The sequence below is a fragment of the Hylobates moloch genome, unplaced genomic scaffold (assembly GCF_009828535.3).
Source record: "Hylobates moloch isolate HMO894 unplaced genomic scaffold, HMol_V3 SCAFFOLD_1, whole genome shotgun sequence".
In the NCBI taxonomy this organism is placed as follows: domain Eukaryota; kingdom Metazoa; phylum Chordata; class Mammalia; order Primates; family Hylobatidae; genus Hylobates; species Hylobates moloch.
Window position 1 is genome coordinate 66183929 of NW_026652276.1, and position 138503 is coordinate 66322431.

At 48.0% G+C, this 138503-nt stretch overlaps 10 protein-coding genes and 2 long non-coding RNA genes across 15 annotated transcripts; 1 reads left to right on the top strand and 11 right to left on the bottom strand.

Annotated features, from left to right (window-relative positions):
• Positions 1–34580: 34580 nt before the first annotated feature.
• Positions 34581–36821, bottom strand: HOXD1 (homeobox D1). The gene is made up of 2 exons (XM_032755310.2): positions 36036–36821; positions 34581–35680 (listed from the first exon to the last, which is right to left on the bottom strand). The coding sequence occupies exons 1-2, from the start codon at positions 36685–36687 to the stop codon at positions 35346–35348; spliced, it is 987 nt and encodes a 328-aa protein (XP_032611201.1). The 5' UTR covers positions 36688–36821; the 3' UTR covers positions 34581–35345.
• A 9726-nt stretch (positions 36822–46547) lies between these two features.
• LOC116810628 (uncharacterized) lies at positions 46548–47403 on the bottom strand. The gene is made up of 2 exons (XR_004370337.1): positions 47316–47403; positions 46548–47144 (listed from the first exon to the last, which is right to left on the bottom strand). It is a non-coding gene; the product is annotated as an uncharacterized LOC116810628 (long non-coding RNA).
• Positions 47404–47469: 66 nt separating this feature from the next.
• LOC116810627 (uncharacterized) lies at positions 47470–49488 on the top strand. The gene is made up of 2 exons (XR_009214176.1): positions 47470–47628; positions 48880–49488. It is a non-coding gene; the product is annotated as an uncharacterized LOC116810627 (long non-coding RNA).
• A 2983-nt stretch (positions 49489–52471) lies between these two features.
• HOXD3 (homeobox D3) lies at positions 52472–68369 on the bottom strand. Its single transcript, XM_032755311.1, has 4 exons — positions 68224–68369; positions 61522–61614; positions 56103–56727; positions 52472–54065 (listed from the first exon to the last, which is right to left on the bottom strand). The coding sequence occupies exons 3-4, from the start codon at positions 56641–56643 to the stop codon at positions 53308–53310; spliced, it is 1299 nt and encodes a 432-aa protein (XP_032611202.1). The 5' UTR covers positions 56644–56727; positions 61522–61614; positions 68224–68369; the 3' UTR covers positions 52472–53307.
• Positions 68370–72438: 4069 nt separating this feature from the next.
• On the bottom strand, positions 72439–74115 carry HOXD4 (homeobox D4). Its single transcript, XM_032753372.2, has 2 exons — positions 73599–74115; positions 72439–73056 (listed from the first exon to the last, which is right to left on the bottom strand). Exons 1-2 carry the CDS (start codon positions 74029–74031, stop codon positions 72722–72724), a joined length of 768 nt encoding a protein of 255 aa, XP_032609263.1. The 5' UTR covers positions 74032–74115; the 3' UTR covers positions 72439–72721.
• An 11152-nt stretch (positions 74116–85267) lies between these two features.
• Positions 85268–89161, bottom strand: LOC116810633 (uncharacterized). Its single transcript, XM_032755317.2, has 2 exons — positions 88645–89161; positions 85268–86648 (listed from the first exon to the last, which is right to left on the bottom strand). Exons 1-2 carry the CDS (start codon positions 89159–89161, stop codon positions 86614–86616), a joined length of 552 nt encoding a protein of 183 aa, XP_032611208.1. The 3' UTR covers positions 85268–86613.
• A 3777-nt stretch (positions 89162–92938) lies between these two features.
• HOXD8 (homeobox D8) lies at positions 92939–95918 on the bottom strand. 3 transcript variants are annotated; one of them, XM_032755316.1, is made up of 3 exons: positions 95849–95918; positions 94709–94856; positions 92939–94332 (listed from the first exon to the last, which is right to left on the bottom strand). In XM_032755316.1, exons 2-3 carry the CDS (start codon positions 94731–94733, stop codon positions 94037–94039), a joined length of 321 nt encoding a protein of 106 aa, XP_032611207.1. In that variant the 5' UTR covers positions 94734–94856; positions 95849–95918; the 3' UTR covers positions 92939–94036. The 3 variants fall into 3 exon arrangements, with proteins under 3 accessions (XP_032611207.1, XP_032611205.1, XP_032611204.1); XM_032755314.1 differs by having other exon boundaries at positions 92939–94329; positions 94709–95918; XM_032755313.1 differs by having other exon boundaries at positions 94709–95918.
• A 4763-nt stretch (positions 95919–100681) lies between these two features.
• Positions 100682–103320, bottom strand: HOXD9 (homeobox D9). 2 transcript variants are annotated; one of them, XM_058428717.1, is made up of 3 exons: positions 103069–103320; positions 102032–102972; positions 100682–101683 (listed from the first exon to the last, which is right to left on the bottom strand). In XM_058428717.1, the coding sequence occupies exons 2-3, from the start codon at positions 102795–102797 to the stop codon at positions 101442–101444; spliced, it is 1008 nt and encodes a 335-aa protein (XP_058284700.1). In that variant the 5' UTR covers positions 102798–102972; positions 103069–103320; the 3' UTR covers positions 100682–101441. The 2 variants fall into 2 exon arrangements, with proteins under 2 accessions (XP_058284700.1, XP_058284729.1); XM_058428746.1 differs by having other exon boundaries at positions 100702–101683; positions 102032–102969.
• Positions 103321–105667: 2347 nt separating this feature from the next.
• On the bottom strand, positions 105668–108767 carry HOXD10 (homeobox D10). Its single transcript, XM_032753373.2, has 2 exons — positions 107967–108767; positions 105668–106623 (listed from the first exon to the last, which is right to left on the bottom strand). The coding sequence occupies exons 1-2, from the start codon at positions 108709–108711 to the stop codon at positions 106346–106348; spliced, it is 1023 nt and encodes a 340-aa protein (XP_032609264.1). The 5' UTR covers positions 108712–108767; the 3' UTR covers positions 105668–106345.
• Positions 108768–115777: 7010 nt separating this feature from the next.
• On the bottom strand, positions 115778–118245 carry HOXD11 (homeobox D11). Its single transcript, XM_032753375.2, has 2 exons — positions 117389–118245; positions 115778–116622 (listed from the first exon to the last, which is right to left on the bottom strand). Exons 1-2 carry the CDS (start codon positions 118167–118169, stop codon positions 116387–116389), a joined length of 1017 nt encoding a protein of 338 aa, XP_032609266.1. The 5' UTR covers positions 118170–118245; the 3' UTR covers positions 115778–116386.
• Positions 118246–123031: 4786 nt separating this feature from the next.
• On the bottom strand, positions 123032–125741 carry HOXD12 (homeobox D12). Its single transcript, XM_032753376.2, has 2 exons — positions 125161–125741; positions 123032–125014 (listed from the first exon to the last, which is right to left on the bottom strand). The coding sequence occupies exons 1-2, from the start codon at positions 125732–125734 to the stop codon at positions 124776–124778; spliced, it is 813 nt and encodes a 270-aa protein (XP_032609267.1). The 5' UTR covers positions 125735–125741; the 3' UTR covers positions 123032–124775.
• Positions 125742–129560: 3819 nt separating this feature from the next.
• HOXD13 (homeobox D13) lies at positions 129561–132757 on the bottom strand. Its single transcript, XM_032753377.2, has 2 exons — positions 131816–132757; positions 129561–131009 (listed from the first exon to the last, which is right to left on the bottom strand). The coding sequence occupies exons 1-2, from the start codon at positions 132591–132593 to the stop codon at positions 130759–130761; spliced, it is 1029 nt and encodes a 342-aa protein (XP_032609268.1). The 5' UTR covers positions 132594–132757; the 3' UTR covers positions 129561–130758.
• Between the last annotated feature and the right edge of the window lie 5746 nt (positions 132758–138503).

The window sequence follows — 138503 nt, forward strand, 5'->3', positions numbered from 1 at the left end:
AATATAGGAAGTAGCTGAAATGCCCAAAGAGAATGAGGAAATTAGCTATTTTATAGTACTTTCACTTGAGAGAATATTATGCAGCCATAAAAAATTGTAATTATGAAGATTTTTGTAGCAACATGGAAATACTTATGGCTTAATGTTAAATAAAAAATAGGATGCAAAATTTTATTCACATTATGCTTACAGTATAAATATATGTGTGAATATGTGTGCAGACTGAAATAAAACATGCAAAAACTAAAGCAGTGTTTGTGATTCAGTGGTAAAATTATAGGTGATTTTTTCCCCTCTATCTTCCAAACTTTCTTTAATGTTAAACTTCATTGTTGTGTTAGTTATCTATTGTTATGGAACAAATTACCCCCAAACTTAGAAGCTTAAGACAGCAAGCATGAATTTTCTCACAGATTTTTTGGGTGGAATCCAGGCATAAGCTTTGCCAGCTCTCGTAGCCTCAAGACTGCAGTCAGCTGAAGTCTTGACTAAGGGAAGATTCACTTCTAATGGTTGTTGACAGGATTCAGTTCCCCTGCAGCTGTCATACTGAGGGCTGGGGTTCCTCCCTGGCTGTCACTTGGAAGCCTACCTCCGTTCTTTGTCATATGGCCTCTCCATAGGGCAGCTCAAAACATGGCAGCCCTTTTTTCATCAAAGTAAACACATGAAAGAGCAAACAAGGGCAAGTATGATGGAAACCAAAGTCTTTTTGTAGCCCAATCTCGGAACCAAAATCTCATTACTTCTGCCTTATTCTGTTGGTTAGAAGCAAATTACTAGGTCCAGCCCATACTCAAGAAATCAGGGGATCATTGGGACTGTCTTAAAGGCTGCCCACCACAATAGTCATTAGAAATAAAGAAAAAAAAATGAAATAAGAGCTCTTGGGCTGGGCATGGTGGCTCATGTGTGTAATCCCAACACTTTGGAAGGCTGAAATAGGACGATGGCTTGAGGCCAGGAGTTTGAAATAAGCCTGGGCAACAAAGTAACACTCCATCTCTACAAAAAATTTAAAGATTAGCTGGGCACGGTGGTCCCAGCTACATGGGAGGCTGAAGTGGGAGGATCACTTGAGCCCAGGAAGTTGAGGCTGCAGTGAGAAGTGATCTGGCCACTGCATTCCAGCTTGGGCAACAGACCGAGACCCTGTCTCCAATACACACACACACACACACACACACACACACACGCACACGCACACGGACACACACACACACACACACACACACAGCTGTTCTTCTGATCATCCAGCAGGATCTAAAATCAACTCATGACCCATTATTCTTTGGGAATAGGATTTAGCAACTCCTTTACGTGTGAGTAACAGCAGGAGCAATTATCATCAGAAGCGTTCTGATATTGCAAAGTTTATGCTTCTAGGCATGTAAAGAGGCCCATTGGGGCCTTTTCTGAAAGGGCTGGAATGGAGATGGAGGCTGAGGAGTGGCGGAGTGCAGAAACAGACTGCTACTGTTACCTAGGAATAGAATCATTTCCTCCCCTAACTCTACAAATCCTAAAATATTTCATTATGTTTTGTGCTTGACCAGCATGTCTTTGAATCTTTTGACTTAGGAAAGACCTATTATATTTTTTAAAGGATCAGAGGGAGATTTAAAAGGCAATAAAGAAAAACAATTCTAGCCAAGCCCAATCTGGCAGTTCATCACAGCTACGTAGAACCCTACTATAAAAGCTGCACACATTTTACAGAATGGTAACTTATACCTTTTCACTGGGAGGTACTGGGTATCCCCAACAGACAAAAAACATGTGCACTGAGGTGGGAGGAAGAATGGGAGATAAAGTTGGTCCCCTCCTCCAAAATAGTCAGAAAGAGAAAGAAAAAGATGCATCAATGATGGGGTGTTAGTATCTAATTATGCCCCAGCTACCAGTAAAAACCACTGTCTGTGAAATTACCCACCCAGGGTCTGTCAGTACTGTAGTTAATGTCTTCATGTCTCCAACAGGGGATTACAATGTACGCTTTGAGGAAATGGGAAGCTTGTCCAGCTCTCTTCAACCCAGGTCAGATTACAATGGTACATCTTTCAACTATTCCCTTCAGACAACTGCAAGAAAGTTATTGTTTGCCTCAGTTTACTTTTTGTTTTTTGAGATGGAGCCTCGCCCTGTCAACCAGGCTGGAGTGCCTTGGCTCAATCTTGGTTCATTGAAACCTCCACCTCCCAGGTTGAAGCGATTCTCCTGCCTCAGTCTCCCAAGTAGCTGGGATTACAGGCATGTGCCACCACGCCCAGCTATTTTATTTTTTAATTTTTATTTTTAGTAGAGACAATGTTTCACCGTGTTGGCCAGGATGTCCTCGAACTCCTGACCTCAGGTGATCTGCCCACCTCAGCCTCCCAAAGTTCTGAGATTACAGGCATGAGCCACTGAGCCTGGCCTCAGTTTACTATTTGAAACATGAAGTGAGCCCCCAAAGGACTCAAACCTCAATTCTGTTTCTGTGACTGTCACAAATCTGGGAACTCTCCCCAAGCTAGACAAGGCTCACTTGGAGTTTGTGATTCAAAAACATTTGCTCCCGATCCTTAAACCAAATGACAAACCTGTCCAGCTGAGAAGGGTTTTCATTTCACTCTCCTGAAAAATAGAAATGGATTGCCTTTTTTGTTGTTGTTTGATTTTGTTTGGGGAGGTGGTTGTTGTTGTTTAATGCAAGCATGGGAAGATTTTTTTTCTGCCTTGTGGTAGGCAATGTCCATGTCCTAATCCTCAGAATTTGTGAATATGTTATGTTGCTGGGCAAAGAGGAATTCAGATTGCAGATGGAATTATGGTTGCTAATCAGCGAAACTTAAAATAGAGAGGTTATTCTAGATTATCCAAGAATCACAAGGGCCCTTAAAAGTAGAAGCAGGCCAGGTGCAGTGGCTCATGCCTGTAATCTCAGCACTATGGGAGGCCAAGGCGAGTGGATCACCTGAGGTCAGGAGTTTGAGGCCAGCCTGACCAATATGGTGAAACTCCATCTCTATTAAAAATACAAAAATTGACAGGAATCCAGTATCTGGCCTCACTGCCGCCTAAGACATGGCTTCTGTTCAAACTTTTCTTCTTACCCAAGGAAGACAGTTTATTTCATGAGTTCATTTGGTCAGGGGTTAAGCATCAGATATATTAAAAGTAAATGCAGAGGAGATCTGTTCCAAGACAGATGAATAGGAATAGCTCTGGTCTGCAGCTCCCAACGTGATTGATGCAGAAGACAGGTGATACCCAGGCAAACAGGGTCTGGGGTGGACCTCCAGCAAACTCCAACAGACCTGCAGCTGAGGGACCTGACTGTTAGAAGGAAAACTAACAAACAGAAAGGAATCGCATCAACATCAACAGAAAGGACATCTACACCAAAACCCCATCTGTAGGTCACCAACATCAAAGACCAAAGGTAGATAAACCCACAAAGATGGGGAGAAACCAGAGCAGAAAAGCTGAAAATTCTAAATATCAGAGCACCTCTTCTCTTCCAAAGGATCACAGCTCCTCGCCAGCAACGGAACAAAGCTGGACTTTGACAAGTTGACAGAAGTTGGCTTCAGAAGGTTGGTAATAAGAAACTTCTTTGAGCTAAAGGAGCATGTTCGAACCCATTGCAAGGAAGCTAAAAACCTTGAAAAAAGATTAGACAAATGGCTAACTAGAATAAACAGTGTAGAGAAGAACTTAAATGACCTGATGGAGCTGAAAAACATGGCATGAGAACTTTGTGATGCATGCACAAGCTTCAATAGCTGATTCAATCAAGTGGAAGAAAGGGTATCAGTGATTGAAGATCAAATTAATGAAATAAAGTGAGAAGACAAGGTAAGAGAAAAAAGAGTAAAAAGAAACGAACAAAGCCTCCAAGAAATATGGGACTATGTGAAAAGACCAAATATGTGTTTGACTGGTGTGCCTGAAAGTGATAAGGAGAACGGAAACAAGTTGGAAAACACTCTTCAGGATATTATCCACTAGAACTTCCCCAACCTAGCAAGGTAGGCCAACATTCAAATTCAGGAAATACAGAGAACGCCACAAAGATACTCCTCAACAAGAGCAACCCCAACACACATAATTGTCAGATTTACCAAGGCCGAAATGAAGGAAAAAAATGCTAAGGGCAGCCAGAGAGAAAGGTAAAGTAACCCACAAAGGGAAGCCCATCAGATGAACAGCGGATCTCTCGGTAGAAACTCTAAAAGCCAGAGGAGAATGGGGGCCAATATTCAACATTGTTAAAGAAAAGAATTTTCAAAACAGAATTTCATATCCAGCCTAACTAAGCTTCATAAGTGAAGGAGAAATAAAATCCTTTACAGACAAGCAAATGTTGAGATATTTTTGTCACCACCAGGCCTGCCTTACAAAAGCTCCTGAAGGAAGCACTAAACATGGAAAAAAAACAACTGATACCAGCCACTGCAAAAACAGGCCAAATTGTAAAGACCATCGATGTTATGAAGAAACTGCATCAATTAACGGGCAAAATAACCAGCTAATATCATAATGACAGGATCAAATTCACACATAACAATATTAACCTTTAAGGTAAATAGTCTAAATGCCCCAATTAAAAGACACAGACTGGCAAATTGGATAAAGAGTCAAGACCCATCAGTAGGCTATATTCAGTAGACCCATCTCACGTGCAAAGACGCACATAGGCTCAAAATAAAGGGATGGGGGAAGATCTACCAAGCAAATGGAAAGCAAAAAAAAAGCAGGGGTTGCAATCCTAGTCTCTGATAAAACAGACTTTAAACCAACAAAGATCAAAAGAGACAATGAAGGCCATTACATAATGGTAAAGGGATCAATTCAACAAGAAGAGCTAACAATCCTAAATATATATGCACCCAATACAGGAGCACCCAGAATCTTAAAGCAAGTCCTGAGTGACCTACAAAGAGATTTAGACTCCCACACAATAATAATGGGAGACTCTAACACCCCACAGTCAATATTAGACAGATCAACGAGACAGAAGATTTACAAGGGTATTGAACTCAGCTCTGCACCAAGCAGACTTAATAGACATCTACAGAACTCTCCACCCCAAATCAACAGAATATACATTCTTCTCAGCACCACCTCGCACTGTCTATTAAGCTCTGCACCAAGCAGACTTAATAGACATCTATGAACTGTCCACCCCAAATCAACAGAATATATATTCTTCTCAGCACCACCTCGTACTTATTCTAAAATTGACCACATAATTGGAAGTAAAGCGCTCCTCATAAAATGTAAAAGAACTGAAATCACAACAGTCTATCAGACCACAGTGCAATCAAATTAGAACTCAGGATTAAACTCACTCAAAACTGCACAACTACATGGAAACTGAACAACTTGCTCCTGAATGACTACTGGGTAAATGATGAAATGAATGCAAAAATAAAGGTGTTCTTTGAAACCAATGAGAACAATAACACAACGTACCAGAATCTCTGGGACACATGTAGAGCAGTGTGTAGAGGGAAATTTATAGCACTAAATGCCCACAAGAGAAAGCAGGAAAGATCTAAAATGGACACCCTAACATCACAATTAAAAGAACTAGAGAAGCAAGAGCAAACACATTCAAAAGCTAGCAGAAGGCAAGAAATAACTAATATCAGAGCAGAACTGAAGGAGATAGAGACACAAAAAACCCTTCAAAAATCAATGAATCCAGGAGCTGGTTTTTTAAAAAGATCAACAAAATTGATAGACAGCTAGCAAGACTAATAAAGAAGAAAAGAGAGAAGAACCAAATAGATGCAATAAAAAATGATAAAGGGGATATCACCACCCATCCCACAGAAATACAAATTACCATCAGAGAATACTATAAACACTGCTACGCAAATAAACTAGAAAATCTAGAAGAAATGGATAAATTCCTGGACACATATACCCTCCCAAGGCTAAACCAGGAAGAAGTTGAATCTCTGAATAGACTAATGACAGGCTCTGAAATTGAGACAATAATTAATAGCCTACCAACCAAAAAAAGTCCAGGACCAGACGGATTCACAGCCGGATTCTACCAGAGGCACAAAGAGGAGCTGGTACCATTGCTTCTGAAATTATTCTAATCAATAGAAAAAGAGGAAATCCTCCGTAACTCATTTTATGGGGCCAGCATCATCCTGATACCAAAGCCTGGCAGAGACACAACAAAAAAAGAGAATTTTAGACCAATATGCCTGATAAACATCAATGCGAAAATCCTCAATAAAATACTGGCAAACTGAATCCAGCAGCACATCAAAAAGCTTATCCACCACAATCAAGATGGCTTCATCCTTGGGATGCAAGGCTGGTTCAACGTATGCAAATCAATAAATGTAATCCATCACATAAACAGAACCAATGACAAAAACCACATGATTATCTCAATAGATGCAGAAAAGGCCTTCAACGAAATTCAACAGTCCTTCATGCTAAAAAAAAAAAACAACTCGTAATAAACTAAGTATTGATGGAACGTATCTCAAAATAATAAGAGCTATTTATGACAAACCCACAGCCAATATCATACTGAATGGGCAAAAACTGAAAGCATTCCCTTTGAAAACCAGCACAAGACAAAGATACCCTCTCTCACCACTCCTATTCAACATAGTGTTGGAAGTTCTGGCCAGGGCAATCAGGCAGGAGAAAGAAATAAAGGGTATTCAATTAGGAAAAGAGGAAGTCAAACAGTCCTGTTCGCAGATGACATGATTGTATATTTAGAAAACCCCATCGTCTCAGCCCAAAATCTCCTGAAGCTGATAAGCAACTTCCGCAAAGTCTCAGGATACGAAATCAATGTGCAAAAATCACAAGCATTCCTATACACCAATAAGACAAACAGAGAGCCAAATCATGAGTGAACTCCCATTCACAATTGCTACAAAAAGAATAAAATACCTAGGAATTCAACTTACAAGAGATGTGAAGGACCTCTTCAAGGAGAACTACAAACCACTGCTCAATGAAATAAAAGAGGACACAAACAAATGGAAGAACAGTCCATGCTCATAGATAAGAAGAATCAATATCATGAAAATGGCCATACTGCCCAAGGTAATTTACAGATTCAATGCCATCCCCATCAAGCTACCTGTATTCTGTAACGAAAGTTTCTTCTTCACAGAATTGGAAAAAACTACCTTAAACTTCATATGGAACTGAAAAAGAGCCCACATTGCCAAGACAATCCTAAGCAAAAAGAACAAAGCTGGAGGCATCACACTACCTGACTTCAAACTATACTACAAGGCTACAGTAACCAAAATAGCATGGTACTGGTACCAAAACAGATATATAGACCAATGGAATAGAACAGAGACCTCAGAAATAACACCACACATCTACAACCATCTGATCTTTGACAAACCTGACAAAAACAAGAAATGGGGAAAGGATTCCCTATTTAATAAATGGTGCTGGGAAAACTGGCTAGCCATATGTAGAAAGCTGAAACTGGATCCCTTCCTTACACCTTATACAAAAATTAATTCAAGATGGATTAAAGACTTACATGTTAGACCTAAAACCATAAAAAACCTAGAAGAAAACCTAGGCAATACCATTCAGGACATAGGCATGGGCAAGGACTTCATGACTAAAACACCAAAAGCATTGGCAACAAAAGCCAAAATAGACAAATGGGATCTAATTAGACTAAAGAGCTTCTGCATGCAAAAGAAACTATCATCAGAGTGAACAGGCAACCTACAGAATGGGAGAAAATTTTTGCAATCTACCCATCTGACAAAGGGCTAATATCCAGAATTTACAAAGAACTCAGACAAATTCACGAGAAAAAAACAACCCCATCAAAAAGTGAGCAAAGGATATGAACAGACACTTCTCAAAAGAAGACATTTATGCAGCCAACAGACACATGAAAAAATGCTCATCATCACTGGTCATCAGAGAATTGCAAATCAAAACCGCAATGAGATATCTCATGCCAGTTAGAATGGCAATCATTAAAAATTCAGGAAACAACAGATGCTGGAGAGGATGTGGAGAAATAGGAATGCTTTTACACTGTTGGTGGGGGTGTAAATTAGTTCAACCATTGTGGAAGACAGTGTGGCAATCCCTCAAGGATCTAGAACTAGAAATACCATTTGACCCAGCCATCTCATTACTGGGTATATACCCAAAGGATTATAAATCATGCTTCTATAAAGACACATGCACACGTATGTTTATTGAGGCACTATTCACAATAGCAAAGACTTGGAATCAACCCAAATGACCATCAATGATAGACTGGATTAAGAAAATGTGGCACATATACACCATGGAATACTATGCAGCCATAAAAAGGATGAGTTCATGTCCTTTGCAGGGACATGGAAGAAGCTGGAAACCACCATTCTCAGCAAACTATCACAAGGACAGAAAACCAAGCACCACATGTTCTCACTCACAGGTGGGAATTGAATAATGAACTCACTTGGACACGGGGCAGGGAACCATCACACACTGGGGCCTGTCAGGGCGTGGGGGGCTGGGGGAGGGATAGCATTAGGAGAAATATCTAATGTAAATGACAAGTTGATGGGTGCAGCAAACCAACATGGCAGATGTATACCTATGTATCAAACCTGCATGTTGTGCACACGTACCCTAGAACTTAAAGTATAATAATTTAAAAAAATAAATTTAAATAAATGAATAAATAAATAAAAATACAAAAATTGCCGGGCACAGTGGCTCAGGCCTGTAATCCCAGAACTTTGGGAGGCCAAGGTGGGCGAAGCACAAGGTCAGGAGTTCAAGACCAGCCTGGCCAACATAGTGAAACCCCATGTTGTTGCTACTAAAAATACAGAAATTAGCTGGGTGTGGTCGCACTTGCCTATAGTCCCAGCTACTTGGGAGGCTGAGGCAGGAGAATTGCTTGAACCCAGGAGACAGAGGTTGCAGTGAGCCAGGATCGCACCACTGCACCCCAGCCTGGGTGACAGAGCGAGACTCCATCTTAAAAAATAAATAAATGCAATGAAATTTAAAAAATACAAATACAAAAATTAGCCAGGTGTGGTGGCATGCACCTGTAGTCCCACCTACTCGGGAGGCTGAGACAGAAGAATTGCTTGAACCCGTGAGGTGGAGGTTGCAGTGAGCCAAGATCATGCCACTGCACTCCAGCCTGGGCGACAGAGCGAGACTTAATAAAAAAAAAAAAAAAAAAAAGTGGAAGCAGAAGGTGGAAGATTAGTGTCTGAGTGATTTGATGTGAGAAGGACTTGCCCAGCTGTTGCTAGCTTTGAAGATGAAAGGGGACCATAAGCTAAGGAGTATGGTGCTTCTTTAAGTTGGGAAGAAAAAAAAAAGATTCTCCCTAGCGCCTCTAGAAAGAAACATAGCCCTGCCAACACACTGATTTTAGCCCAGTGAGACCCAAATCAGACTTCTGACCTCCAAAATTATAAGGTAATAAATTTGGGTTGTTTTGAACTACTGAGTTTATGGTAACTTGCTAAGACAATCATAGAGAACTAATAGCAGCTACAAGCCAAATAAATTGCTAAAGTATAGCTTATTCAGTCTCAGATTGAATGGTTGTTTCATTGGGAAAAGTTGCACAGAAATGGATAAGGATTGGTTTCGGCCTGGTTTACAGGAATATTGTTCAAGCAGCGTAAGCCGCCATGGTGATCATTAGAAGTGGTCATAGAAACATCAGTCTTCAATTTCTCATTGACTTTTCACACTGAATTGTGATAATAACTTTCATGCACTGTAGAAATCGATTTCAGTTAGTGGAGAAATTAGAAAATATAGACTTGTTTGTTTCATTGAAAAATGAATGGAAAAACAAAGACATTTAACTTTTACTAAAATTCTGAGAGCACAAAGCTTGCTCTCAGCTTTCTTTAAGTCCTGTAATTTAGAGACATTCTGGATTAGGCCAAAAAAAAAAAAAAAAAAAAAGAAGTGCTTTAATGCCCATGTATATCAGAGAGGCCTGTCTTTTTAAAGCTTGTCCTTCATAAAATAAGTTAGATGAAATCCCATTAATATTATCTAGAAAGATAAAGAGCAAAATCCATTCTCCAGGGATGAGAACCTGTGATTCCAAACAGTTTAGCCATTTTAAAGCTAAGGCTATGGTGTGGTGAACTGGTAAGTATAAAGGACTTCTCTTGCTTAAAAAGCTTTGAAAATGCTATGAGATTTCCTTTCCTTTTCCACCGACATTTAAGAGTCTGTAAAATGGAAGACTGACAGATGACTGTGGCTGTTAAGAGGTATACTCTTCCAGTGATGCATTTGCGCAGCTTCCATTAACACTTAGGGGAATTATGTGCAACTATCAGTGGGAGAAGATATCCCTAATACTCTATTTTAATTTTTTTCAATTAACAGTTATGTTTAGTCAATCCCCAGCAGGGTTTGTTAGTGAGATCGCTGGCTTCCTAATGCAAGTTTCTTTTTAGTTAGCCAAGCTAAGGCTGATGACCTGTTATTACTTGATGATGCATTGTTAGATATATCCAATATCTACCTAAATGGATTTGTGAATTAAATCTTGTCTGGGAAGGTTTGCCCATGCAACCTAGGGATTAGAAATTATATTGACCCAAGAAGCAAGACTTGCTATATTTAGTCTGGATCAGTGCCAAAAATTCACAGCCAGACCAAGGATTTAGCAGGCCCTGACATCACTTATACTCCAGCATCTTATAAAACATAAAGATCAGCAATTATGCTACATCATTTGAAAGATAAAATTCTTAGGTTTCAATTATTTTAAATTTTGTTTGGAGCCTTATTTTCAAATCAATGCTATTCAGTGCTCAAAGGGAAAAGAAGAAACTAGACAGGGAAAGAATCAGCCTTTACCAAGGACCAACTGATATTTTTATTCCCATTCTGTGATGAGAAAACTAATACACAGACAAGCTAATTATGTAAATTAAAGAAAGGTACAATTGAGTTGGTAGCAGGATCAACATTCTGCCCATACCTATCTGAATCCAGGTCCCACATACTGGTCTTTTGATTATTAATCCTATCTTGATATGAGAGAAAAGGGCTTTGTTTCACTTCAGTTGGAAAAGTAAAGAAGTGAGACAATTATAATAATGGAATAGATTCAGAACCTCCCAAGGAAAGCCAAATAGCTTTTGACTCAAGCTTCCATCCCTTTTTTAGACATTTTCCTCCTCTTCTCTCTTGCCTTTCCTTCCTAATAAAAGCGCTGTTGAAATTAAACATTAAAACTCCAGGAAGAAAAAATCTCCAGGAGGGCACAGATTGCCATTTATCTTTGTATCTCCAGTGCCTCGTACAATACCTGGCCCAGAATAGGTGCTTGTCACTGGCTCATCATGGGAAAGAAAGAATTAATAAACCAGTGAATCCATGAAGATTGTTCTATTTATAATGCTCTTTGGAACTGCTGTTTCACTTTCAAATATAAGAAAGTATTATGTTATTATTTTAAGCCAGCTTTGAATATGTTAAATGTTTCAAATTTCTGACTTCTGTTAAGAAAGACATGAACGTGGAACTATTTTTCTCTCTCACTATGCACAGATACAACCATACATATATATTTAGTCATATATTTTTATTACACCTCCAAAAATGATTTGAAACAGTTTAAATTCAGTAACATTCTCAGAAAAAGCCTTTAAAGATTCCGTTATTTATTTATTTATTATTTTTTATTTTTTTGAGATGGAGTCTCGGTCTGTCACCCAGGCTGGAGCGCAATGGCGTGATCTCAGCTCACCGCAACCTCAGCCTCCTGGCTTCAAGCGATTCTCCTGCCTCAGCCTCCCAAGCAGCTGGGATTACAAGTGCGTGACACCCTGCCCAGCTAATTTTGTATTTTTAGTAGAGGTGGAGTTTCACCATGTCGGTCAGGCTGGTCTCGAACTCCTGACCTCAGGTGATCCGCCCACTTCAGCCTCCCAAAGGGCTGGGATTACAGGCATGAGCCACCATGCCTGTCCAAAATTCCATTAATTTAAAATAAGGAAGGCCAGACACGGTGGCTTACGCCTGTAATCCCAGCGCTTTAGAAGGCCAAAGTGGCCGGATTAGACGAGATCAGGAGTTAAAGACCATCCTGGCCAACATGGCGAAACCCCATCCCTACTAAAAATACAAAAAAATTAGCCAGGTGTGGTGGCAGGCACCTGTAAGCCTAGCTACTCAGGAGGCTGAGGGAGGAGAATTGCTTGAGACTGGGAGGCAGGGGTTGCAGTGAGCCGAGATCAACCACTGCTCTCCAGCCTGGGTAACAGAGAGAGACTCTGTCTCAAAAAATAAATAAAATAAAGAGACCTTTAAAATGGTAGTATTCATAGACCTCTCTAAAATATAGGTGCCTCTTAGACAGGATTTATAAATTACCCAACTGTAATAGAGAATAATTTCAAAACTTGGGTAAATGTGGATGACATTACCATTAACAAGAATTTTTTTCCGTAGTTCATATTTTAAATCAGGCTGCATTAGAAGTAGTGGTTTTATCTGTATCCACACAACCCCAAAGAGCACTCAAAAATTTCCAAAATAATACAGAGTGATGCTCTGAGAGTTCTTCTCAAAATGTACACCTAGTATTTCCCACATTAGGCTTTTCTCTAGAAGAAAATATAGTATCTTAAGTGTCTTTCTAGCAAAAAGAAGACAAATTTCAAATTTTTTCTTATATAGCATTCCATGAAATGCCTTGTGTCCAAGTGAAAAAAAAAAGAATTGTAAGGAATTGTAATAAATTTGTTTTGCTTCAGTAAAAAGACCATTCCTAGAACTTTATTTTTTATCAAGTATGTGACATTTTCTGTGAAAGACTTCAGTTCATATTCTTGAGAACAGAGAATTTTTAAAAATAATACCACCTTTGTAGAATGTATTGGTATAATGAAAATGTCAATACACATAGGTCATACATGAAGTGTGCTTGGATAGATTATGTGTTCCAATAGCCTGAAATCTAAATGAAGAGGTTTTTTTAATAAGAAGCTAATTGGACTATAGAGATCTTTGTATGACATAAAATACACAGGGAGGTGTGTTGTAATGTGAATAAGACTAATTGATCATCTTATTGGAGAAACACTTATCTTGAGATGAAAAATGGCCACACTGTTGTTTGACATTTGGATTGTCGATGGCTTAACCAGAAGAATTCTTGGTCAAACACTCCAGAGACAAGAATAGTTCAAGAGATCAGTTGCTTGCCAAAGGTCACAGATGGAATAATAGTTTTTTTTTTTTTCTTCAGTCTTAAGAAAGTCGTCTGACTCTACTTATATCCTAGTGAAGAGGAAATAAGATGATGGCCAAAAGTCATCCTTTTATTAAAAATAACATCATTCAATGTTACAACCCATATGACAGAACAAACCAAAATTCCCTCATAATAAAGTCCCTGAATAGCATACTTAGGCCTATAACCTATACATTGCTCATGTGATATATATCAAAAGTAAAATATTGCATTATTTTTTAGCAAACATAAGCTAAGAAAACACCCAAGTTGAATCAGTATTTATCTAGCTTGAAAATGATCCAAATGAGTAGAATTCTCAAAATATGTTTAGAATCCATATTTGTTTTTAAATTTTCATAGAAAAAGAGAGTTTAGGCAGGCTTAAAAGGATTTTTTAAAAGAAACAAAGAAAGAGACTCAATCCTCTCCCCTCTACCACGGAGTTAAGATTTTCAGATAGAAGAGTTGGTGAATGTTCATAATCATTTCATGCACCTTTACTAATTTTATAATTTCCTGTCCCCCTGAAGCGGCTCACATTAAGAACTGTAAATTAAAATAAAGAAGTGTCTAATTTAAAATGAAGGAATATATAAAATGGTGACATTAATAAGTCTCTCTAAAATATAGGTTGTCTTGAACAGGACTTATAGATTGTCCAACTGTAATGAAACATAAATTCAAAAACTTCGGAAGATATAGATGATGTTGCCATTAGGAAGAAATTCATTTTGAAAAACAGTAGTTCATATAGAATTTTAAAATAGTTGTTCATTTTTTAAGAATTGTCTGGGATTGCCGGGCGCGGTGGCTCACGCCTGTAATCCCAGCACTTTGGGAGGCCGAGGCGGGTGGACCACGAGGTCAGGAGATCGAGACCATCCTGTCTAACACGGTGAAACCCCGTCTCTACTAAAAATAGAAAAAATTAGCCGGGCGTGGTGGCGGGCGCCTGTAGTCCCAGCTACTCCAGAGGCTGAGGCAGGAGAATGGCGTGAACCCGGGAGGCGGAGCTTGCAGTGAGCCAAGATCGCGCCACTGCACTCCAGCCTGGGCGACAGAGCGAGACTCTGTCTCAAAAAAAAAAAAAAAAAAAAAAAAAAAAAAAAGAATTGTCTGGGATTTTAATGCCACATTACCAAATACCTCACAACTGAATTATTTAACAAGGTGTTAGTAACAGTGCTAGGATGTGCTGGTGGACATGAGGCACTCCCAAACCTTGGACTTCTCACTTTGTGCCAAAGAAAGGTTTTCACAAAACCACCCATTTTAACTAGTGCATTGCCTCTCCAAAGTGTGCAACAACATCTAGGATCATCTCTGGGAAAGTTAAGATTTCTCTACTACCTCCCCACCCAGTAGGGAGACTTGAGAGCAAAAAAGAAGTGAAAACATTGCAACAGGAAGCCTGCATTGGGTGCAGGGGAAGGGAGAGAGGCAGCTCCATTTCCCTTTACCTTGGTAAGAGTTGGCTGTACATGAGCTTCAGTGCCACCTTCTTAACTCAACCCTCCTCTCACACAACAGATACCCACTGCTTCTGTGGCCATCTTGGTCACTCTAGCAACAAAGGGCTCTCTAAGAACTATTTCCCCAATTCACTCTACCCCCAGGGATTGTTCTGAGGATTATCTGCTGGTGTTTGGTGAGTAACTAAATTGACCACCAAACTTTTTTCTGCCCACAGCAATGTGAAATAAATTTTGGGTCTCTTAGGCATGCACAACCTTATCTTGTTGATTAATGACTTATTTGTCAGTAAGCTCTGAAAAATACAGTATAGTTTGGATAAAGAACAGTTGACCTAATAACTGAATTACTGTGAGATCCAGATTCTCACTAGTACTTTATCCATGGTGTCTAGGCCATCTCTTACAACTTGGATTGTATGGAAGAAGCTCAACAATATTTCGCCTGTTCTTTTCAATCAGGAATCTGTATTTTTAAATCCCAGAGGAAAATGCATGGATCTCTAAAATACTCTTTTTCAAGTGGTTAGCCGTGCTATCAATTCAGTAAAATTAGCTTATTACAAACATTAATAAGATTATTTTGCAGATCAAAGTGTTATTTGCAGCCAAAGATTGCCAAAATCCCATAGATTCTTAAGATCCATACATAAAACATAGCTATTCCATTCCAGAAACACCCCCAAACTGGACAGGCAATTACCTTTGGAGATGAAAGATTACTTGAGACCAAAGTGTCAGGAAGTACCAAGCTGAACTGCTGGTCTACAGTAAGATGGTAGCATCTAATCTTCTGTCTGATTTTGTTGATGGGTTATATCTTAACCAAATCACTCAAGGGTTTGAACAGTTTTATCATTATTACCCCTGAATCATAAACTTTAAGCTAAAATGGTGAACCAGAGCTCCCAGAAGGCACCCTGTTCACCAAGTGTTTCTGACTAGTCTTAGAAAGAAGTCCATGTCAATAATTCTAAAACTCTTTCTCTCCTTCTCTATCTCATTCTCTTGTCCTCTACTTTTTAGGGTTTATAGTAGTCACACTACTTAATAATTAAGTTATCAACAATGGACATTTCACTAGGAATGAAGATGTGTTTAAATTCGTTTCATATCAGATTGTTGGGCAGCAGAATCAGCTGAACATTTTGAACCTATGATTTCCTAGTTATGTGATCCTGGGAAAATTATTTAACTTCTTTGGGCCTGTTTTTTGTTGTTGTTGTTTTTTGTTGTTTGTTTTGTTTTGTTTTGTTTCATTAATGCAACGTGACTAATAATCCCTGCCTCACCAGGTAGACTGTAAGGATTAAGTGACATATAAAGTAACTAGAATGTTATAGGCACATAAGAGATCTTGAATATTTTAAACAAAAGTTTGAGTTTATTTAAAAAACTAGTTATGGATGTGTTTTTCTTTTTACAGAAATACCTTTACTGTTAAATTACTTTTATTCACCATTTTAAAAGCAGAATAATCAAGCTTGTTGAAGATTTCCATTATTTAAAATATTTATACAAATACAGTATTACCTTGTTTCTACTTTTGAGTTAACTTACTTTTTTAAATTTATATAATCACATAGTCTTTATCATATTCATTTTGTGCATTCAAAATTTTCATAGAGTGATGTAGAATAATTATCTCTTTCCATTATTGGATATGTAATTTGTTTCCAATTCTTCAACACTATCATCAATAATATTGGATAGGAGGAGAAACTTTGTGCGCAAGAGCTTTTTTTGACTTGTCAATTGTTAATTTCCTAGGATACAGTTCCAGAACTGAAATTACTAGATCAAAGGATGTGAAGACATTTTTATGGTTCTGATCTGTTTTGTTGATTTGAAGTGCATGGAAAGAAGAAACTACTGAAAGAAAGGATAGTCAGAGGTATCAATTTGTGGACTTGGAAGGTTGGGAAAAGAATATTTCAAAAAGAAAAAAAAATCCTTAAAAAAATCAGAATCTGGCTGGGCGCGGTGGCTCACGCCTGTAATCCCAGCATTTTGGGAGGCCAAGGTGGGTGAATCACGAGGTGAGGAATTCAAGACCAGCCTGGCCAAGATGGTGAAACCCCGTCTCTATTAAAAATACAAAAATTAGCCAGGTTTGGTGGCGCATGCCTGTAATCCCAGCTACTCGGGAGGCTGAGGCAGAAGAATCACTTGAACTTGGGAGGTGGAGATTGCAGTGAGCTGAGATACTGCCGCTGCACTCCAGCCTGGGCGACAGAGCAAGACTCCACCCCCCCAAAAAAAATCAGAATCAAGTAAGAGTTCAATGTGAATAAAAGGCAATGGAAAATCCACCTGGCTAAAGCTGGGTGCAGTCGTTCGCACCTGAAATTCCAGCAACATGGGAGGCCTAGGCAGCTTGAGCCCAGGAGTTTGAGACCAGCCTAGGCAACATAGACAGACACCATCTCGACAAAGTGCTTTAAAAATTAGCCAGTGTGGTGGCATGTGACTGTAGTCCCAGCTACGAGGGAGGATCCCTGGACCCCAGGAGTTGGAGGCTGTAGTGAGCTATGACCATGACTCTGCATTACAAACTAGGTGACACAATGAGATCCCATCTTAAAAAATAACTTCACTTTGAAGTAAAAGATTTATTTTGGCAGTAGTGAGAAATCTGGCTAGACAGATTGAGAAGATTCTTACCAGAAGGGGCCCTTGAGAGTGAAATAAAATAAATTAAGCTTGCTATAGTATGCCTAGAGTCCAGGACAGCAGCAAAATTGAGAGAAGGAGATGGTTTATGATGAATCACTGGCAGTGGGATTGAGGCTGAATTGGATGAGGACATGAAGTTGTGGAAAATAGCTACAATTAAAACTTCACATGTGATGTTAAAGAAGAGGAAAATGGAGGCCGGGCGTGCTGGCTCATGCCTGTAATCCCAGCACTTTGGGAGGCCAAGGTGGGCGGATCACTTAAGGAAAGGAGTTTGAGACCAGCCTGGCCAACATAGTGAAACCCCATCTCTACTAAAAATCTAAAAATTAGCCTGGCATGGTGGTGCATGCCTGTAATCCCAGCTATTCAGGAGGCTGAGGCAGGAGAATCGCTCGAACCTGGGAGGCGGAGGTTGCAGTGAGCCAAGATTGTGCCATTGCACTCCAGCCTGTGTGACAGAGTGAGACGCCATCTCAAAAAAAAAAAAAAAAGACAAAGAGGAAAGTGAAAAGCGAATATAGACCGTTGAGAGAAAAATAGAAGAACTTAAAAAGAAGCAGTGTAAGGAAGTGAAGAAAAGTATAGTTCCCCACAGTTCGCACCTGAGTGACTAGAAGTGAGAAGAAATAGTTGTCACTCAAGTGACAGCAGTCGGGCAATTTTGGGAAGGGGACCAAGTTTACTGGAGGTGTGAAATGGGCAGGAGATACTGATTTTGAGTTGAGAGTAGGATATTCAGGTGAAAAGGCTAAGTATAGCCTGTCAGAAGGCTTTACATTCTTCAGGACTTTAATGGTTTAAGTTGGATACATGCAAAACAAGTTTATATTGCAGAACAGGGCATTTTTACTAGAAAATGGGGAAGATACAGTGGAGTTTCTGAGATGGCCTCATTAGCCAAGGCCTTGGACCAAAGTAGCAAGTGATCCTGGCTTAACAGCCATGGCCTCCCAGGATTGAGCTAGTGTCGGAATTTCATCAGAAATCATATCCCATTGCTATGGTCTCAATGTTTGTGCCCCCCTCCTCCCCACCACCAAATTCCTATGTTGAAACCTAATCTCCAATGTAAAAGTATTAAAAGGCAGGGCCACTGGGAGGCGATTAAACCATAAGGGCAAAGCCCATGTGAATGGGATTAATCCCTTTTAAAAGAGGCCTGAGGAAACTTTGCCACTTCCACCATGTGACAACATAGCTGGAAGGAAGGCACCACCTATGAGGAAGAGGACTCTTACCAGTCACCAGTCTGCCAGTTCCTTGATCTTGAACTTCCCAGGCTCCGGGACTGTGAGCACTAAGTTTCTGTTGTTTATAAGCCACCCAGTTTATGGCACTTTTGGTATAGCAGCTGGAATGGACTAAGATACCCATTCTCTAGTTCTACCATCGTATATGGTCAAATATAATTATGGTGGCCGGGAGCTGTGCTCACACCTGTAATCCCAGCACTTTGGGAGGCTGAGGCAGGCAGATCACAAGGTCAGGAAATCGAGACCATCCTGGCTAACATGGTGAAACCCTGTCTCTATGAAAAATACAAAAATTAGCTGGGCATGGTGGGGGGAGCCTGTAATACCAGCTACTCGGGAGGCTGAGGCAGGAGAATCACTTGAATCTGGGAGACAAAGGTTGCAGTCAGCCAAGATTGCACCACTGCACTCCAGCCTGGGCGACAGAGCAAGACTCTGTTAAAAAAAAAAAAAAAAAGCATGAGGACAAGAAGAAATGAAATTTAGAATTATTTAAGGTAGATGCAAAACTAGCAATACTATTATAGGCTCAACTCATTTTATTTGGGGGCCAATGACATATAATTCACAAATAATTAATTTTTTACTTTATAAGGTACCTGTGTTGAAAGACTCCTCTAGGCCAGGCACAGTAGCTCACATCAGCAATCCCAGCATTTTGGGAGGCCAAGGCAGGAGGATTGCTTGAGCCAAGGAGTTCAAGACCAGTCTAGGCAACATAGTGAAACCTCACCTCTATTAACTCGGGAGGCTGAGGCAAGAGAATTGCTTAAGCCTGGGAAGCAAAGGTTGCAGTGAGCCGAGATTGCACCACTGCACTCCATCCTGGGTGACAGAGCGAGATTCCGTCTCTGAAAAAAAAAAAAAAATTAAAAATTAGCCGTGCATGGTGGTGAAAACCTGTGGTCCCAGCTACTCAGGAGGCTGAGGTGGGAGGATCACATGAGCCCAGGAGTTTGAGACTTCAGTGAGCTATGAACACACCACTGCACTCCAACCTGGGTGACAGAGCAAGACCTTGTCTCTAAAAAATAAAAAATAAATAAAATATTTTAAAGACTCCTCTAAAATATATCTAAGAAACTCTGAAACTTGAAAAATCTTCTCCATTAAGAGGAGGATAAATAGGTTTTAAGACACCACCCAATAATGAAAATTTGCCAGTTCTCCCACCTGCAAAACCTTAAAGATAGACTCGTGTCCACACCAGACAGTCAGAAGTCTGGATTCATCTTTTAACTATAGAAAATTCCACAAGAAGAATATAATAATCTCCTGGGTCACCTCAAACCACTGAACACATACCCAGTATTCTAAATATAATCCTTTGCATTTTTCCTTAGAGGAATACTAATGACATGTGTGGACCATATGTTGCAGTCTAATATCTCTGCAATTAGCAAGGAATTTCCTTGGATTTTTTTATAGGATCCCTGAGGAACCAGAAGTAGACAGCAAGAAAATTCAGTTTGAAGTAACCCTCTTAGATTGAATTAAATATAGTTGTATCTGTAATGGTATCAGGATCTGCTAGAAAATTTGGAGTGTACAAAGTATTGCTGAGTTTGTATGATTTATCTATTTTTAATTATTACTTGTAAATTCCTGGGAAAAAATATTTTATTAAAATAAGACAATTCACGAATCATAAATAAGACCATTGGTTTGAGTAGGGCCATAGTGAGTCACCTCAAAAAAGGCTCACGCCACCTTAGAAATGAATAGAGAATGCAATAGAATAACCCATAGACAGTGCAACTGCTCATGGCCCAAGGATCCCCTGGCACAATTAAGTGGCTAAGCATTCTCAATTTGCAGAAGGCTCTAGAAATTGCTATTGGTGAGTCACTCTAAAGCCCTGTATCAGAATCAAGCTAGGAGAGTGTTAGATACATCCATCTCCCAGGAGTTTTCAACCACAGGTCTCCAGGGTCTTCTGAGTACAAAAGATGCTCTGGCCCGGGGTCTCCTGCTTTCTTAAAATCCACAAAGCTAGAGTGAGGAGAGAAGGGAGGAAGAGACAGAGAGGGAGAGCATGGAGAATCACTCTCTTGCTCATTACCAGAGGTTATTTTGATTCTTTTAAATTGATAGAAGTACAGAATTACATATTTTTCCTTTTCTGTAATTTCAGTAAATATGTTCACTGCAATTAAATAAGATTTTGCAGTCCATTACCTTGTAATGGATGTAGCCTTTGGGTATTTTTGAAAACTAAAATTAAAAGAAAAATGAGCAAGTGACCGTGTTGATTAATGCATCTATGAGGATCTTACATCAGCTTTTAAACATACTAATAAACATTTTAAAGCAAAATAGAACATGAAAATAGGTATACTGTATATTTGTTTTTATTCTATTTTCTGTTCTTTCTTTCTTTATTTAGACACAGTCTCCCTCTATTGCCCGTACTGGAGTGCCGTGATGCAATCACAGTGCACTGCAGCCTCAGCCTCCTGGGCTCAAGGGATCCTCCTGCCACTGCCTCCTGAGTAGGGATTACAGGCACACACCACCACACCTGGCTAATTTTCTAATATTTTGTAGAGACAGAGTCTCACTTTGTTGACCAGGCTGGTTTTGAACTCCTGGGCTCAAGCCATCCTCCTGCATCAGCCTCCCAGAGTGTGGGATTACATAACAGGCATGAGCCATCACACACAACCTATATCATATTTGTAATGACAAACCTGTTTTTTAAAACAACTACCAATGAATTAATATTGTTCAATACATTCTGAAGACAGAGACAGTAAGTCATGAGGAGACCACATTGCTATTGCACACTGTAACTTGGTAGAGGCAGCAGCCACTAAAACTGCTGCCCAGTCAGATAACAGTGATTATCATGAAATTTATCAAGAGTTTCAAAGCTGTACCCAATTTGCTTAAAAGAAGAATCATATCATCTATACTTTTTAGGCAAGGGTGTGTTCTGAGGTCTGTAACTTCCTTCAAGGGCTGTTTCTTCCTGATTCAAGCTGCCTTTAGGGCAAGGAAAGGCTGACAAAACTTGCTTTTGGGTCTTTCTATCACTCCCATTGGGGCCACTTTAAAGTCTTCCTCCATACCTCAATCCACCCCCATGTTTCTCCTATTCCTGAGCTAACTTGTAATTAAAATTGGAGCTAAAGGTGGGTGTGGTTGCCAGCCTCCCAGATGGCCCCTAGTGATTCTCAATCCTAGATCTTCAGGTCCTTGTCCAGATGCTTCCACACGAAATCAGAGCTGACCTGTGTGACTGCTAGAACATTCCAAAGTGATAGTATACAAGTTCAGAGGCTAGGTCATAAGGGCATTGGAACGTCTACCTTGGGTTTTTAGATTGCTTGTTTTGAAGGAAGCCAGTAGCCATGTTGCAAGGATACTCAAGCAGCCCCATAGAGAGGCTCAAATGGAGAGAACTGACCTGCCAGCCATGTAAGTGAACCACGTTGGAAGTGAATCCTTTAGGCCCAGTCAAATTGCAGCCCAGCTGACATTTGGCTGTAACCTTCTGAGAGATCCTAAGCTGGAATCATCCAGCGAAGCCACTCCAGAATTCTTGACCCACAGAACCTGTGAAGTTTAACAAATGCTTACTGTTGGTTTAAGCCACTAAGTTTGGGGATAATTTGTACATGGAAATGGAAAACTAATATAGTAGGTTAATATATAACCCCTTTTGAGGAGTATTTATACTTTAACCAGAGTCTTTACTAAAACAAAACCACAAAATGGTGAAATGACTGGTAGAGTATGGGTGAGTGGGAAAGGGCCCCACTGGCAGTCTGTCCCTCCATCACCAGGCAGCCCTTCCCTTCTTTCTACTGTGAGGACATAAACTGCAGTGCTTTTGGTGTCAGGTGACATTTTATCACCCAGACCTCAACAGAGAGATTATTATTATTATTTTTTTTTTTCTTGAGACAGAGTTTCGCTCTTGTTGCCCAGGCTGGAGTGCAATGGTGTGATCTCGGCTCATGGCAACCTCCACCTCCTGGGTTCAAGTGAGTTTTCTGCCTCAGCCTCCCAAGTAGCTGGGATTACAGGCGCCCTCTACCACGCCCACCTAATTTTGTATTTTTAGTAGAGACAGGGTTTCACCATGTTGTTCAGGCTGGTCTCAAACTCCTGACCTCAGGTGATCCACCTGCCTCAGCCTCCCAAAGTGCTGGGATTACAGGCGTGAGCCGTTGCGCCCAGCCGAGAGATTCTTAATTATAACCTGATGTTCTCCCCTCCTCCTGGCTCCAAGAAACCCAGAGAGCTACTAGGCACATAAAAGTTCTGATGATTGTAGCTTCAATCCTGGCTGTACATTCAGCCATCAGGCCACATCTCTGTGCCTAATTTTTCTTTGAGACTAAAATGAAAGATGACTTACATAGATTTAGTACTTATTATATGTCAAAAAACTACAGCAAATATTTCTGTTTTTTGTTTTTTGTTTTTGTTTTTGTTTTTGTTTTTGGGATGGAGTCTCACTCCGTTGCCCAGGCTAGAATGCAGTGGTGCGATCTTGGCTCAATGCAACCTCCACCTCCCAAGTTCAAGTGGTTCTCATGCCTCAGCCCTCACCCAAGTAGCTGGGATTACAGGCACGTGCCACCACACCTGGCTAATTTTTGTATTTTTAGTAGAGACAGTTTTCACCATGTTGGGTGAACTTAATGCTACTGAATTATATATACACTTTAAAATGGTTAAAATTGTAAATTTTATTTTATATATATTTTCCCATGATAAATTTTTTTAAAAATCCTTTGTTCCTGGGGCTCTAAAATCTGCATCTGATCTTTCTCCTCTTTTGCATCAGTTGCTAACTCCTTCCCATTCTTTCTCCGGAGTGCCTGTTTTATGTTTTTCTTTCTTCATTGCCTCAAGCCTTCATCATCTCTCATCAAGGCCACTGAAATGAATCCCTAAATGGCCTCTCTGACTTCTGCCTCTTCCAGTCTAATCCATCTTAAAATTCTGCTTTCTATGTCATCTGCTATTACACTCTCAGTGTCTCACTCTTGTCTCTAGAAGAAGTTTAAAACATATCGAGACAGCCTTATCTCTCACTCAGAGGGAAACCTGGTATGTTTAGGAGACAACATATTTTTAAATGTACATTATTTCACTTCTTTTGATTGTAAAATGTAACATACATGCAGAAGAGGACACTAAACTTTGTATACAGTTTAAAAAGCAGCTAGGTTAAGATAGAACACTGCTAATTAGAACCTAGAGCTGCCTTAATCCACTACTGACTGGACAGTATTGGTAGGCCTGTAGAGAGAGGCTGTTAGTGGCCGGAAGAGTCTCAGAAAAAGAAGAGACAGAGAGAGACTTTCTCGCTTCATCATTGTAACCCAAGCATGGGATGCAGTACCTTCCAGCAGGGCCAAAGTGGGCAAACAGACAAGTCTTTTTTAAAAATCTCTTCAGTAATTACAATATGTAGGCCGGGCGCGGTGGCTCACGCTTGTAATCCCAGCACTTTGGGAGGCCGAGGCAGGCGGATCACGAGGTCAGGAGATCGAGACCACAGTGAAACCCCGTCTCTACTAAAAATACAAAAAATTAGCCAGGCGTGGTGGTGGGTGCCTGTAGTCCCAGCTACTCGGGGAGGCTGAGGCAGGAGAATGGCGTGAACCTGGGAGGTGGAGCTTGCAGTGAGCCGAGACTGCGCCACTGCACTCCAGCCTGGGCGACAGAGCAAGACTCCATCTCAAAAAATAAAATAAAATAAAATATGTAAAATGAGCACAATACCCAACACAGCAAAAGTGAATATGGTAGAGAAGCTAGAGCTAGAAAGATAAATATGTTATAGCTCCTGCCCTGGAGGAGACAGACATGGATACAGATAATTGCAATAAACAGCAATTGTTCTATAATAAATGTATGCAAACTGCAGTGTGGAGCACAGAAGGGTTTGGAAACAGAAGGAATTAAAATTAATCCAACCATGAAACTAAGCCAGAAGCAATTAGTATTGGGATCTTTGTCATCACTTAGTCCAAAATTCCCACTTTGAGCTGGGAAGGAAAGTTCTTAAGAACCTAAAGAGATGGAGGGGGAAAAAATGACTTCACTTCTCCATTGCCAGAGTCTCTGAAGCAACTAGCAGCCAATTACCAGTGGAAGTTGTGGAGTTCCCTTCTCCAGAGATCTTATGATCGACATTGTAGCCCCACGTTTTCAATACATTGCCAAATTTGTTAAAGCAACTGGATGCTTGCCAGCCTGCCGCTTCATTTTGTGCTGTGTGGACACAGTCCTAAGCACGTGAAGTGCCAATAAAGCACTTAATATTATTTTTGGACTTATCCAATCTTCCTTTCTACTGAGTTTGTAAGTTCCTTGAGGGCAGTGCATCACACTGTGTTCTGAGTGGCAAACATTGGACCCACTAAAGTAGCTTGAAAAGCAAAAATGATTAACTTTAGTTATCTCTAGGAGAGCTAGGAAACTAGGTTCGGAGGGTACTCCACACGCAGGAGGCAACAGTAACACCTAGAATGTAATTCTGGCACAGGCCCCAGGGCAGGTATCACCATCACGGGCACGGGAATCAGCTGTTCCTTTTCCCACAGAAAAAGTGTCAGGTTGTTAGAGGGACAGAAGATGAATACTGGGCAAGCCAAAACAATGGCAGCTATGTAATAGATCCTCCACAGGATTTAAATAATTTCAGCCAAATGAAGATACCTAATACCATTAGAAAAAGAATATATCTGACGGTTAGGTGCAGTGGCTTACACCTGTAATTCTAGCATTTGGGGAGTCTGAAGCAGGTGGATCGCTTGATTCCAAGAGTTTGAGACCAGCCTGGGCAACATGGCAAAACCCCATCTCTACAAAAAATTAGCTGGGTGTGGTGGTGGGTGCCTATAGTCCCAGCTACTCAGGAAGGAGGCTGAGATGAGAGGATCACCTGTGCCCTGGGAGGTTAAGACTGCAGTGAGCCAAGATCACACCACTCCACTCCAGCCTGGGCAATAGAGTGAGACCCTATCTGGAAAAAAAAAAAAATCTGTGTTAAGTTCTCTCAGGCATACCCTGAGGGATCAAGTTGCTAGTGAATTAAGCCAACTTCTAAATAAAACTAATGGAAGGACTAGCATTTTCTTAGCATGGTTACCTAACCCTTACTAACCTTCTTGAGGCTTAATTAGACTTGTGTTTGTATGTATGTTACACAGACCACTATCAAATTTTATAAATCTTGCTACAACAAAAATGAAAGAATATTTTAGTGTTGCTCCCTAGAAAACTGTGAAGCTTATTAAAAATATGCATCCTTTAAAATGTGTGCCTATATCTTTATAAACTTGCTTTTAACATTTCTTTAATTTTGTATTGTAAGTATAGAAAAATGATAAACAGAATAGTTTTCCACATTTCTTGGATTCTCCATTTTACTTAAGCTAAAGGTATACTTTTCTTATTACTTTGCTAATAGTGAATTCCGCTTTATCAACACAATTCAGAACTTGTTTCCAACTGGTAGGATGAAAATTGAACATATGTGACACTCAAATTCTCAATTCCCTGTTGAAGAAATGAATGATAGACCTTATCTATCATTTATTTGACTCATGTGTACACCCATGTATATCACAGACATTTTTATTTAATTATTCAAGAATTGGCACATGAGAAGCATTATCTAATTCCTCTGGGACCTTCCACTGGCAAAAATAAATGCAATGACTGTGGCTACCAGATGAATTTTGCCCTTTTTCTTATATTTGAAAGTAATGACTTTATTATTTCTGCATTTAATTATTTAAATTTTAAGCAAAACAGAAAATCACTACAAAGAAAAAAATGTCAACAAAATCTTACTATGTAGAAGTAACCATCATTAATAATACGTGAACATCTTTCTTGACAGCTCTATGTAGACACTCAGATATTAGGAGTGATAGGTGCATAGATAACTTGGTACATAGAAATAATTTTACAAAACTGGACACATATCATGCATGCTATTTTTAAATAAAAATATTAAATTTACATTTACTTAGGTGTAATAAGAGAGATAAACCAGATGAAACTAACAGATAACTGTTTCTTCTTCACTAAGAGAGCCTTCTAGAAGTATGGGAGAAAAATATTTACAAGTTTGGATTTTTTAGCAACCCAAATGTGTTGTTGAACTTTATTAAAGTGTTCCTAAAATTAAAAATATAACAAATAAATCAGTTGGGCATGGTGGCACACACCTGTAGTCCCAGCTACTGGGGAGGCTGGGGCAGGAGGATGGCTTGAGCCCAGAAGTTAGAGGCTATAGTTAGTTATCTATAATTGTGCCTGTGAATAGCCACTGTACTCCAGCCTGGGCAACATAGTGAGACTCTGTCTCTAATTAAAAAAAAAAAAGTAAATAAATAAATAAACAAGCGACCCTAATACTACATAATCTTAATTGAGAAAGCTTTAAGCTAAATCTATTCATCTTGAGTTCCAAATGATAACTATGTTTTATAACTAAAATTGGAAGGAGGCAGAAATAGAACATCTGAAACCTTTAGTATTTATTTACATATGAATTACAGCTAGCTTACCTTTGTCATTGTGACACATGTTGAATTAGGGACAGGTATAAAGCAATACCTTTATTCTTCTTAGTTCATTCAGAACAAAGTTCATTCACTTCATTGGTGTACTAAAATATCTAAGCTGCAATTGTTTGTGTTTACATGGAACCAGTTGAGATAACATTGTCCTCTAAAATATATAAATTTTTTTAAATCAAGGGCCAAGCCCCAAATTACAAACCTTTAATAAAAACAGTCCTTGACAATTCTCAGATAGCCTCCCCATGTGACAATTCTGAAGCATACAACCACAGTTGTTTCTGAAGTTTCCAAATGAACCATATGTTGCTAGAAAAATAGATTATTCTGGTTGTATGTCTGCTTTTATTTGCAGTCAAAACAGAAGCATATTGGACTCTCTTGGCAGGTTAACCCAAGGAAGTTTAAATTTTAAATCTATTTAAGATTTTTAGGGACAAATAGTATGCTATTTTTGTCTGAATAAGAAATATTGTTGTTTTAATTCATCATTTGGAGCTCATTTTATATATTCACATAGAATCTACATTTTCTACAATTTTTTTTTTTGAGACGGAGTTTCACTCTTGTTGCCCAGGCTGGAGTGCAATGGCATGAACTCAGCTCACTGCAACCTCCACCTCCCGGGTTCAAACGATTCTCCTGCCTCAGCCTCCTGAATAGCTGGGATTACAGGCATGCACCACCACACCTGGCTAATTTTTTGTATTTTTAGTAGAGATGGGGTTTCTCCATTTTGGTCAGGCTGTCTTAATAATTAGCAAAAGTTACACTAGACATTGTGCTAAATGATCCACGTGTATTATCTCTGTTCTTCCTCACAAGTCAGTGAAGTAGAGACATTAATATTCCCATTTTTAAGGGAGGAATGTAAAGCTGAATGACACTGAGTCATCTGTCCCAGGATTTGTGCCCAAGCCTGTCTGCTTCCAAGGTTCACTGTGGTAACTACTACATTTAATTGTCTCCAGAAACCCTCTGCTAGACCTCATTTGGTTTTGTCAATCTTTCTCCAGGAGTTCTGTTTCCATAAGGTACTCCAACAACTATAATAAGTAACAAATACAATATATTAAAAAGCCTCAAACAACAACCAAAATGCATTATAAATTACATTCTGTAAAAATAAAAGGGATTGGCTGGGCATAGTGGCTCATGCCTGTAATCCCAGCACTTTGGGAGGCTGAGGCAGGTGGATCACCTGAGGTCAGGAGTTCGAGACCAGCCTGACCAACATGGCAAAACCCCCACTCTACTAAAAATACAAAAATCAGCCGGGCGTGGTGGTGGGCACCTGTAATCCCAGCTACTTGGGAGGCTGAGGCAGGAGATTTCTTGAACCAGGGAGGCGGAGATTGCAGTAAGCCAAGATCGCACCACTGCATTCCAGCCTGGGCAACAGAGTGAGACTCCATCTCAAAAAAAAAAAAAAAAAAAGAATAAAAGGGATTGTTTTAGATAACATTCACACTTTATTGGTATACAAAGCATTTAATCAAAAGAACGTACCAGATGCATAAGGAGGAAAGTCTATAAGCTCTCCCTCCTTCAGCTTTCTAGCCTCCTATTTGTATTTTACTGTGTAGTCAAAAATCACTTGTGTTCTATTATAAGTGATGAAATATGGAGAATACTTAGCAAATAAGTCATTAGTGTTCCTCACCTGGTAGAAAGCACTTGATGAGTAGCACTGTAAGTTTTGATCCACATTCAACATTCAGCAAATGGTATAGGACCACTATTATGTATAAAATACTCAACGATAGATGAAATATACATATGGCCATGGAAGGGGAACTAATGAGAGGGGAAGAAAGGCGGAAAGAGAAACAGACCTCTCGTATGGCAGGAGATTCTAAGTGCTTAAGCAGGTAATACAAACAATAAATACTACAGCAGCTCAGAGGAGTTAGCTTTAAATTTGGATGATGTAAAAAACAGGTTTTATAGAGGTGGTGAGGTTTGAGCTGTGCCACAAAGGATGACTTTGGATAGGCAGAGAGAAGGTAGAAGTATGAGAGAGGAATGACGTGAGAAAAGGTTCAGAGGCAGGAAAGCGTAAGTTTCTTGTAGAGAGTATGAACAGTCCATACTAACTGGGAGTAAATTTTGTGTGTCAGGCAATGGTGGGAGATTATCAGGAAAAAGATGGCTGGATACAGGTGTTGAGGTCCTTGAATCCCAAGCTAAAAACATCTGAGTTTCTTCTACTTGCTACCAGGAGCTACTGAGAGTTCAAAGTGGAACAATACAATGAAAGCAGGGCTTTCAAATGGATTGACTGGGAAGAAGACTGGAGACAAGGAGACCAGTGAGGCATCAGTTGCATTGCTGAGTGAGAAATGATAAAGACTGAGCCAATGGAGAAGGAGAAATAGGGTTTGCTGACTAATGGAAAGGAGGAGAGATTTGTTTACCATATTTCTTTCCTTCAACAGAACGGAGCATTCACTTCAGAATCCCATTTATCTGAAAGGAAAAGACTCAATATGACTTCTCTATTCTGAAAGTTGTCAGCTTTGAACTATGGAATTAAGGACAAGGATATTGAGAATACAAATAGAAAGTGCTGACACCCATTTAAAAAATCTCTTGTTAAGATCTAGTTTATATGTTCAAAGGAAAGTGGACTTTTTGGAGGCTCTCATCATCACTAGGTTTTAGTTCATCCAGTAGACAAACGAGGAACATTACCTAGTTCACATATACATATGCACATACACCCAGATTCTAAAGCCAGATAATTTTTAAAGGTCTCAGAAATTACTTCAATACCAGCCTCTCGTTGACATTAATCTTACAGAGCTACAGTACTACTAAATAAACTCTTCAGTAATAACCAGCAGAGTAAAGGATTGTGAAGAAATACTAAGGTGATAAGGGAATGTAATGATCATCCAGACCAACCCACTTTGTTTTATAGGAGAATCTAAGATCAGGCAAGTTATTTTTCCTTTTAATCAGAAAATAGAACTGGTACTGAAATCCAGGTCTCCTCCCTTAAGAATAATGTTCTTGGCCGGGGGCAGTGGCTCACGCCTGTAATCCCAGCACTTTGGGAGGCCGAGGCAGATGGATCACGAGGTCAGGAGATCGAGACCATCCTGGCTAACAAGGTAGAAACCCTGTCTCTACTAAAAATACAAAAAATTAGCCAGGTGTGGTGGCGGGCGCCTGTAGTCCCAGCTACTCAGGAGGCTGAGGCAGGAGAATGGCGTGAACCCGGGAGGCAGAGCTTGCAGTGAGCCGAGATTGCGCCACTGCACTCCAGCCTGGGCAGCAGAGCGAGACTCCGTCTCAAAAAAAAAAAAAAAAAAAAGTATAATGTTCTTACTGGGTGTGACAGTGCATGCCTATATTCCCAGCTACTTGGGAGGCTAAGGCAGGAGGGTCGCTTAAGCCCGAGAGTTCAAGACCAGCCTGGGCAACAAAACAAGATCCCATTTCTAAGAAAAGAAAAATAATAATGTTATTTTTTCAGAGTCCTTTACTTCAGCCTCAGTGGTTCCATCCTAGGAAATGTTTCGATGCTAACAATGTGGCTGCATTGTCTCCAGCTTTATCTTTCTCTTCTGTTTATATCTTTGAGAAGAAAACACAACAGAAGAGGACCTCTAGGATGAGATAGGGTTCCCATTCTAAGGCAGTGAAGTGAGCCCACTGGCTAAAGTCAGCCACCCAGTAGCCCAGAAGAGCACAGTGAGATTGAGATGCTAAGAGAGCAGAACAGAGTGCCAACCTGCCCTTGTCCCCATTATCCACTATTTGATGCATTTGAAGAGAAAGAGTGACTCTGGCTCTAAGATGTTAGAGAAAAGCAATCATTGCTATTATCTCATAGGCAATGATGGCGGTGGAGAAAAAGCAATGGTTTCAAGGAAGGGGCAGATGTGGATCTACTATGAGCCCAGTGAAATTTAAACTTCACTAACTTGAACCATTCCACATCCTGGGAATTTTGTATTAACAATTTTGTATTTTTTTCCTTAAAGATTAGGTTTCCCCAAATTGTATAAGCTTAGGCTCTTCAAAATCCCTAAGAATTCAGTGTGCTAAAGAGTCCAGTACCTTCTAGAAATGCCTCAAAACTGTCAGTTTTAATAAACTTGTAATAGTTTATTAGCTATGACAAGTCCAAATGACTACTCTTGGGCCCTTCTTTCCAAAATATATCAGTAAGATTTCTAGGAGAAGAGATTATGTTGAAATCTTTACAAGCTAGGTAATAGACTTTCCTTTCACACCAATATTTAGGATTTTCGTCCTCTTGGTTCATTATTGAATCTAGTTTAACAATTTCTATAGAAATTTTATTTCTGAATAACAAGTACTACGTAATAAGCAATTACAAATGAGATGTTGAAATAGAGTTATTTTGCAGATTTGTTGCATGTTCATGACTTGAAAACATTAGATAGAGGTAAAAACCATGAACATCTTTGTTTCTATTTAGACGGATATTTATCTTTATTTGTGAGATATGTCCACTATGGTTTTACTTTAAAACCACGAATAAAGTTTTAACAATGGGCATTTTTCTTGTTGAGAGGTCTGTGGTCAGACTAAACATCTCTCAGAACCTGATTAGATCCTGAGGTTTTCAAATTCAATATTCAGCAAATATAGATCATTTCTTTGGCCATAAGAAATAATTAAGAACTTCAGAGCTAATGCAACTCTCCTGAGCCTGCTTCTGTTTTTTTTGGATGACATGATAATCAGCCAGCCTCTTCTGGTGTTGGTCCTCACCATATTTGAGATTGAGGCAGCATAAATCACACACAATCTTTTGAAACTCTAGGTGACATTGCTTTAGGTTTTTATGTCAGCAAAGCCTTCATTTGCTAGTACTCAACTTATGGGAATTTTACATATTATTAAATGCTTTCCTTTTCCTCACTCCCAATTATTCTGATCCAAAAAAGTAGATACATGGTCATTATGTGAAGACAAAGGAACATTGAATAGTTAATTATACAACAGCCAGAACCGTCCACTGTGTATTCATCCTTGTAACAGAGCGCAGGAGGGTAAATTAGCATATTTAGTTTGAAATCTTGTAAAATAGAAATGGGATTCTTTGAGTAGTTGCAGTTTACGTAGTAACCTCATACTTCATGGAGATCTGACTCAAAATACACAAGTCTCAAAATAATGGGAAAAGTAATGCTCTGTAAATGATCCACATTGCCTAGGTACCTCCACTGACAACATGTATTTGATAGTGTCTAAAATCCTCTTTTCCTGTATCAACACAGTATCACTGTAATCCTAGACAGTACATTTCCTTTCTCTTAGAGCCTAACTCCCTTCAAATGATAGGTCTAAAATAAAATATGCAGAAGTCATTAAATTGTAGCATTTTCATTGCTGGGAGGGAACTCCAGAGGTCACCTAGTTCATCCCGATCTCCAGCCAGGACTCTTCCTAATACTGAATATAGCTGTACAGCGATCTGCATTAAGAAAGCTTTTAAAGATCCCTGGGGTTGGGCAAAAAATAGCTAATATTGGCCTGATTCATAGAACAGCATTATAAGAATGTCATAATAGCCACCTTCATAAGGAAGACATCCATCAGGGCTAAGTGCTAGTACTAGCTTCAGAAGGAAAAGCTGTATTTTCTCAGAGAAAAGGGTGGTAGATTAAGGAAATGACCCAGCCTGTTGGCATTTTGTTGTTGTTGTTGTTTAGGTGTACATTTAAATGCTTATCAAAAAGGAAACATTGTCATGTCAAAGACCACTGCAGGGGAAGCCCAGAGGTGGCTGTAAGCAAGCAGATCACAAGTCCTTTAACAAGTTCTTTCAAATAGCAGCAGAGCTCAGAGGGGGGCTGTTGTTTCAAACAAGATTCAATTAGCATCAAGTTATTAAAGGGCAGACGGGGAAACATAAGAATAATATTGACAGACCTGCTTTTTAAGCAATATCTTTTCCCTCTAATCAGCTGAGTTTGTTAGAGCTGATCATTTTATTTCTTCAACTCCATTCAACTATAGGTGCAAAGAATGAGAACTTCAGTGTAACTCCAATTTTCGAAGAGAACTAATCACATTGCTGTTTTATAAAAAAGGTAAGCTTTCACAGTTGCTTAGATTCATGAATAATTAGATTTAAAGCATTATACTGGAATCTAGAAATCTAGCTAAAAGAGCTGAGGTTCTTATCTCAATTATTTGGGCCTTTAAGCCTTTCTGTTGAACTACAGAAAGAACTTGAAGATATAGCTGTAAAATAAGGACCTACTCCCCCAAATTGTCCCAAGTATCCACTTGATTCTGTATCTTTATATTGCATCTTTTTTTCATATTTCTGCTAGGTTACATAAACTCTGGTCAACTATGAATGCCTCCAGGGATGAGAAATGGGAGGTTGGGTGGAAATAGATTTTAGGTTTTGGGGCTTTTTTAAACCACATACTCTCTTGTCAACTTTCAAATTTTGTGCTTGTACCTCTTCCAAAGTATTCATTTGAAAATATTTCATTTTTGAAATCAGAAAGGCACTGTCTGTGCTCTCTCTCAGCCAGATACTCAGTCTCGGTTACAGGAAGTAGAAATTTGTGACTACTAGCCTTTCCCAGCCTCCTTTGTAACTCGACTTTGGAAATGGGAATTCAGCCACTGAGAACTTTTTAATGTGCAGCTGCCTTTCTCAGGGAACACTAACCAAGAAACAAAGTCTTCAGGTCACCTTTCCTCTTCCTTTTGTGAGGACAGGAGACAAAAGAACAAGATATCCCTGAAGTGTCTCCTTGGCTTTACAACATTTTACAGTAGGCACCTAACACTTGAGTTAATGTGCAGACTACACACCTACCATAAAACTAGGACACTCGAGGTAAGGAAAGTATTTCCATAGTTACTTGGACATTTGGCAGAGTAGTTTTCTCTCTTAAACTACTAATTGTCCATAACTTGCTGGGTGTGTACACAACCCGTAAGAAGTATTATTTTTAAAAGTTATCGGCTGGACGTGGTGGCTTACGTTTGTAACTCTAGCACTTTGGGAGGCCGAGGTGGGCGGATCACCTGAGGTCAGGAGTTCGAGACCAGCCTGGCCAACATGGTGAACTCCCGTCTCTACTAAAAAAAATACAAATTAGCTGGGCATGGTGGCTCATGCCTGTAATCCCAGCTACTGGGGAGGCTGAGGCAGAAGAATCACTTGAACCTGGGAGACAGAGGTTGCAGTGAGCCAGGATTGTGCCACTGCACTCCAGCCTGGGCAACAGAGTAAGACTCCGTCTCAAAAAAAAAAAAGTTATCAACATAAACAAATTCTCATAGCAGAATCAAGAAAATTCAAATACAGGAAACTGAATCAACTTTAAAGAAAGAGAATCATTATTAAAGAGTGTAAGAAAAGCAGAGAGCAGCAGATTCTATAATTTTTATTACAAAAAAAAACCTTTACATGCTATGACATTAAATGTCACTTACAAGGTCATTGCAAGCAAATCTTTTTTAAAAATATACATACTGTATATATTTACATTCAAGTTTGAATATTTGTCAAGATATAGTTCAGATTCTACTCTTTACCCATTCTGTGGATTTGTTCATCTAGTAACTAAACAGCGATTGTATCATCACTCAGGCACACAGAGAGGTAGAAACCGCTTTTTTAAAGAAAAAACAAAACTGGAGTGCAAATGTGAAGATCATTGAAGCAGCTTAGCTACATCAAGGAGACCCTAACTAGCTTTGGTCATCTCAAAAAGCTGAATATATGTAGCCTTGTCCTTTAAATTAAAACCAGAAAAACTTTGGGCAGGTGCTCTTCTGAGCACATCAGAGTGCTGACAGAACTCAGCAACTAATGGTCTGCCACTCTGCAACAAGAATTGCATATGACTAAGTGAGGCAAAGATAGCAGCGGAGCTGGGCTGGCAGCTGGGCACCTTTTCCCTGATAAGACACAAATCATAACCAAACAAGTGGCTTACAAGACAGCCAATTAATATCTGGACATATAGTCTGGAACTCAGAAGCCAACTAAAGTACTTCATTTCCCAAGTGAAATCCCTATTCATTTCTGTTCTCCCACCTCCATCCCAAACTGAACTCCTAAGTCTAGACAGGGGTGGGGGGTCGCCTGGGACTTCTGCAGGCCACAGTTTTTCAGCCCCAAGTCCCGGCCTCACGAAGGCTCTTGGGACTGAGAAGGGCTGCCAGGGTTCTTGATAAACTTGGTGAGGGTTGTTCCAGAGAGGGGAAGTTGGAGGGGAGCCACAGGAACGGCCGTGGCCAGAAGCCCTTCTCGTTCCCTTTTCTTCTGTTTCATCCTGCGGTTCTGGAACCAGATTTTGACTTGCGTGTCATTCAGCTGCAAGCAGTTGGCTATCTCGATGCGCCGGGCTCGAGTTAAGTACTTATTGAAATGAAACTCTTTTTCCAGTTCGGTCAGTTGCTTGGTGCTGAAATTCGTGCGGATCGCGCTGGAGGGGCTAGCGGCCCCATACTCGGCGAGTTTGCCTGCAAACGTAAAGACAGGGCGTCAGCCAGGCCAGAGGCCGGAGACAGAACGTGGGTGAGCAGTGGAGCTAGTTAGAATCAAAGTCCCAGCGCAGCCCTCCTGGGTCCCTAGGAACAGAATTTGTGCCAGGAGAAATGCCACGGAGAGCTCCTTCCTGAAATTTTCTCAATGCCTGGCACATTTTCCGAGTCTGTACTCGAAGCAGACTCAATGGAATTCGCCCGGGAACGCCTCTCCTCCACAAAACCCAAACCGCTGTCTGGAGAGGCAGCGGCACAACGCTCCCAGCGCATTTCCGTGGGGGAGGCTCCGTCCCCAACCCCAGGTGGCTCCATCCAAGGACCGCGGACTTACCTTTCTTAGAGGCATTCCTCTTCACTTTCATCCACTCGAACGTGCTGAAGGCGGCAGGGAGGCCGGAGGCGGGAGAGACGGACTTGGGGTAGGTGCCTGGGGCCGGGGATGCGGTCTGGAAAGCACCAGGGTGGCCGTCGGCTGGCGCTTTGAGACACGCAGGAAAGGGGCCGGGGTCGCCGAAGGCCGTGTAATCCACCTGGCCGCTGAGGAGGAAAGAGCCGCCGCCCGAGAAGACCGCCGAGGTGGCGTAGTGGACGTGAGACCCGCCGTCGTCGGCCGCCCGCCCCAGCACGCCCGGGAAGTCGTACGCGGGCCCGGACCCCAGGAAGCCGTAGTCCGCTCCCCCCGCTGTCGCAGCAGGTGCGGCACCAGGCTCGTAGGCCCCCTCCAGGGTGCACTGCGCGTACTGGGGCGCGGCCGGAGGCGGTGCGGGCGGCCGCGCGGGGGCGGCAGGGGGCGAAGGCGAGGGTCGGGCGGCGGCCAGGGGCAGACAGCTGACGAAGGCGCCGTCGCCGTTGCCCAGAGGGAAGGCGGGCTGCAGAGCCACGGGCCGGGCGTCGGAGCGGCAGAACTTGGGTACCAAGCTGAGCACTTCGCTGCCGACCGCGCCGCCGCTGCTGCACGAAACGTACTCCAGGTAGGAGCTCATGGTTCCGGCCCCACCTTTCTGAGGGCGCAGGCCGGGGCTGGAGTACGGAGCCGGGCAGAGGCCGAGCAGGACTGCCGCCGTCTGCGCCGCTCCGCCAGCCCTCTCTACCCGAGCTGCCCTCTCCAAGCCATGGCGAGTGAGCCAGAGGTAAATAGTGGCCTAATATACCGGCGGGGGCGGCCACGTGGCGCTGGCCGGCCAATGGGCGGCCTCCCCCCACGGCCAGGGTCCGCACTGGCGCGCCGCTCCTCGCGCCTGCCCCGCAGCCAAGTTAGCCAAAGCAGCCCAGGGCCGCCGCCCAGTGCCCCCCAGCCCCGAGGAGAGCCGTCGCGACCGGGGGCTGCCTGGACAAGGGCGGGGCGAGAGCGCAGAACGCCTGCTCTCGGACAGGTATCGGGCGAGGTGGGGGGAGAAAGGCAGGACTGGCCGCTCGGGTGAGGGCGAGGGGATGCAGGGGCGAGGGGATGCAGGGGCGCGAGCCGCTTCTGCTCTGGATCGTCGGGGGGCTAGTCCCTTGGGGGCGGAGTGTGGGCGTCGCGGCGTGGAAAAGGTTAAATGGGAGCGTGATGCGCGGCCGGTGGAGACTGCTCCTCGCCCACCTCCAGGATAGATAAAGTTATTCCTCTTCCCCTCTTCTGAGTCCTCTGCGCTTTCGGTTTGCTTGGCGCTGATGTTATCTCTCTTTTAAACCTAGAGCAGATGTTTTTTTCCTTTCTTCCTCCTTTTCTAAGACTCACGGAACTACATTTTATGCTGTGAGTGCTGTGTGCCTAGGGCGGGACAAAATTTTCACTTTTTGACTAGGCTTCCTTTTAACGTGACTTTGCAGCTTTCTTCTATCCCTCGCAATTTGTGGCGGCGTGATGAGGGCCAATGTTGTAGTGCCAGATTTTGATAAAGTTTCTGCCTTGTGGGGTAGTTTAGCAGATTTTCCCCTCCGGCTCGGTTGTTGGAATAAAGAATCCAGAGTGATGGTGGAACACTCCTTGTGCTCCTATCTGGGAGGCTGGCACAGGCACCGGTGCGGCGCTTGCTTTCACTGAGGAGCTTGTCTGGAGGGTGCAAAGGCTTACCGGGGACTGATGAGATCTCAGAGGTTTGGATGGACTTGTACCTCGAAGCAATTAGAGCTTCTGCTCCATCAGATAAGTGCTGCATCGTCTCTTGCGAGTGAAATCTGAGGGCTCACAATGTTAATGGGCTCACGTCTTTCCCTTGATAATATGGTTTTGTTTACTGAGTGTAGACAGACGGGAAATAAAAGTGCAATTGGCACAGGAAATGAAGAGTAGAAAGGTTACAAAGACCAGCTTTACATTGACAAACTTTCCAGCTTCCTTTAGTATTTCTTTTAATATTCCCTTTTTGGGGGACTGTAGGAAAATTACAAATTAGATAAATAGAGGTTATTTACACACAGTAGTTATGAAAGAGGGTGGTTTCCTAAAACCCTGTGTGAATAAAGACTCTAAAGAGTCTACTCAGAGCTTATATCAAGTGCCCTTGAAAACTTAATCTATTACAGCCTCTAAGTTATGGTAACCGAGGTTTTATCATTGTTATACTGATTCACTTGTCATAAAAGAGCGATTGAGCTGTTGCCTAAAATTCCACTCTGAGGAAGTCTTTAGAATAGGCACCATCACAGCCCAGGGAGCCAGTTCCTTCCAGGGATGTGGACTTGTGGATAAACAAAGCCCTACCAAAATGTGGACTACTGATGGACCTGAAGTTGCTGCAAGATGGGGGAGGTGTGTCCCCAGGTTGAGGGGAGCCACTAGAGGGTGGATGCCTAGGAATGAGCACAAAGTTAAAGAGGTCTGTGGTTCCTGCATTGCTGGAGTTCTTGAGTTTGATTGCAAATGGAATACCTGTGCTGAAAATAGTCCTTCAATCTTGATTTTGCTATTTCAGTTTTGTGCTATAGCCAGTCAGATGACAAAGGTCCTAAATAATTTTTATTTATTTATTTATTTATTTATTTATTTATTTATTTATTTTTAAGTGCAGTGGCGCCATCTTGGCTCACTGCAAGCTCAGCCTCCTCGGTCCACGCCATTCTTCTGCCTCAGCCTCCCGAGTAGCTGGGACTACAGGCGCCCACCACCATGTCCGGCTAATTTTTTGTATTTTTAGTAGAGACGGGGTTTCACCGTGTTAGCCAGGATGGTTTCGATCTCCTGACCTCGTGATCCATCTGCCTCGGCCTCCCAAAGTGCTGGGATTACAGGCGTGAGCCACCGCACCCGGCCCTAAATAATTTTTAAGAAGAGAAAAATACAAGTTTTTCCCTAGCACCCCAGTTAGGAAATGATAGAGCTCTTCAGAGCTAGCTCAGCCTTAAAATGTAGACACGTTTCTTCACTGCTCTCCTGTGCCATTTATGCAAAAGTAACAGCAAATAAGATGCTGCTGAGTTCACAATGCCCCCTCCTCCACTTCTGGCTAGGTTTTAATAGCCAGTTTTTATCTGCAAGATGTCCCAGCTCTCACAGTGTTCCCTCAAATGATACTTACCCTATCACAACTCCTAAGCCTAGAGGCCCCATGGGTCAAGAAGGAAGGATGGCTTTGTAAACCTCTTTGGGGAAGACATCCAGCCGGCTGCAGCCCAGGGTTTAGGGCAGAAAAGTCAGCCTGACTGACTGGCAAGTCTGAACAAAACCCCTCAAATTAAGGGCCTTTTCTCCAAGGTTTCAGAAAAATCAGGCTGCCTAGGTGTCCTGGCAGCTTTCATGGCAACAAAGACTAAGTTTTTCCTCCTGGGCATTTGGGGCAAAGGCTGGGTCCTTCATGATATAATTAGGCCTTGACTTTAATGTACCCATGAGCTATCCACACTAGCTCCATCAAGTAAAATTTTGGAGATTTAGCCTTTCTGAGGGAAGAAAGTGTCCTAAAAAAGAATGAAGTTTTTAAAAATACTGTTTTGTTTTCACGACTGTGGGTGAGAGCGAGGGAGAGGTGTTCAATATTTGTTCAGACCCAATAGCACTTCTCTGATAATCGCATACAGAAAACTACGTTCTGTCCGGGCACGGTTGCTCATGCCTGTAATCCCAGCACATTGGGAGGCCAAGGTGGGTGGATCATGAGGTCAGGAGATCAAGACCAGCCTGGCTAACACGGTGAAACCCCATCTCTACTAAAAATAAATAAATAAATAAATAAATAAATAAATAAATAAATAAATAAATAAATAAATAAATTAGTGGCACATGCCTGTAGTCCCAGCGACTTGGGAGGCTGAGGCAGGAGAATCGCTTGAACCCAGGAGGCAGAGGTTGTAGTGAGCCGAGATCATGCCACTGCACTCCAGCCTGGGTAACAGAGCAAGACTCCATCTCAAAAAAAAAAAAAAAAAGAAAAAGGAAAACAAAGCTACATTCTGTTCACCCTTCTCTCCACTCCCTTAATCTCCAAATCCTTGGCATGTCCCACACCTTGGGGCTCAGAGTTGGCATCTCCATTCTTGGGCTGGTTCTTGACTTGCTCAGGTTGGAAGTCAAGACTCTGGTCATCTCATACTCAAATTCAACATGTTTGCCAAGGATTTACTATGTAATGACATTTTGTTAGGAGAAAGTTAGGCTAGGGAAAAGACATTCTCAAACCAAAGGAGCTAGAGATTTATTTCTGACACAGGTTTTAGCTATACAATAAATCTACTCTAGAGGAATCTTAATGTATAATTATCTAAGGAGAAATTGGAAGATATTATTGGGGAAATATAGAAAGATGTGAATATAGCATATTTTGAGTAACATTAAAGTTTGTCTCTTAGATGTTCATAAAGTATGGAAGAAATGTCTTACTAATTTTATTACTTGTCAAGCCATGAATTCCCCAGGGTCACTTGCCCTGCTGGGTCCTGGTGCTGAGTTCTCCACGGGAGGTGACAGCAGAGGGGCCCAATTGCCAGGTTGTGTTTGATGTAGGAATGCTTTGAAATCTCTCCCATCCTGCTCACCACAGCGGCCACCCCCTACCCACTCCCTATCCCTTTCATGATTACCTTTCTTTCCCTTTCTAATAACTAGCCTCTCTTCTGCAGACAGAAGTGATAAAGGGTGGCAGTCTGGTTTTCTGTGTGTTTATTTTATTTTATTTTATTTTCGAGATGGAGTCTCGGTTTGTCACCCAGGCTGGAGTGCAATAGCACGATATTGGCTCACTGCAACCTCCGCCTCCCGGGTTCAAGCGATTCTCATGCCTCGGCCTCCCAAGTAGCTGGGACTACGGGCACATGCCACCACACCCGGCTAATTTTTATATTCTTAGTAGAGACAGGGTTTTGCCATGTTGGCCAGGCTGGTCTCGAACTCCTGACCTCAAATGATCCACCCACCTCAGCCTCCCAAAGTGCAGGGGTTGCTTCTGTGTGTTTAAAGTTGTTTTCAAGAAGCTCTGGGTAAGCCCTCTAGACAAGTCCCACTATGTTACCGCTTGGAGGCACTTGAGCACATTGAAACTCTTGGCTTCCTAACCCCAAGTCACAGAAAATCTTGTTTGTTGGGGTAAAAAAGGGTGGCTGTCTTTTTTTTTCTTAATCCACATTAAGAGAAAGTGCAGATTAAGATGCAGTTCTCTGTAGCATCCCTCAGTCATCCTAGGATGGAGGTAGGGATGCAAAGAAGTCCTAAGGACAAGAATTCTAAACCTGTTGGAAATCTGACAATATGACCTTCCGTGAGGAAAACCATTTAAAGTGCTGTGCCTTTCCCTGAGAATTTTGTGAATGAAAGGCTTACTGGTCAAGCCGGTGATTGACACATGGAGGCATTCAAAAGTGTTTGTTGGACGTAAGCAGAGTAGACAGAATGGTGTGTCTTTACCGTGACTAATATTGGATGAAGGATATCTTTAGATTGTTGCCTCCCAGAACCACATCAGGTGGGTAGAAATCACCATAGAATCTTGTTTAAAAGTTCAGGTTTCTTGGGTCACCCCCAGAGATTTTTACTTAATAGTCTGACTCAGGAATTTTTTTTTTAATTTTTATTTTTTTTGTAGAGACAAGGTCTTGCCATGTTGGCCAGGCTGGTCTTGAACTCTTGGGCTCAAGTGATTCACCCACCTCAGCCTCCCAAAGTGGTAGGATTGCAGGCATGAGCCACTGTGCCTGGCCTAGGAACCTTTTTTTTTTTTTTATTTTAACATGCCTTTTGGGTGATCCTAAAGCAAGATTGTTTGGAACCACACTTTGAAAAATTCTGCTGTAGGAGTTGGGGTGGGAGGGGGCAGTGTGGGAAGAAAGGAGATGTTCCTATGGGAGGGACCATGAATGATGAGAGGTCATGGCTAGCTGGCACATGAGTATACCTAAAAAGTGTCCAGAAGTTTGTTGGGTTGCAGAGAGGTCAATGTCAAGGTAAAACTTAAGTCTACTTGGGCTGAAGTTCTAGAACATATCCTTAAGAAGTGGTCAGTTGGAAGTTTCTAAAGTTTTACTGACCAGTTGGTGCTTTGCAGAGACTGGGCTCACTTCTGCTTCTTGCTGCTTCCCTACCTTGGCTTTGATGATGCCAGTGGGGTGGGAAGAGAAAGAGATTTGTCTCTCCCAGTCTCTTCAGAGAAAATTTAGAGTGGTTCTGAGGCAATGGGAAGAAGGAAGGAGTGAGAATGGGCATCTGAAGAGAGAGGACTCAGCCTTTTTTTTCTTCCATCTCTCAAATTGGAATATGCCTTTGAGCCCCAGGGATCCAGAGGGGGCCAAATGTCCCTTAGCCTAAGCAATAACTCTTTCGCTGGCTAAAGGCTGACCTTTCCAGCCTAAGATGTCAAAGCTAGAAAACGCCTTCCAGATAAGCTACATCAAACCCCTAATTTTAGAGAGGAAGTCACTTTACTCAGAGGTTAAAAGGCAAAGCCATCCTGCAAAAAATGGAACCACCTTGGGTCTCGTGACTTTCCACAGTCTATTGCCTTTTCACAGTCTGCAAAGAGGAAGAAATATAGTAGCTACTCCTTGGCATTGTGGCAGGCCTGGATCCCAAGCAAGCACAGCAGTGTTCAAGAAGGCGCACTCATTTCCGGGAGGCCAGTCAGTGGTTCTGACTGAGAGGCCTGCTGCTCTGCCAGGGTTCTGTAGCCTCATCTTGAGTCCTCCTAGAAGAGAGGGTAGAGACAGACCTGGGACCCCAGCACCGAACAAGAGTGAAGAATCCCATTATCGTTGAGGTTGATCAGCATCAGGGCCCTGGGGGAACAAAACAAGAGGTATCCCAAGATTAATTTTGCTGGATAGAGCAAGTATAAATAAGGACACATATGAACACACACGGGCACACCCACGTCACTTGTACTAACCATTTTGTTGTTGTTGTTCCTTTATCATTTTACTCAAGGTGAGTAAAGGCATTGTTTTGTTTTGTAACTTTTAAGTTCAGGGATACATGTGCAGGTTTGTTACATAGATAAACATGTATCATGAGGGTTTGTTGTACAGATTATTTCATCACCCAGGTATTAAGCCTAGTACCCATTAGTTATTTTTCCTGATTTTCTCCCTCCCCCCACCCTCTGCTCTGTTCCTTTATTGTTATTTTTTTATTTTTTATTTTTATGAGACAGAGTCTTGCTCTGTTGCCCAGGCTGGAGGGCAGTGGTATGATCTTGGCTCACTGCAACCTCCACCCCCTGGGTTCAAGTGATTCTCCTGCCTCAGCCTCTGTGTAGCTGGGACTACAGACTTGTGCCACCACGCCCAGCTGATTTTTGTATTTTTAGTAGAGATGGGGTTTTACCATGTTGGGCAGGCTGGTCTCGAACTCCTGACCTCAGGTGATCCACCTGCCTCAGCCCCCCAAAGTGCTGGGATTATAGGTGAGAGCCACTGTGCCCGCCTTCTTTTATTTTTTCAAAAGGGTAATAAATTTAAATGTGCCTGCTTCAAGATTCAAAGGGTACAAAGGGGTATACAGTGAAAAGTCTTCCTCCCACTCTTGTTCCCAGCTACCTAGTTCCCCTTCACATAAGCAACCAACTTGTGTATCTTTCCAGAGACACTTTTTACTAGCAGAATTTTTATATGTGTGTGTGTGTGTACTCCACAGTTTTTTACACAAATGGTAGCATGCTAGGCAGACTTTTTTGCACCATGCTTTTCCCCCTATTGTATCTTTCAGACCATTCCATATATATCCACACATAACTTCCTGGATTTGTTGTTGTTGTTGTTTGAGACAGGGTCTGACTATGTCACTGAGGCTGGAGTGCAGTGGTGTAATCATGGCTCCCTGCAGCCTCAACCTTCTCGGGGCTCAGGTGATCCTCCCACCTCACCCTTCTGAGTAGCTGAGATTACAGGCGTGCACAAGCACGTCCAGCTAATTTTTGTATTTTTTGTAGAGATAAGGTTTCATCTCTACAAAACCAGGCTGGTCTCGAATTCCTGGGCTTGAGTGATCTGCTAGCCTTGGCTTCCCGAAGTGCTGGGATTACAGATGTGAGCCATGGCGTGTAGCCCTGGTTTACTTTTATAACTTCATACTGTTCTATTGTATACACCTGCCACAATTCATTTAGCCATTCCCTATCGGTGGGCATATAGCTTGTTTTCAACCTTTTGCTATTACAAACACATGGTCAAGCTTTTACCTATTAGAAAAATTTGTAGAAGTGAAATGATTTAGTCAAAAGGTATGTGCACTGTCAATTTTAATATATTTCTCCACAGCAATAAATTAATTTATACCTCTATCAGCAATATATGAGAGTTCCTGTCTCCTCACACCTTTGCCAAGTCAATGAGATGTTGAAGTTTTTATGTTTGCCAATCTGATAAGTGAAAAATAATACCTTTTATTTACTCTTATAACATCTCCCAAAATATCTCTCTTCCTTATCTTGAGCCTTTCATAATTCTGTATTACAAATGATAATACTAACACAGAAAAGATAAACAACTTCTTGTAATCACACCGGTGTAAATGGCCAAAGTCAGATGTTCAGCACTCTTCCCTATACTACACCATTCCACACAGGGCTCATGGAGGTTCAAAAGGGAGTAGGTGGCTTCAAGCATTCCCTTAAAGACACATGATATTTAAAAAAAAAAAAAAAAGCATGGAAGCTTTCTGACATCTGCTAAAAGACCTCTTCTTTAGTGGTTTGATACCAAGAACACATTTCTGCATGAATCCTCCAGCAAGTACCGCTCTTGAAGGAGAGGGCTCTGATTAGCAATTTGATCTGACCTAGTCCTAAACATTAGCTTGGATTCAATATCTAGGAAGCAGTGGGATGTTGTTGTTTTTAATTTCTGTAAGACATTTCTCACTGGACACCCAGGATCTAAGTATTCATCAGCATGGTGTGAGTGTGGGTGTGTTTTTCCTAGGTTTTAGCTTTATACAGAACACTCACTTGGACCTGGTGAAGATACCAATACCTAACACACATTCCCATACAACTCTAATGAGAAGCTGATGAGGTAGATATCTTTATTGACTCTTTCACTGATGAAGCTGAAGTCCAGAAAGATTAAGTGAGTTTCTTAGGGCCACACAGTGTATCAGTAGCAAAGCAGAAAATACAATGTAGACTGCAACCGAACTCATTAGATTCCTTGCAAAGCCTTGTCTTCTCCCTCCTCTATTCATTTTAGTGAATGACGTGACTCAGTCCCTCAAATCTAGAGATTAACATCCACAACTCCTCTTTTATTCATCCAGTTGATCATTAAGTCCTGTGAATTCTACCTCTAAATGTCTTTTCTCTTCACTCTTGTTACATTAGTTCCTCTCTCTGCTGTGTTGTTGCAGTCGCCTTCTATTTTGTTCTTCTTGCCTCCTATCTCTCCTTTCTCTAATCAGACACAGCATCCCTGAGTTAGCTTTAAAATACATAACTTCACATCCCAGCTTAAAACCTGCAGTGGCTCCCCAGTCTCTAGAGAGTAGATCCAGACTCCTTCACGTGAACCCTGTGCAACCTCTCTTTTCAGCCAGGATGACCACACTCCAAAGTACTCTCCTTGTTCCAAGCCCAGACTTTGCTTTTTCTTCCCTCTTTGCTTTTGCATGAGTTGTCCCCTCTACTTGGTATGGCCTTCCCTTCTTGGCCTGAAAAACGCTTATGTTTCAGGAACCCAAATTCACCTCCTCTGAAACTATTTTTTGACATTACAGTACTATTAGTGGCTCCTTTTTTATTAGAGGAATATTTTGACCACACCTCTGTTACAGCACCTGTCATATTAAGATTATTTCTCTTCCCCACTAGATTGAAGAGCATACATCATCAGTGACTTGTCTTTGTATCCCAGAGCCCAGCACAGTGTGTATAGGAGCTGTTCACTAGAAACTGGTGAAAGGCAAGGAGGAGGAACAGACTGAACCAAGGACAGCAGGACCAGTAGTTTCATTGCTCAGTGAGTTCAGGACACTGTGTGAGGCTTAATGCTTCAGCTTATATCTATCTGAAGCAAGATGGTAGAACATTTTTCCAAAGCAAGTTAATTTTCCACCCAAGAGGATGAAGGGAGAGAAGGCTGAAGGAAGAGGGGGCAAAGCTGAGGCTTTCTCTCCTTCAGGGACTATTTCCTGTGGGCTGCGGCAACACATTTACTAACTTCAGAAACATCTCAGCTGAAGTCCCCCAGCAAAAAACGGTAAATAGGCTGGAACTTTGTTAGGATTTACAAAGAGAACAGCATGACCACTCCAGAAGGGTTATAAAAATGCTTCACCACTAACTCCACCAAACCCTCCTGCTGTAAACAGCTCTAATGCTAGTGACTACCCTCAGACACTTGCTGTCTATCCCTTTAGGGTGTTCTTAAACCGTAAAGAACGGAGGTAAAAATACTGGAGTGTTTCCTCCACACTGGAAAGGAGAGGTGAGTCATATCGTTGTGATTGGTGTTTTAAGTATATTTTTATTGTTTTTTAAATGGCATTCAAGTTTAGTTTCAAGTTCAACAGCAGTCTTAGCCTACTTCCTCCCACACAAATACTCCTTAAAGTGTGCACTTAAAGTAAATAGGCACTCTTAAATAAAACAGTGCCTGCAAGAACCTTCTGACCCATTGAAATTAGTCTTGCCCTGTCTTCAGAGGTGTATTCGTCCCTCTTTGGGTGTAGAGCGGTATTTAAGGGTGACACTCGGGCACGCAGGAGGTGTGGCAGGGGGCGGGGAATGCAGGGTCACTGTGGCTCAGGGGCGGGTGTGGGTGCAGGCGCGTTGGGATGGCCCTGGGCGCCCTGGGAAGTCCGAGGGCAGGCGGCAGGGCTGGCGGGCGGCCGTGCTGGCTCCCGACGTGAGGTGGTGACGGCTGGCCCTGCGCCCAGGCCCTGCGCTGCCGACCGCTGTCCTGGCTGCGCAGCTCCCCAGTAAGCGCCGGGCTCAGGTCGCGCCTTCAGTTAGCGCTCAGCCTGCGCGCCTGCCTCTCCTCCGCTTGCGGTTTCTGGTCGGATCCCAGCTGGCCCAGACTTGCTCTGAAGTAGGAGGAACCGCTGTCGAGCGAAAAGTGCACACCGGGTGATTGATGAACTCTTAATAGAACTAACCTCTCCCGCCCCCTACCCTAGACACACACAGAGAAATCCTCCACCCCAGCCCCTTCTCCAGTCCTCCTCGCGGGCGAGAGGGGACGCGGCCGCCAGCCGGTAGGGTGATTAACTCACCGGCTGTCTTTGCAAAAGTGTTCCAGGTGGATCAGGAGCACCCGCCCACCCCGCCCGCAGCCTGGCCCCTCGCGGAAGCGCAGAGAGCGGGGAGCTAGCGCGCGCGTCACGTGGCGGCGCGGACGTTTGTGCCGCGCGCCCGCCAGACCGCCCAGGAGGCGGCGGCTATTGTTCCTTGCCGGGGCCGGGGGCGTCCTGAAACGGGGTCCACGCCAGCCCCCTCCCGAGCGTGTTCTCAGGTCTAAGGACGGGTGGGGCTTCCTTTGTGTGTTCTCTGGAAGAGGCTGGGATGGCGTCGTTGCTGCCCCAAGGGGTAACTGAGGGGGGGTTGAGGGAAGATGGTACCAGCTCCCTAGAGCTCAGCTCACCAGACCTGCTCTTCCGCTCGGCCCTTGCAGAGGAGGTGGGGAGGGGTATGGTATTTGTAGAGCAGCTCTGTGAACAATGGAGCCATCAAAAAGGCCTTCTCCCAGCCTCCTCACCAACCACGCACATTCCTGGCCCAATAAGCCCTCCTGGCCTGGTTTTGAGCCCTGCTTCCCAGGTAAAAACACTCCCTGTACCAGAGCTCTCCATGAATTTTGGTTTAAATTAGGATTTAAATTCTTCTGGCCCTTACTAATGTTAAAACCCAGCTTTTATGATTCTCCAGATAGTATTCTTTCCTTAAAATAATCCAGACTAGCTATAGGAACCAATCAGGACATTTTGCCCAAGATCTAGGACAGAAAGACTCATGCAGTAACTCCTGCCTTACAGATCTGGGGACCCTTCACCTGCCTCTGCTACTGCAAATGATTGGATATTTGTCTGCCTTGGCTCTTCCCTAATGTGTGGAAATAATTTTGTTCACTCTGTTTTGTGCTGGACCTGGCCTGAAAATGGGCCCTTATATTGTCTTTGCACTTTCCAACTTGCCAAGGTAGGTGTGAAACCTGAGGGAAGTGTTTAGGAATAGGCTTTAGGCCAGGTACTTGAATCCATTTGTTCCCAACCTTGGACTCCAAAGATAAGGGCATTTGTAGCTGGAGTAGAAAACAAGGGAACAATGAGAACTAAGATTTCGTCCTCTGTGATGATCCTCATCATTCACCATCCTTCCTCTCCAGCATCACCAGTGCAGAAAGTGCAGAGGACTTATATACCCAATCTTTCTTTTTTTTTTTTTTTTTTGAGATAGAGTTTCACTCTTGTTGGCCAGGCTGGTGTGCAATGGTGTGATCTCAGCTCACTGCAACCTCACCTCCCAGGTACAAACGATTCTCATGTCTCAGCCTCCCGATAGACCCAGTCTTTCTCCTTTCTATCCAGGCCTTCTGCAAGAGAGATCTAAGAACCAGCCCTCAAAGATGGTAAGGGCTTGGCTAGTGACAGCCCAGTCTCAGCTCCCTGTGCCCAAAGTGTCTAGGAGCAGGGCCACTCAACCCAAGCCCTACATATATACTCTGTCTGGGAAGTTGCAGTGCCTCTAAGTGATCAGGCCATAGGCCTGTGAAAACTGGGGTCGTCCATGTGCCTTCCTGCCTACTCACAAACTTCTGTTCTTCCTATTCTTTTCTTACAGTTTCTGAAAGAAGGACCAAAGTAGTGCCAAGAACTCCCAGATGAAGAGGACCTTCCTTAGACCTATAACAGATTCACTACTTGACTTCAGAGGGAAATTTCAGCTAATTCTCAGGAAAAGGTCAAAACAGGCCTGTGACTGTCCCTGGAATACTGAAGGTATAAACAAGCTTCTGGCTCCCCCAGGTCAAGCAGAGGAACACTTTTATTAGAATGAAGGGTTACTTCTTTGTTATTCAAACACACACCCACACACATCTTCTGTAGTCTCCCTAATGAAAAACCTCAACAGATGGAGAGCCTGAGCTCCCAAGTCCGCAGGCTGAGAAGATGCACTTCACTCAAGGGCCAGTGGGCTGGTACAGACTAGGGAAGGGAAAAGGGACAAAGGCTGCTAGTATAGGTAATCACTATCTTTTAATACTCCTAACACAGAGAAATTTGAAAAATCTTGTTCAGCAATGTTAGCAGCCTCTGAAGCCTCAGAAACTAATTTGGCTGATGTGTCTCTGATAGGGAACTTGGGGCTGCACCAAGGGGAAACATTCTCCTCCTGTATTCTCTCCTCTCTCTCATTTGAAATCCTGTACAAAGAAATGGTACAAATGGATGGTTAACTTAATGATTCCATCAGAGGCAGATTTTTCTCTGTCAGGTCCCTGGATGAGGTGGAGGTCTGAAAGCCAGAGACAGAATATGTACTTAATCGCCCTTTCTGACCTGCTTACCAGTGATCAGGACTACTCTCCAGGCCTTTCTTGTGCCGCTTCCCCATTCTTCCTGGCTAGTTCAGTTGGGTCTCAGCACTTCAACTCCTGGCTGGATCCTGAGTTTTTCTTGGTTGCAGGGAAAGCTCTCACTGTCTGCATCTCCTTCCCCACCCCCACCTCCCGTTTTGCAGCTGGCCATTCTGGCTGCCTCACAGCTATCCTGCCTTAATTCACATTTGATTGCCTGGACAGAACCACCAAGAATGTCCAGACGACTGCCACCCCTCACCCATGGACCTGAGATCCTGCCCTGACCCCTTTCTTCAGACCCCAGGAGGACCCACAATCTCCCTGATCCCCACCTTCCCCAAAGTGGTCTCTATAGGAAAAAAGCAGAGCTGGCTAAGGCCTGAGACAGAGCCATTTCTTCCCCTTGGGCAAACGAGGTAGACCCTCCCAGAGACCAATGCCTGAGAGGCCCGGCCCCGAGCTCCCTTTATATGGCCTCCCCCATCACAGAACCCGTGGGAAAACCTGGCACACAATGGCGCGGCTGCTCCGGGCACCCTCAACCCAGCGCCCTGCGGCAAGGCCTGGAGCAGCCTCGTGGTCTTGGTGCGCTCCCTTTGCCCTCCCCGCACCCCTCCGCGAGCACTCGTCCCGGGAGAGAGACCCTGGCTAGGGTGGAGGTTGCCTCCCGCAAAGGGCGCTGTTGCTGGGGCTTCCCCTCCCCCATTCTCTTGTTTTTCTGCTTCTGAGACTCGGGAGAGAGGCGGCAGGCGCCTCCGCAGCCGGTAGAGCAGCTATTGTGACCTTCCCTTGCAGAGCGGGAACCCAGCCGAGTGTGTACCGCCGGCGGTGGCGGGGGAGGCGGCCACTGTGTGTGCAAACCTCAGTCGGAGAGGGGGTGGCGCTGGGAAATAAAGGTTTGCAACCTCAGGCAGTTGGGCCCTTCAGAGGGCGTTTGGTTGTGTTTAGACTCGGGTGCTTTCTAACACTAATTGCAGGCTCAAAAGGAGCGGAATTTATTGCGAAGGCCAAGGCGGCTTGTTTATAATTTATGAAGTTTTAAATGGCTGTGCCGCGGGCCCCAACTTTCTCCTGGGCTGGCAGCCGCGCGGAAACGCGCCCTCCCACGGCTCGCCGCCCACCCCCCACCCACGCCCCTCAGATGAGTCTCACGCCAATGGCAGGAACAGATCCGAACTATTAGAAGTCTCGGGAACCTCCAGAGGTGACAGAAGGTGGCAGATTTGGTCCAAGCCCTCACCCCACTCGAGAGGAGGGCGTCGGGGAAAGCTGCGGCTGCCTGGAGAGGGAGCCCCCGATCCCACACTTCCTTGGAGCCTGAGTGTGAGAGGAAGCTAATGTCAGCCGGGCTAGACACCGTTTAAAGTCTAATCCATGAAACCCTAAGCTGCAAATGACACTTGGGGCTTTGCAGACACCCGCAGACTCAGCAGATACTCCTGCGGTAACACACTGTGCTGGAAAACGCCTGGAGCCATGACATATTATGTATTTTTTTTATTATTTATGGTAGGAAGAGGAGATGAGGGAAAATCGGGCTGAATCTAAGCAGCCTGACAATTCAGCTAGTTAATATTTAGCCAGTTAAGAAAGGTGGTTGTAATCCCTGCAAGGCAGTGAGCTCTTCTTTGATTTCTCTAATAGCTTAAAAAATAATTTCTTACAATTAGAAATTCTGCCTATGGATACAAATTTCATAGAAAACAATGTTAAGCCTTGAAAGTGGGTAAAATGTGCCTTCGTTTGAAGTCATTTATTCTGTTGATACATTTCTACAACATATATATTTTAAACCTGCTCAGATAAAGTGAAATTTAGCAAAAGGATATCCCCTCCCACCCCCAAATCTAACATGCCATTTTAAAAACAGCACAAAGGAACAAGGAAACTAAATATTATTTTGAGCCAACATTACTTAGTGAAATACAAACATCCAAATAGAAACGATTGTTGTTCCACCAGAAGATTAGAAGTTAAATTATTTCCACACAATAGGAATTTCACCTCGTGTCATCGGGGATGTAGTAGGAGTTGCATTATTTGTCAAACCAAATAGAGATGCGTGGGCTGACTTTGCTGAAATACAAAAGAATTGAACCTTATCTGAAGGCGTTTTCTAAGTGGCCCCTCCCATAGAAGTGGGGAAGTTGTCCACCCCTAGCAGAAGCCACATTAATATTTACAAAATGGTTATAAATCCTTGAAGACATTTTTGCCCATTTTGTATAAAGAAACAGGAGTAAACAAGGTGTTTATACTTGTAATGTTTCATTAATGAAACTTACTGCTTTACATCATGGGGAACGTTTGTTTTCTTTAGAAGTGAACTAATGATCACTACAAAGGAAGAATTCATGACAGCATTTCCTAGAGAAAAAGCTTAGGTGCGCATCTCCAAATGATGGTTTCTTTTTCTACACCTTAGCTTTTTCGTAGCTCAATTCTTCTTACCACTTCTCTTGTGTTTTTTCTTTGATTGTCAGTTTTCTTTCAAAGTTTATTTTTTGTTACTTAATGCAGAAAAGTGAGCTCTGACCTCCCCAGTGTAAAAGTCGATTGTGTCTAGAAAGAAGGCAGTAAAAACAGCAAAGCAGGCGCTGCTTTAAAAAAGCCCTGCCCAAATCATCCTGCCCAGAACCTTTTTAGGTTTGCATCCTCATTTCCCCCTCCCCTAATTTCAATAGCTGGAAAGTAATCAAGTATCCCCAGAACCAATTTATGCACTAGACTCCAAATAAATAAAATATTTTTTTCAAAGTGTCAGTCTGTTTCGGGGCCTTCCATGGGGATTGTGTGAGATAAAGGCATAGTGATCTGCTTGCAAGTGTTCATCATTAACACAGATACACTTCCGACTGGGAAATTTTTTTATTCTAAATATTTGTTCCAATAGTACCAGACAATTTGAAATCAATAAACTGTGGTGAGGGCCGTGGTTTTTGAGAAATGACCACATTTCTCAAATGTGTTGTGCCACGCCACCGGGCTTCCTGACTCTACCCATGAAGGACAATTTGCGGTCTTAATCCTTTACGTCAACTACAAACACCAGCCACGGTTACGACTGTTCAAAACTACTCTCTCAACTAGTTCAGACCAAGGGGACTAAGGAGGTGAAATGTGGCCCCCACAGCCTGGAAGCGAATTCCTAAGCTCGGCTGGATAAATCTACAAATATACACATAAATACATTCAGACAAGGATAAATAATCAGGGAAACGAAATGACTCGCTTCAAATAATAAATACAGATAGTTTAGTCCGATGCAATCCTTACGGGACAGGAAGGAGAATATAAATTAAGGTCTCTGAAACTAAGCTAGAGGCGGGCCAGGCCCAAGACTCCCCAAGCTCTGGTCCCTCTGCAGGGCGCGCCGCCGATGGATCTCAGACTTACCTTTGGGACACCATTACCAGATTAGAGTCCCTTGGTCCGCAGTATGTGGCACTGTCAAATTTACAGGGAAGGATCCTTGCGGCTGATTTATGGCGAGTCACCCAAAGGAAGACGCCCATGGAGGGGAGGCCCGGTCGCCTGCGCCTCTGCCGCTGGAGGCCTGAGACCCGGGAGGCGGCGGCAGGGCAAGAGCGGGGAAGGGGGTTCCCGAACTGCCCCGCGGGCCCCACCCGCCACCCCACCACTACAGCAAGAGAGGTAATTTTGCCGCGAGTTCGGGCTGGCGGCGGCCGCTACAGATGCGTCAGTTTGGGAGCCTCCGGCAGTCGTCCCTGAGACGAGTGGTGGGCCGAGAGATCTGTGTAGGTGGGATGAGGGTCGCAAGGTCCATGGTGGTGGTTGCCTGGAATCTGCGCGGCGCAACTGTAGTCCACGCTGGCCGACGACGGGTGCGAGAGGTGGCCCAGGTTGAAGACAGGCCCGGACGCGGGCGCCATGGACTCGACGAAGTTGCCCCCCACGTACACCGGGCTGCCCTGCAGGTTGGCGCTGGCGAAGCCGCCGCCGTTGCTCGCCATCGGATGGGGCTCGAACTCCGGCGCCGCGTAGCGCTTCTGTTGTGGCAGGCAGCTGCTGAGTGGCGCCGTGTAGGCAGCCAGGCCGTACATATTGGGCTGTGATTTGGCGAAAGCAGGCGGCGAGGGCGCGTCGTAGGCCAGGCCGGGCACTGGCGGCAGCTGGCCGGAGTAGGCCACGTGGCCAGCGGCGCCGCCGAGCGGTGGGCTGCGCTCAGGGGACTGGCCAGCCGGCGAGTGCAGGATGCCCTTGGCCTTCTGGTCCTTCTTGTACTTCATGCGCCGGTTCTGGAACCAGATCTTGATCTGGCGTTCCGTGAGATTCAGCAGGTTGGCCATCTCCACGCGGCGCGGCCGGCACAAGTAGCGGTTGAAGTGGAATTCCTTTTCCAGTTCCACCAGCTGCGCGCTCGTGTATGCCGTGCGTACCCGCTTGGATGCTGGGCCTGGCGGGCTCTTGTCCTCGCAGCTCTCTCCTGGGCAGGGAGGGAGAGAGGGAGGTCGCTGAGCGAGTGGGTGGGGACCCTCAGGACTGGAGAGGGGTGCTTCCTTGGTTCTCTTTTCCTCCTCCCTCCCCCCACCTCCAATCCTGGCTGGGGTGGGGAAGGGCCGTTTGAGAGGTATGATTCCAAGAGGGAATTAACCTACCTACCAACCCCCTACTAGGCCTACCTATCAGTCGCACCTGAAACCTCCATCAGCCTTCTAAGTTCCAGTTCACTCTGCCCACCCTCTCCCCTGCAGCCTAGTCCATCATCCCATACCCACCCAAAGGCCATGAAAAAGTTTAATGAGAGACCAGGAGCAGCTGGTAAGGCCTCCCTCTGTCAAAGAAGGGCCAGACTCCTTTGAACACTCCTCCCAGCCTCTGCTGCCAGGGGTGGGGTATGGAGAAGGAAAGGAGGAGGAAATAACTCCAGCCTGCCTTGCTTAGGAGCTGGCCCCTGGGCAAAGCTCCCCACCAACCCCCAGCAAAGTACGGGGATGGAGATCTTGGCGCCCCACTGCAGCCCAACTGCACTCAAAGCCAGGGAGGTGACAAACCAAAAATAAATAAATAACAAAAAAAAACAAAAATAAAACACTGCCTGGGTATTTTAGGGAGTCCAAGGCAGGCTGGAAGCATTTTGAGTATTCACAGTGCTAGGAGAAGCAGCCTCAACACTGGCTTTTACTACCCTGCCACCTCTCAGCTGCTTGTCCACTCCCTCCCAGGGAAGACAAATGGATTTCTCCTGGGAGGGAGGGCCTGAGCCTGCAGCTGAGGAAGCAGGGGCAGGAAAAGGAGGTTGCAGGCAGGATAATACCTTCCCCCTAGGAGCAGCAGCCCCAGAAAGTATCAGGCAAACCAGATTCCTGATAACAAGCCACAACCCAGGCCCCAAACTTGCCCTGGACCTGGAAGCAAGTTCATCTACCTGAAGATAAACCATATCAGATACCACAAGGTCAGAAAATTTCAGGAACCAAGCAGTCTAAGCAGAGAGAAGGAACAGCCCTCAGAGCTCCTGGCCATGCCTATCTTCTACATGCCTTGGGTGGACCTAGAGAAGGCCCCAACTGGAGGGTCTCCCCTTCCAGTTAGAGAAATCCAAGGCTGTTACTGTCTCCCAGACTATCCTATCGTACTAGGACAGGCACCTCCCCATTATGGATTTGCTGGAGTGGGAGAATTGGGCTGAGGTGAGCCAAATAGAGACTCATGGTTATGCTTAGCAGCCCCTAAAGCCAGACTGGTTGGATTCAAATCCACCACTTTGCAGTTTCATGATCTTGGGCAAGTTGCCTATCCTCTCTAACAGTTTTCTTATCTGTAAAATGGGGATGTTATCATATACCTACCTCAAAAGGTTCTTTGAAAAATTAAATTAGATAATGCTTAGAAAGTACTTAGTATGGTACTTTCTTTTTTTTTTTTTTCGCTTCTTATCTGCCTCACCTCCGATACAGGCACGGTGGCCCCCAACCCCGGTAATTTTTGTATTTTAAAACACGGGATGGTCTTGATCTCCTGACCTCATGATCCGCCCGCCTCAGCCTCCCAAAGTGCTGGGATTACAGGCTTGAGCCACCACACCTGGCAAGTATGGTACTTTCTAAGACTTTAGTTTTTATGAGTTTAAGGGAATGAGATTCATGTGATATGGGCTATATAACCACCTAGGCTTGGGGATTGTAATACCTATCTTCAAATCTTGAAGAGCTGTTGGGTGGAATAGGGAACGGAGTTATAATTAGCAGCCCAGGAAAACAGATATGCCCATATAAGGAAGCACTCTCTATTAATAGCTATAAGACCTGTAGAGCAATAGCACCAGCAGCCTGGAATGGAAGGGAGCACCCTGTCACTGCAAGGTCATGACCCCAATCAGGAACACTAAAAAAAAGAACATTTGGCATGAGTAGGAGTTTAGACATATGACCTCCAAGGTTGCATTTCCAGCCCTGACTAGGCTTCCTTGGGTCAATATGGAGGGGGCTTGGTCTGGGGGTAGGCCACCTCAGGGAGCTACCTGCAGTGGCACAGCTGTTCTTCTGCTTGGAGTTCTGTCGAGACTCTTTCATCCAGGGGAAGATCTGCTTGCTGATGGTGGCTGAGGAGCTAGAAGCATTGGGCCCACCTTTGGGCTTCTTGGTGGGCACTCCACCTCCAGGATTGGTGGGTGAAGATGGGGGCAGGGTCGGTGGTGGAGGAGGGGGTTGTGGTGGCTGCTGCTCTGAGTTCAGACCAGGAGGCTGGCTGCCACCACCCCCACCCTGGCTGTTCCCACTGCCAGGCCGCATGCAGCTGCCATTGAGTTCAGCTCCTTTGTGGGCTGGGGCTCTCAGAGAGGCAGAGCTCTGGATGGAGCAGGCAGAACCTGGATAGTCAGTGTCCAGGGAGCTGGCAGCAGCAGGGGGTGGGTAGGGCTGGTGGGGGGTGCTGTAGCCGTAAGTGTCAGTAGTTTTGCTGTAGCCATAGCCTCCAAACAGTCCTGGGTTTTCATAGTAAGCAGCCTTCTGCATTGTGCACTCAGGAAGCTCCAGGGCCTGCTGACCCTGCTCAAATAACATTGACTACCACTGTATCCTTCACTGCCACCTCCAATGTCTGCTGAATCCTGAGAAAGCTGGGCCAGCCCCCAGGCTCCAGGTGACCTGTCAGAAGAAAAGCAAGAGGCCCCAGAGGGAGTGTCATTGGCAAGACCAGTCAATATAGAAGGACAAGCCCATGCTCTCTGCTTCCTACCCACTTCATGGTGGGGAGATGGGCAGGGTGCTGGATTTGAGTTTATTTACTTATCTATTTATTTCTTAACACAGTGTCTTGATTGTTGCCCAGGCTGGAGTGCAGTGGCATGAACATGGCTCACTGCAGCCTCAATTTACTGGGCTCAAGCGATCCTCCCACTTTAGCCTGGTATTAATAGCTATTTCAGAGTATTTCAAAGTCCAAGCTATTCTGCAGTATTAATAGCTATTTCAGAGTCCCAGCTGCTCTGCAGTAGCTACAGGTGCACACCATGCCTGGCTACATGTCTTAGTGTTTTGTTTTGTTTTGTTTTGTTTTAGATGGAATTTCGCTCTTGTTGCCGAAGCTGGAGTGCAGTGTCATGATCTCAGCTTACTGCAACCTACATCTCCTGGGTTCAAGCGATTCTCCTGCCTCAGCCTCCTGAGTAGCTGGGATTACAGGCACCTGCCACCACACCTGGCTAATTTTTTGTATTTTTAGTAGAGACAGGGTTTCACCATGTTGGTCAGGTTGGTCTTGAACTCCTGTCCTCAGGTGATCCACCCGCCTGGGCCTCCCTAAGTGCTGGGATTACAGGTGTGAGCCACTGCGCCCGGCTCTTAGTTTTTTTGTTTGTTTGTTTGTTTTGTAGAGACAGGGTCTTACAGTGTTGCCCAGGCTGGTCTTGTGTTCCTGGGCGCTTGTGATACTCCCGTCTTGGCCTCCCAAAGTGCTGGAATTACAGGCATGAGCCACTGTGCCTGGCAGATTTTATGAAGTTCAACTTATTTGAACCTCTGGAAAAATCAGAAGGAATTTTTCCTAAATGTAAGAAGAGTTTCCTTATTTTTAGCTCAACTCTAGCTGAGGGAAAGGGCTTCCTTCTATCTCCAGATACAATTTACTTTCTTCAAGATTGCCCATTTAGCCTTTATTCTGTGTGGAAAAGTACTTATAGCCTCAGACATTTTGTTGGCTGATTCTCCCACTAAACTGTAAGCTCCTTGGAGGCAGGGGCTGTATCATTTGTCTACTATTCCTAAAATCCAGCACAGTGCCCTGCATGTAGTTAGTGCAATAAATGCTTGTTGAATAGGTAAATTAATAAGTGGACCAGTCAATCATTGGGTCAGCACAAGGTTTTGATGGGAAATGAAAGTCCTATAACAAGCTCAGAACAGCCAGAACTTTAAAAAAAAAAAAAAACAATGTCTCCTCCCACCTGGTTTCAAAATCACAGCATCTTTCTGAAAGTCCAGATAGTCCACTTAGCGATGACAGGGTGAAAATCAGCTGAGTTAGCTCTATGAATCAGCAGTGTAAAATCTACAATGTAGAAAACTGGGGATAAAAGCCAACAGGAGGACTTGCAGACTTCCAGACTCATTTTGAGGCTAGAAAATGTTTCTTCTCTTTCATTTACATTTTTCTAGACCTTTTACTTTTGACCTCCCCTACTTTTAAATGGATATCACTGGAAATGGGCAAAGAGATCTAGAATTTGAAATGCATGGAACATGGGTGAATGGAGAATGCTTTATAACTTTATTATTTTTGCCTTGGATCTATTGTATAAATAGATATTATTGACATCTGCTCTGGATAATCTATTCTACCCCACCTCCCACCCAAACTACAACCAATGAGAGAACCTTTCATGACATGATGAATGGACCCAGAATTAGAAGAAAGAAAAAAAAGCTAAGAAAAATCCTACCCCTTTTGTATTCCCTTCTTTATGGGGGTTTCCCTTCTCTCCCTGCCTCCCTACTTCTGAAAGGCTCCTAAAGAGTTAAAGTATAACTAATACCATTCAATCACTTTGTCTGTTTGATAAAGAAAACTCATAGGTCAGCTCCCTGGTCTCAATTCTTGATCTGTCTTTCAGGCAACTTTCCTTCCTAGAAACTCTCCCTGGCGTCCATCCTGGTCATCGTGATGGACCACATCATCTAGACAGCTTATGTGGCCTAATGGATTTGACCACAGGTACCAAAATGATTCACTAGTTTTCCCTCCACCATCACCAAAGAGCCTAACCCAAATTTTAAAATTCTTCTAATTAGTCTTTGGTAGGTAGTGTTGTTGCCCGTTTTTTTTTGTTTTGTTTTAGAATATAAGTGAGTATGCCATTTGTCTTGGTGAGGAACAGGCCCTTGATACCAAGATACTATGTTGTAGAAATTGTTTCCATTATTGTTCTTAAAAGTATGTAGGTAGGATATTTACTTAACAAAGCTGGACTTAATCTTTCTTTTGATTAATATTATATATCATTCTCTGTTAAAAGCTACTGGATATCAAATGGACAGCTAAGTCTTCATTCTGTGACTAATACTTACATATGTTTGCCCCCTGCTAAAGAAAGAGGCACTCTGGATTTGGTTATGTTTCAGGCTTTTCTGGTATCCTGCTTTCAGTCTTAACCCTCTGGAGGCCTAATGGTCACATCGGACACTCAGACCACCAGAACTTGCTGCTGCTCTGTCATTCCATTTACAACTGTGGAAGCAAAACATCCACCCTCCTGCCTCCCAAGTTGACAAAGTTGATCTAGATAGGTGAACCAGTCATGTTAAAATAGCTTACTTAGGAACTGACCAGTTCTTCTGGGACAAATGGCTTTATGTATATATTTGCTCCTATAGCATATTCCTAGAAAAAGTTCTGTGTACAGACCTCAAAAGTACAAATATTGGGCAGCTTCCTGAAAAACCAGAGTCTGTTTTCCTGTTTACATTGTCTCAAGAAATTTCCCACTCAATGACAATCCACTACCTTAATGTCCATTTCCCCAAAAGCAAGAACGAGTGATGGTGCTGTCCTTACTGGAAATGGCTTTGCAGTCCCCCAAAAATGCAGCTTCCCAAAAGTGATCCCTCTTAAAACAAAACCTGAGAATATAGTTACAAAACTGGTAAAAAGGCTTATTTCTTTTCAGAAATCCCTACTCCTTGTGAACTCTGCTTGAACCTAAAAAGCAGGAACGGGTCATAAATCACTTGGACAATGGTCAACTGTTCAGTGGCTCATCTTTTCGATCACCCCCTCACCCTTTTTTTAAAGCCTTTCTTTTCTCGCCCTTTGGTACCTTTGCTCATTTGGGCTCCAAGACCCAAATGCCTTGGGGTGAAGATGAGCCAGTGTTGGGGGAGGGGTGGTCGAGCAGAGCTTCTCATTTCTTCCAAGTCCTCAGCTGCCCTTTCCTCTCCCTCCTCCTCTCCTCCACCCTCTAACCCCGGGAACTGGCCAGGGCAGCCTCCCCAAACTCCGCCGGCGCCATCCCCTGCTCCTCCTGGGAAAGGGGTGCCAAATAGGTCTGGCTCGCCCTTTCTTGCGGTGCTGGGAAGTTGCCCACCTCAGCTTGGAGGCCCAACTGCAGGCCCGGAATACAGTGCCAAACGGTCTCCTGCCGGAAGGAAGGTATTCTCTGAGCGGCCGCCGCCCGCTTCCCCGGCCCTGCCTGCCCGCCGCAACCGCTGCGCCTCCAAAGCAGCCGAACCCTGATACTTGCTCACCGCACTTAATTCTACTAGAGATCAATACCTAATATGATACCAAATAAATAAAAGGCGCTCACAGCGACCAGGGGACGGGGTTATTAAGCAGCTGGAGCTCTCACGGTGCATATCAATGCACCTGTCATTGTGGTTTGTAGCAAAATTTATGACTGCGACCACGGCGGCAGTAAACGCTTCAGTAAGGAATGAAAAGAAAAACACTTCCCAAGGCCCGGCACTTTTCAGAAGTGGAAAGCAGGCTCCGCGTAGGAGGCAGCGCAGCAAAAGAATCCCCTACTCCGCACTTTTCCCGCTCTTGCACCCTGCGAGCAGCAGGATTATATAAAGTGACCGGCGCCTGCTTCTGCTAGCAGCTCTGCTCGGCGGTCGGAGGCGGGACGTACGCGCGCAGACTCGCTGGGGACCAAAAATCTGCTGCCCGTGGTGGCCTCGGACGCCGTGAGGCTAGTCCGACTCGCGGAGGCCGGCTCGGCGCTTGCTTGTACGCCGATGGCAGTGGAGAAGCTGAGGGGGCTTGGGAAGGGAGGGGGCGCCAGGCGCCAGGCTGTGACTAGCGCTGCAATCGTCGTAAATCACCGACGGGTAGAGTCAGCCCATCCAAGTTGAAAGAGAGGGGGAAGGCGATGGAGGTTGCGGTCAGTTTCTCTCAAAATCCGCTAGTGCTCGAGCTGGTCTCGGCGCCTCCCCCTGTTTTGCCTAAACCAGGGTCAGAAGCCCACGGATCTGTTTCTGGCGGCCAAGACTTTTGCTGAGCATCCCCACGAATTCACTGGAACCGAGCAACGATTCTCCCTTTCCTGTTGGCTTTGCTACTTTGGGATTCGAAACCATTGGTTTTCGGGTTTGCTCGAAAGGGGACTTCTTTACGTTCTGCCCAAGTTCTCCCAATCTCTAAGCTTGAGCCTCTTTTGCTCTATAAGAAGCCCTGGACGCGCCTTCTAAATCACTCTTATTTAGCCCAGATAACTCAATACTGTAATGCACCCTGTATTTAAGGCACTGGGATTGCCCCATTAAAGCGCCATAAATTTGAAGGCCAATGATCGGTTTTCATGTAACGGGTGGCAGTTCATACTGAAGTGACCCACTTCAAAGCTGCTCTTTGTTCTATGTCTTGATGTATGAATTTTGAGATGGCCATCTTGAGTTGCAGATGGAAATGTACTGGAAATTACTTTTTAAATGATGCCCACTCACCACAATTATGTATGTGTGTGTTTTCTTGAATTTTGTCTTTATCTCTTTTTTTGTAGGCTCTTCGGGTTTCTTTTGATATCTGTGGAGGCGAATCTGGAACAAAATGGAAAACTCTCAGTAGCAGCGGGTTCTTGCTTACAAACACTTACATGTTGAAGGGCTTTTCCCACTTGAAGGATGTCATAGTCAATGTGACTATTGTATATGGTACCCGTGACCATCCAGACGCCTTCTCCCCAGCAGAAAACAGACTCAGTTGGCTCCCGGGGAGCGAGGGCCCCTTTAACGCCAAAATCCATGGCTGGATGGGGGAGGGGAGAGTCCGGACCTGAGGGAAGCGCCAGACCCTCTAGCCAGGTGGGTCAGAGGTGCAGGGAAGTCAATCTGCTCTCCTCCTGCCCCCACCAAATTCTAAATGCTCCTCCAGGTCCCAATCCCGGAAGCCAAACAGTCTCCTAGGGGCAGAAGAGAGAGACTGTGCAGAATTAAGATGGGGGTTTGGCAGGGGAGGCTGCAGACTAGGGCACCAGGAAAGCAAGGTAAATAGGCCCGGGTGGATCTTGGTCAGGGGCTGCTCTACAGCGCCTCAGTGAAGAGGACCTGGGCGCTAGTTCCTGATTTATACATTAAATATCTCAGATGCTTTCCCTGAGTTTATTCATTCCAGTAAGTATCCACCACACTCTTGGCCCTGGGCTGCCCACTTCTGGGTCAGGATCAGACTGCAAATCGCCTAAGAAACAAACATCCTTTCCACCCCCACCCAAAGCCATAGACCAAGCTCCCCGACCACTGTCACCGCTCAGCGGGTGCCCACCCCCGTCAGGTGAAAGGAGAGAGACAGAGTCCCCCTCTTGCATCTGCCCTGTGCAATTTGTCGACTCAGTAGTTTGCGAGCACTAAACTATACCCGGGAAAGCCTCACACAAAGCGTTCCCGGCGCTTCTAAAGACTAGAGCGCGCAGCCATAAGCCTTTGAAGTGACCTTTGGCTCACACCGCAATAACTCACCCCTTAATGAACACCCAACAGAAGCGCCTCGAAGAGATCCCAGCCCGGTAGGGCTCCTAACTTCGCGCTGCGGCTTCAGCTTCCCAGCCGGCCCGGACCCAGGGGGAAACGCCACTTGCCCGCCCCCCTCCCCCAAGCGCTTTTGGCTGGGCCGGGCCCTGAGGGTGGTGCGGTGCAGGCGCGAGGTACCAGGGCTCTCAAGCCAGCTGGTCCTGAAGCTGCTTTATATAATACATTCACGTGGGCGGACGTCAACTTTCGCCGCTTGATTATTTTTTATTTATTTATTTTTAAAAAAGAGTTCTTTAGAAGTAGGAGCATCCCCTCAAAAGAAGAGCTAAGTTGGGAGGTCAGCTGGGGCCACCACCCCCTTATGCCTCTAGCTAGATTTTCTTTTTCCAGCCGCAGAGGAACAGGGTAAGTTTGCGCCTGGGGGTTCCGGGGTGCGCGGTGCGCTTTGAGCTCTTGGCGTAAGAGGCTTGGGAAGAAGAAAGAGGACCCCAAGTTGACCAAAGTTGGACCACTAGAAAAGCCTTCAGCACCTTCTCCCACGCTTCCTACCCTGCCCACCCACTATCCCAAGCGGGTCCAACTTTGGCTCCTTGTTTGCCCAGATTCTCAGCCTTAACCGAGCTGGCTTTGGACCACCAGCACTGGTGCCCTTTCTGGTGCCAAAAAACGGGAAGGGCAGGAAGGAACTGCGTCCGCGAGCTGTCAAGAAGAGCTGAGTCCAGGTAGCCCCAACCCTACACCTCATCCCTCAGCAGCACCCTAGGAAAACTCTTTAAGATAGGGCCAGCGTGGAGCCTTGGTAGGGATTATTGAAATTTTCGGGGGAAGTTGTAAGTGAATGCTCCATGGGGCCAAATGAAATGCTACTCGCGGTAATTGGATTCAGCTGACTAAGCTGGCAGGCGCGCAGCTTCAAGGCAGCTAGCAAAGAAAAATGTCCAGCGACTTTAAGTTCTGATGAAGCCAAGCGCAGGCGATTGACAAAACAACTTTACTGCTCTCTTATGATGGCGAAGCCCCTGGAAGTCGGTTCCTCTCCTACTAGGGCCTGTCCCAACCTAAGCTAAGGGAATGCTCCTTGCTTTTAAGGTTCCTTCCCCATAGAGGTCCGGTTGGGTCTCGCCCAGTGGCATTACCACGAGCATGGAACCACTCACTGGAGCTCATGGAGCTGCTCACTCCATCTCTGGCCCGGAAAGACCCGGGATGGGTTGTCTTCTCCTCTCCCAGCCAGCAGCCACAGGGAGCAAGTAAACAAAAGGAGAGATGGGATTCGTGAACCAATATATGATTTAGCTTTCATTCAGGGTTCTTTGGGGAGAAGGACCCAGAAACACTAAACCTGTTCTCTGCCACTACAGCAATCAAAAGCCTAGATTGGTAAAGGGAAATGTGGAGGAACCTCCCAAACCCTTCTGGGTAGTTTGGGGGGTCTCTCAAATTTTGGGAGGAAAAGCTCAGTAGCATTTTAATCTCCCAAGAAAAAATTAAGCCAACAGTAAGAGGTAAAGGCTGTGTGTGGAGCTGCTACCGGAACAATGCAGGGAGCTGGCTGCCCACCGAGTTTATTTTAAATACATATAAATCAACCCGCCTGCACCCTGCCCGGCAGCTCAAGACACAGAATTAATATGACGCTCCATCTTACTTTGGCAGTAACAGTGTAAAAAAGTTTTAATTTCTTTTTCAGCCCATTCTCCTAAGTGCACATTTAGCCCCCAAATATTTCCTCCAGCACTCAATCCCCTCACCAGATCCCCTCCTTAAACTGCTACTACCACCGCCAATGCTGCCGGCCATCCTCCAAGCCTAGCAAGGTAGTGTCCTCCTAACCCTTTGGTAGGCTGGGAACGTCCCCACAAAGCGCGCCTTGTTACGATTAATCACCGTCCTCGATGTATATGTAGCAGTGTATCTAGGTCTACGCGGGCTGCCTCACCAATTGGCAATAATCAAGATCACAGATTACACAAAATAAATCATATTTAGTATCCCGCTCAGGGCGGCAAGCAGCCCCGTGCCCAAAGATTTCCATTTTGTCATGCAATTGCTTACCTGGATCCCAATTTATCATAAATCTGGTGTCCTCGGCCTCAGAGTGGGCGCCAGTGGGGGGCAGAGCTAGCCTTCCCCCTTTGTCTGCAGACAACACTGTCCCAACCCTGGTCTTGCGCGCTCGCAGACACGGCCATATACTGGAGCACACGGAATTCCCGGTAGAACGGAACCAGGCTGAGGTTCAACTACCAATAAACGCAGGAGGAACGAGTTCGTAGTCCCCGAGCTGGCTTCGCCTGCGCTGCGCGCCCATCGGTCCACCCGCCCGCCCGTCCGCTCTCGGGCCCAGAGCGGCAGCCACCCGCGCCCCCACCCACTCCTGGGTTTCTGCCCAGCCCTCCCAGGCCCCCCAGAGCTTGGGATTTGTTTTGCTTGCGGAACGTGGTCGTTTCTGGATTTGGAGAGATCCCCGGAAACCCCCTCATAGTCGGGAAATACAGACGCTGCCTTCAAATGCAAGCATATTTGTTCACGTGACCCCGAGGGAAGCTTGTACTGATTGAGGCTGAAACTTTCACGCCACCCAGCCCCGGAGCGCAGCCAGGCCTGGGGGCTGGAAGGAAGGGCGCAGGAGGCTTGGGACCTGGGCCCCATTCCTGGGGCAGACGCAGATGGGTGTGGGGCGGAAGGAAAGAACTCATTTTCGCAGGTCCGGACCGACTCAGTCTTGGCCTGGCCGCCCTCAGTGGGTTGGGGGCGTTGAGTCTTTCCCCACAACGACCTCTGACCCTGGCTGGGCCTTCCGCCAGACTGGTCCGGGAGTTGGAAATTTTAGAAGCTGCTTCTCTTAGAAGCGTCTCTGGAGACTGCAGTGGAGCAGCAGAGGCTGAGGGTACCCCTAGCTTCCCCGGGCCCGCAGAGTACTCCGCAGCCGCATGCACCCTGGCCAGGCGGCCTCCCCGCCGCCAAGGCCGACGCTCCGCTCTCCTCCTCCCAGGGCGAGGACCCGCTCCGGCCCTAAGGTGGAAGCCGCGGCTCTCAGCTCTGGCCAGTCACCTCAGAAAACCCTGCCACCACCACCATTCCGTGGCTCGTTCCGCGGACTCAGGATCTGAGTCACCGCCACTTCTGAGACAGAAAAGGCGCGTAGCAGGCGACCCGGACCCAGAGCGACCTCCCCTCTCTGACCCCTGAGCACCCCAACCTGGTCCTTCGAGGCCTGGAGCCGCCTAGGTGCTGAGCCACTGCCCGCCGTGATCTGTGTGACTCCAGGTCTGGGCAGGACCCGCAGATCCCACAGGCCCAGCGACCCCCAAGCCGCGACTTCCCGCTTCCTGCGGCGCCTCCAGGAAGGCGAGGAGGACTGCGGAATGAGTCCCGGCTGGGCTAACCTGGGGGACAATGAAACTTATATTTTAGAAATATTAAATCAAGACAGATTCCCACCACTCTCCGAGTGGCTGGTGGGAACGATTCTGCAATGTCGGAAAAAAGAATTAAGCGTGCCATGGCCAGCAGCGGACCTCCTGGCCTGTAATGAGCGCCCAAGACCCTCCCCTAGCCGGGGCCGCACTCGGGAATCCCGCACCACGGGGAACTCTCCACCCTATCCCCGAAGTTTTGGTTTCGTTGCCAGCTCTGCTCAGCGGCATCGGGCACAGTGAAATGCTCTGTTACTGATTGCAGGGTTTGAGACCGGTGAAAGCGCCCAGTAGCCATAGAAGAGCCCCGGAGGAGTGGATAAGGTCCACCGCATCCCCACTCCAGAGGCGCAGGAATGTCCCAGAGGCCTGAGCCCCCAGAACCTTCTACAAGCCCATCCTTTTGTTCACCTGGCCGGGCCTAGCCAGAGGCCCACTCGGGGCGTCTCTCGAAGCCGGATCGTGGGTGACCCCAGCCCACCCCCACCCGGAGGACTCCGCCCCCTAGCCTCTTGCCAGAGGCCGAGCCGAAGGCCAGCAGCAAGTGTTAATCCCCAGCCAAAAAGGGGGGCTGCTTTGCGGGAATTTGTCTCCAGGAAAGGATCTAAGCCTTCTTCAATCGGAGCATATGTTCATAGAGCAATAAACCGGAAAGATTTACAGTCCTCGCCCGGCCCCCAACAGTCTCGCACCCTTTCAGGAATTACTTACGATGATTTATCACACCAACCCCGGCAATTGTCACACTGATAAAATAGCCCGGGCCGGTGCCCGCCAAGCCGGGGCCTTGGGAGGCTGTTGGCTGCCGGGCTGCCAGAAGGGCTGGGGAAGCTTTTTGTGGGTTCCTCTCTGGGCCTACAAGGGGATAGCTAGGTGGGTTGGAGTGGGTTGGAGTGGGTGGGGGTGGGAGGGGAGACGATTCTCATTGAGAAAAATGCAAGCAGCTCAGAGAAAGCGCCCGGAATCTGCGCCCGAGTCACTAGCAAAGCACATAAACATTTGTCATCTTTGAATAATTGAATTAATGTGTTATTGTTTGAATGTATAATTCATAACGGGGGAAACTTTGTTTCTGTCCTGACGGGGAAATATACACACACCAAAAAAGAAATGAAAACGCACACACACACACACACGCACACATAATCCCAAAACAACCACCACGCGCAGCCAGCCCCTGCTCGCTGAAATCATTCTGAAAGCCAATGGAGGCATCTCACAGCAACATGAGGGAAGGAGGCGAATGAAGAGGCGCCCGGGTCGGAGCTGCAAGCCGGAGGAAAAGAATGCCCGCTACTGCCCCAGCCCACGACCCTGGCAAGCTGGGGATGGGGTGGAACGGAGCGCAGTGGCTCTTAGGACACCCAATTTTCTTGGAGTGCCGGTGAAAAAAGGCAGAAACTGGAGCGAGCAGAGAAACAGCCTTCTGCAGCCCGCACTGGCCTCTCCCCCATCCTCCTTCCCCAGGCTTCCCGTTGCCCCGGGGTCTCCCACTCGGGCTGCAGGGACTTCTCCTCGGGTTTATTTTAGCTCTTCCAAAATAGAAATAAAAAATACAAACACAAAAATAAAGGGGAAAGAAGAACAAACTCGCTGGGGTGACAGAGGCAGCAGAGCTTGGGTGGGGAGAGAGGAGCGGGGGAGAAGGAACTCGGAAATCATTATCTGTTAGTTAAAACCTGCCTGGGGTAAAATTTCAACTCGATTTTATAGCCTTCTATTATGACGCAAAGAAAAATTTACGACCCTCGCTTGAAAAGAGGGCCAGGGCCTTTTCTCACCGGTTTAAGAATAGGCGGCAGATGCCGTGACAGCGACCATTGTTCCCGGTAGACACAGGCGACCGGGCAACCTCGGCCCGCGTGCGCCAGGCGCGTCCCCCAGCCGGGCCGGTTTTTTACAACTCCTGTTGTCTTGGAGCAGCCCGCATGCACCTCGCCCCTCACCCCTCACCCCTCGCCCCCTGGCACCCTAGCGCCTCGCACACACACCCTCTCCCTGTCTCTGTCTCTCCCTGTCTCACACACACAAGCGCGCGCGCGGACGCACGCACACTCACACACACACTCGGCCGCTCTCAGTAATTTTTCATAAGTGCAAAGCTTTGCTGAACCAAAGGTCACCATCCAAGCCACTAACAACTTCTCGCCGGCGCGCAGTTCCAAATCAGGAAGCAAAGGGAACTATTTGTCAGCGGCCGTGACAGCTAAGTTCATTAAGGATTTAAATTTGATGAAATAAAAGTTGCCAAAATATTTACCTGCGGCCGCGCTCCCGCGCCCGCCGGGGGCCGGGGGTGGAGGGCTGGGGGCACCGCGCGGCCCCCCTGGGCGGGTGATATTCTTGGGATCCCTGCACTTTCCAAGTCGGAGAGAGCCCTTTGCGTGGCAGATTAATGACGACTCCGTGTTTCTTAAGGGACGTGCTGAATTAATTATTTCGCCAATCACGTGGTCGGGACTTGTAGAAATCTATTCTTATCATCTTCCTCGCACTTAGAAAATTCTCCGGGTTATGAAAGGCCCTCCCCCGGCTGCCAGCGAGCCCCGGCCGCCCAGCCCGGCGCGGGGGGTAGGGAGGGCTCCCCAACATGGCGGGCAGGCGGGTGGGAAGCGCCGTCTGCCGAGGGTCCCGATTTACTGTACTGTATACTCAGCGGGCTCTGCTATGGACTCGCTTCCTCCTCATCCCTGCCCGCGATTCAATACACACAACGGTATTGATGTATTGGTGGGCACGGGAGGAGCCATTAACCAGAAGACGGGCAGAGGACAATCATAAAATGTGTCTGAATATTTAAACTTCTGCCTGCGCATTTATAAATACACATGTCCACGCGTCTGGGGCGAGCCCTTCCATATATTAAGGACACATGTCTGATTTTATGCATTCTGCTCATTTCCTGTCTGGAACAAGCACCCCATCTATTTTGGGACTCCTGTCTTGGCCCCTTCTTCAAGGCGAGGCCAAGATGTGAAGAAGCCCTTGCGGTAAATGTAGTGCAGGGCACTTTTTATAGTGGGGAGTGTTTATTGTTGCCTGAGGGGTGGAGGGGGAGCGGGAGAAGGAGGGGCAGGTGCTGGAGTCCCCACAGGAGCTGAGCGGTACTGGAAAAGTAGAAGCCCAAGAGTGGAGGCCCGGGGGTCAGGTCAGAGCAGCCACCCAGGAGCCTCAGCTCGTCCCAGAACTCAGCATGCTCTCCCTGCATTAGGAGTGGGGGATCAGTAAGGTGTCTCATCCACCACTTCCCAAAGACTTCCTCTGAGGGCTTCCAGACCAAAAAGGTCTGGGGGCTGGCCCAGGCCCAGCAGAATGCCAACCTGGGCAATTACTTTTTCTTCAAAAAATTAACACCCAACCCTCTGTACCCTGAATTCAACCCCAGGCTTCCCAATGCTCACAAAATATGGTGGCCAATTGGGAGTGTGTGTATATTAAGGAGGGGGTAATAATAGAACTGCTAAGCCTTACATGGTTTAACCTTCACACTTTAGGCACCCCCCCAAAAAAATGGTGTCTAATTTATTGCAGAAAATAATAACTTGTTTATGTTAAATGTTAGCTTTTAGAAGACTTAACAAAGAATGAATGTTTCTGTTAAGGCACCAAACAGGAGGGAGATTTTGCTACACCTTTTATTATTTTAAATATAGATCAATGAATTACATCAAAACTACAAGCAACAATTAGTATAAATAATACTTTAATCGGTGGCAGCAAAACATTGGTCAATTCTATTAAAAAAGCATCTCGTGTGAACAGACATCATGGGCTGACTGACAATGTCATCTCCCAACAAAAGGCTGCGATGGACAAAGTGAGATGGGAGTCAGAGGAGCAACGTCCTCAGCAAACACTTCACTCTCCCCCTCTCCCAGTCAGGACCCCAACACGGTTTTTGTTTTTGTTTTTAAAACACCAACACAAACACTTCTGGCTCATATTTAAAGGAACAAACTGGAAACAAATAATAGCAAATGGGCATTGGAGCCTTTCCACACCTAGCTATCTCCAAAGGACATTCTCAGATGGAAACCCATTTCCTTCCCTGCCCTAAGTGGTTGCGGGGCCCTACCCCTTCCCTGGCCCACTCCTGTGGGCCCAAATGGATGCTGGGGTCCGGCTGGGACCTCAGGGTTGGGGGCTGCACTCTGGGCCATCCAGGCTCTATTAACATTTCAAAAGAATCCCTCGAAGCTGAGAAGGAGAGCTGAGACTTATAAACAAAGAAGTTGTTTCTCTGATTAAGTTACTTTCCAAAGTAGTGGGGCTATGTTTGAGAAGGAGCTTGGGTTTTCCTCATGAAAACATGTTTCTTGGCTTTCCTCTGGGGCAGGGATGCAGTCAGTTAAGCCTGTGTGGCATTTGGTATGAAGCTGGGGTTGAGTAACCTGAACTTCTGAGGTGGTGGAAAATCTATATAACAAATTTCTATTATATATATGTAATTGGATGCTGTGAAAATATATACCCTTTTCCCCTTCCCAAGGAGAAGGTTCAATGTATAGACAGATTTGGGTTTTAGGAAAGCAGCTTAGCAACTTTCCAACTTGCCTAAGGATAGCGGTTCCTTTCAAATGGTACATCCAAAGACTGCTCTCCATGTTAGAGAGGAAAAAAGAAGAGAAGGGTAGTTAGAGTCCAAAAGGTTAAGGGTTTAGAGGTCAGTCCTCCCGGCTGAAATACAGCTAATCAAATAGAAAATTTGTCCTCTGGATGAACCTGATTCTGTAATTTACCCGAACTTCAGTAAAATACCTTTTCAGCTTCTCAACGTGAGGGCGTCAGAAAAAAGACGTCTTGACTATGTATGAACTCTGTGCTTTTTGTCATAGAAACAATGATGTGAATAATGCACGAATATCCATCTTTAATATCCCGACGTGGTGATATTCAAGTATTGCCATGTGCAAGTCTGAGAGCCAGGCTCACCCCAAGGAGGAACAAAGAGCAGTCCCCAGGGTCTAATACAAAAGACCAAGGCTTGGAAGACACTTTAGAGAAGCGGAATTTCAGCCTAGGGACTGCAGTGAATACCTGCCCTCAGCTCTCAGGAGACACAGCCAAAGAATACGCCTACAGAGAAACTCTTTTTTCCCTCCCACTTAAATATATTTTTTAAATTACCACAGAAACCTTCTAAAGTGTTTTTGAAGTACTGAAAAAAAATACCCCCCTTCTGGATCTTAAAATTAAGTTTTAAGCTTATCCTTTCTCCCTTTCCCACTTTGGTCACTTTTTGATAGCTACAACCTTTTTTGGAGCCTGAGGCCTTGGGAAGACTGGTTTCATCTGAGTATATGAACTCTGGCCATTAACTTTGACTTTTTCCTCCTTATGCTTGAGGGTCAGCATTTTAGAAAAATGAACTTTGAACTCTTCCCAGTAGAGGCAGAAGAAAAACGACTAGAGGACATCTCTCCTGTTGAGAGTGATTCTTTAAAAAACCACTATTCTCAAGGCAAAGACGAGTGCTTGAAAACTTTTATACTTTTACAAATTCTGCTTCTAATTAATGAGCTGAGGAAAACTTCCTTAGATTTGGTTTTTTAAAAAATTAAAACTTCAGGGAGAAAAAAAACCTCTAAGGCTAACCTTTGTGGACTTCTAGATTCAGTAAGGGGTTTTTTTTTTTTTTTCCTTCTTAAAGCAAGAGTTCCTCACCTTCCCACTTTCTCCCCACTGCACAGCCCCTCCCCTACACAGGCCATACACTAATTCCTGTAAAACACTGCTATGTGAGGGTATTTAGAGCATTTGGAATCCAGTTGGAACAGAAAATTCAGTCATTATCTAACGACCCAGTGCACAGAGGTTTTGTTTTCTTTCCCCAGAAGGAAAATGTTGGACCATTTGTTGCTTTTTTTCCCCTTTCCTTTAATCACCCAGAACTGGTTGTAAGCACAGTACTGAAAAAAACACATGTGGAAATATATTTTCAAGAATGCAACTTTGAGTGAATCCTTTGCTTCCTTCTGGAAGGGTTAAGGCCCCCTACACACATTTCCAGAGAGTGGGGAGGGGTGGAGTTCAGAAGTAAATGCACATATCTCTGATTCTGCTCCCTGAAGTTCAGCCCCTTTCACCTTTTTAAGATTTTTGGCATGAAGGTGTCAGTTATTTCTGTACCACATTTCCCAACAAATAAATATTTAAGCAAATATCTAAACATAAAATAACCCGTTTTTACTTCCTTCTTAGACCCATTTCTTTGGACATGGGGCCACTGGGAGCAAAAGATATATTTTTTAATCACACAAAATTCCATAGACAACCCAGAAAGTTCAGAAATCCTGACCCAGCTCTCTGGCTTCCACTGAAAGCACCTAGCACAGGGGTGGCCAACCTTCTGCCTCAACTCCTCCACATAATTAAGCCACAAAGCGCCCTGGAGGGGTGGAGTGGGGAGAATGTCCAAATTCACAGTGGGATAAAGCATCCAACCTTCATTTGCAAATTCAAAATCCAAGAGCGATGATTTTCATGAGTTTAATGACTCGCCAAGATTTTATGTTCTCAGTAGCTCCTGCCATATAATATACTTAGAGAGAGAATCCCGCCCCCCTCCCATCCCCATCCCGCACTAGGGAGGGGGCTGCCCTCGGGCAGGATGCTAACCTAGTCCGAGGGCGGCCTGCTTGTCCCAGGTCCACCCCACAGTACCTTAGAGCCCAGCGAGGTGACAGCAGGCCCGGCCTGCCCCCGCAGCTTCGGCTTAGCCTGGTGCGCAGGGAGAGATGGGCCCAGGGTCCCCACTTCTATAAGGTCGTCAGGTCCGTGTGGTCGTCTTTGGCCATCGGCTGTAAATGCTGACTGGGGGCAACTGAGGAGGAGCAACATGAGGAGGAAGATGAGGACGATGACCTGCCTTTAGTGTTGGGCAGCTTATGATCTTTTTTCCACTTCATCCTCCGGTTCTGGAACCAGATCTTGATCTGGCGCTCCGACAGACACAGGGTGTGAGCGATTTCAATCCGACGGCGCCTTGTCAGATACCTGTTAAAATGAAATTCTTTTTCCAGTTCTAGGACTTGCTGCCGGGTGTAGGCCGTTCGGGACCGCTTGGGTTCCCCACCGGTGTAGTTGGGGTTCACTGCGAGACAAAACAGACAGGACAGGCAGGTCAGCGCCCGGCCACTAGTTAGGCCCCTCGCCTCCGCCGCTCACTTCCTGGCGCGCCCCGAGGCCCGCGGCCCTCCCCGCGCGCTCCCAAGCTCGCTTGCTTCCTCCCTCCCGCCCTCTCCCCGGCGCACACGCTCACTCCCACCCACCTCCTCAAACACACCCACATACCCCAGGCTTGAGGGATCCCCAAATGTGCTCCTTCTTCCGGGCCCATCACCAAATCCGGAACCCTCAAGCATTTTGGAAATCCCCCGCTCCTCCACAGCCTTCCCCCTGCTCTGAAAATGGAGTCCTCCCCCACCCCACCCCCATCCCCCCCCTTTTGCGCCCACAGCCGAGCAGCCAGCCACATGGTCCTGACCTGCTCCCTCAGCTATAAAAATTTATGGGGAGAGTAATTGCGGCGCCCATGGAAGCTCCACACGCCCCCACCTACTGTCACCCCCTTCCAGGGGACCCAGGCTAACGGGCTGGGATGTGGACAGAGAGGTTACTGGACCCTAGCCTTACCCGAATTCACGTGCACCTTCTTCATCCAGGGGTAGACCACGGCCGGCTGCTTGAGTGCCGTCCCGGAGGGTGGCTGCTTGGGGTCTGACTGACTGCAGGCCCGGGCGCCAGGCAGGGGCGCCGGCGGAGGCGCCGGGGGTGCTGGGCAAGGCTCTCCTGGGGCGGCGTAGTGACCGCCGGGGCCGCCTGGCTCTTGTCCGTGACCCCGCGCAGGCAGCGCCGAGCCAGGCCCGGGGCCGCCGCCTCCGAAAGGCTGCTCACCGAAGTCGGGCCGTGGGTAGAGCCCCGGGGGCTGGAAGTCTGCGCCCTGCGCGCTGCCGCCGTAGTAGTCGGCGCCCTGCTCGCCTAGGTAGCCGCCCTGCAAATACTCCTCGCACGGAGGGAACTTGGGGTCCACATACTTGGAGTTCACCATATACGAACTCATGACCATTAATTTCAGAAGGTAGAAAATACTAATTTTTCTCGTGTTGTCTTTTTTTCTCCTTCCATAGGGCCCTCCTACTTGCTGTCAACTGAATAAAGTTGGGCAGCCATGTGACCAGGCCAGCCAATGGCGAGGGAGCAAGTTTATCACCGGGTTGGTGAGCATCTCATAATTTTCACAAATTTAACTAAATAACATACGTGTAATCAAGTAGCTTGCTATGGCACATTTGAGAGCCCCTGCCAGATATTAATGTAGCTGCAGTCCCCAGCACCCCATTCCCCTCAGGTAATGCCAGCTTTTGTCTGCCACTGATTTTGCCAACCTTCCGTGCCCCTTCCACTCACCCCCAGCTGAATGCAACCCGCACCCCCACCCACACCACGTAGGCACAGCTCAAGGGAGAATGAATCCTCCTATTGGGGTACAGAGCAATGAAAGGTGGGTGGGCGAAGTCGCCTCCGAGTTGGGCAGAGTGCCCCAGGCGGGGAGGGTTCCTGCCTGCCCGCCCTGCCTGCAGCCGGCGGGAGCAGGGATTCTGCCATACAAAGGCAGCCGTCCTGGCTTTGTCTTCATCAGGGTCACCCAAAAGTTACCAGAATCTGGCCAGCTTGAATCAAATTAGGCAATGAGTAACCGCCATGCTTTCTACCAATGCCCAGGCCCGGGGGTTCCCAGCCAAAGCTGGGCCCTGCCAAAATAGCCACCCCCAGCTACATGGGCCTTCGCTGCCCTTGCCCATGTAGCTGGGGGTAGGCTGGGATGGTGGCAAGGGCACCCTCACCTTGTCAAAATGCACCCTAGAGCTCCCCACTGGGCTTCTTCGAAGCTTGTTTTCTTCCCACAGGCCCCAAATACAAACAAGCCCGCATTTGAGTACCTTTGCACACTCATGTTCCTGGAGGGCAGAGCTGGGACTGGGCAGGCTGGCCTTGCACCTCACTCCCTAGTACCCCGAAACCTAGCCCTTTGGCCCTGCATCCATGCAACCAATTAGGCTTGCATTCTCACTTTCTCTCTCTCTCTCTCTCTCTCTCTCTTTCTTTTCAGCACCCAGAGGATACTCTGTTTAAAGTTGAGGAGCTTCTGGAGAGGAAAAGGCTGCTCTATGTCACCAGGCGCAGCTGATCCTCCTGGAGTCCAAGGTAATAAAACAGAAAGAGGCGGCTGACCAGCGCCGGCTGCTTCTAGTCTCCATTTCGCACTTCGGTCTCTGGCTATTCCGAAGAAACGTGAAGTTTTTGCATCGACCATATATTCCCCTAGAATCGAATCTGTGACTATATGGATACCACACAAATTCGGTTCTACAGGGTATATATAGACAACGTTACAACCTCTGGGTCCCACCCAGAGTGAGGTACCTAGGCCGCTGCCGGCCCCAGCCTCTTCCTCTGAGCCACCACCGTTCGACGCAGCCACCCGCACTTTCTGAGACAGTTCAGGTAGCCTAATGGGCTTGGCGACAATTTGAAGCAATGAGTTCCCTCATTCTTCTGCCAGGGTCAGGGTTACCAAGCAGGCGAGCAACCAGAATATTCTTCTTAAGAAAGAAAAAAATAAAGAAAGAAAAATAATCCATCCCAAGGATGGCGGCTTTATTAACCACCCTCCCCCACCAGGATCCAAATAACCCCCCTCCTTATCAAGTGGTATTTTCCAGAAAGGAACAAATGCCCTCAGCGGCAGAAGGAAAAGAAGCGAGAGGGGAATATCCTCTGTCCACTCCTTTTCCTACTGCCCGACCAAGCCAGGCTGTCTGCCACAGCTACTTCTCCAAGAAGTCGCGCATTTACCTTCATGGGCCCTGATCCGGGCTGGCCTTTCCGTTCCGCTGCTGCTGCAGACCCCGAGGCAGGCGCTGCTCACAGGCACCGAGCCGCCTTGGGCTGAGGCCGGCGCGCTAATGCTGAAGGGCAGGGCGAGGGGTCATTCGAAATAATTTACAAACATATCACAAACTTTCATTATTTTTGCTTTGCCGACAGCAGCACACAAGAGTACAAAAGTTCACAAATTTCACCCGCCCCAGCGCCTCGGCACTGTGCACTGCTTGCCCCTCAGTTCAGGGCATGGAGAGCGCAGACTCACTCAGAGCCTCGATGGATTTCAGGGGCACAGGGATGCCCTGGCTCGAATGGGGCTTTTGGGTGCCTAACTGTAGGCTGAAGGTGTTAGATTTTTTTTTGACTGTCTTGATTGCCCTTCCTACCTCCCACATAATTCAAAATTTAGTTTCAAGCCTGGGCCTGGGCCTGGTGGGGTGAGGCAGGGATACTCCCCATCCAAGCCTGGCACTTTGCTCATCCCCCCATCCTTTGCTTCCACCACTTTACCTATTTCGTAGGGATTTTGGGGGCGTCAGTTCTAACAAGGGCTAGGAGGCTGCAGAATCTGTTTATCCCAGGAGAGTCCCCCCAATTTCCCTGAATGCCAAAGACTCCCAAGTATCCATCTTCCTGGGACACTGGGCCTAGGCTCTATCCAGACAAATTGGGGGAGCCTGCTGAGCCGGCTGGAGACCGGAGAATGTACACATTTTCATATTTGTTAGACGCTGTGACCTGCATTTCACCTTATTGCTCGACTTGTTCAGACAGGTCAAAGCCAACGAGTTATTGATGAACAAAAGCGTTAAATATTCACCTCCCGCTCAACTGCCCATACTAATGCTTTTGATCTCTCGGGCTTTTTGTGCTGTGTTCAGCTACAGGGCGCCGAATGTGGGTTTGCTAGAGAGAAGCTTCTGCAGAGATAAGCACCCAGAGCCAGTGCAGGGGAGGAGAGAAGCAAGACCAGGAGGTCCCCAGGACACCAGATTTTCCAGACTGGAGCCCAGAGCCCCTTTCACTTGAGCCAGCCTGGTGTATAGGGGTAATTGCTCTTCTATGGGTGTGCACAGTCTACCAAGGGTCGACCAAACTGCCCAGCCCAGTGGGGCCAAAAAACCTGTCTCTGAGCCCAGCCCCAGCTTTTCCAACCATGAAGGAGGGAGACTGGTTCCTGCAGCCCTCACATATTCCAACTCCCATTAAAATAAAATCACTTCCGTTTTGCAGTGAGGGAGGGGCCACAGTTCTTTCTGTGACTCTCCCTCTAATACCATCGTCTTAATGAGATGGTCCTCCAGGAGGCTTCACAGGCCTGATCAGAAATGTACCTGTCTTTCGCGGCACAGGCAACTCAGAAAGATCCAAACATCCAAGCCAAGGATCCCACGAGTCTCTGGCCCCATCCCACCGCATCCACTCCACTCCACCCTCCTATGCCTCCTTGCAGCACCAGCGCCTCTGGGGCGGAAATTCTCCAACTGCAGTTACAGAGAAGCAGAGGTGAAAAGAAGATCCGTATCCCTCCTCGCTCAGCCAGTGTCCCAAGCCCAGGACCCACACCGCTGCAAACAGATCGGGGGAGGGGCGGGGAAGGAATGTCCACGTAAAGCTCAGAAGCGGGCAACTCAACACACCCACGGCCACAGAGGATTGAGTTTTTGTTTTCAGTGAATTTTTGTAAAAACAAGGTTGGCCAGGCTAGACCAGGTTAAGAAGGGTTGGGCTGCGGAGGGGACCGCATTGCCTTGGTGTTTACTGCGTTGGTTTGAAGCCGCTAATAAGACGGGCTGCTGATTAGCAAGCTCTTAACAGAAGTGAGCGCCTTGGCGGAGCTGCACCTGTGCAGAGTAGGGAAAGGCCGCGAAGGTCCAGGAAGGCCCAAGGAGACAAGGGCGAGACGCCGCGGACCGTTCTCTCAGGCAGGTGTCTGTGAACAAGGCCCGAGAAAAGCTTTCCAGGACCTCGATTTAGCGCCTCCACCTCCCGAAGCGGGCTAACCTCGCAGAGCGAGGCCGGGGGTGGAGGGTGGGGGGGTGGGGTGGGGGAGGCAGGGCCTTTCTTCTATCCGCCCACTCCGCTGGCTTGGCCCTTAGCCCACCACTTCCCCGCGATCAGTACCGCCTCTTCGCGATTCGGAAGAAGCGGGAAGGTACTTACAGGGGCGCTCTCTCATGGTCCTGAACCTGTTGCAATGAAAACGGGGATCACTTAAATTCCACAGGATAATAAAGCAGACACATATAACACACAGAAAAATGACAAGGCCCAGATACACCACCAATACCCAGACCTCCCTGCTTCAGGTGCCCGCCCCCGGGAACTGCGCAAAGTTCTCCGCGGAGCCGGAGACCGCAGTCCCTCGAGAGCAGAGCCACGGATTATGACAGATTTCGGTCTCCATCACCTCCCCCACTCCACGCACCCTTGGGCAAAACCTCACTGGTTACTTGGCCCGATTCAGGTCGCCCGTAACAGGGTTTTCCCAGTGGGAAAACGAGAAGCGAGGAGAAAATGGGTCTTCGTGTGTTCCCTTCTGCGCAATCGGGCTGGGTGGGTGCAGGTCCACTGGGGAGGGGGTAGCCGCTCCATCTGCCCCTCACCCCAGCTTCCTATCTCTCCCACCCTGGGAGCAATTCAGCCTCCCTTTCCAGCTTCAGGTTGGTTTCAAATTCCTCAGCCCCAACCAGTGCCCCCAAAACCTGTCTTCTCTTCAAAGAAGAATCAGGCATGGCTGGGACTTGCCACTTCTACTCCAATTCAAAACAAAGAGCAATTTCCAGGGGGAAATGAGGACCCAAATGATAACCAAGGAGGAGGAAAATCAATGGGTTTAAAGGTGAATGGCAATGCTTTAGATTGTTATCCAGCTCTATTGGTATGACATCAATTTTTCAGGATTGCTGCTGGAGAGCTCAGAAGACAATCTTACTAAGCAGTGGTACTCCCAGAGGCTGGCGTCCAGTTTTAAGTTTTCAGTCTTTCCTGATATTATTATAGAAAAGCAATATTAGAAATCTCAGGGACAAAGCAGCTTCACCCTCATCCTCTCTTTCTTTCCCCACCCAGACTACCACTGTTTTATTCCACTTCTGAAGGAGATGCTCTTATGGGGAGGAGAGGGGCAGTAAGTCCCTCTTGTGAGGTGAGAGCCCTCAATTCCTAACTGTCCCTATCCGGAAGGGAGGGCATGGGAGATCGAGATGCTCATTCTATTTGTTAATTTAGGTTTAGGCTAAAATTAGAATTAACTTCGATGAGACTTATCCCCATCCTAGGCAGAAAAGTCAGGAACAGAGAAATCTCCCACCTCTGAAGTTGTTGTGGAAAAAGTAGTAAGTGACTTACTGTTTTTCTTTCCTAGTGGGCAGGGGAGCTGGGAGTAGAACCGTCTCCTTCTTAGCCTGGGGCTGGCTGGAGCCTCTCACGTTCCTATTGCTGCTCCAGGAACTCAGCATCTGCACTTGTATGCTCTTAACCTAATTTATGGTGGGAATTATATTTTGGCTTGTCAACTCTCAAGCCATAAAACAAAGTTTATTGGAATCACGTGCTCGTAAATAGCCACTCAGGTCCCATCTCTGCAGAACCATAAATAACCTTTGGCTTTAAACTTTTATTCACTAAATAAAGGTTCGCTGCAACTGTTCCCTCAGATTTAAATAGTTCCAAATATCTAGGATGCAAGGGAGGTCATATTCATATCAATACCCCAGGCTTTTCAAACAGCATCTTTTCAGAGAAGCTGTTTAAGTTGGGAGATAGTGCTATTTGGAAAAGGCTGGTTGGTGGGCATGTCTTATGATTCTTTGGCTGCATTCACTGAGAGTACCATCAACCCCTTTATTTCAACAATTTTCTAGCTCTAGATGTGATAAAGAGGAAGGTCAAAAGCCACTTCTTATTTGCCTATGACAGAAGTTGGAAGTTACTGGAGATTTTGTTCAAGTTTCAACAGAGAAAAAGTGGTTAGGGAGAGGCTGGGTGGGTTTGGGGGTGGGAGTGTCAGTTGGAATTAACACTTGGCTCCCTCCATATTGTTGTGGATGGGCTTGGAGAAAGTTGAAGGTAGCCACATGCCTAGAAGTTTCTATAATTTGCTTAGATCTGAAAGGGAAGCCTTTGCAAGTGACCAAACTGCTTAACACAGCAAGACTTGGGGTTTGGTAAAGTGAGAAAGTGGAGAATAGCCTCATTAGAATCTTTGGCAACTAAAGCTCCAAAGAAGGTTATAAAACAATAAAACAGCCCTGGTGTGAAGGAGACAGGGTGTGAGGAAGCAAATGAGACTCTCAAGGAATCCAAGCCCAGGAAGTCAGATGTCCCCACTCCCATGATGTCTCCAAGCACAGGGATTAAGGCTCAGGAGCTTTGGGGGTTCAAAACTGGGTAGGAGTTTTAGGAGGACTACCCCCACACCCACACTGCTGCCCCCACCAGAGAGAGAGCCTAAGACAGGAAGAGAGAGTAGTACACTGCCGCTGTCCTGCTGAGAAAGCCAAGAAAAGAGCTTGGGCCTGAACCTGCTCTCTAGGAAAATGCAGCATTCTCTGCTTGGGGGAGGCTGGAGTGGGGGTAAGAGAGAGGGAAAGATGCCCTCAGCTCCCACCAAGGAGCATAAATAAAAAGAGAATTGACCACCCAGCACCCTTCAATAGCCCACCAGAGTTGCCACCAAACAGTGTAAAAACATGTGTGGTTTTGACTATTCTGATGAAAATAATGGATGTTCTGTGGAGATTTGTAGAGCACACACACACATATGATTTCTAAATCAAATTCAGTTGCAACTGTTCCCATCAGAAAGACCCATCAAGCCCATAAAAGAGATCCCTTCATACAAAGATCTCTTTGCATCCCAATTTCCACCCATTCTACATGCATTTTCAAACCCATTTCCTGATTTCACTGTCATTAGCTGGAAAGCAGGGGGCTATTAGCCTGGATTGTAAGGCATCCATTTCTCCTTTTTTTGTTTCATTAGCCTTGTAGAAAGATATTTTTCTTTTATGGTTGATGGCATCTGTTTTTAAAAATGGATAAACTCTTCAAAACATAGTTTCTGATTCTGGTTAGCACTAGATGAGCAGCTGTAAAATAATGATAATAGTTTGAGGGGTTGAGAAGAGCTTTCTTTATTTTCCTGTAACCCCAGCACTTTGGGAGGCCGAGGCAGGCAGATCACGAGGTCAGGAGTTTGAGACCAGCCTGACCAACATGGTGAAACCCCATCTCTACTAAAAATACAAAAATTAGCCAGGCGTGGTGGCGTGCCTGTAATCCCAGCTACTCAGGAGGCTGAGGCAGGAGAATTGCTTGAACCCAGGAGGCAGATGTTGTAGTGAGCTGAGATCGCACCACTGCACTCCAGTTTGGGCGACAGAGCTAAGATCCGTCTCAAAAAAAATAAAAATAAAAATAAAGAAATTAATCACAGTACATATTAGTTTCCAGGCAATTGTGATGAGCTTTTTATGAGAATGGGGTAAGGAGAAGATAAGACTGAGGAGAAATAGTGTTTGAAACAGTGATGGGTACCCAGTCAGGTCTAGGTAGACATTCTTTGAACAAACGGTGATGAAGCATGGTGACTGAGACATGCTTGCAACCTTTACTGTGGCCTACAGAAAAAGATAAAATTACATAGCCTACTCTGTATATTTAGACAATAACAGCAAAGTGTCCGTGAGTAAAGAAAAGGAGAGATGAAAGGAATATATTGAGGCAGACACCATTTATGTCTTGATCTTAGGAAAGCGAGGCAAAGTGATTAAAGAGAGAGTAAGTGTCCACCTTCCCATAATCTTCTCTTGTCTCCTCCTTCCCCTGTTCCTTTTCTCCTCCCCCCACTCCTGGTCTTCTGTAGATGAAAGAAAGAGTGAAATGGGGAAGAGAAGCTGAGTGGTGGGAAGAGCAGAGCTAGCATGTGCCAGTTTGTTGGGGAGTTTCCCAAGAACTTGCAATGGTTGTGGTGATAATGGAAGAGGCAGTGGGGAAGGACAAGTTGAGCCTTCTTAAAAACCTAGAAGGAATTAATTTATAGGTAAAGTGGGACTGTGGGTACTGTCCTTCCCCATGTGGCTAAAAAGAGCCTAGCAAGCTCCCATGAGATAGGGCACCTTGTAGGGCTCCTCCAAACCCTGGGAGCCAAAGTAGCTCGCAGGAAGGTGGAGAGAGTGAAGGGGTCCCGGGAGGGAGCAGCTCTACTCCAAAAGTAATGAAAGTCAGCCCTCTGCCCACCCTAAGGGCCCCTGCTAGTGGCTCCAGGAAAGAATATTCTCATTTTGGCTCTTAAGAGGCCTTTTGCCTGAAGCGGGGTGGAGCTTTCCTCTTAAACTAAATGTTTGTACAACCAGAAGAGATAGGTGGGGCTTTGAATACACTCCCTGGCCAGGGGCAGGTGGAGAAAGAAGACTGCCCAGGGCTGGTACTTAAGGACGTAGTCTGGGGGTATAGCCAGAGAAGGACTGAACAGGGAGTCCCCAGCATGAGAGAAACGTAACTCTATATTCCTGGCACTATCCTCTACCACCAAAACAGAAACATTTCTCTCCCTGCCCACTTCCCCCCGCCCCAGTGGAGTCACTCATTGGAGCTCTGGCTTGAGGACCCAGGGAGGCAGAGGTGACCTCAGACAAAAAGGCCAATAGTGAGAGAAGAGACCAAAACAAAAGGGGAGGGGGCTTGGGGCAAGATGTCTGAGAGCAGAATGGAGGCTAGAAATAAGGCTCCAGTGGTCCCAAGAAGGGCAGAAGAGGCTAAGGTGGCCATCTAAGTACTAGGAGAACCAAGATTTGTTGGCACAGGAGGTGCTGCCCTAGGCTGTAGGCAGAACACTGCCTGACAAGGTTGGTAGCAGAAGAAACTGTATGTTTTGAGGGAAAATCTGACCCAGGAGGACTTCCTGGTTAAGCCAAGCAAAGCAGCTTGGCCAAGAGCTACTAAGGCTTTCATGAAAAAAGTCTGTAGACAGAAGTCATGGGCCCAGAACTAAGGATGAGGACTTATCCCTCAATTCTCCATTAACCCTTCCAATTCTTTGAAATTCTGTACATCTTTTATGAAGAGTTACAAAAATACCCTTTCTGGCTACAACCCCCAAACATGTTGGGGGCAGAGGCTCAGCTGCTGCCCTGGAGCCCAGATCCTGGGGCACAAGCAGTTAAAGGGGTGAGAAGTGTTGGGGGGAGTGGAGGTGGGGCTCCTCGGCTTCCTTGGCTGTTGTTGGTCTTTTGCTTTCCTACCCTGCCCTAGATTTTAAGAGACTAAGGAGGGTCCTTGCCCTGGGGCTATAGGAGAACAAGAAGAACAACCAGCTTGGTGGGTGTGAATGACAGGACAGGGTGGTGATGGAGAAGGTGATTGCAGGAGCTGGATAAATGGGCCTGCTCTCGGGAAAGACCTGAAGCCATCTGTAGGAGTCGAAGATGTGCCTGTGTGAATGTGAGGCCTCCCCTACCTGATACCTGCCCACTGAGGAGTTAGGGCCACTTTCTGCCTGGTGTAACCCTGATACATTTAGGTGCCAGACACTGAAAGCCAGGACTACATGGCCCACAACAGCAATAGGTTAGGTCACAGAACTATGTTCTCCTGAGTCTGCTACTTCCTGTGTGTTCAAACCTGTCTTGTCCTGCATAGAATTCAAAAATTTGGTGAGTGAACCAGGGGTCTATTGCTCTAAAAGTCTAGGCCTGATTACACAGCAAAAGGAGGATAATAAGAAACATGTATGTATTGAATACTTGGTATGCGGCAAAACACTGGTTTAAGTACTTAACCAGTGAGTTAAAGTACATAAAGCAGTTAGAATAGTGCCTGACATATAGAATTGCAAGTAAGTAAAAATTCTCATAACAACCCTTGAAGGTACTCTTATCCCTCCTTTTCAAAGAAATTAACAGGTCTAGAGAGTTGCAGTACTCGCCTAAAGTCACGCAACAGGTAAGTGGTACCACGGCAGTCTGAACCCACAACCCACTGTCTTTGAAATCTCTAAGCCAAAAAGCAAGGGATCCACGGCCTCTTCCCTAAAATGAAACTACTCAGCCTATAGGGTGGTGACCTTGAAAACCACAACCCTGGATGGAACCCTAGGAGCTCTGGGGAATGCCTAGTTGTAGGGGTAGAGGGAACTTGATCTTTGGAGAACAAAGGATCATAAAAGGAGCAGGAGAGATAATTGACCAGTGGTTCTCAAACATAAGTATGCAGCCCAAGTGCCCTGGGCTGAGGAGTGTTTACAAAATGCAGGTCTCTGTGTACCATATCTGAATATTCTGATTCAGTAGGTCTGGGATAGGACCCAGAAACCTGCATTATAAACAGGAGATCTGATGCAGGTCTTCACTGAGAATCATTACCCTAGAGAAGGCTGTGGGGAGAGGGGGACAAAAGACTGCATTGCCAAGAGATAACGGAGCATCAGTGGGATTGGGTCAGAGCATTATTTAAGTAAGGTGTCGCTGGCTCTTGAACCTGGTGCGCGGAGTGCCCAGTGGAGCCCACAAAAGGCCAGAAATGAGCGAAGTGGTAGTAGAAGAGTGGTTGGGTGGTGTGGAGTAGACATGCGCATCTGGCTAGTTCTCTCGAGCCGCAGAGCAAATGGGATTTACCCAAGCTCTGAGTCTCCAGGGAATCCCAGGACCCAGGCCCTGTTCTACGTGAGCAAGGGCAAGGCCCATCAGCCTGTTGGAGGAGGCACTAAAGGATGTGCTTTTCAAGGCTGTCCATTCTGGGTACCAGGAATCCTGGGCAAGGTAAATGACAAGACCCACGGCCCAGCGGGAGGGACTGGTTGGGATCCGCGGATTGGGCCCAGGTTGCCCCACACAGGATTCAAGTTGCTGCTCCTAGAAGCGCAGCACGAGGAAATCGCGCCCCCTCCGGGAGGGCGGAGAAAGCGAGGTGGCCCGCCAACCCGGAACGGCTCTAGGCTCCCAGGTCTCGGAGCTGCTTCCACTGCCAGTCTGGGGAAGGGAACCCCTGGGAGGATGGGGCGCAGCACCGTCGACCGTTGTTCAAGGCCCCACACACTTTGCGCGCGGAGGTAGAGTGCGCGGGAAGGGAGGAGCGATAGGGATCCCTCCGCTCCCGCCCTCCGCGGCCCGGACCAGCCGGCGAGACGCTTGTCCTACAGCGCCTCCTCCTGGACGAGGCGCCAGACAGCAGAGCAGGGAGACCACCAGCCCCGGAAACCTGAGGCTGGGACTTCCTCCGGCGGGCGGAGGTTTCCCCGCACCGGAGGCTGGTTCTACAGTGTCCCCTGGGGCGGCTGGAAGGAGCAAGAGGGACCTGAGGCCACCTCTCATCCCCTACCCCCCACCCCAGGACAAACAACAAGCTCGTGGCTCAGAGGCGCTTGTCCCCCATTAATTAAGCGAACCCAGGCGGGAAAATCCCTTATACGTCCGTTTATTTATTTATTTGATTGCTCTTCGCCGAGCTGCTGCCCCCCAGAGCCCTCGAATGTGTTGTGCTGGCATAACAAGATCCGGGCATGGTCAGGCTGAAGGATTGGCCTGAAGTTTGGCGGTTTGAACAGGCGCCAGGAGGAAAGGCCTTTTCCCAAAGTAGTAGCACCAGGCTGAAAAAAAAATCTACAGCTTTCCCCGAGGGGCAAATATATGCCACACACACACATATATATATACATATCAACTGGAAAGAAGAGTGTTTCCTTTGGCCCCTGTCTCGTATTTGCAGCCTATGTCTAGCGTAGATTTAAATTGGGGGGAGGTGATAAGTCATAATGATTGGAAGTGTATCCAAAGGGTAGAACTGTTCAGCTATACAGGGAAGGCTGAGATAAAGGCAAGATGAGTAGCGAGCCTTGACGGAGGAAGAATGGAAAGATCGGGTGTATCTTTCTGCTCGAGTCCACTCGCCCCCTCCCTCCCCCCACCCAACCCGTGCTGTGCCGATCGAATTCCCGGGCTGGGCCATTTCACTGCACATGCGCTGGACGCCTTGCGCGCGTGTGTGGCGGGCGCTGCGGGGCCCTGAGCTGTGCAGCCGGCTTGCACCGCGCAGTACGGATGAGGTACCGCTCACCGCTTCTACGCCTGGATGCAGAGGAGCTTGGGAACCTCATCTCAAGAAGCAGGAAACATACTTTTCTTTTTCAGGAAAACCTGTATTAAAAGCTTCAACTGTCCTTTCTGATTTGCAAACCCTATTCCGCCAACAAGCAGCATCTCCTCGTTGCCAATGAACACTCTGAAGGTTGTTATGTGAATCAGAAATGTCACATCTAGGGCACCGCTTCCCTTGAGTCCTTCTTCAAGGTGGGGAAAACCATCCTACATCCAGAGAGCACAACTTCTCCCTCATTCTGCAAAACTATCAAGTCTAAAGGACCAGTCCCTAGAAAGAGGGCATCTGTTCACGCCATTTCCGAAAACGTGACCCTAAATTGAATTTAAGTTGAAATTCTGAGTTCTTGATGGCTTCTCCCCAGCTTCCGGTGCCCCCGTATACCCTACCCGGCTGCCTGGCCGCCGCACTGCGGCAAGGCCGTAAATACCTCTAACAGCTGCCTGCCAGCCCAGGGTGAAATACTGTCTTTGTTCGATTTCCCTTGCCTCTCTGATTCAGAAAACAGAACTCTGGAGAAATGTATTTATTTGTAGAAACATCTGACGGGAAAATACGCTTTGTTTTCAGCTCTCGTGCTTGGCCACATTAATAATTTCGAGCTTCGCTCTTTCTCCGGGTCCTCGCCAGAGATCTCAAGCCCAGTTCATGGCCTGACCCTTCGTCACCAAGGCCCGGACATGCTATCGGCTCCCTGATCTATGAGAGAACAGAGGTTTGGGCCAAGGACACTGGGAGTTTTACTTTCGGGCTTCTCAGCTCTTAGGGTCCCAGCGTTTTAAAATTTCGTTCCATTTTTTGGTTAGGTTAACAGAAACAATGGGGTTATTTCCGGTAGTGGCAACACCACGAACTAGTCTTCTTGTGGACTAATGGCCCGAGAGTTCCTGTGATTTGCGGATTATTTCCCTTAGATGCAATCAACCATTTCGTTCCAGTAAGAATTAATGCTACCACGAGGCTTACAAAGAATCCCTCAAGTCTTCCAAATCTGCCCATGACAGCAACCTCTGCTGCGTAATCGGATCTGCACCCAACCCAGGTTTTTAGTCACCAAAGAGCCCTGGGCTACAGAACCAGGGAAAAGCACTGAAGCTCTGAACATAGAGCTTGGCCATCAGGGCCACACCCCCACCCCCACCCGGGTACCATCCGACCTAGGGACTCTTCCTGCTCCGGATCTACCCGGCAGGGCCTAGAAGCCACTGTCCAGGTGCCTGCTTTTCAATGGGGAATGCTTTTTACCCCGATCAAAGAATGACCTCAAAGGTCATTGTACTTTAGTAGAGAAATAATTACAAAATACAAACACTCCAAATAAAAAAAGAATCACTCAAATTTCTTATTTGTAAGTGATCAGAGTTAGTGATCCAGGAGAATCTGCAGGCATCAGCTGGCCACAAATCGTGGACCTCCATTTTGAAATGAGCATGATTCCATCATTAATTACGAAAAACACCTTTCCACAAAGATGACATGTTTTGTTCAGAAACGCTTTTATGGCCAACGTTGTTACATTGGAATTTTAAGGGAATAATAAGTTAGGATTTACCACTGGGTGCTTTGGGAACCATACCCTTGCCTTGCGCAGGCCACTCTCATGCGCAATGCGGCAGATTGTCCAAAGGTCTCATTTCACAATGTTCATGAGGGAATAGGCAATAGGATTTGCGAACTGCATCCTCAAGTGCCATTCAAAATCAGTGGGAGAAAATAGCTTTTTTTTCTTCTGCAAAGGATTTTCTTTTATGCATATTGTTTCAGTTCAGCAGTTTTGAAGTTGAGGGAAGAATGTTGCAATGTAATATTTATTAGTAGGCGGAAAAAAAACACAACCCATCAATACATTTAGAGAGCAAAAAGATCTACTCTTTTCCTACTCTGGCAAATAAGAAACACACGATGTTTCAACACAGAGATGTCTTGTATTTCTGAAAGATCTATTGAGTTTTTACCAAGACCTGCACCATATATTCTGATACCATTACCTCCCAAAACATGCATTCATTTTGTGATATAAAAGAATCCAAATTCACCTGACGGATTATCATATGTGGGAAGAGCCTATCTTGAGTTGTTTAAAAATTTCTCTAAGAACTAGAGAAACATTTAAAAATATTTAAAATTCCATCTCATACAACACAAGGCCCAATAAACCATCAACCCTAGAAATTAACCAGCATCAGTCACTAAAGCCTAGATTCAAACACCAAGCACATCCTAGAAACAGAGAATTCACCCCACCCCTACCCAAGCCCCAACCCTCAAAAAACACCTGTTGGCCTCCCAGGAACCTCTGGCCACGGCCACAGGTAAACCACAAAAACCACAGCTCTATATAAAATGCCTTTAGTGACCCCCAGCAAAGTGGAGATGTTCAGTAGTAACCCGTCTATACATTTTCCCAGGGTAGGATTGAGGGGCTCTCCATCTAGGCAGTGGGATCCTGTCTGTGGCTACCCATATCTCAGAATTTCTGAAATAATACTGCCCCCTTAGACTTCTGAACCCAGCCGGACCCCACCCCAGGCCCCAGGGGACGCCCTAGGAACGAAGTGATTGGGGAAGGGGCTTAGACAGCGACCCCCAGTTCCCCGGGAAATGTAGGGGAGCCGCCGGACTAAGCTGCCCAAGGGGGTCGGCGACCCAGGCTTCTTGGTTGCATGCTGGGGCGCGGGGAGGGGGCGATTCTTACCCGAAGGCTGCCGAGCTGCAGGCGGCGGTCGGTCCGGGCGTCTGCTGTAATCCACTAGGCGCTGCCCGGCTGCGCTCACTCTCGGACGCAGAGACCCGCTCATGTTGGTGAAGAAGCCGCGCCAGAACCGCGCGGCTGCAGTCACCTCGAGCAGGCCGGCTGCTCCTGGCAGGCGGTGTCGGCGCCGGCGGGGGGCTCGGCGCCCAGGGCCCCTTCCAGGCCCTCCCTCGCCGGGCTCCCCACCAGCTCCGGAGGTGGCGGCGGTGCGGACCGAGTGAGCGGCGGTGGGGCCAGGCCGGTCGCAGGGCGGGAGCCGAGGCCGCGGCGGACTCCGCAATCCCACAGCCAGCGACTGGAGCCCACCTCTGCAGAGACAAAGGTTAGAAAAAAGGGGGTGAGGCTCTGGGAAAGCAGAATGCGAGGGGAAATTCGCCTGGGAAATCAGGAAAAAGGCCGTGAAGGCGAGCGGCGCCTGCACATGACCAGCCGCAGCCAATGACGACCGCAAACAGGTCATAAAAAGGTCTATTACCAAGTTGTAAATTTTCTTCAAACAAAAAGGAATTTACTGCAATTCCTTGCGGATTTTGCACATACAGCTCGCAAGCGCCATGTTTTTTCCTCTCCTGCTTTCTCTCTCCCCCGCCTCCTCTCTTCCTTCTCCTCCTCCTCTCTCTCCATTCCCTCTCTCCTTCCTCCCTTCTCTTTCTTTCTCTGTCCCTCTTCACCTTTCCCTTTTTTCTTCCCTTCGTGATTCTTTCCTCCCTCCTCGCCTCCTCTGTTTCTTTTTCTAGGATTTATTTGTGTGTGCGTGTGCGTGTGTGTGTGTGTGTGTGTGTGTTTCTTTTCTTTGGTTTGGCTCAAAACCTCTGCGCAGTTGGCCATTGTGAAGGAGGGAAATGAACTCAACGTACTGCTCACGCCCTGGGGAAGCGATCCCCACAGCTACCTCCCCCCATCTCTCACCCTGTGCCTGTCACTTGGCTTCTCCTCCTCTCCCCGCAGGAAAAGGCCTGTCCCCAAAGGCAGCCAACCACTTTCGGTTTCCCCTCCTCCCTCTCATCTTGCAAGCCAGCCCCAGTTATCTTGGGAAGAAAACACGGGCTCTGCAGGCCAAGAAAATGTGCACCCCACACACCGCTCCAACATAAATTGGGGTCCCTCCCATTCCCGGGAGGTTCTGCAGTAGGATAATCACCAACCAGCTTAAAGGCTGGAAATGGTTTTAGGTACTTGTCAACCTCTCCGAAATACCCGTTTGAAAGTCTACCACCTGGTCTTTCTCCACAGAAACATCTTTCTGGACAGACACGGGTTATGGTTTCTGGATCCCTTCTGAAACTCCTTGCTCTACGTCCCCCTCTAAGAGCAATTCTCATTTTTATGGAGTTTAATTCTAGTTCTCCCCTCTCCCCTTGCCCCCAAATATTTCCCAATTGAAAAATTTGTTCAACGCAGTACTGAAAAGACATTTGTTCAGGAAAAGAGTGACTTCCTCAGATCAGCCTAGAAAAAAGAATGATTCCTTTTCCTCAAAGGCCAGTGTCACATTCCCTTTATATTTTTCGCAGGAACTGCTCTGGTGAACTCCCCCTGAAAGTAAATGTCCTTGGCTGGCCTCCAGCATTCCCTTCATGGGCATAGCCATGCAGCCTTCAGAACCTTCCTGAAAGAGGTAACACCACTCCCCATCCTTTTAAAGACAGTGTCTTTAAACTTCCAATACTATGTTTCAAATATTTGCATTGCATATCTGTGTATACGTTCTCTGCTATTAACATCTGCACACCCAGTAAGTGCCTAAGTGGATGTGGACTGAAGCAGGAAGCAGCACAGCACTCTCTGGAGTAGGCCATTTGTTATTCCTTGAAAAAGTTCTGATGACCTTGGATGTTTTTGATTAAAGGACTTTTGCTGCCATCTGTCAGCAAAAGTCATATTCTTTCTAGAAAACAGCCAATAGGCCCTAACTTTGCTGGAGGGAACCGCAGCAGCAGCCAGGGCCCATTAAAATGTTCTCTCTCCTCCCATGTCCACCCCTAGATGCCCAAGGATTCAGCAAACACGGGGCAAGCAGAGGACACAACAAGCTTGGATGTGAAATAGCACTTCCTTCTGTATTACAGAATAAAACAATATTTTAAATTACACAAGCAGATGGGGCAAGTTTTTGGGCCCTCACAAGCCCAGAAGACTGAAGTCGGGTATACTCCTATATACATGTGGAATTGAGCAAAGAACTTGTTTAATTCCAAAATTTTCTGAGAAATAATCTCAATAGTCAATTTGCCTCATTATCCTCTCCCCGTCTTACCCAAATAAAAGCAGAGCTTTATGACCCTCCCTTTCAACTTGCGGAATGAGGGCCGCAAAGAGACTTTGCACTGAAAAGCAGCCATATTTGCATTTTCTCCCCTTGTGCAGAGGTAAGCAATATACTGGGCTTTGTGGAACCTCACAAAATGGCATCCTTGAACTGACTTCTCTGAAAACCACTGAGACCCACATTCTCTTTTGTGTGTTTCTGGTCACTGCAAATGGAGAGACTAAATCACTCAGAAGGCTTGGTTCTTTCATTCAGTGTTAACATTGGAGAGTATTATTTTTCTCTAAACGGTTTACAGACCTCACTAAGCAGACTGCTGCAGTCCAGGGCTGAAAAGCGCTGCCTGGGATGGCAAAGCATTCTCTGAAGGTTTATGCAAATTTCTGCAGCAAAAAAATGTTCGCTTGTTGCCTCAACGCTTGGATGTCGACAAATTTGAGCCAATTAGAAGGGCATCTTGTGCGCAAGTCACTGCCAGTCTGTCTGCATGAAACACCATGATGGGGGGTGGGGATGTCTAGTCAGTGTAAGAAAGAAGGTGGCGAGTGCGTGTGATTTGCAATTCCCCCAGGTCTTTATTTGAACACAAATCTATGCTCTTTCCCAGCTACAAAAGGAAACATTTACCTACATGAATAATCAACACTCTGGGCGTGTGTGTAAGCTATGTGTACATACAAATTCATAATCTAATATATACCAGCTATTGCAACAGTCTTTGTCTGTACATGAGGTATGAATTTACCATGGCTTAGGCGGCCAGTGGGGCCAGAAGTTACACTTTGAGACCAGCACAGAATGCTGAAGAAATGACAATTTTATCTCCTCTTCCTTCCTTGATTTCCATATCCACCCATACACAGGGCTCCCACTTGACAGTCTTGCCAACATTATCTCAGGGTTCTAAAAGTATCTGGTGAGCATCCTTGAGCAGGAGACAGCAAGTTTTGCTAACATATAAAGGAGTCCTGAGTCCCTTAAATCCAGGGCAGCTGGATTTCAGCCAGCACTGGGCTTTGGATGGTTTACACTGGAGGCTGTTCCCCAGCCTCTTGGCCCTTGGCATCCTTACTCTGTACCAGCCGACAGCAGAGTCTTAAGCAGTGCACAGAGCAAAACATTCTCAAATCCAGCATAGGCATTTGCAGCTGTCTCTTGGAGTGCAAATGTTTAAGTCCTGGGCCACCTGTGATTTAAAATTATCTTTCCTGGCTCAGGTCAGAGAATGTCACAGCCATCACTTCTTCCCAGCATGGAAAGCCAGGTGGTGCTTTCCTTCTGACCTGGCCAGTGGCAACATTTCTGTGGTCCATGAAGCCACAGGCAAACAGCCTGATAAAACCCGATGAGGTGACCCTGGCGCAAAACTATAGGATTCCATTTTCTTATCTATGTAATAAAAGCAACTCTGGAAATAAAAACGTACCCCTTTGAAAATAAACATGGTTAGAGAAAGCAGAGAGTTCTTCGATGACTACCTAATAAAGATGCTTTCCCTTTTTCGGGAATGTTACTTTACTTGAATTTCTCTTTTCTCCCGCTCCTCTTCCCCCCACTTTCCCCTGTAAAATGGCAGCTGCAGAAGCAGCCTCCAATGGAAAATGGATATCTTGTTAATAACAGATGCCAAACCCCACCATCAACGCCGGCTCAGTGCAATAAGCTGTGGTGTAACATGGACTCTGCGTTGTCCCCCACTGGGCCTACAACTTGAGTCCTTTAAGAGGATCAAAGCTCTCAGAGCATCTTAGCAAGATTATTTAGAGCAAGATAGACTAGCCAGTCCTCTCTGGAAAAAGAAGGGGCCCCTGCGGCTTTTTTTTTTTTTTTAAACAGCGCGGAATGTGTGTAACCCCACCCCTTTCTTATTAAACAGAAGCCTTGAGCGAGTACTTTTCTTCGTGCGAGCCCGGGCGATTGTTAGTGATTCATGGAAAAGGGGTATTTGCGGCGCTCAAAGACACTAGCTCCAAAAAGAGATTCATTTATTTATTAAGGAGCTAGCGACATTCTGGAGTTGTTTACACCTCAGGTTTTTCTGCGTTTGCTCTCAGGGCTTGTTTCAAATAGGTGAAGCTATCGCTTTCCTGAAGAACAGCGGAGGACGTACCAACCGATGTCTGAGATGCGCACAGCAAGCTGGTTTAAAACCAGCGGCGAACAGAACGAAGGCAATACAAATAAATATGGCACCTACTGAAAATAACGGAACACAGCGGCAGCCATCGCATAAAGAACTAGCGATTTCAGGCGATTACAAGGGTGGTTCAAAACGAAAGCAAGTTAAAAAATGAGACGCATTTTACAAGGCGATTTGCCAGAGTTGCCAGATTATTTAATTTGTATGGACTATAGGAAAATAATTGTCAACTTGGACATTGTCTTTAAACTCTTGTCACTGGCCCAATCTTTTCCTTAAGTTTAAGGAAGCTGCAGAGCTGGACTACACGTTACACTCTTCGGCTAATACGTGCTTTTCGAATATTTAGCCCAGCCTTTTCCCCGAGATAATTACATTTAGAAAATACGCAAAGAAACCTTTTAGGAGTAAACAAAACGCACCCGAACTATTCATTATAAAAGAAAGAATAAAAAATCCATAAATAATACATTGTAATCAAATAATATAAAGTATTCTGCAGACATAATTTTAAAAAAATTAATAGACTCCTTTTAATTTACTCACCACAAAGATTAAAATGTTCAAGTGCACTTGTTTGATTAATAAAGCATTTTATATGCAATTATTAAGTACTAATCATTAGGAAGTTTACGTTGTTCAGGCAAATCACCAGCTCAGACATTAAAAACCATTATAAAAATATAGCTACAAGGTCAGTATCAAATTACCCTTCCATAGGACAGCTCAAGGACTGCTTCTATTTGATACTAGAAACTTTTTTAAACACCCAAATCCCACTCAAAGCGCAGAAACCTTAAGAGCAGTGACATGAAGGTAGCTTGAAACACAGGTAAGGTCCTTTCCAACAAAGAAAATAGGTGGTGTCCACAGCATATGGTGATTATTAGTTTTAATAGTCTGTGGTAAAATTTTAAAGGTAGAAGTTAATTTGTCGGGCCTTTGGCTCTGTCTTCCTCCAGCTCTTGGGCTTCCTTTTTCGTTTCCCCGTCCTTCACCTCCTGCCGGGAAACGGGAAATTTGTCCTTGTTGTTTTCCTTTTTCCATTTCATTCTCCTGTTCTGGAACCAGATTTTTACCTGTCTCTCGGTGAGGGCTAGGGCGTGGGAAACCTCGATTCTTCTTTTCCTGGTCAGATAGGGGTTAAAAAGAAATTCCTTTTCCAACTCTAGAGTTTGGAAGCGACTGTAGGTTTGTCTTCCTCTTCGTCTACCAGGAGCTGCTGATTAAAACAAAAAAAGGGGGGAGGGAATAAGCGTTTTGAAAATGTTATGGTACCTCTGCATGTTGCTGGAGGTTTGTGGAACGGGGGTCTACGGGGTGAAATATACACAGCGCTCTTTAGCTCCGATATATATAGGGTGTTCAGGCAAGAGGGGCAGAGAGAAGGTCTTCACAATTATTGTCCCCATCATCTTTACATGGTTCCTACTTTTTAAAAAAAAGTCTATATTACTTTATGAATAAGAGCCACTGTGGCTACACAAGAAGGAAAAGGAGGGGGAGAGGGAAGGGGAGTTTTAAAGCCAGAACGTGAGATGAAAGCAGATTTCTCCCCCTCTCCCTTCTTTAAAAAAAAAAAAAAAATGCATCCCAACCTTGTGGTCTCATCCAGGGAAACATTTGAGAAGGAGACGAGCTCTGATTTAAGTGGTCTGGGTCCTCGCCAATATTACCACTGGACGATTTACAGTCAGGATATTGTACCAGCTCGGCCTCTTGCTGGGTCGTAAAAATCGGCTGTCTCTGTAAGTTATCGTATCCGTAAAACTTCGCGGGCTCCCCGTGACAGGCAATCCCGCCGCAGGGGGGAGGCGGCGGCGGAGGCGGGGGGGCGGCCTGGTAGGCAGCGGCCGGGCTGCCCCCGCCGGGGTGGAAGTAGTCCTGGCCCCGGCCGCCCCCATCGCCGCACGCCGGCCCGGAGGGCGGCGGGGACGGGTGCGGGAGCGGGTGCGCCTGCGGGGGCGCGTGCGGGAAGCCGGCGGCGCTGTTGCCATAGAGCTGCAGGGCTGCTGCGGCGGCGGCGGCGTGACGGCCGCCGACCTCGGGCGCGAAGTGACAGTCGTAGTAAGTGGGATTGATGGCCTCGCCCGCCGCCGCCGCCGCCGCCTTGTACTTGGAGTACAGCGGGTTCACGAAGTACGAACTCATTGGGGCGTCAGTGGCGGCGGCCCGGGGCGGGCGGGCGGCGCTAAGCAGCCAGGGAGCAAGCCTCGACTCGGCCGCACTGCCGCGGGGGCCTCTGGGGCGGCTGCCCTCGCCGCCGGGCTACGTCGCTGCTGCCACCCGCCCGCGCTCGCGCGTCGCTTCTGAGGCCGGGCAGCCACGGGCGCTCAGCTACTGGGAGCTCATGCCCGGCTCTTGCGCCCGCCGCCTCGGCTTCGCGCCGCCTCCCTCGCGGGTCGCGGGGCCTCGCCCAGCCCCCGCGCGCCGCCGCCCTCCCGGCCTTTCCCGGCGCGCTCCGGCTCGGCCGCAATATAATCGCCGACGCCCCGGGCGACCTGCCCCTCTGCCTTCACTGTTTCCTCTTAGGCACCAAGAGTGCCGGAGCGCACCCGGACAAGAAAAAAGTGCTCTCGGCCCACGGGGACACTCTGGCCTCGGTTTACAAACCCCAGCTCTGGAGGGAAAAGAAAAAAAACACCCTCTGCCCGCCGCCACCTCTTACCGCGTCCCCCCCCGCGCCCCCCTCCCGCCGCTCTCGCCCCCGCCGCCGAGGCTGCAGCCCAGGTGCGCACCGGCAAGGCATTTTCGCACCACAGCACTGCACGGAGAGGCGGCGTGACGGGGGCGAGGAGCCCCGCGGAGGGATCCGCACGGAGTTCAGCCGCTACGTCCCACAGACGGAGCGCCGCGCCCGGCCCGAGATGCCTCCGCCGGCCTTAAAGGGGGCCCATAAAGACGCACTGCCAAGGGCTCCGTGTGCCCCGGGGCCGCGGGAACGCTGACCGCAGCCGGCAGGGAGGGGCCGCGGCGGAGCCTTAGACTTGGGGGAGACAAGGAGGCCACTCCCAGGAGGCTGCGGAGCAAATGACTCCCTCCCCGAGCCCCTGGGGCAGCCCAGCAGAGGCTGCCTGTGGCTTTTGCAGCTCTGGACACGCGGGTGCAGCCCAGGGAACGTGGACAAGAGGTGTTGACGGACCGGACCGTGCATTTGAGTTGGGGCATATCGAAGTGGTTTAATTAAAAGCCGCGAGTGTGGCCCCCGATCTTGGCGTTATCAAAGCAAATCAAAGCCCTTCTTTTCCAGCCGAGTGGGCCCTGTGGAAATGAGACGTACATTTACCCCTGACGCACCGCAAGCCTGGCCGAGGCTCTCAGGTTCATTGATATTTAATGGAAATCATGCCCATGAATATAGTTTCCATCATTTCACCCTTGATAGACGTCAGCACTGGGCGCAGGGGGAGGCTGAAGAATGCAGGAGGGGGCATTAGGCTTGCTGAGAGTAAATAGAAGAGCGGACAGAAACGTTCTGAGGCGGGATAAAGGGCTCGCGCTGGGGAGGGTGACATTTCCTCGGGCAGGACGCGGCTCCCGGGTCTCGGCCCCGGCGCGCAGCGAACCAGGGCCGGCTGCGGTTCCCGGAGGAGCGCGGGGGGCAGACGACCGCGAGTTCCCCCCAGGAGCCTCCCGGCCGGCGTTCAGATCGCGCCGGTTCCAGGCAGCTGCAGGCGGCCCATCTTCTGCTGACGATCCTAGTTCCCCCGCCAAGCCTGTGAAATTACTGCCGAGAGAGCGCGCAGGCCTCAAAGTTACGAATTTTTCCCAAAGCAGAGAAAGAGAAGGCTCAGCCTAGTTTGTGAGCAGAGATGAAGAAAAGTTGCCCTAGTCATGTGGCCCAGTCGAGTGTGAATCGACAAAATATTCCTGATTTTAGCAGCTCTCTCCAAAGCTGTCTGGCTTTACCCTACCAACCGCCTCCCCACACACTTCCTTTCCCTCTCTGCTCTCGTTTCAATGTCCAATAAATGCAATGGTTCTCTGTTGTGTGTGTGTTTTCCCCTCTCCTGCTCGGCCTTTTTCGTGGGCTCTTTGGGTGACTGAGCCCCGTTTCCTTCGGGATAGGTACAATGTCGTGAGGGCGCCAGGCCCACAGCTTTGGAAACAGACCTTCAAGGCGCCCCTGCTCAAGCTAAACGCACCACGCCGGCTTTCCACACCAAATGCAAATTTCCGAAAACCCCAGACGGCCTCAGAGATGCCGCAGGCTGGCGAGCGATTTCAGCTACCCCTAGTTCCTTGTGGGTTGGCCCAGCCTGCGAGCGCGATCCTGACTTGTGTCTGGGTGGACTGAAATATCATTTTTACAAATGGAGAAAATGAGATCGAGATGGACAGACATAGCAAGGTGATAATGTCTGACTCAATTATTTCTACTGGGAATGACTGAAAGGTAAAGGAATCGTTAATGAATCTGGAGATGATAAAGGCATGCTTTATTTAATTTTTAAATTAGTAAGGAGTGCAGACTTGAGGTGGTGGAGAGCAAGGTTTTTTTTTGTTGTTGTTGTTGTTGTTTGTTTTTGTGAGGCTTTTTTCTGCTGATTATTGCCAAATATAATGACTTTCTTTAAATCCGAAGGCGAACGAATTGATTCTGACAGTTAAGGATTTGTCCTTCAATCTTGCAAATGCCCAATTAAAAGATTATTATTGTCAATAAAGCCTTGGAGCTACCTTTGTAATTGTGCCCCTTATTTTCAGTTTGGTGTGTGTGTGTGTGTGTGTGTGTGTGTGTGCGTGTTTGAACCCTGGATAAATGAGTGGATTTTGGAATGGAATGGGGGAAAAAAATGAAAGAGCCCGGATCCCATACCAGTCATCTTGTAGAACTGTGTGATTCCTCGGGGGAATAAAAGAAAAATGAACACTAGAAAATTCATTTATAGACATTCAGGCCAAATTTAGAAAACGTTACAACACAACATTTCCTCTTGGGACAAAACAGTTTTTAACATTTATTTAAGCATTCCGTTTATAATATGAGTATAAAAAGAGCGCGATTAACTTAGTAAGCAAAGATCTATGCTTTTTACAGTTTTCTGTTTTGATATAATACATTAATTTATCATAATGTTTTATAGTTTCAGCTGTGCCACAGTCCAAATTTTCTGAAGCCCTGATCGAACCAAAATTTTATGCCCAGCAAACACAGAAATTAATAGTACACCTTGTTTATTTTTGGCTAAGATTATCCTAATTTGGGATTAAAAATAAGATTGTAAATATTTTTAATCAAAACCTTTCTCCGCCGCAATTCCAGCTTTACGAGATCAGAAAGTGGAGCAACAGCGCTCTCTAGTGGCCAAATGCCACCTCCAGTCCACTGAATTTAATTTTTATTCATTTCAAACCAATTCTAATCTCGTTCTTTAGTTTGGGGCTTGGACTGCTGACACTAATAATGCTTCATTCCTGTGACTGTCAACAAGTCAAGAGCAGCAAGCAGGAGCTCCTGCATGCCTAGGATATTCTAATCAGTGCTCCCAACAGCTTCCAGTAGTGTCTTTTCCAAAAGCTTCCAGCCCTTCTTTTGCCAGACACCAAAAGTCCCCATGCTGTAACCGTCCAGCTGTGCCTTTTAAAATAATTATAGGACAGGCTAGATTTAACAAACCTACAACTTTCTAAATATCAACTGCCAAGAGGCTTTTTCTTTTCTAGAGGAACCAGACACTCTGGCAACCAAGAAATTACAGAAATCAAGTATTGTTATGTTTTTGTTTTTCTCTTATAGCTGTTGCTTTTGGGATTAAATCATGAATATTTGCTATTTTAACACTGTAACTTTAATGCTTTGGGCCCACTTAGGTGGGCGATTTTGGGGGAAATCGAAGCCAAATCAAAAGCTTTTTGCTGGATCTCTGAGTGGCTGTCTGGAAAGTCCCTTTGCGCTTCTGTTCGTTTGAATTTCTATGGACAATAAATGGGATTTTAAAAATATATATCAACAGTCATTGAACTAAGCATTCCACTAGAATTTTTTTAAAAGCAATGACTATTCAATTGGCTTAAGTTTTCCTGTTAGGTTAATCTTTTTACTCATCTTCAAAACTGCTTTCCTCCAGTTTAGGTGTAACAATTGTATTTTTTTATAAGTGAATAGACATAAATTCCAACAATATTTTGCTTCAAAGTTTGGAGTGGAGGGCCAGAAATTCTTGTGAATAGGCATCTAACTTCATCTTTTCCCGTGAACCATACTTCTGGGAGACTCTCACCTGGGTAAATCACCTAAGATCACTAACCATCCAATCCCCAGATAACAGGCCAATTTTTTTCTTTGTTTGTTTCTAAAGAACCAGCTAAACCGTGGTCATAGTCAAAATATTATAAAATGCCATCGCCTTAGGCTACTTCCAATACTCAGTTCATTTCAAAAATCAGAAATTCATTCATCTCTTCCTTCCTACCTCTTTCATGTTTACTTCCTAGGTGCTCACACCTCACCCAGGGGCTCCTATGCCCCTGCCTTCTTGGTCCAACGCGGTCTTGTTTATATTTTATTGTCTAGATTTTAAGACCCAGTTTTGTCTGCATTTTTACTTTCCTCCCACAAACACAAACATCAAAATGAGATGGTTTCAAAGCAAAGCGCCGGGCCTGTCGTAAACTCATTACCTCCAGACGTCTGGCCGGCTAGATGGCTTTATGACACCTTGGCTCTTCCTGTTTTCAAAGAGCCCTAGGTACCGAGCTGGCCACAGTGGCAGGCGTATGCAGCACCTTCTGCCGGATCTGGGCCTTCCATGGCTTTCCCTCCCAGTCCCCCTCTGCTTTTTCTTCGAGTCCCCTCTTTCTTTGGGATCTCCCACGATCTCTGCCACCGCCCCCACCTTCCACCCAGCTCTGGCCACCTGGCAGTGCCGCCTCTTTGGCCTGCAAAGGCTGTGCTCACCCAAACCCTCACTTACAATGACCTTCATTTTAGCCCCTGAATGCAGCCCTCAGAGGGCCAAGCTGGGGGCTAAACATACACAGAAGCTGGGTGGGGGGAAGGGGACGGTGAAATGGATGTGGCTGGTGAGGAGAGCCTTGACCATTTTGATCGCTAAGGTCACTTTGGGGCTTTGGTGGGGAGGGGCAGAAGCTCACAGCCTGACCAGCTGGGACCTCCCGGAGCCAGCCAGCCCCGCCGAGCTGGGACAGTTGCTCCAGAGTGCAGAGTTGGCCTTTCCCTTGTTTGGAGAGGGGTTTGGCATCTGGGGCTCCAGGAGTCCAGGGAAGGTTAGGGTGCTGTGTACCCAAGCCCCAGCCTGAAAGTGCCTGGCTTCTGGGGCCTGCTGGGTCCTCTGGGCGCTGCTGCAAGGCTAACACTGGGCCCAAGCACAGAGTTCGTGGAGGACCTTGAACCAGGCTTGGGGAGGCACCAATGTCCCCCCACAGGATCTGTGCTGTTGCATCTGCCTACACAAAGGGATGTGAAGCAGAGAAGGCAGAGACACATCAGAGAGATCTGTCAGGTGGAAGGGCCCTGAATTTTTAACAATGTCTCCCTCCCAGGGGTAGAGGAGAAATATCCTGAGTGTGATATTTTGCAGAGAGGCAGAGAAAGCAGGCACACAACGTTTAGGGTCAGCGTCTGGGTTCCATTTGATCAGGTCAGCATTTATTAGTAGGAAGCAGTAACATTTACAACTGGTCCTCGGGCAGGAACCGGGAGGGCCACCACCCGCGGCCGCCCACGCGAGCCCAGCTTTCGGGGGAGAGAGCAGCGTCCAATGCACTGAGGACAAACCCCAACCCGCCCGAGGCCCTGGGCTCCTCTCTCTAGGCCTCACTGGAGATCTCCGCCGAGGTCCCCCGTGCTCCCTGAGGAAAGGGGGCTTTCGCAACTGGTGGGCAACCCGGCCGGGCTTCAGCGTGGGCTAGCAGCCGGGGTGTCCGCACTGTTGTCGCTCTGCCTTCATTCTTGGAATTGGGGCGCACTTGGCCCCTGTTTGGGCAGTGCTGGGGGTGAGAGGACTAAACTACAGCACTTTTCAGAAACATAGGGGACATTTACACAAGAGAGGGCTCCCCAAGCCAGCGTGCACTCACAAAATATAGCATTTCTTAAGGAACCAATGGAGCAGGAAAGGGAGGGAGTGGGATAGGGCGAAACCCCAAAGCCACTTGGTTTTTCCAACACATAAACGAGCAAATACAGAGTCCCCCAAATACCTCACAGAGACCAACCACACAGTCACTTCTATCTAAAAAGGAAAAAAAAAAAAGTCCAAGTCGCTGGAGAGTTTCTGGAAATCAAGCACCAAGCACCCACAAAGGAAAACAGCAACAACAACAAAAACCGCTGCCCTTGAGCGCTCCCGCCAGCACCGCGCCGGGTCAGTCTCCTTTGGGGCATTTCTCCTTGCTCATCTTTTTCATTTTCATCCTACGGTTCTGAAACCAGATTTTGACCTGTCTCTCTGTTAGGTTGAGAATCCTGGCCACCTCGTAGCGCCGGTCCCGGGTGAGGTACATGTTGAAGAGGAATTCTTTCTCCAGCTCAAGTGTCTGGTATTTGGTGTAGGGACAGCGCTTTTTCCGGGTGGAGCGAGCGTGGATCCAGTTCGCTGCGGGGTTGTCTACAAAGAGGGAGGTTTGGAGACGGGGAGAGAGGGGCGGAGGGGAGGCAGGGAGAGACGACAGGATGGGGAAGAGAGGTCGTTAAATTAATTTCACCAAGGATGTTCGCTTTTCACAACTTGGGGGAAATTATCATAAAAAGCCTTAATGCCCGCGCTCTGTTTACCGTACAAACCGAGCGCCCAGGGTAGGTGGTTATGGGAAGCTCTTTTTATGGATGCATGTTGCTCGCCTAGGCTTGGGTAGGCGTCTAGACGTTTTTATAGGTTAGTAAAACTATCAGTTTTGCACATTCGAGCCTTACAGGTTTCAGCAATAAATCAGGGGGCAATTTCTTTTGCACTTACTTGGGTCAAGTTGCTGCTGCTGCGGCTGCGAATGCTGCTTCTCCTCCTCCTTCAGCGGACAGCCCGGGCTCGGGTGGTCGCTGCAAGCTGAGGGCTCCGACGAGCCGCCCGTCCCAGTCGCGGCCCCGATCCCTGCCCCAGGCCCGGTTCCCCCCGTCGCCGCTGCCGCCTTGTCCCGCAGGAACGAGTTGCACGAGAACTCGGGGCCGCTGCTCCCCTGGGACTCTCGGGCCGCGGAGCACTCAGTCCGTTTGGAGGAGGAGGATAAGGAAGTGGAGGAGGAGGTGGTGGAGGCGGCCGTGGCGGGGGCCGGGGCCGCTCGGGTTTCAGGCTTAATCCCGTAGTGGCGCCCGTTGGCTGGGCCGCTGGGACCGGGGCCCGGACCGCCGCCTCCACCACCACCGCCCGCACCGCCCGGGAAGCCGGGCAGCGGCTCCATCCAGGAGCGCACGTAGCGGCTGGGCTCGGAGGCAGAGGCGGCCAGGGGCGGCGGGGGAACGTACGGGTGGTAGAGGCCGCTCATCGCCGCCGCTGCCGGGGGCTGGGCGGACACCGCGGACCACGAGGCAGAGAACACGGCCGATTTGGGGGCAAAACTACACGAGGCGAACTCGGCGGCGGTGGCGGCCGGGCTATCAGCCACACCTGCAGGCCGGCCCTGCGCGCCTGGCCCCGGCGGCCCGAAGCGCGCCGCGAACACCTCGTCGCCCTCATGGCCTATAAGCGAGTCCACGTAGTAGTTGCTGAGGGTGCCACTGGAAGACATTTTGAGGCGTCCCGCGCTCCCACCCAAGGTTACACTGTCGGCCGCCGAGCCGCTCCCCGCCGGCGCCCGAGCCGCCGACTAGTTCGCAGGCTGCAGCCTCCACCATTGGTCGCACGGCCCACGTGATCATATTTACCAATACCGGGAGTAAATCAGTCCGCTAAACTGGGGGCTGCTGTGATTAAAAAAAAAAAAATCATCAACATAAGCGCCGCAATTAGAGCCCGCAGGCCCAGGTCCATGTGCCCGGCTCGGCCCGGCCCGACCTGACCTGGCCCGCCCAGCGGCTGCCGGGACCACAGACGCGACCGCATCCAGAGGAGGCGCTGGGGACTATTTGTTCGCTTCTTCTTGCAGTCCTCGGTCCCGCAGTCGGGCCCCGTCGCTGACTCTCCAGCTTTCGAGCCGCGGGCGGCGCGTCCAGGGCACACGGAGCGGCCGGGGGCGCGCCAGGCCGGTGTAGCCCGAGGCAGGCGGGCCCTCGGGGCGGCCCCTGGCGCCCGAGGGGAGCTGTTCTCCACTCGCCTCTCTCGCTACCTACACCCACCCCTCCCCACACATCCCCACACACACGCTTGCTCACAGCTTGTCGTGTTGTTTAAAACAGGTGGAAGACCTCTGTAATGATATTATGCCTTTCAATAAAAATTTTATGAGGTGTATTTGATTATAGATTAATGTGTCCCTAATAAAACGGACGGATGGAGCAGCTCGGAGGGCTCCCTCCCCCTGCCACAGTCACACACGCCCGCGCGGCCACACACACCCCGACGTGAGGCTGGGCACACGCCGCGGCCCGAGGGTCGAGCCGAGGCGGCCGGGCGCGGCTGCGGAGGACACAGAGGGGCTTCTGCCTGCCCTCGGGAGGGCGGGCGGCCGGGCGAGTTGGCGCAGCACGGACAGTGGCGGCCAGGGTGCTTCGTCTTCTCCGATGATGCTGGAAAGGCCCTGGAAGAGAACACGCCACATGGCAGAACCCAAATCCTAGAGCAGCTTGCTCCTGCCCGCCGCCCCAGCCCTGCCTCAGTGAGCTTCCCCGGCAGGGCCGCTTCGCGCGGTTCGCACTTAAAGGCCTCGGAGGAGACTCCCAAAATGTCTAAAAAATTCGGCCGAATGGCTAGGTCCTTGGGCCACTCCCTTCTGATTTTTTTTCCCCCCTACGGAGGTGAGGTTGAGCAGCCTTGAATCTGAGGGAAATGCCCATTGTCACTCCCAAATCCATGGTACAAAGCCTTGGAAGCCCGGCTGGGAGCCGAGACAAAAGCGGCCGGGGCGCCGGCGGCGGAGGGCATATTCCTCGCTCTACAAGTTGCCCAGCTCACCCTTGGAGGGCTCCCGGCCCACCTCCAGCCCCGAAAAGGAAGCGGGTAAATGGATACTTATGGCCTGATTGATTACCTTTGCCAATAGCTTTCTGATTTTGTTCCAGAGGGGATGCCTTTGCCTTGTAGCTCAGGCTTTCCTGGGATACATGGCCCGCTATCAACAACTAATGGTGCTCCCCACATGATCGGAGAAACGGCTAAATAAAAATTACCCTCCTGCTGCCCAACCGGTGTTAAGTCTGGGGCAAACCTATTCAACGTTTTCAATCTAGCATTGATTCCAAGCCCTCTCCCCCACCCCCAGGAAATGGCCCCCTAAAAGAGTTCTGTCTTGGAATGTTCCTGGTTTTGGGGCGGAAGTTTAAAACTCCGAATGCCAGTGTCCCAGAGACTCCCTGGATGAGGACTTATAGCACCTAAATGGATCGTTCTTAGGGAAACATTTAAAAGGAAGAAATGGAAAGGATGTGTTTTGTGAAACTGCTGGAAGCTATTTGAAACTACAGGCAGGACCTGGGGTAACGAATTTTCTGTTAGCTTTCCCCTGCAAGGCTTCTTCTCCCTTTTCCCCTCAGGACTAGATATGTCTGGGCTCTCTAGTGGGGATCCTGTAGAAGCCGGTGGAAGCTGGTGGGAGTCTCCTGGGCCATGGCGGCGAATGGAACATTAGACTTCATGGGAAGTCATGTTTATTTGCAAAATTTTCAGTCACCTTTTCTGCATTTTCTTGCATCCCAGATGCAGCAGTTCCCACCTGCATTTTGTAATTAAATAGAGGAAAGACTGACTGGGGAAAATCTTTTCATTTCTTCCTTTAAAAAAATTTCATGTGGGCCACTAAAAGGTAATGACTGAACATAAAACCCATCCACAAGGAGATCAAGGCAAAGGGGATGGGAAAACTCACCCATCCTCGGCTTCTCTGGGGTCTGGCTGTCTTGCGCTTGGGATGGGGGTAGGGCTGAGGGAAAGGCGGCAGAATTGGATCCGCTGCAGTGCTACACTGCTGCTTGTCCTTGCTCCTGTAATGGAGGCCGCCAACTTCCAGGTGGGCAAGACTAGCTTCAACCTAGCCCCTGATGACTGCTCGCCAGCCAGAAATCACCAAGACGCCACTGAAAGCATTAAAAACAACACAACCAAAACCAAAGAGGAGAAAACACACAAATGGGAGGCTTTGAGGAGAAAGTGGCTTGGGGTATAGACTTACTTACCAGGTTCAGGCCAGAGGAAAGCTCACATCCATTGAGAGTGCAATTGTGTTACTATCACTGGGGACTGGGAAAGGAAAGAGGAGACTCCCCTTCCTCCCAATTATGAAAACTTCACTCTCAGGCTAGCTTATCATTCCTCTCCCCCAACCACTGCCAAAATCCAACACCCTAGGCCTCCTCCAGCTTTTGTCCCCCATCTCCCTTCCCCTACTAGTCTATCACTCCCCTGCCCAAATGCCCCAAACAGGGAGGGTAACCAGAAGATAATCTCACCATAGGCTTTCATTTCCACCATAACATATTTCCATTTCAGAAAGCAGAGGGAGCGAACTCGTTTCCAGAGTTTATTGCATTATACATGCGACCAGAACATGCACAGAAAGGACAGGTTGCTGTTGTACTTCTACCAAACCACAGATGCACCACAAGGGAAAGGCTACAAGGCATAAATCGTCAATATCCCATCTCACCAAGGACAATTGCTAAATTCATTTGTGAAAAGATACATTGTAATGTGCTTTTTAAGTCCCCCTCCCTCCAAGCTTGTGAGTTTTCTTAATCTTTTTTTTTTTAATATATATGTCATTTTAAAAGTACTGGATGTATTCAAAATGCCATGAGTTCATGGACAAACCACACACATAGACCTTTCGTGTTAGGAAAGACATGAAAAAGTCACATTGCTGGATGGATGGATGGATGCTCTACAGTTCCAATAAGTTAAGACCCAAATGAAAATGCGCAATAATAGTTACCCTGCATTACGATGAAAAAATAATAAATTACACGTGCTAAGTATATATATATATATATATACTCATAGGGATTACAGATCACTTGCAGCACGAACATAATGACCCCAAAGTCACATTCTAGCAGGAAAACAAAATACAACAAAACAAAAAACAAAGAGCGGTGAAGGTTTTGTTTCCGCTTTCCCAGTCCTCCAGCACTGGGCCCTGGAACGCGGTGCCCCCTCTCCAATCCTGGCCTCTGACCGGCCTCGGACCTAAGAAAACGTGAGGTTGGCGGTCAGTTCTCGGATCCGGTTCTCTCGGCTCATCTTCTTGAGTTTCATTCGGCGGTTTTGAAACCAAATCTTGACCTGCCTGTCGGTGAGGTTAACGCTCTTACTGATCTCTAGGCGGCGCTCGCGGGTGAGGTACATATTGAACAAGAACTCTTTTTCTAATTCCAGCGTTTGGTGCTTAGTGTAAGGGCACCTCTTCTTTCTGCCACTCTTTGCAGTGAGCCAATTGCTGGTTGGTGTATCAGACTTGATTTCCTCTAACAAAATTAAAGGGAGAAGAAGAAAAAAAAATCAAGAGGTTTTTTTTTTTTTTTGGTTTTGGTTTTTCTTTTTTTCTTCAGACTGTTCAAATGTACCCTTGGCCATGACCCTGCTGGCAGCCAGGGCGCTTTGGAAAATGCTAGTATTAAACATTACTCACATGAAGTGGGCCCTGGAAGGGAATCTTACATTGATGCCACATTACTTAAATGACATGATGGCAGGACAGTCTGCATTTGGGTTCTCTCTCTCTCTTTCAACTTTCTCACTTGTACAAAACATTAGTACAATAGTAAACTTTCCAGATCTCCCCAGCAACATTCTAAGGGTTCAGCTCCTAACAGGGATGGAGGGGAATAAGTCACAACCTGGACAAGCCTACCAACCCCACTGCTGCCTCAGGTCCCCAAATCTGCCGCTTCTTCCCCACCTCTCCTAGGCAGTCAGGGAGCGCAACAGCCAGGTTTATAGGTGCCCATTCTCTTTCAAAAGATAAATGGGGAAGCGAGACACCTTCCCCACCTTGCCTGGGTATTGTTGCATTCCCCAGAATTTCCTTAATTTTCATGTCTTCTTGACCCCACACAAAAGCATTCCCCCAGAAAGGGAGCCCCCTACTGTGGCCCACCTCTAAGCACTGGGGGAGAGGAACAGGGCTCCTTCTCAAAAAGCCAGATCCCTGGCTCTTGCCTTAGCCCAGCCCTAAGGCTGGCCTTGCAGGATGGGCAATGCGGGTTCCACTCTCCCCCTCCGCCTTTGCCCTCTTTGCCGACGGATTGCAAAGCCTGCAGCACTTTTCCTAAACAAAGCCAAGGTTACCTAGCCCAGCAAAGGCAGTAAGCCCTGTTTCCCAACTCAAGCACCAATCAGCCCAGCCATCTCTTTCCCCTCACCACCCCCAAGCTCGCAGGATGCGGGGTGCATACACTTGAACACGAACACGGTGCCCTGGGTCACCTTAACATGATCATTGGGCTCAAGGCAAAACTGGAACTGCAAATCTGAGCAGGAGAAAGGAGGCTCTAGGGTCGTGTTTACGAGCCGCAAGTCTCCTTTGCGCTCTTTTGTTGTGTTCAGGTCTAGCTCAGGAAAAAATAAAACCGGCAAGCTTTTCCTCTGCCCGGGCGCCATCAGCGTGGGGCCAGGACTGGCGGGGAGGGCCAGGGCAGCAGGGCAGAAGCGGGGACTATCTCAGGGCTGAGATCACCCCTCTAAAAGCCAGGCGGAGCACCACCTGCCAAGTCGGGCGCCAGCTCGGCGCTGGGCACCACGGCACTCCCTCTCTGCCGGGTTCCCGGGCTGCGCGCCCCGCTGGGGTGGCAACTCTGCTCATACCGACCTTTGCTTTCCTTCTCCTGCACTTCGGGACTGGACACGGAGACCTCAGCCAGGCAGCTCCTCTCTTCGGGAAGGCCGCCTTTGGCCTCGGGGCTCTCCACCTGGGAGACTTTGGTGGGCTCCTGGCCGCTCACAGGCTCGTTCATCTTCTTTTCCATCTGCAGCTGGGCAGCGGAGAGCTGCGGCTTGGCCGCGCCACGAGGGTTGAGCTGGAGCATGACAGTGGAGCTGCCTTCGGGGCTGTTATTGTACTCTTGGGTTTTCCCGGTGGCGTAGGTCTGACTCAGTCTAAAATATCCAGGGACGGGAACCTCAGGGTTCTCAACGGGACAAGACTCAGGGACCAGCCTCTGGTACGAAGGGACCTCGGCCGAAATGAGTTTGTTGCGCTTATCAGAATACATGCAGCAATTGGATTCTTCCTTAATGTTGGTGGTGAAGGAGCAAGTGGGGACTTGCTGTGTAACAGGTTGCTCTATTCGACAAGATCTGTTCGGATCTGTCCAACTGTCTACTTGAGGTATATAAGGATGCACATTCATACCCATATTTTGGTGGTTCACTTCTCTTTTGGCCAGAGACGGGAGCAGTCCACAGGTTTGCATTCCATAGGTCCCCATGTCTGCGCTAGGTGGTGGCATGTACATGCTGGCGCTGCTGGAATAAAAACTGTCACTCCTGCAGGCACTGATCAAGGAATCTACTAAAAAAGTATTAGCAGCAGGAGAGCTGTTGGGAAAGGACATTTTGGGGAAGAATATGAAGAAGAGAGATTGTGTCCTTTGTAGGCTGACATCTCTAGCAAAACATTCCCCGTGTAATTGTGGATGCCTCTGCCGACCACATGACAACCAAGCCAATGAGATTTGAAAATGGCCTTGAGCCGCAGCCTCCTCTCAGGTCACGTGCTCCAGAGCCTGGCCGGCTGGCCGCGTAAGCACGGACAACAGCGACATCTACTACGCGCCTGCGATAGTGCTCGCTGGAGACAACCGGCCCAGCGCTCTCCGCCGCCCTCCTGTCCGCCTCTCCAGGCCTCGCTCGGCCAGCCCGCCCCACTCGCGTGCCCCGCTTCGGCCCCTGGGCCCAACCGGCGGAAGGAAAGGCTCAGCTCTAGGGGCCTCCAAGTGGACACGCACGGAAGGGGAGGGAAGCCAGAGTGCCCTGGCGCCAGCGCACAGAAGCATCCCCCCTACACACACCCAGGCAGAACGCGCTTAAGAGGGCCGGGTCCAGGACAAGCGGGTGGGGGCGCAGGCTGGTTAATTTAGTCCCGGGCAGCCCAGCGGGAAGGTGAGTCGGATTCCGCGGGCCCTGAGACATCCCACCCCAGGGGTCCAAAGGAAAGATCCCTTGGGGCTAAGAAGCGGCCAAGGTGTCTCTCGGAGGGCGGAGGCAAAAAGGGCCGCGAGGGCCGGGAGGCCAAGCAGCTGGCCGGGCCCGGATTCCCATGGATGGGTCGGTCCCGGCGTTGTCCTCCCCCTCGGTCCTCCTGCCTGGCTCCGGGTTCCTATGCGCCCCGGCGGGCTACATGAGCCTTCGGCTCTCAGAGAAACCACACCCTGACCTCTGCGGAGCCGGACGTCTGGGAGCTTTCAGCCCAGAGACAATTCTTTGCCAGCAGTTCACTATCCGCGAAAGCGTCCCTCGGGCTCCCTGCAGGAGAACTAAACCGAGGTTTCTCTCCCCACACCCTGATAACGGAGGGCAGAAAGGAAGGAAGAAAGGAAAAAATAATTTAAGAAAAGGGGAAACGCTGACCCTCAGAATCCAGAAGTTTTAGAAAACTGACTGGGCCAAGAAGGACAGAGAGAAATGCAAAGGTGTCATTTTGGTTCTTCTGCAAAGAAAAATGTTTTCCTTTTATGGATTTTGTAAAAGCATTGGTTTCTGACAAGTGCAAGGTACAAAAGGTTGTGGAATTTATTAATACATATTAAGAAGAATCAGGGCGATCAATAAAATTCTCATCTACATTCTTGGGCTACTTGGTAATTTTCTTGCTTCTGAAGGTTTTTAAAGAGTTATGCCTGCTGTTGCCACACACGGGAAGATACTTTATGAACAAATCAATCGAGACTTTGTAAAGGATAAGATTAATAGTTAAATTTAGCATAATGGCGTTCACTTTATGAATTATTGAAAATTATACTATTGATTTTTTTCCCTTCGCTGCTAACCAAGAAGGTCAATTTTTGTTTTAATACAAACTGTCAACTATTAAAAGCTATACTTTTGTCAGAAGTTGAGTTTTACAGTTTTGGACAATTCCTAAAATTATTTGACAAGGCTTTGCTCGGGTAAGGGAGGGGAAGGAGGTGAGAATCTTAGTTCTCTATTTCCTTTGGTGAGCAAAACTTCTATAAAGAGGATATGGTCTGGGGTTGTGGTCCGGCTCATTAAAGAACCACCACTACCACCATGGAAACTCAGAGTTTTATGAGAAACTTCAACAACTTCCTCCCTCTCTTGTTGCAGGCGGGTGAGCCGCCCTGCGGAAGCCCGGGCCTCGGGGCAGCAGCGGGGAGCTTTAACCTTGATTTCCAAAGGCTTGCCCTGAGTGAGGGGCCAGCCAGGGCTTGGAGCCGTCCTTCGGCCTGCCAGGTTCCCTTCCTGCCAGCCAAGAAACTAAAGCGGCCCCAGAAACTCTGACCATGAACCAGTTCTCATTCTGGGAGGGCATCTGTGTTCTCTTTTCCCCATACTCGCTGGCGCGTGGGCTGGCCTTGGATTTCAGGCCCAGAGACTGAACTTGTGGGTAAATTGGGTTTCCACCTCACCAGAACATTTCTTTGGGGCCTGATGTTCATTAAATCGCCTCAGCATTCTGGGGGACCTAGTAGCCCGCCCGCTCCTTTACAAAAACCCTTCCCAGCAAACCCTTTGTCCCGCTTCCCAAAAAGGAATCTCCCCTGGCCTGGCGGAAACAAGCGTTGAACATTATTTTCGGCCTTGGGACCGTTTCGCCTGTTCCCTCTCAGTGCTCTCGACCAAACAATAACCTCTTTTAAAAAACTCCGCGGTGGCAATGAGACAGACCTTTTAAACCTTTACGCAGCTGTTCAAATACAACATCATTGTCAGGTTAAAAGCCTGGCGCCTCCAACTGCTTTGGCTGCGGCATACCAGCATAGCCTGAGGTTTAAACATTACCTTTCCACAGGGGTGGCTGTTTTCGAACTGTGGGGTGGGGGGGTTGAGGATGGCAGGAGAAACAAAACAAAACAAAACATAACTTTTGACTCTAGGTTGCTAAGGTACTGTTCAAAGCTAACAGCCACTGACCAGCGCCCTGAAATTTGCTTTCTCACATAGTAGAGATCTTGTTTCGAGCCAGGGCTAAGCATGCCCAAGGCTGGATAAAGTGCCCGCTGCACTCGCTTGCCGCAGGCGCCCTGAAACTGGCTTGGCGCTCCAGCAGTATCGAGTGTCGCCCTTTTGCCTCTCGGCCAGGAGAGCTGCTGGGAACTTGTTTGCCCAATTTTCCCTACCCTAAGCAAGGCAAGACTGTTTAATCTAATCGGGAATTTTATGCCCATCAAATGCCCTTTCGTAATCTTTATTTATACATGAAGAAAACATACAGGCTTAAAAACAAAAACAAGCAATTCCTTGCGGGCGGGTAGGTCTGCAGTGAGCCAGAATAAGCAGGATGTGTCTTCAGAATTTGGGGACCTTTCCATTTCAGCTTTCAGTGGCTTTGAGCTCAAAGTCACTCCCATATTGGTTAGAGTTAAATAGGTTTTTACTCACAGACAAAAATGTGCATATCAGACATAATTTTGAATCTGTTCTCACAAAATTCTATTTTTTATCTTTAAAATTTCTGCCTTCAGACCCGCTCCTTGAGACAAGAGACTGTCAATATTTTATCATTAAAAAATCGAGCAAGATAGAAATAATACAAAAGAATGATCTGAGCCCCAAAGGATGGAAAGTGTGCCTAAGACTCTAAGGCTGAGATGAGACAAATGGAATAAAAAGGCAGTGCTCTACAGGGCAGCCTTTATTTTGCTTCCGAGTATTTAATGTAGCTGATGTTTTCGATCATCTTTAGATCAGTTGGAGCAGTCACCATTAATAATAAATCAATATTGCACCATAAAGGAGATGAATACCCATATTTGTACCAAGACGCCCTTCTCCCTGCCACAGTTCTTTCCAGGGAAAAATTAAAAGAATAGCTTGAGCAAGAAATTAGCATTTGTAATCAAAAAGTGGCTTGCATCTGCACTCTTGTCTCCTGGAAGAAAAGTTGAAGCCCTGGGCCTGAGTGGACCTGTGGGCTCTTAGGGTCATCCCGGATTAGGGTCCTGAGCCACCTCTGGGCTGTGTCACTCTTTGGGGACAGAGCGGATGGAGTCAATTAAAAGCTGTCTTCCCAGGGCGCTCCTCCGGGTTGCACTGTGCACCTCCAAGCCAAGGTGAAAGGAAATCTAGGGGGCAAATGGGGAGTCTACCACCAATGCAATAAGGGGTCTATCGAGACGTGCAACAAGGGCCGGCGGCCGGACAGCCTCTTTCTGCAGACACAAAAGACTCCTACTTCGCGCATTTCCCTTCCACTTCAGAGTCTGAGACCTTGGCGCCTCAGGATCCAAGGCCACTCTCCGCAAGCCCCACACATTCTGAAAGATGGGGGTGGGGAGAGGTCTTCAGCCCCCAGAGGTTCTGGTCTGATCCCGGGCCCTTGTCAGGCCCATCTTGGGCGCAGGGAGGAAAGGAACTGCAGACCGCTGAGAAGCGGTGTTTCGCAGGCGGCTGCCAGCCAAGTCCAAGGGGCCCCCGAACAGCCAGATGTGCAGCCGCTAGGGCCGCCTTGAGAGGAACACAACGACATTTAGGGAGGGCAGCTCTCACTCCACATAGACCGAGGACCCCGTTCAGCCTTGGGAAAGGTAGCCTCACTATAACCAAGCTGGACCGGCGGTCAGACTAGTGGAGCCAAGGTTGCCCGCGGGGAACACCCACGCCACTCGTTAGAGCCTCGCCTGGGGGCTCACTGGAGCCCCGGCCTCCCCACCAAAGCTGAGGCCAGCTCCGGGAGATGGGCAAGCGGCAGGCCCCAGGGCCTTTGGTCCAGGGCTTGGAGGGCTAACAAGGCCGGCGCTAATTCTGGGGGTTGCAGGCTCTTCACAATGAACTTCGGGGAGGAAAAGGGGGTAGTCATCCTCCCTTAGAGAGACCAATGTCCGGGAGCCCTGTCTTCTCTCTTGTGAACTCCGAACGGGGACACAGGTCCTCCCCAAGGTCAGGGGCTTTGCTGGAGGAAGGAGGGCACGCAACGAATGCACTGCTTCTGAGAGCCAAAATTCAACTCTGCTCAAGACCGGCGTGCAACTTGGAAGGGTGGCCAGTGTTCTGTCAAACGCAAAGCCCGTTTGCTTCAAATACATTCCCCGTTCCACAACGCCTTGAAGTATAAACGTTTCCCCCTGAGTGCCTGCTGCCTCCCGTGTCCGTATCAGCCCAGCCCGGCCTGGGCACACCAACTCACAGTCCTGCCGGCGCCACCCGGTCTCCACTGGTAGCCGCGCACTCCAGGCACGGCCGCGGGCTCCCTAACCCAGAACGATTCTCCCAGTCCCCCATGCGTTATTTTTTTCTGAGAGACATTTGGCTAAGTTGCCCTCGCCCTGATCTGTTATAAACAAAAGGCTTTTAATCATCCCAGGCGGTCTGAGAGGGGGTAAAACCGATGAAGTTTTTTTTTTTTTTTTTTTTTTTTGCGTGGGGAGGGGGATGTAAGTGGGGGGTGTCCAACCCTAGACAAGGCTCTCCACCCTGAAACCAAGAAAATTGATTTTCCCTAATTTAATTAACTAGCAGTGGCTATGGTATATTTCAAAATGCATTCATTTATCTTTTAAAACTCTCTCCTCCACACCATCAAGTTATACCAAGGTATTCTTTTGCAACAGCTTTATCTTTAAAGAGACAAAGGTTAGGCTATCTGTTTCGTGAATCTAGTTGCTCCGTTTTCTGTCTCTATACAACTTCTCCCACCTCATGGCTGCTTAGAACAAATAAACTAGCAAACACCTTAGCTGCCGCCTGTTTCTAAGGGATTGAGGTCGCCCATTAGAATCTAGTATTGGACAGATAAGGTACCGCGGCCTCTTGGTCAAACGCGGCTTCTGGAACGTGAGCGCGCCCTCGTGTGGATCTCCAGGCCCCTGCAAACGGAAAATGGTATCTCGGGTTCGGCTTGCCTTGGGTGGTGGGCACACAAGCTTGCTAGTTTAGATGCAGTTTTAAAAAACAGATGGAAACAGAAAGAAAAAAAAAAAACAGTTTTAAGCTCATGGAACGATCATACTGTTAGGGCACTGACATTTTAACCGATGTCTAGAATACCAAACAAAGGAATCCCCTTCTTAACGAAATTTTTCGATTGTAGGCTTTGTTTCCATTGCATCTTTCACCAAAGGATGCTTTTAAAAGCAATATAACTATATTTCCTTTTGTTTCTTATTATAGAAAGTGCAATAATTTATTTCACAGGGTGGCAAATTGCTTTCAAATTTAATGAAGGTGCAAGGCTGCACAGAACTTCCTCTTTCAAATGCTTGATTTTAAAACTGTAGTTCTTCATTAAAGCAAAGGGGACCACTATTTAAGACCCCCCTCCAGAATTATCAGCCTTTCCTAGCTGTAGTGAAAGCAGCTAGCAGGCATTTTAATCTAATCAGTATTTTTAAAAACAAGTTGACTGCTATTGCATTACACAAACGTTTGCAGGGAAATTAAGGTTATTGATCCTGAAATTAGGAATTTTCTTAGATTTATGGTGAGCTCCTGGTATGATTTTGTGTGGTCATAAATGTGTGTGTGGCTCTGGCTATGTGTGAGCATATATGTGTGAGAGTGGGTGGCAGCTGAAAATCAAGAAGAACCTTAAGGCGCCTAATTATTCAGAAAGGTTAAAGGTGATGACCTTGACATTTCGGAAGTTCAAAGGCATACATTTATGCACTTATTTTTTCCTTCCCAAATAAGGCTTAGCAATTTTTTAAATTGCATTTTGAAATGCATGACTCCTTGGAAGATGCATGGAGTACTGTGCATTTATAGATTTATATTTTGTCTTTGGGCTTAGGAGAGGTTAAGAGTCATAAGATTCACTTCACTCTTTTCAGAGAGAGAGCTTTTCTCACTTCTCCAGTTTATTGCACATTGCGGAAATCTCTTTTGGGCCCACCAGAAGGTGTATAATATAACCCAATTAAGCTGTTTAGAACTTTGGCTTTTATGGTGTTGTCTAGACAGTTCAAGGTTTTGTAAACAGCCTGGCCTGGCCCTGCAACATAAAGTGCAGTACAGCCCTCACCACATTCTTTAACTTGAAGCGATATAAATGCCGTGAGAGGGTCTGCAGCTCCTGGCCCTATTTCAGTGGGGGCGGGGAGGGTTTACCTTCCCTGCTCCAGGTCCACTTATGATACCAGCAAGCCCTCTCCACCTATTGATGACTTCCTTCTCGAAAACTTCTCCCTTCAATGGAAGGTTCTAATTTTGGTTTCTTCTTTTAAGGGACTGCGGCTCCTTGTTAGCTTGGAAGAGATCATTTGGATTTTCTAACCAGTTTTTAAAAATGGTTGCTGTCTTTTCAGAAATCCCAAGTTCACTAGACTAGGGGTGGGGATGGAAGTTTGCTTCTTAGGTTCCTGCTGCCCCAGCCTTACTGCCTGGAGAAGGCAGCGCCAGCATTGCTTGGTCACATCGTCAATTCAGAAATTCATCACTAACATGATTTTTAAAACCAGTGTAACCTAGAGGTGGTGGGAAGGAATGACTACTATTTTAGTGGGACTAAAAAGTATTTCATTCGATATTCAGTTGCATGGGTTCTGGCCACTAAAATATCCTAATGAGGCACTAAACCTCAGAGGAGAATTCATACAGTGTATAGAAGCTGTAACCTCCATTTTACTAGAAACCATTTATTCGCACAAAAAAAGACAGTGACTCATGCCTTGATATGACAGACTAAAGGTACATTTCCCAAAGTTTAAATAATCTGCATTCACCGAAAAGGAAGGAAGGGATCTCTTAAAACTCAGAGCAAAACACCAGCGCCTTCTAGCACCCCCAACTCGGCCCAACTTCCTACAGACCCCGCCGCGTCCCCACGAGGACTCGGAGAGGGGGAGGGGGAACGACAGCACATTGGCGGTAAAATTGTAAAGGGACGTTTGCATTTACCATTTTCCCCTTATTAGGATCCGCTCGGCCAAGTCCCGGCCTCGTCCGCAGGCTGCAGTGGTCGCTGGGAGGTCCCGAGTTGACCGTGGGAAGGAATCGTGAAGTTCCACAGAGAGGAGACGTCATTAAACCCAAGGACATTGGGCCTGCGGAGAGCAGGCTGGTGGGAAGGAGGGTGGATGAGTGGGGCTGGGGAGGGGGCGCTTCCTGGAGCTCTCAAAATAAGGGGTTTCCAGTGAAATACTGCAGACGGTCTCTGTTCAGTTTCTTTTCTTTCATCCTGCGATTCTGGAACCAGATTTTGACTTGCCGGTCAGTGAGGTTGAGCATCCGAGAGAGTTGAAGTCTTTTCTCTTTGTTTATGTACACGTTAAAGAAAAACTCGCGTTCCAGTTCGCGGATCTGGTACTTGGTATAGGGACAGCGCTTTTTCCGGGACCGCTGGGGGGCCACTGCAAGGCAAAGAGACCAAGGGGTGAGAGAGGCCGCTGCCTGACAGCCCCCACCCGCCCGCCAGGGCCACTGAGCGAGGGCCAGGCCCTGGCCCCGTTGGGGACCTTCTCTGCCGCGGCTGAAAGGCCCTGCCTGCGTCGTGGGGGATGATATATGGGCGGGCACAGGAGAGAGTGCGGGCGTGGACATGTGTTCACGCCCGGACACACACACACACACACGCACACACACACACGCACACACACACGGAGCCTGGCACGGAGGTGGGGAAGCAGAGGGCAAGGCAGGCTCTAAACTGGAACCTGAGGGAAGAGAGACAAGAGCGGGCCCGCCGGGGCATCTGCTTGACTCCAGCGGCGCGCGTCAGCTAGCGGCTTGGATAAAGTCCAGTGCAAGGATCAAACTCCCCCCACTTCCCCACCCCCCGCCTCTCTCCCTTAAAAGCAGGAGGCTCCGGTGTATGCACTCACACTGGCTTGAAACCTCCCTCCCTCCCTCCATGGTATCTAGCACCCCCCTGCCCAAAACTGGGAAAATGCTCTCTACAGCGATTAATGTCCTCCTCGAAGTCTACCTTAAGCCCACCTAAATTGGTTTCCTACCATAAACACGCTTTACAACGGCCCGGGAAATCTTATAGGATGTATAAACCTCTTCGAATGCTTATAAAGTAGCACATAAAAAGGCTCAAGCAGAGGGAGGCCCCCGCCGCCCCCCTCCCCCTCGGCCCCTGGGCCCACCGCTCGCCCAGCGCCCGGTGCCTACCTGCGCCGCCGCTCTTCTCGGTCCCCGCCTCCCCCGGGGGGCCCTCGCCGTCGCCACCGCTGCCTTCCGCTGCCCCCTTGGGCTCCGAGCCAGGGGTCGCCTTGGCGCAGGGACTGCCCCCGCCGCCACCAGCCCCGGTCTTGGGGTCGCCCTTGTCGGCTGCGCCCTCGGGCTGTGGGGGCGCGGGCGGCGGCGGGGGCTGCGGCCCGGCGAACGGGGGCCCGGGCGCCGCCTCGTAGAACTGGTCGAAGCCCTGTGGCAAGATGCCATTGCGGCCCACCGCGCTGTAGAAGTTGGAGGCGGCGCCCGCGGGGCCGTGCGGCGGCCCCGGCGCAGCGCACACGGACTCAGGCGCCTTGAAGAGCACGTCCGGCCGGCGACCCGCGGGCGGGAGCAGCTCGCGTTGCATGGCCGCCTCCTCGGCCGCCGCGGCCGCCGCAGCTGCCGCCGCCGCCGCCGCGTAGTAGGGAGCGTAGCCCCCCGCGCCGCCGCTGCCCCCGCCGGGGCCGCCCCCGCTGCTGCCGCCCCCCGCGCTGCCGCCGCCGCTGCCGCCACGGTACGGCCACTTGGCGCGCTCCAGGCCGTAGTCGCGGAAGGCCACCTCCCGCACGGGCTGGACGTGCGGCGCCAGGTTGGAAGAGTAGGGGAAAGTCATCTGGCAGGACGACGGTTGGGAAAGGAACGACGGCTTGCTAGCGAAGTCAGACGGGGCCACATAGTAGGCGCAGCCCGGCAGGTACATGCTGGCTGCGCTCGGGCTGCACTCGTCAAAGTCGTTCATGGCTCTGCGGCGTGCGCGCCAGCGAGCCCCCGGCCGCTCCCCGCGCAGCCAACCTGAGCCATCGATTGCACAAGAGGCTTGGGCCAGGATCAACTAAGCAAAAATCCCCACCGGGCGCTGACGTGCAATTCATCTTGATTGATTCTGGTGGTAATTATGTCACGTGACGCCATGAAGAGAAATGTCCTTATATCTATATCAACGCTCGCCAACACGCCCCGGGACGGCTCCTGGCGCCGAGACACGCGCGCTGGGGGCGGATCGGCTGCCCTCTGCCGCCAGCTCTCCCCGGGCGCTCCCTGACCAGGCTGCGCCTCAGGCCGGTCACCTGCGCGCCGCTGGCCGCTGCCACCGCTGGGCGCATCTGCCACCGCCCGAATGGGCCGCCCGCCCGCGTCCGCCCTCCCGCGCCGCTTTAAGTACGCGGACCGAGGCCGGCGGGGAGGAGGAAGGAGGGGGAAGAGGGGGAGGAAGGCGGAAGGGAGAGAAGCAGCGAGCAGGGGGGGGAGCCCCGGCTCCAGGCTCCCTAGAAGCTAGGAACTAGGTGTGAGGGTGTGAGGTTCCGAACCCCACCCCCCTTACTGCAGCCGCTCCCTCCCCCGCGACTCTGCCACCCTCTGCAGCTCACCCGCCTGGGAGCTTGTTGCTTCTTGTTCACCGGGCGTAATTTCGCCACTCTCCAGGGCGCAGGGAGCCCTGATTTACATATTTCTCTGCCCAGCGCGTTCGGAGCGGAGTGACCTGGCTCTTTCCAGTTCTGACCCCAGGGGGGCGAGTGCTGGCCTCCGAAAAACCCAGGCCATTCACCTCCTAGGCACTCACCCAGGCCGGGGCCTTCGTGCCCACCCGGCTCTCTTCCCTCCTCTCTGGTTTCCCTCTCTGTTCTTGTCTCTCTTTCTCCTTGCTTGGTCCCTCTTCAGTCTTCTCCCTTCTCTCTCCTGTCTTCGCTTCTGTCCTTCCTCTTCTTTTCCGCTTTCCTTCTTCCTTCCTCTTGCTTTCCTGTCTTCTTTCTCCTCTCTCTCTCTGTCCTCTCATCCTCTCCCCTCCTTTCCTCTAAGTTGTGTGTCACTGTCTCTGTCTCTCTCCCTGTTGCCTCTCTGCTTTCCCCTTCAGCACTAAAGCCAGGAGGGGGCTCAGCCCGTGGTCCCCGGCCTCCCTAGAATCTGGGGAATCTGGTGAACAAAAGGATCTGGAGACCTACCCTCAGGGTGCCTGGCTTCCCGCTGGCTCGCCATAAGAGACAACCCCCACACACTCGCACCTCCGTCCTCCTCACCCCTCTGCTTTCAGGCCTGGCCTGGGTGTCCGCCTTATAGCCAGACCCTTCACTGCTTCGGAGCCCCTCCAAGGCCTGCGCATCCACGCCGCGTTTCCCCGAGGCTCTTCTGGTACCCTTGGGTCTGCATGGTCACTTCAGCCCCTCCCCCAAGATAGGTTGTCTCTCTAAGGGCTCTCAGCGGAGCCTGACTCCCTACTGGAGCCCCTCTGTGTCACCTGGCTCTGAGGCAGACTCTTCGTGGGGCACCCCATCCACTCCCCCAAGGCCTCACTCTCCTCCCAGCCTGCCGCGACCCTCTTCTAGCCCATGGGTCCAGGCGAGGCCTGGGCTCCCACCTCCGAGAGAGCAGACGCTTTTCAAAGGTAAACCGTCTCTTCCCAAACCCAAATCCCAGAACCAAGGGCAGGAGGCTGCCCCTTTCCCCAAGATGCCTCCGCCCAGGAAATCCCAGCGCTGGGGCCTGGGCCTCAGTCCTATACCCAGGGCAGGCGGCGCTGTCTGTGATGCTGGTTCCCTCCCTGGCCCGGGCTGCTGCAGTGCCGGTGCTGTGCGCTCTGCCCACCGTGCGGACAGACAGAGAAAAGGCGGGTGGTCTGAGCTAATATCTATTTTCTGGCTGATGTCCTCCCCCTTCCTCTTTTTCTCCTCCCTCCCTTTCTCCCTTCCTCTCTCCTTCCTCCGCCCCTTCCCATGTCTGCTTCCCTCCCCCAACACTGCGCAAATAGGTCTGTGGCGACTGGAGGGCATCGAGCCTCCCCCGACTAGAACTGCCCATCTTGTGTGCTCCCTCCCCACACCTGGCACCCCCGCCCAGATTCCAGCTGACATTCTTCTTCTCAACCCAGACCCCCAGGACATTTATCTGCCTCCCCATCTCCATCCCAGGCCCAAGCCTCTCCCTTTCGGGCTCGTGGTCGACGCCCCTGGATCTCTCTCCTAAAATGGCTCCCCGGACGCTGCACACTGGCCCTGCGGTAGCTCAGGACCCAGAGCAGCTGCGAGGACTTCAATCCGGGTCTTTATGTGCCTGGGGTTTCGCAAAATTCTCGCACCTTCTCTCTGCTGGCGGCACGGGGTGGGGCGCAGGCAGCCCGGCGCCCCCATTGTGGAGCCTGCTGACCGCCGAAGAGGGAAATGGGGAGGACGAACCATTCAAGTTCAACGACATGGCGACGGCAGCTCCGGCGGGAGCAGCGATTTGGCGGGGGAGGGTGAGCCATTTGCAGTGGCGCCCCGGTGCACAGAGGAAGGGGGCGGCCGGCCCCTTTCGGCTCCTTAGCGTGGACCCTTGCCCCCCGACCCACTCCACAGCCCAGAGCGCTTTCATTCCAGTCCCAGCCCGCTTGGCTCTTTGGCCCCAGCTCCCTGCTAGTTCCTGCCCCCATTCCCCAAACCCAGGAAAAACCGCAGCCTCCGGACCCGCGCGTCCCGCTCGAGAACCTACCGTGAAGACCCGGGCTCTGTGGCCTTGTCCTTGCCTGCGCGGCCCCACCCGAAACGCAGGGAGCGCACCAGGCCTTCGGGGCGCAGCCAGCCACTCCGCGAGGAAGAGCTTTCCGCACAGCGCCGGGACGCGATGCGGTGATTTTGAGCCACCCAAGATAAGACGCTAACTTGACCTTAACTTTGTCAGGGCGCCCCTGGTATCTGGAGAACGTGAACAGACACTGTCTGGCAGCTCTCGTAAAAGCTGACTGGGGAAGGGATTCTGAGTCATTTCATTTATTGCCACTACAGTTCTGCAAGAAAGCTTTTCCTCTCTGCCAAACTTTAATTATTTATGCTCTTTTAGGAAACGAAAGAAGAGAAACGCAGGGAAAACACCCAGAGCCAGTTCCTTCCCTGCAGAGCCTTCGGAATGGACTCCTTAAGTCAAGCGCCTGGAGAACAAAAATATGGGGAGATCACCTTTGTCTAAGGACAGTGGGGCAGTCTCCTTGCCCTCCCCCGCTATCACTGAGGGGGGAATGCAGCTGGGAGAGGCGGGTGAAAGGTGAAGGGGCATCCCCTCACATGAATATTTACAACAATTCCAGATTTCTCTTCCACCCGCAGGCATCCCGGAAGCCTCCCTAGCCCGCCTCCCTGGGGGAGAACCCCCAGGCCTTAAAAGCGTCCCCCCTTCCCGCCGCCTTCTGAGTTCCCAACTGATTGAATGCCAGATGAAGCTGTTTTTTTCTCGTTTTAAAACCGTTTTCTTAGTCAAGAGGCCCGCTTGGACTGCAGCATTTCAGAGGACACATTTCTCTTTCTGAAGGGACTGTTGAGCACTCAGATTTTAGCGTCCTTTCTCTTCAGCATTTTTTTTTTTTTTTTTTTTTTTTTTACAAATTTCCTAGTGGTTCCAAATCTTTGCGGGAACACGAGCTATGGAAGGAGACACCAGAGTCTTTGTATTTGTGTGAAATAGCAAAAGGGATAGATTTGGAAAAAACTGCTGAACCAAGATATATGCTTTTATATTTAGAATAATTTAATTTTCTTTGAGGAGTGATCTCCATGAATATCCCCTCCCCCCACTCATCCCAGGCTAAAGGGAAAGAACACTATGATTTAATGATATATTTTGGAAAGAAACAGCCTCCGTGTTTTCTGTCTTAAGGCCTGGATCTGAGTTCATATGCTTTCCTCCTCCTTTCCCCAGCCTTCCGAGGGCTCAGTGCGGCTTCCGCCTTTGTTCAGTTGTTTTTGAGGAGGCAAACCTCTGAATGCAGACTCAGACTTGGAGATCCTGCTCTGGGTACCATCGCCTGTATGTGCCAGCCAGGTGGAGAATCCTTTTGAGCCATAGGGCCTTGGCAGCTCTTGCTTCTTTCTCTCCTATTGAATATATATACATATATGTATATATAGTTGTGTGTGTGTGTATACAATTAAAGAACAATTAAAATTTTAATTATACACCAAATTTGCTTCTGAGAAGGGGAGTTGAAATGTTGAATATTCAGTGTTAGTGATTTAGTGGTTTTGCTAATTCTTCCTCTAGCTAAAAGCTAGTTTCCACCTCTGCCAGCTAGGAGCTGCGGTTTGCAAGAAAATGAGCAGCAAGCAGGCCCTGACTTTCTTGGACTAAGCTAGAGGTTCAGATGGACTAGGGAGTTTTGAGGCCCCATTTCCCAAGGGAGTCTGCTGGGCTCTTGGTAAACCTGCTGGTATCAAGGATTTAGCAGCACATAGCCGGTTCCAGAGAAGTCAGACCAAAACTCGGTGGAGACAGACGTTTTGTTCTGACATCTGAGGAACCTCAAATCTTTACAGACCCTGAATACCAGCAAGCTTTAAAATTTGAGAATTTAGGCTGAGTGCACAAGTCCCAGCTTGCAACAAGCTGAGAGTCCCCTTAACGTGTGAGACACACTCAGATCTGCCATGGTCCTTCCCTTTTGGATATTCCAAACATATTTGGTTCGTAGGCTTTTACACACCATTTCCTGACCGCCTCGGAAGCCATTTTCTCATTTAACGAACAGTCAACACCCGCGGTGAAACAACAACCAGAAAAGAAAAACGAATTTGGTGGCCTGAAAAACATTAAGGTGGAATCCAAAACATTTTGAAAAATTGACTTCAGCCCCTTGACAGCTTGGCTTAGACCTGGATATTTATTTTCACTCAAAACATTTGTATATATTGTGTCTGATATATACAAGCTACTGTTTTGGACAAAATCAAAACAAAACATGCATGATAACTATTAGATAGCTTAGAAAATGAAATTAGTCTAAACATCAACTGAATTCAGTTGGGCTAAGGCTCAGGGCTCTCTGTGAGGGGCCTACTCCAGGTTTAGGGCCAGGTCCTCCACTGAAAAGAAATCACTGCACTTTGGGAAGGAAGCCTGAATCCTTGGGTTGTTGTGCATCATGCTAGGAATTGCAAAGGAGGAGTGCTACATGTCAGAAGGAGAGGGAGAAGAGGCAGGGATAGTGGAATGAGCTGGCAGGGTGAGGCTTGGTTCACTGAGATTAAGGCAGGACACTCCAGTACACCCAGAACAACTCCACCTGGCATTTGGGAACCCCTGCCTCCATGAGGCAAGCCTGGCAGGGCCCAGGGCCTTAAAGTCTCCACTGGGACAGGCCAGACATGCCTCAGAAGGGGCACAGTAGCTGGGCCTCTGGTAGAGTTGGCAGGTGGTAGAGACGGTGAGAGGAACTTCTGGTCCTCTTTGCTTTGTCAAGAGCAGCTAGCGGGGTGGAGAATCTAAGAGATTTCCTTCCCCACTCCTTGACTCTTGAGAAGGATTTTTGACTATCCTTGTGGGGTTCCATTAAGGTAATTGAAGAAAGAACGATGCACCGACACCTTTACTCACCTCAACTGGAAAGCCATATTTACAGTTGGAGTGTATCACCCCTCCTCCCCTTGTTCACTCCCTTCTCCTCCCCTGGATATCTTTCCCTCCTCCCTGTGCAACAGAGCTTCAAAGCAGACCAACAGCTCCTTTCACCAGAGCTAGGCTCTGGGGATCCAGTTACAGGGTTCATGGGCCTGACCTGGGCATGTATGAGAAGGTGGGAGTAGGGCAATGTTTGCCAGTCTTGTCTGGAGATGGCACTTGTCTGGAGTTGGCACTTGTCTGGAGCCCCAGTCTCTCTCATCCCATCTCAGGAAACGAAGGTTCCACCCTATTCTACCCAGCTGGAAATAGGCCAGCCTATTTCAGATTTCTCATTTCGAGATATCTCCAAGTTTACCCCACTACCCAGCCCCTCCCCTTCCCTCCCTTTTCCTCCCAAAGTCTGAAGATCTAGTGTGGCTTTTGTCCTCTCAAATCAGCCAGGGCAGACAAGAGGGTGGAGGGTGGATGGTGCCCTTTCCTTTCTCCAGAGCGAAGATCCTGGCCTTGCCACAAAGGGCTTCTGCTGCAGAGACCTAATTGTACCCACAGTCCTTTCCATTCCCTCAGGAGGCCTTCCACTCTGAGCCCTAACTAGGCGACTGCTATACGCTGAAGGGGCTGGAGAGAGGGGGAAAGGGAGAACGAATTGAGTGGAAACAGAAAAATCCAGGTACCAGGGAGCAAGAATGAGCGGTGGGTGCAAATGCTCCAGCGAGGAGCAAGGAGAGGTGGCCTCAGTCCCCCAACGTGGAAGCCTTAAGGCCAGCCAGAGTTGCAGTGGTACTTCCGCACGTTTCTCACGGGCTTCTCAGGGACTGAGGAAAGCAAGGAGGCCCAGCTGGCCTGGTCGCTAACTCTCTTGGCTTCTGGGACCAGCAGAGAAGGAACCGAAGGAAAAGCCTTAGCCTTAGCCCCAGATCCCCCTCCCCAAACAAGGCCTCTGTCCAAAAGGGCAGATCCAGCCCGGCCCTGGCAACGCACGAGGCTAGTAGAGCGCCAGCGCCTGCTCCCGAAGCACCACGCGCTTCTTCTTCATACGCCTGTTCTGGAACCAGATTTTGACTTGCTGGTCGCTGAGGTTCAGCCTATTGGACAATTCCTTGCGTTTCTGCCTGTTGATGAATTCGTTGACGAGGAATTCGTTCTCCAACTCCGCAATCTGCTGCTTCGTGTAGGGTTTCCGCTTCTTGCGGGCCCTCCCCGGGGCCGCCCCCCACGGCAGGCCTGCAACACAGCCCCAACCCAAGTCAACCCAGCCCGTACTCTGTCTATTGCCCGCCCCCAGGCGGTTCACCTCCCCTTACACTCTCCCTTGAACCCCACCTCCCATCCCGGCCCAAACCGGCCCGGGGAGCATGGGCACCGTTTACCGTCGGGCAGTGAAGGTCGCAGGCAAGAGGCAACGCCCGCCGCCTGCACTGTCATGTTCAAGTTGAGCGGGCCCTTGGTGTCGTCCTTGAAGCCAGGGGCGCAGGGAGCCCCCTGGAGCAGGGTCGCGGAGCCCGGCGTGGCACGACCCACACCCGCGTAGTCATACTTGGCCGCTTTGAGAGCAGCCACTGCAGGAGCCAGGCTAGACTCGGTGGCGAAGGACGGCCGGGTACGACCGCGCTCCTCTGGCCCAGCGGCCGCTTCGGGCGCATAGAACTTAGCCTGCTCTTCGGGTCCGTCCTTGGCTGTTGGGGGCTGCAGGCCGAGAGGCCCGGAGCCAGCCAGGTAGGGCTGCGAGAAGCCACCGAAGGCAGTGGCACCCGCAGGCTGCGCGGGGGCGCAGGAGGCGGGCGTGGCGGCCCAGGGCAGCGCGCCGCGCGGGTAGGAGATAGGGGGAAGCGTGGCCAACTGGCCGCCATTCGCCCGCAGGTTGGAGAAGTAGAAAGAGTCTGGCGACTGCAGATTCAGAAGCGAGCCCACATAGCCCGCTCTGTAGAGACTGCGCTCACACATCTCCAACAAAGGGCTTCGGCTGCGCTCGCAACAGTATTTAGTTACAACCGGGAATGAGAGGACAGGCTCAGACGATTGGATGAAACTTTGCCTGCAGGTTCTTCAAAGCCGGTCATTTCAGCACCGCCTACATCCCCCCGACCCGTTTTCCCCCCCTTCAGAGTGTTATGATAACACCCGCAATGTTCGATGGCGAAGGACGAGGCTGCCAGCAGAGCCAAATCATGTTGAGCAAAGACTAACTGTCTGCGGGTTTCCAGGCCCGGCTTCAGCAGCTGGGGACATCGGGCAAGAGGGTGCCTCTGCCCAAATGTCCCTTGGGACTCTTCTTGGTCGTGATTGGCTTTGCGACCCGTTTTCCGCAGACTTTCTGGGCCCGGCTTGCTTCTACTGGCTTTAAGTTGCAGCGGAGGCATTTTCCATTAACCGGCGCCTCTTGACTTCTCCGGAGAGGGCGCGGTCCGGCGGCACCAGGAGCTCTGTCGCTTGGCCTGAGCAATGTCACTCTTACCCCAATCACTCCCACAGAAAGGGTTTCTCCAGAGACCTCTGCCTGAGGATCTGGCAGCAAAGACCCATTTGCTGCTTGAGCCCTCAGTCCCAGGCCGCAGACACAAAAAGGACATCACAAACTACCCAATTTTGGGATCCAGGAAGGAGGCCACATTATTCCTGGTTTGTGTCCCCATGGCTAAGAACACTGATCCTAGGGAAATTGCCATACAGGTCCATGGAGAATGTCCGCCAGGGAACCCATAAGCTCGATCCACCAATCGTGACCAAAGGCTACATTCCTTTTATCGTCAGGAGTCCTCTCTGGGACTACACACTGCAAACCAGAACTCCGAGGTGTCCCCATCCACCAAGTGGAGGGCAAAGCAAGACGAACTCCCCCGACTGGGTGTGGAAAGGCAGAAGAGCCAGAGCCACCTGACCGGGGAACAGAGGGCGTTCGGAGGCAGCTGGCTAGCAGAGTTCCTCGCCTCAGCGCCCCCAGGGGTGCCGGGGATAGGGAGTTCACGGGTCTGACAAGCAGGGAAGTGGGAAGGGCAGCAGTTCTTAGCTGGGAGCGGTGTACTCAGACCCCGCCGCTGGCCCTCTTGCCTAGTCCGGCCAGTGGGCTAAGGGTCCTCCCCTCCTGCCTCTGATCCCAAGACCCTTGGAGACCCCGTGACCGGCGCCAGTTTCAGCCTGCAGCAGGACCCTCGGTCTCCGAGCCAAGCTGGAATTGGTTAGATCGCGGGCTCCCGCACTGAGACCACACAGGCGCCGCCGGAGGGCAAGACTGACCGCCGCGCTGCGACTTTATTGTGTGAGTTATGGCGACCAATTGGGTGGCTCTGGGGAACGCAATCGGCCTCTTCCTCCTGCTCTGGTGGGGGGCGTAGGGGGAGTGAGGACGTGGGGGTGGGGACGTCTGGGGCTACTCTGGCTCTGCCAGAGAGTTTCCTTAGGAGCTCAGGCATAGAGACTCAGTCGCTCGCGTCCTCTCTTGGGAGGTGGGGGCAAGCACAAGCTGCAATCCCAGTTCCTAGATACTTAAGGGAAAACAAGCCTCAGATCCCTAAGAGCTCTTATTTTGGGGAACCCATCCTATTTTCGAGGAGCTGCAGCTTCGTTACTCCCGAAAGCTCCAGCTCCAGGGGTCCCTGCAGTCTCTCCTCACGTTTCAGTGCACTACGATTCCTCGTTATTTCCAAGCCAAGGGGTGTCTCTTTCGGACCTTTAGGCAGGCCTACAACAGCTGTTTGCCCCTTAGGACTAAAGGCATAAAAGAACTAAGTAGAAAACAGGAAAAACAAGAACAACTAGGTTCCCTCCATTGCTCCTTCACAGTCTTCCCACTTCATCCCCCGGGTTTATGACTTTCGAGGTCTGGCAGACAAAGTCTTATGCGAGCTGGGGACCCGGATCGAGGGAGGGTCGGGGTGGAAAGTAGTGGCGGGAGGTGGCTTGGCTGGTGATTGAGAGAATGCAAAAGGATTTGGCTGAGGAGCTAATAGCGAGCTCTGCCAATGCAGCCCAATGCCCAGGAGATGGCGAGCGCGCTCCATGCCTATCGAGGCGCAGCCGCACGGTCAAGATCAACAGTGAAGGGCGGTGCGGCCGCCCTGTGGTCGCCAGCCCGCGCGGTCACAGCCTGCTTTCAAACGCAGCCGAGCGCCTCCGAAAGCTGGAGATCTTGGCGGCAAGGCCGCCCCTGACAGCGGAGCCAGAGGGACACAGGGGGCTGCCAGAGGCGGGGAAGCATTGCAGTCGCCCTTTTGTCTGACCGTGGGTCCCGGCTCCCATTGCTCCCTTCGCCTCTTGAATCACGTTCCCCCACCCGCGGCGCTAAAAACCTGCCCAGTTTCTGAGGCGCTCTCCTGTCGCCTGTCTCTAACCGAAGGAAAGGCCTCTCTCCAAGCCCCCTTAGCCTCCCTCCCAGTGCCTGGGCCACTTACCAGTTCCTCTCCTCCCTCTGCAATTTGGAATATAAAGGGAACGCATATAAATAACAAAATCTTCTTCTGTTATTGATTTAGCCCTCAATCCAAATTCCTCCAGAGAGCGTTTGAGCACAGTTTTAATCTTCAGCAAACCTACCATTTCTCCAAGGCGGGGGGAGGGGGGGAACTGACAGGCAAACCAGAGATGAAAGGAAAACCTCGAGGCAATCTTTCCTACCCACGATGAGAAACCCGAGAAATAGACATGGGAAATGGAGTGAAGCTCCGGAGTGTGGGACTCACAAAAAATGGAGGAGAAGTTGGCGATGAGGAAAAAGGAAAAATGTGCCCGTTTCTGATGAAAACACATCTTTTGAGAAAAACCACAAAAACGGTAACGACCCTTCCCGAAGTGTAAGGTGGGGGCTGGCGTGACCCCTTGTACATGGGTTATTTCTTCTGCAGAGATTGAATAGCGATCAAATCTCTCTGTTTCTCTGTCTCTGTCCCTCCCCCTCAAAAACGAAGTTAGCTGTCCACTGTCGGCAGTAAGATATGAAAGAAATCAAGCTGGGACAGGGAAAACGAAAGTAGCTCCAAGTCTTAGGTCTCTGCGTTTTCTCTCTCAAAGTCATGAGGGAGCCCTCCCACCAGGAGAGTTTTCACACTAAGTGAGGTTTTAAATATCAGTACGTAACTAACTTACACACGAAAACGTTAGCAACCAGAGTTGATTGTGTGGGGAGCTAACCATAAGCAGTCATCCAGTTCCTCACCGGCCATTTCCCTGAGTGGCAAAAAGGCCTCAAACAGAAAATTCTAGTGCCTAAAAATTGTGTCTGAAAGTTTAGGTTTTATGTTTTCAGTTGTCAACTGCTCTGTGCAGACTGCCTGGAGAAGGCGATATGGGATAAGCTTGAAATGTTTCTTTTTCGATTGCCAAATATGGATATGTCTTTCTAATTTCAAGACCTTCCTAGTCCAGATGTTTATAATGGTCTTTCTAGGTTGAAAATTTGCAAGTGAGTAAGTTTTTCTATGCTCAGGCATACAAATACATATGGATTAAAAAATAAACAGAACTATATAAATAAATTGACAATAGTGAAAGAAAAGTAAAATTTTATTGTCTTTTGAGCTGGCCTGGTATATCATTTTAAACACTGGAAATGATATCCTCATTTTAAAACATCACTACTTATGTTAAAGTCATGGGCAAAAGGGAGGGAGGGGGGCAAAAGTGGAGAGCATGAAGGTTCCAGAAACCAGAAGTAGTGTTGAGTTTCCTTCATCTATAGAGAACATAATTGTGTTCAAGATACCAAGATTTTGTAATAAATAAGAATCGTTTCAAGAAGAAACACAAACTTGAAAAAATAAAACAAATGCATAAGGACTCAGAAGAAACAAAAGAGTTCTGTTTATTGGCATCTCCCTAGGAGTAAAAAGTGATTTTTTAATGTCTGAAGCACTGCCATGTATCCCAGCTCACAGACATTGCATCTACAAAAATAATCTCTCAATTGTATAAATATGCAGCACTTTAAAAGTAATTATTTATCATCACTTTCAGAAACATCATTTTTTTCTTCTTGGACCTTGGAACTTCACATTTTTCATATTTGTTAGATGCTTTACAGCTCCATGAGAGGCCCAACGCATTTGTTTAGACAGTCAAGTTCTTCAATGGGTTCTGTAACATTGATTCAGCCTCTTTTTGAGGATTGAGGAGATGACCACAATCCCAGACCCACAGATCCAAGGCCAAGAAAAGGAGGTGCATTTATGCTATCCGCGGGTCACTCTACTGATTGCAGCCACTTAAATGTCTGCATTGAGAGCTCAAGAAATGAAGGCATCCACGATCCATGAGGACACATGAGTTTCGAATTAAAGATTATGAAAACACAAACCTACAAAGTATTAAAAATAAACAATTAAAACAGCAAGTGAAACACCCAAAGTTGGAAAGATTGTCTTCATTTCAATATTGATACAAACCCTATTTAATAAGGTGGCCACTTTTAAAGCCATCACAGTACCTTCAGCCTCCTGTTTTCAGACTTTCCCAGTGACCCCAGAGCACTGCCTGCCTTTCCACTTGCCTCAGGGCAACTGCTGAGAGCTAATGATTCAATTACCCAATTACAGGATATGAATGACTGAAAACCATTCTGTCCTAATGGATTATGAAGATAATCAGTGCTGGGAACGAACAAATAAAGTAATTTAAAAAAAAAAAACCTTAAATCAGAATGGCACTTCTGAAGTTCATTTGAGGGGGGGATTATTAAAAAATACTTCAAGTCCCTTTATACTGGCCTGGAGGGAGAAACAGAACATTAAAAACAGATATTTTAAAAACCCTAGGCAAGAACAAAACCAATAATAAACAAGTAAAAATCAGAACTACAAAGTCAGGTTGGGCAGCAGAAGGTTTTAGAGCCAGATAAGGGGAAGAGAGAAAAACAATTCACAAAATTTGCCACCATTGGCAGGGGGTGAGGGGAATTAAATACATATTCAAGTCTTTCCAAAGGCCTTTTGGAGACAACCGAATGGCTTCTAAACTGTCTGTGGCCAACCCGGAACACATCAGGAGACAGTATCTTTGAGCTTGGAGACAATTTTCTTGTCCTTCACTCTTCGGTTCTGAAACCAAATGGTCACTTGTCTCTCAGATAGGTTCGTAGCAGCTGAGATACGCCGCCGCTTGTCCTTGTTAATGAACTTGTTAATGGCATACTCGTTCTCCAGTTCTTTGAGCTGCAGTTTGGTGTAAGGCACTCTCTTCTTCCTCCCTCTTCGGTAGACACACATGTCCGGCTGATTTAGAGCCACATCCCCTGATACAAACAAAAGCACAAGAAAAATTAGGCTGGGATATTTGGAGCACCTAGCTGAGGACTGTGTGTGTGTGTGTGTGTGTGTGTGTGTGTGTGTGTGTGTGTGTGTTTGCAGGGGTGCAGGAAATTTTTTTAAAAAGCCATGCTGCTTGGTCTTTATTATGTACATAGACATAACACTTACCTGTTATTAAAGAAGGATTATTTGCACTTAACAATGGTTAATTTGATTGATTATCATAGTTTCTCAAACCGGCATCTTAACAAGCCTGCAATTTTATGGTGTGGTTATTGGGCACGTTCATGAGGACAGTTTCTGCAAATGTTGGTTGTATAAAAACAAACATACGTACATAGACACATACAAATTCAGGTCTTTTGCTCAAATTTTGATTTCCCGCGTTCCTATGTTAGGAGCTGGTGGGCTTGATCTAACAAGCTTTAGTAGTCATCTTGGGGCAGTGATGTCTTTGAAAATGGGGGCACCCAACTCTGTCAGGTTTCTTAGGAAAAAGGCCTCTTTAGGAGAAAAGGGAGAGGCCCAAGTAAAGAGCACGCAGAGACCCTCAACTTTAGGAGAAAAACGTGTCTGCGCTGCACACAGGAAAGAAAGGGCAGTGAGGGAGGCAGTTGAAATCAGAGGAGGAATTTACATTCACACGAACTGGACAAACTTCCACTGGGTTAACCCTGGTCAGGTGTGGAGCACAGGCACCCACTCCCAAGTAGGGGCGCATACTCTTAGTTCTTTCTTTTCTCCTCTCTCCCCCTCCCTCGTGTCGGTCCCTTTTCTCCATCGCCCCTACCTGGAAAGGAAGATTTCCAAAAGTGGGACCCCTGTGGCTGGTCCTTGGCGCAGTACACCTGGCTGTTCCACCCGTTAGCCAGCGTCCAGGACTGGTACCCCTCCATGGAGATATAGGCCTCGTGCCGAGGCTCCCCGGAGCCGAAAGTGGACACCATGTCGATATAGCCGGGCACGTGCTGGTAAGGGCTCGTATAGCCCTGGTAGAAGGATACCTCCTTGGCTCGCGCTGGCACCTCGTTGGCCGGTACGCTGCTGCTCGCCAGGCCTGACACGTCCATGTACTTCTCCACGGGGAAGCCTCCCAGCGAGGCGTGCGGCGATGACTTGAGCGCATTCTGCTGTAAGCCCACGCCGTGCGACATACGGCAGCTGTAGTAGCCGTTGCCGAAGTGGTAGCCGTAGCCCAGCGCTGGAGCGCTCGGGGGCGCTGCAGCGGCCGCAGCAGGCGTGGGTGCTGGGCACTCTTTGGCTGGGGGAGCCTCCGGGCGCGCCGCTACAACGGCAGAAGAGGACGACGACGAGGAAGAGCCCGTGCGCTCAGAGGTCCCGGGGTACGCAAAGCCGGAGGCTGCCGCTGCCGCCGCCGCAGCCGCCGCCGCCGCCGCCGCCGCCCGCCCCGAATGCGTGCCGGCGAACACAGGCGCGGAGAGAAAGCCGCGGCACTGGCCTGACGCCGCTGCAGCCACCGAGGAGGAGGAGGAAGAGGCCGGGGCGCCACCGGCGCCCCCGCCGTCTGCCCGCAGCCCGTCCATGTCCCAGCTCCCGGCGCGGCTCATGGCCCGGCCTGGCCCGGCCCTGGCCCTGGCCCTGGCCCCGCGCAGGACACCATGGCGCGGCGCGCCTCCTCCCTCTCCTTTCTCTCTGGTTCGCTCGCTCCCGCCCTCTTCCTCTAGCCCTCTCTCCCTCGGCGAGCCTCCCGCCTCCGGCCCGCCCGCCCGCCCTGCAACAGGTTAGCTCATCGCGGGACGCTTATAAAAACGAAGTTCAGGTTGGGAGGGGGCCTGGGCCGGTCGGGGGGCAGCCTCCCGCCCCGAGGGCGCCCGCCGGGGGCGTGCCATTGGCTGCGCGCGGCCACGTGGGGGTAGGGACGCGGGGGAGCCTGGCTCCCGGCCCAGGCCTGGCTGGACCCACCCACCCCGGCCCCCACCCCTCTCCTGCCCCTTGCAGGGTCCACCTCCCATTCCCGCCCTCCCCCCGATCCAGGCATACGCGCTGCAGCCACCCCCACGAGCTGATTGCGCGACGGCCCATCCCAGGCCCTGTCTGCGACTGAGGCGGGCGCCAAGGCCTGCGCCTTGTCTCGGCAACCGCTGTTTTTGCCACCTCTCCTCGGCTCCCCGAGTTGCACAGCAAAATGAAGACGAAGGACAGAGATGATCAGAATGATGTGAAAACAGGCCAATTTTTTATCCTGTTGCTGAATCCCTCAGTCGACTTCTAGACCCCAAATCTGAGTGAGCTAATTTGCCCTACCTTGCGCACTGGTACCCGGTAAAGGCATTTCACACAGGTAAGAGGCATTGGAGCAGACCCTTCCTATACACACACGCTGTCCGTTCGGAAAATGCCCACGAAGCGCCCTTGGGGCTGGCGGCAGAGACTTAAACAGATGAAAGACAGGCATCGGCGCAGTGAGCCTGACAATCTGTCCCAGAGAGAAAAGTCCATGGATGCCTACTCAACGCTATTCGCCTCTACTCTTCGGCCAGCCGGGAGTCGCTTCCGACCTGGGGCCCCTCAGCTCCCGCGGGTCCTTCTTCGACCCGCAGAAAGACCCTGAGAACGGCGCCGGGGGAGAAAGCCACTCAGCCTCCCGCCGTGAAACTTCTGTGTCTCTCCAGCAGCCGACCGGCCTCGCATTTTGCAGTCACCACCCACTCCCGCCCGTTCCTCACACCAAATTAATTGAAAACTTCACTTTCCCAGGGACCTTTGTTTCGCTTCCTTTTCCAAGCTGCCAACTGCAGAGAACTGAGAGGGGCAAATTAAGAGGGCGCTTGTTCCAAGCAAATTCGGAGTTTGTGATAGGAGCAGCCCAGAGAAACGGTCTGACTGCAAGGGGTTAGGTGGGCTCAGAGCAGTGCTGGTGGGGCTAGGTCCAGCTCTGGAACCAAGCTGCCAGGGTGTTAAGGATTACAGCCCTATCCCTCATCATCCCTTTCTGTTGCTCCTCAGCCTCAGAGCTCCAGCCCACCATCCCTCAATCTCAGCAACTAATGGAGCACCAATGAGAGTCCTGCTGTGACTTTGGGGCTCTGCCTTAGGAACAATATTAGATCCAATGAGCCCAGGGTTCTGGGGGTGGATATGGGATCCTTCAGAGCCCATTTGGTTCTGTGGCATGCACTCCCCAAGCCAGCCCATCTCCAAGAAAATCACTCCCCTAAGCCTGTGATTGGTGAGAGCTTGTCACCCAGCACCACTGTTCCCCGACCAAAGACGCCCTGAGTAAGATGAGGAAGAGAGCCAGGGAGGCCCTCCTTGGCCTGGCCTGGCATTTCAGGGTGGGCTGCTGGTGTTAGGAGTGTTGACATGCAAAACGCAGTAACCATAAAAGGCTCAAATAAAGGGGAAAGTTATGAGAGGGGTGTTGGAACGGAAAAGCAAGAGAATTCGTTTCATCTTTTTGAAGTTCTAGACATGTTCATGATCAAATTTGAGATGGGAAGGGCCTGAATTTTACAGGAAATCATAGGGAATAGAAGTTTGCTGATGAGAACAATTTTTTCACTATTTGGGAAAAGAAGGCAAAAGTCAGCAATGAAAGTTCAACCGGCATTTTAAAAAGGCCAACTGTGGCGAGGCGACGGGATTGCTAACTTTAAAGAGGGTTTGGCTGGGTCTTTATGAAACAATTTTGGTACCAAACCACCAACCATGGACCACCATGAAATGCTTTTATTTTCCCTTTGTCTCATTTTTTCTTCCTCAGACAGAGAAAACATGAAGATAGTTTTAACTTTTTATGACTCCAAAAAACAAATTCGTTGAAATATTTCTAAGATATAACTAGAACCAACAAACTTTCAGTCTCTTAAAATTAAATATCCCTGTGGTTTTGTGCCTTGGGCTTCTGCTTCATTTTCTCACTGATAAGTACATTTTAATGATCAATTAGGTGTTTAACAATAAAGTAAAATGAAAATGGGAAGAATATGTCAAGTTTTGTTGATTTCAAGCAGCCCATCACTTCTGGCTGAATTTTCCATTCAGCAAATTAAGTTGTGCAGGAGTGGGAGAAAAATCTGAATTACTACTCAGGTTGAAAGGGATTTCTCAATGGTGGCTCTGCTTCCAAAAGCCCTGTGGGACCCTCTCAGAGCAGGGCAAAAGGTTTCTCTGTTCATCCTAATGGTTGTTCAGAAGCCAGGAAGATTTTGAATTAGGAGCTTTGCCCTTTGATATCCTGCTGCTGAACCTGCTTCCAGCATAGCCTTTGGGGTCCCAGCCCTGTGGGAGGGCTTTGCCCTGAGGAAAGGGGGTCTGACTTGGTCAACTTGTCCCAAGCCCAGCACCTCTGGACAAATGCTACTGGCTCCTAGGGCTGTGGTTGAGTACCAGGCAAAGTCAGGGCTGCTTTGTTTATGAACTAATGAGACACATAGTTTACAAGCCAGGGATGCCAGGTAGAGGAGGAATTTTGAGGCTGAATTTGCAGAAACATTTCATTCGGGTTTAAACTTACTGGGAATCAGTTTCTTTAGCTGGCCAGGAGCACAGACCAAGCCTTGTGTTTGTGTGTGGGTGCATTACGCAGGGGTCTTAACAACAGAAATAGGCTTTGTTAAGTGAAAATCCTTGGAGACTACACATGTCTCCAAACATCCATGTCTTCTTCAGTGAAACTAGTTTTGCCGCTGTTCCTGATTTTAGTGAAAAACTCAGGATGGCCCTTTGGTGCCCAAAGTCCCACTGTACTCTCCCATCACTTGCTCCTCTTCCTTCTTTTCCTCCAGAGGCATCCTTTTTAAGCATCAGTACTGTTCTGGAAGTCATATTCTCTCCTTTCATCCTAATAGATGATCTTTCAAATTTTGCTCTTGTCCTGGGTTGGGGGAACGGGCAGATACAGGCTGTGATTTAGATTTATTGAAGTTCCTCTGCTTGCCAAGACAGCAATGAGCTCAATTAACCACATAATCAGTGGCCATTAAGGCCAGGATCACAGGATTCTATCAGAGTGGGGTCCTGGGGACTCCTTTGAAAGCACTTGTCTTGATGGCCAAGATCAGGAAGTGCAGGACACCCTCCTAATTAACTTGTAAGAAGCCAAATATTCGGTGTAGAAATAGAGTCTTAATTCCAAAGTAAAATCTTAAGTCTAGCAGAAGTGGCTGGGCAGTGTTCTTAACCAAATCTGTGTTCTGCCAACTTTGGAGCTAATTTTCCCTCTCCAGGCAACACCCAGTTTTACTCAGCCTGGAGATATCAAAAGAAACAATAACAACAACAAACCAAACCTAGTGTGAAAAAAAGGGACCCTAGCAACAGCCAGACACTGGAAGCCACATTTGAGTACTTTCTACCTTTGAGACATATTCCGTTTGGGTTTCACAACACGATTAGGCTTTATCAAATGAAAATCGTTTGCAGCAACAACAGTCCCCAACCCCCTCCAAATCAGAAACATTATTTGGTGGAACCAGGTTTGCCTCATGCAGGACAGCGGGCCCTTCTTTGGGATGGAGAGAACTTCTCCAGCCTTGGAGAAAATTTAACACAGTGAGAATTCTTTCCTTTGAAGAGAAGCACTAATCTCACTGTGAAAGGGACGCAGGAGGGGTGGGGAGTACAGGAAGGACTTCCTTCGCATGGACTGAAGGAAGGCAGGAGCCGGAGGCCCAGAGTAACTTGTTGCCTTTTTTTTGGAAAATAAAAGCTGGGACCCCAATTTGCTGAAGTTTTATCCGACATTTCAAGGTGAGGGGTTGTCCTTGGAATACACTTCCCTAGCAAAACTTTTGGTAAGTCCAGTAAATTCTCACTCTGTCGGTAGCTTGAGATAAAAGAAAATATCTGTCTACCTACCTATCTCCATTCCGCAGAGTCCATTGTCTCTATGGGGAATCCACATTGTCCTTACCGGCAGGGCAAAGGGATGAAGGTGAGGAAAGTGCCCAAGCATGAAGCGGGAGCCGAGAGGGAGGCGGAGGGGCAGTGTTCAGCTCCACTTCCCGGCCCGGCGGCGCGCAGTTCCCCACGCCTGGCGCTAGATGTCCCTGCAAGTTTTCCCGTGGCGTCTGAGGGCACAGGAACTCGAGGCAGGCGATGGGTCTGCGTAGCCCGAGCCCAGGAAGAAAGTATCCCCCAACTCCCGCACCACGACCTTCCTCCGTGGGGCGCGGGATTGCGACCGGAGAGGGAGGAGGAAAGACAGAAGCAACCGGAGAGACCCGGAAGGGACAGAGAGCTAGGAGCTGGCCTGCCGAGGGATGGGAGCATAAAGTTGCCACTGCGCAGTGAGGACTGGAGTCGCCAAATCCGAGTCTTCCCTTATGCAGCGAAACCTGCAGTCGTGGAAACAGCACTTTGCCTAAAGACAGGGAGCCTGAGGCTCGAAGCCCAGGCTTTCGCGGTCCTACTGTCCCACCGCACCCTGCAGCCCCAGCTCTCGAGCAAGCATGCGTCCCAAGGCGGGACCGCAAGTTGTCGGCCCCAATTGCCCGCAGCCCCCAGCGTAAGAGGAGAGCCAGGCTTCGGCAGCGGCAGACGCGGGGCTTCGCTGCAGCTCCGGCTTTACCGGCGCCCCTCCCCTTGGACAGCCCGGACAGATTTTTATTACCTGCAGTCATAGGCCAAAAGTGTTTACCACTTCACCTCAGAGGACCCGCTGCTGCTCAAGAAACAAATATTTAGTCTGGAAGCCGAACCAAAAAATTAGGCCTCTTCAAAGTCATTACTCCTTCAGAACAAAAAGGGCTTTTCAGTCCATGCGAAGGAAATCCTTCCTATACTCCCCATCCCATCTTAAAAATTTCTGCCAAAGCATGCGGGCTTGGGTTGGATTCTTGTCTTGTTTTATCTAGTGGGTTCTGTACCTTGGTAGTGGGTAAGAGGCCTTGACGGTCACAGAGGCTGCATCAAACCACCCGGAACATTTGACAGGCCTGTTCCCAGCCTTGGCCTTCACATTCTGGGAGACGTGCAAGATTCGGTATTTCATCAAAAAACATCAACAGGGCGGGGCGCGGTGGCTCACGCCTATAATCCCAGCACTTTGGAAGGCCGAGGCGGGCGGATCACCTGAGGTCAGGAGTTCGACACCAGCCCTGCCAACTTGGTGAAACCCTGTCTCTACTAAAACTACAAAAATTAGCCGGGCGTGGTGGCGTATGCCTGTAATCCCAGCTGCTCAGGAGGCTGAGGCAGGAAAATCGCTTGAACCCGGGAGGCGGAGGTTGCGGTGAGCTGAGATCTTGCCATTGCACTCCAGCCTGGGCAACAGAGTGAGACTGTCTCAAAAACAAACAGACAAACAAACAAAACAAACAAAAACCACCACCACCACCACCACCACCAATAAAACACACACACAAATCAACAGAACTGCATTCTTCTTACTACTCTCTATATAGGTTCAATGTTTTTGAGGTAGGCCTATATTTACATAACACATATGCAAAATGAGAGAATTAACCTAAAAACTGCTGCCCAAGGTTTTAAACAACCCTTTTGACTTTATCATC

Coding starts and splice junctions, on each gene's coding strand:
- HOXD1 (XM_032755310.2), bottom strand. CDS start 36,687: ATGAGCTCCTACCTGGAGTACGTTTCGTGCAGCAGCGGCGGCGCGGTC. Junction 35,681..36,035: donor GAGGAATGCCTCTAAGAAAG/GTAAGTCCGCGG, acceptor TTACGTTTGCAG/GCAAACTCGCCGAGTATGGG.
- HOXD3 (XM_032755311.1), bottom strand. CDS start 56,643: ATGTTATTTGAGCAGGGTCAGCAGGCCCTGGAGCTTCCTGAGTGCACA. Junction 54,066..56,102: donor GAACAGCTGTGCCACTGCAG/GTAGCTCCCTGA, acceptor CTCCCTGCCCAG/GAGAGAGCTGCGAGGACAAG.
- HOXD4 (XM_032753372.2), bottom strand. CDS start 74,031: ATGGTCATGAGTTCGTATATGGTGAACTCCAAGTATGTGGACCCCAAG. Junction 73,057..73,598: donor GAAGGTGCACGTGAATTCGG/GTAAGGCTAGGG, acceptor TTTGTCTCGCAG/TGAACCCCAACTACACCGGT.
- LOC116810633 (XM_032755317.2), bottom strand. CDS start 89,161: ATGACCTGTTTGCGGTCGTCATTGGCTGCGGCTGGTCATGTGCAGGCG. Junction 86,649..88,644: donor TGCAGCTCGGCAGCCTTCGG/GTAAGAATCGCC, acceptor GTTCTCTCATAG/ATCAGGGAGCCGATAGCATG.
- HOXD8 (XM_032755313.1), bottom strand. CDS start 95,261: ATGAGTTCGTACTTCGTGAACCCGCTGTACTCCAAGTACAAGGCGGCG. Junction 94,333..94,708: donor TCCCTGGATGAGACCACAAG/GTTGGGATGCAT, acceptor TGTTTTAATCAG/CAGCTCCTGGTAGACGAAGA.
- HOXD9 (XM_058428717.1), bottom strand. CDS start 102,797: ATGTCTTCCAGTGGCACCCTCAGCAACTACTACGTGGACTCGCTTATA. Junction 101,684..102,031: donor GCAGCAGCAACTTGACCCAA/GTAAGTGCAAAA, acceptor CCCTCTTTGTAG/ACAACCCCGCAGCGAACTGG.
- HOXD10 (XM_032753373.2), bottom strand. CDS start 108,711: ATGTCCTTTCCCAACAGCTCTCCTGCTGCTAATACTTTTTTAGTAGAT. Junction 106,624..107,966: donor GCAGGAGAAGGAAAGCAAAG/GTCGGTATGAGC, acceptor TAATTTTGTTAG/AGGAAATCAAGTCTGATACA.
- HOXD11 (XM_032753375.2), bottom strand. CDS start 118,169: ATGAACGACTTTGACGAGTGCAGCCCGAGCGCAGCCAGCATGTACCTG. Junction 116,623..117,388: donor CGAGAAGAGCGGCGGCGCAG/GTAGGCACCGGG, acceptor TTTGCCTTGCAG/TGGCCCCCCAGCGGTCCCGG.
- HOXD12 (XM_032753376.2), bottom strand. CDS start 125,734: ATGTGTGAGCGCAGTCTCTACAGAGCGGGCTATGTGGGCTCGCTTCTG. Junction 125,015..125,160: donor GCGACCTTCACTGCCCGACG/GTAAACGGTGCC, acceptor GCTGTGTTGCAG/GCCTGCCGTGGGGGGCGGCC.
- HOXD13 (XM_032753377.2), bottom strand. CDS start 132,593: ATGAGCCGCGCCGGGAGCTGGGACATGGACGGGCTGCGGGCAGACGGC. Junction 131,010..131,815: donor TTGGAAATCTTCCTTTCCAG/GTAGGGGCGATG, acceptor TGTTTGTATCAG/GGGATGTGGCTCTAAATCAG.